The sequence below is a fragment of the Manis pentadactyla genome, chromosome X, assembly GCF_030020395.1.
Source record: "Manis pentadactyla isolate mManPen7 chromosome X, mManPen7.hap1, whole genome shotgun sequence".
NCBI lineage: Eukaryota > Metazoa > Chordata > Mammalia > Pholidota > Manidae > Manis > Manis pentadactyla.
The window spans coordinates 116,101,355-116,245,533 of NC_080038.1; the positions used below are offsets into that span (position 1 = coordinate 116,101,355).

The following is a 144,179-nucleotide window of genomic DNA, read 5'->3' on the forward strand; positions in this document are numbered from 1 at the left end:
TTTTTTAATAGTGCATTAAAATTATTTTTCTTGGATACTGAGTTGTCAGTGCCACCTTAAATTTTGAGGGGAAGCCATCTAAAAAGGAAGCCTGGGGCCGTAAATGACAGAAAAGTTTACTTGGGCGGTCTTGAGGGGAGACTACAAATTTAAAACAAGCATAAAATGTACATATTGAATGTTATCCACAACTGCGAATACTAAGACATTTGTGGTTTTCTCTCTTCAGAAGCCAACTTGCAAGATCCATAGGTGAGACTGAAGCTAGAGTGCAGGTGAGTACAACTGCATGGCAGGGCAGCCGTTCTGAAGCCTGCTTTGAGGATTGGACGCTTTTATTCTAGGCATTCTCACATTCGTGTTTTTGTTGTTTTTCCACTGGCAAAGAACTTTTAACCTTAGGGATCTTTGCAGGTGGAAAATGGGATATTTAAACTCCAGCTTATGAATATTTCCCATGACAAGTGAGAACATGATTTCTTAAAGAAAAAGGGAAAAAAAGGAACTGCTTCTATTCTGTGTACAAATCTAAATACATATATTTTACAGACATATAGATATGTAGATTTATATATACATATAGAATATATAATACCTATATGCATATATATGTGTATGTTCAATAACGTTCAACTCATTCTAACAGTGGTATCCTGTAGGGAACACTTCTGTGTAGAGTGGGACTCATCCTAAATTTGGAGGTACTCAAATTAATGCACAGAGCAGGTTATGAGAGGGTTTAATTGTGCTAAATCACTTAAAACCAGACATAAGCTGTTGTTAGAAAAATGAGTGTGTTTATAAATGGGGGAGTGAAGGAGTAACTTTTAATTAAGCTGAGACAGAGGAAGATAGCTTAAAAGTCCGGTTGCCTGATTCTCCCGCTGGTGTTTTTTAAGTGTTTGGTAAGGCGGCATAGAGCGGCAGCTCTAAATTTTAATTTTCTTTAATACTTTGATGTATCAACCTGAAGACATTGCTAGAATAGCCACATTATGGTGAGAATGGGAAGAAAGTTTTGTAAGCTTTGAAAATTTGTCTAAAGAATGAAGCAAGCAAGAAGAATGTTGAATTAATATTAATTTGACCCAACAAGGGAGAAACAGGTTAGGAAAAGAATTACATATAGTCAAAATAGGTCTTTACAGACACCATGCAAATGCAACATTATGAATCTACTAAATGTGCCAGTATTCTCTTGAGGAATTTCTAACATCTGAGGAATTTATTTTTTTCTATTTTGATGGTACTACTTTGAAGAGGTGAATTTTGTGGAATCTGTTTGGTGGGAGAGGGAAGGATGGCCCTCCTTTCAGGGTAGATTCATAGCTGTGTTAATTTCAAGTACTTTTCATTCCCCCCAGGATATGATACTTTTTTTCCCATCTGGGACAAATGGTCAGCCCAAAAAAAAAAAAGAACCCCCAGTTTTATCAAAGAGATATTTCCCCCCAAAGAAGAAGAGAAAATCAGTATGAGTTTTGAATTCATTAGCTTTGCTGCAGTGCACATTTGAGTGCAGTGATGAACAAAGAGCTGAAGGTCTGGCACTGGGAGTGCCTGAAAAGCAGCCCCACACAGCCGACCATTGAGTGCTGGCGTCCTAATGCCAGAGGCTGGGCTCACAGGCCTGGCTCGGCTTGGAAAGGGTGGGAGGAGGTTGGGAGCAGTTTCTTAGGCCGGCAAGGCATATTGCAGAGGATAAGGAAAATGTAATGCTTGGTGAGTAGCTTGCCCCCCGCTCCGGGTTTATATAGTGTTCTCTCACTGGCGTTCTGAAGGCAATGGGAGCCACGAGGAACCACAAATCAGGAAAAAAAACGTCAGGGTTCTCATCTATTTCCAAACCCTGCCGCATGCATTTCCATGAGAAAATTAATACACAGTCTTCCTCCTTTCTTTTGCAAATAGAACTGTTTGGTGAAACCAATATTGGGGATAGAGACCTAATATCAGCCCAGACCGCTACAGCCAGCTGTGGGCTTTGGTTATGTTTATGGAGATTTGACCACTGGTGCCTTTGGATCCCGCAAAAATGAGCTCTATCACACTGGCCTTTCTTAAACATGTATTCCTGCGGCAGAAAGACTGCAAATACTAAGACAGGAGAGCGGAAATGAGGCTTCAGGCAGGGAAAAAAGGCCCTGTGTGTCACATAAAATTCGCAGTTTGGAAATTTCCAAAAGGATTTAAGTACAATGTAAAGCCCATTAACTAGGACACTGAGAAGATAGTGAAGTTGGACTGACAGTTTTGCTCTGTTTGCAAAATTAGTTGGCGGATATTTAGGGAGGAGCCATGCTACAACCCCTTAGCCTCATTGTTGTCACCTATGTTCCTAAAATGCCTGTTCCAAGTTCTTGCCTTAAGAATAAGGGATGGGATTGGGACCTCCTGGTTGAGTAGCAGCGCCTAGGATAACCTGCCATGCTGGACAACAGTGGCTGTGGTCCAGGATCCTGGAACTGTAGCCAGAGCAGAGTGGGCTGACCTGGTCCTGAGCCCAGGAAGGTTTGAAGGGTGGGGCAGGTTGGAGCATGCAGAATTGACAACAGTGACCATGGTGTGCCTTGAGATGGTCTCGACTTCCCTTAATGCTGCAGGTTACAAGAATCAAGGCAGTGTCCAAGATGTCAGCAACTCTCAGGTCCCAGTTAGACAAGCCACACACTCCTCAGGACCCTATGGCCAGGCCTCCCTAAAAAGGGGCAGACTGCGTTTTAACTCTCGAGAGGTTTCAAAGGACTCATGACCCCTAGGACATCCATGAAGGAAACCTTGTCTAAAAATCCATGTTCCTTCCTATTGATTATTTACTTTCCGCTGAAGATAAATAGGCTTTTCAAATAGGGAGCTCTTCCCCTCAATACGAATTTAAATAGGGCCCACTACTTACAATGTCCAAATTCCCCCGTACACAAGCTGACCCTATCCCTGGTGAGGAAGGGGCAAGAGGCAGCTGGACAGCTGATGATCCACTGTCGGGATACAGACCTTTCTTTATCCTGTAATCAGGCCTGGGATCAGCAGCAAGGATTGGTCCAGTTAATAAGCCAGACTTCCAGCCAATACCTGGAAAAAACATTAGAATATTAAAATTGGGAGCACAGAGACAAAGTAATAAACTTATTCCAGAGCTTGGCACATAGCTGGAGCTGAGGGTGAGCTGGAGGGAGGGGTGTGGTGCTAACTTTGCGGAGTTATTTTAGCAATAATTAAATAGTTTCTCCTGATGCAGTTTGAAATTCGAATGGCAGATATAAAGTTGCATGCTGTGTTTTTTTCTGTGATGGCATGAACTGCTTCATATACTAAGCCAATCCTATTTTCCCTCTGATTATAGATGTGGTTTAAGAATTGGAGGGCCAAGTGCAAGCGAAATCAGAGCGCCTCGTGCCCAGGAACGCACCAGCTGACCCAGACCACCCTGCCATCGTAATGATGGAGGGGCCCTAGAATCCTAGTTCCAGAGCTGGAGCACAGATGGATGCTTCTGGCGCCATGGGCCCATGGGCCACCCATGCTGCCCATGCCACCCTTATCCCCTCCACACTTGTGTTATCAGTAAAGACGTACATTCTCAATATATCTGTCTCTGTGTACCACCTGGGGCAAGTAGGGTATGAATGGCAATGGGCAAGGAAATGCCGTTTACACAGAACGACAAGGAGGCGTCCTTTCATGAGGGACATCCCCGAATCACTATCAATAGGCTATTTTGTTCCTTCAGGTTTATTACTTCATTGTTACACTCCACAAATGAGGGAATTCATTTGGTACTTGTATTTCTCTGCCCGGCTTATTTCACTGAGCATAATGCAGTCTAGTTCCATTCACGTTGCTGCAAATGGTAGGATTTGTTTTCTTCCTATGGCTGAATAATATTCCTTTGTGTATGTGTACCACATCTTCTTTATCCATTCATCTACTGATGTACACTTTGGTTGCTTCCATTTCTTGGCTATTGTAACTAGTGCTGCGATAATCATAGGGGAGCATATGTCTTTTTCGAACTGGGCTCCTGCATTCTTAGGGTAAATTCCTCGGAGTGGAATTCCTGGGTCACATGGTATTTCTATTTTGAGTTTTTTGAGGAACCTCCATACTGCTTTCCTTGTACAATGGTGAACTAATTTACATTCCCACCAGCAGTGCAGGAGGGTTCCCCTTTCTGCACATCCTTGCCAACATTTGTTGTTGTTTGTCTTTTGGATGTTGGCCATCCTAACTGGTGTAAGGAGGTGATATGTCATTGTGGTTTTAATTCACATTTCTCTGATGATTAGTGGTGTGGAGCATCTTTTCATGTGTCTGTTGGCCATCTGAATTTCTTCTTTGGAGAAGTGTCTGCTCAGATCCTGTGCCCATTTTTTAATTGGATTATTTGCTGTTTGTTTGTTCAGGTGCATGAGCTCTTTATATATTTTGGATGTCAATCCTTTATCAGATCTGTCATTTATGAATATATTCTCCCATACTGTATGATGCCTTTTTGTTCTATTGATGATGTCCTTTGTTGTACAGAAGCTTTTTACTTTGATATACTTCCACTTGTTCATCTTTTCTTCTGTTTCTCTTGCCCAGGGGGATATGTTCATGAGGAAGTTGCTCATGTTTATGTCCAAGAGATTTTTGTCTATGCTTTTTTCTAAGAGTTTTATGGTTTCATGACTTACATTCAGATCTTTGATCCATTTTGAATTTACTTTTTCAAAGTATGGGGTTAGACAATGGTCCAGTTTCATTCTCTTACATGTAGGTGTCCAGTTTGGTGAACACCTATATACTTTTAAAATAAGCACTTTTACTTTACTTACTATGTGCTGCACACTATTCTACATGTTTTCTAAATCAGTATTAGCTGATCTCATAATAAGAGCATCAATCTGCAATACTCAGAAAAGTTCTTCCCCAGTTGTTTGCAAAATACCACAACATGCATAGAAAGTCATATTCGTATATTACACTTGTGTAAACTGCTGAACCTGCTTGTGGCCTGGAAACCACTGCCCTGACCCACCCCGGCCCCCTTAGGACTGAGGAAAGCAATAGTTGAGGCTTAAAAACGCACCTGTAATGTATTTCTGGCACATTGTCTGGGGGCATCTGACTTAAGGAGGCTGAGATTTATTTTGGCAGTTATATAGAGTAGGGAATTTTGAAGCATGAAAAACTTGGAGGAAGTTGGGAAGCTTTGAACAACCGGAGGGTACCAGGACGTCTTGGATTCTTTTAATCTGTCTGAATATGAAACGAGAGGGTTTTTCTTCATCAATTGCTAGGGTGGCAGTAGTCAGATTTAAAAGCCATATGGTTCTGGTACTTAGGAAGGAAAGCCTGTACCTACGATATACTACATAAAACCTAAGTTTTAAATAACATATGTCTACTACTATGCAGATTCTGGTGTATTGTCAATATCCCCTTCAGATCAGACAGCAGGTCTTGTGGTAATCCTCCTGGGCACGTCTTGATCTCACTTGTGAGAAGGCTGCAAGGCTGCTCCCACCCACCTCAGTCTAATGCCTTTTAAGCTTCCAGAGTTTCATCAGTGAATAAGTGCTTTTTCTGCACTGGGAATTTGAGTTTCTAAATGAACATTATAGTAACATTGTTTCCAAATAAACATGGTTGAAACATGATTTTGATGGACTGCAATGTGAGTAGTTCTCTATTCTTTCATGGTTAGTAATAATGCTATTGTTCATATTGTAATATTTTCTTCTATTTGAAAATTGTTTTCCAATAATTTATTAGTTTCACTCAATTTAATGTATTGGCCCTTTGATCTCCATGGTTCTTATTGTAGGCACATTCTTCTATTTCCCAGAAATAACTGCTGTTAAGTCAGAATCTTTTGTTCCTGTTTTAACTTATATAATTCTTCGATCCAAGAAGCCAGAAGTCATTTACAAATTGTTGTTTAAAAAACCTGTCGGGCGATAGCCATTACCTGCCATTTACAGATGTAGATACTGCCATTTACAAATATAGATACTAGAATCACATGAGAATTCCTCTGGTTTACGGTCATGTACAAACATATAGTAGTTCTAGCCACTATAATAACCTCTTTAAATAATGCAGAGATGGGAGGTGGGGAGAGTGGGTGGGGACTAGCTGGAAGAAAAAGGGTCCAAAGGAATTCTTCCAAGTAAAACCAATACATTGAAAATGCCTCAATCTCACTGCATGCCTATCTGAACTTGCAGAATAACTGAAGTTAAGTGCAAAGTTTATATATAGAAGCTCCTCCACTTGTGGCAGGTTAGACTGCAAAAGGCTGATACACCCTTTTGTCCACAAATCTAGAGGCTTAAAAGCAGTTAAGTTTTTAGAAGCTCAGCTGGCTTCAAAACCCAGCTATACCACTTTGTGACCTCGGGCAAGTTGCCTAACCTCTCTCTACTTCCAGTTTTCTCCATTTGTAACATTTTGAGAGTTCATAAGAAACTATACATAAAGGACAATGAGCCAACCATTGGAAGCTTAAAAACTAACCATTCTCATCTTTCCTTATTATCCTCAACATCTTTTCCCAAAATAACCAGTTTACTGTAATAAAAAATTTGTTGAGACCGGTGACTTCTACCTTGACAACACCCACCTGTGTCATAGGCTATTTCTTAGCTCTGTGGCAACCAGCCCCTACCCTGCTGCCCCCAACATAGTCTAACCTGTAGAGCATTTAGAGGAAGTTTTCTTATGGACATCTATAGGAAACTTAATGTAGGTGGAAGCACTAGCCTAGCAGTAAGCCAATTACGTCATCAAGTACTTAGGGTCAGGTGAGGATCCTGGCCATAGGAACTTCCCTTTTTTTTCCCTCAAGCTAATTATCTAAATTGTCCAAAATAAAGCTTCTTATTTGGTACAAAGCCTTAATTATAACTTTACTAAAATCTGCTATCAACCTACATCTCACTAAGACTTACCAGAAATATGTAATAATCTTTCACCCATCTTTCACCTTGGTCTAACCTTGGTCAGTCACCAAGAGGGGGGACGTTGGACCTATGGAATCCTCCACTCCTCAAGGCAAAGTGTCACCAGCGGCACTTTTATCATCACTTAGTTACAAATCAAACTCCAGGAATGCTAGTGAATTCACATTAAAATATCAGGGATCCCATAGCGGTTCCAGTATTCTGGCCACACACACACAAAGACTTTCAATCTGTCAATCACTTTCTTGTTCTTCATCTAAAGAAAAGGTCAGGGTCTCCACTTGGGCATTTACTTTAGGACCACATCCAGATGCTGCCAAACAGGCAACCCCACCTCTACCCTGGCTTTAAAATGATAAAATGATGGAGAGCCCAATCCACCCCTCCATCTCCAACCACCCATCAAAATGCCAGCTGTGTCCAGCACAGGACACTAAGAGACACCTTCTTATATTTGACAGCAAGCATTTTCTTCCATTATAGAGATGTAAAAGTATTTTAAAAAACCACTACACCCCTACTGAGAGAATACATCTTTTCTCCTTATCTCCCTTCTCCCAGCCCAACACTAGTCACCAAATGTTGCATACAGTGACCCTACCATTAAGGAAGAGAGATGTGTGCTTGGCATCCGAATGCATTCCTAGCATCCAAATGCATTCCTCCTTGTGCTTTATAGATAGCGGTTATATCTAGTTAAAAACAGCTCTATTAATGCCATTTTATAGGCACAGCATGGGTTGACCTGGTTACCTAATGACCTTACATAACAAGATGTCTATAGGAAAACTTCCTCTAAATGCTAAACCGCCACCTTACAAACAAATGTTAGGGACGAAAATTACCTCTAGACTAGGTTTAGCCTCAAAGATGTTGTGATTATCTGAACTGTTGCTTAAACTTCCAGTGAGGTGAGCAGCTTGACTTTCCTTTGAGGCAGGAAGTATCAGGGATAGGCCAAGAACACACCAGCAGTCTATCTCTCAACAAACTGTGACAGAATTGTTCATTTGCTCTGGTCTGACCTGGATCTGTGGTAGTCCGAGGCTGGCTAATCATCGCATTGCTTGGAATGAATTTTTATTAAATATTTCTTAAACATATATTAAGATAAAGGTTGAGTATTACTCAGGAGAAAGGTCTAAAGGAAGGTCAAAAGTACTGTCCCAGTTTGTATGCTCAATCACAAAATTAAAAGCCTTGCAATTAACTGAATCTACTTTCTTTAGAAGGTACTTTATGACCTATCACTTACTTACTTTAAGTAGCATAAAAGTGGCCAGTGGCAAGAGCCAAAGAATGCACTCTTGGCATTGTATGTGCATAATTGGCCCTTCCTCCTGTGTGTCTGGGTAGGTCCCCGTCTTTGGGCCTTTGGGTGATCATGGAGCCCCCTGCTGGAGGCAACAGGCCTATGTTCCATTTCCCTGAGGGTGGTAAAGAGGGGAAATCAAACAGACTATAATTAGTTACTGATTTCTTTCTGAAGATTTTACCAAGATTCAATTTTAAAAACCAGGTCTTTTAAACCTAAATTAGTCTTCAGAAAATCCCATGAAAAGCTGTAGGCACAATAAGGGCACCTCGAGCCAAGTAATTTTCAATGGCCCCATTCCAAGTGCTGTTAGGGTGTTTCAGTACAGTGGAGAGCTCCCTCCGTTAAAGTCAAAGAAATAGAAGCTAAATGCCATGATTCTCAAACTTTAGCTTGCATCAGACTCAGCTGGACTATTTATTAAAGTACAGATTGCTGGGCCCCATTCACAGAGTTTTCAATTCAGCTGGTCTGGGATAGAATCTGAGAAATGGCATTTAGAGCAAGCTCCCATGTGATACTGATTAAGACTGCATTTTTCTCTGCCTCCTATTAATATCTTAATATTTCCCTGCCTCCTTTTAATATTTGTCTTCCTCTTTAAGATCTGAGTCTCCTGAGGGAAAGAACTGAGTATGTTTTGTTCATTACAATATCCCTAGTGCAGGGAAAAATGGAAGTTCCTATGGCCAGAATCCTCACCTGACCCTAAACTACTTGATGATGTACTTGGCCTACTGCTAGGCTAGTGCTTCCACACTTGTATGTCAACCCCTTATCGGATATGTCATTTATGAATATATTCTCCCATTCTGTAGTATGCATTTTTGTTCAACTTGTGTTGTTCTTTGCTGTACAGAAGGCTTTTAGTTTGATATGGGCTGCGGTGAATTTTTCTATTGTTTTATTCTTCTCTATTTTATTTATTTCTGCTCTTAACCTTATTTTGTCCCTCCTTCTACTAACTTTAGGTTTCATTTGTTCCTCTCTTTCCAGTTTCTTTAATTGTGTGCTTAGACTCTTTATTTGGGAATGTTCTTGTTTATGGAGGTAAGCCTCTATTGCTATGTACTTCCTTCTTAGAACTGCCTCCACAGCATCCCACAGACTTCAGTCTTGTTGAACGCTTGTCTTCATTTGTCTCCATGTATTGCTTGATTTCTGTTTTAATTTGTTCATTGAGCCAATGATTATTTAGAGGTATGTTGTTTAGCCTCCATGTGTTTGTAGGACTTTTTATTTTCTATGTGTAATTTATTTCTTGTTTCGCACCACTGTTGTCTGAGAAACTGCTTGATACTACTTCAATCTTTTTTAGTTTATTGAGGCTCTTTTGTGGCCTAGTATGTGATTTATCCTGCAGAACATTGCATGCACACTTGAGAAAAATGTGTATCCTGCTGCTCTTAGGTGGAGTGTTTTTTAGGTACATGTTAAGTCCATCTGATTCAATTTATTGTTCAGTGCCTGTGTTCCCTTGTTTATTTTCTCTCTGGTTGATATGTCTACTGATGTGAGTGGTGTGTTAAAGTCTCCTAAAATGAATATGTTGTGGTCTATCTCCCCCTTTAATTCTGTTATTGTTTTACATGTTTAGGAGCTCCTATGCTGGTTGCATAGACTTTTATGATGGTTATAGCCCCCATGTTGGACTAACACCTTTATCATTATGTAATGTCCTCTTTGTCTCTTGTTACTTCCTTTTTGTTGAAATCTATTTTGTCTAAGTACTGCCACTCCTGCTTTTTCACACCTCTTATTTGCATGGAATATCTTTTTCCATCCCTTCACTTTTAGTCTGTGTAAGTCTTTGGGTCTGAAATGAGCATCTTATATGCAGCATATAGATGGGTCTTGTTTCTTTATCCATTCTGCCACTCTGTCTTTTGACTGGTACATTCAGTCCATTTACATGTAAGGTAATTATTGATAGGTATGTACTTGTTGCCACTTTGTTGTTTTTATAGCTCCTCTCTTATTCTGTCTCCGTACATTAAATATTTCATGTCACTCCCTTCTGGCATGTAGAGTTTCTGTTCACAAGTCTGATGATAGCCTCCTGGGGTTTCCTTTATGAGTAATCTTTTTTTCTCTCTCTGGCTGCTTTCAATACTCTCCCCCTTATTCTTGGTCTTGCCATTTTAATTATTATATGTCTTGGTGTTGTCTTGCTGGGGTTCCTTTTTTTAGGCACTCTTTGTACTTCCATGATGTGATTGTCTTTTTCTTTCCCTAGATTGGGCAATTTTTCAAAAATTATTTCCTCAAAGAGACTTTCTGTTCCTTTGTCTTTCTCTTCTCCTTCTGATATCCCCGTTATGTGAATATTGTTTCATTTGTATTGGTTACACATCTCTTATCATTCTTTCATTCCTAGGGATCTGTTTTCCCCTCTGTTCCTCAGTTTGGTTGTGCTCCTGTTCTCTAATTTCCATCTCACTGACTGTCTTCTCTACTTGTAGTAATCTACACTTAAGTCCCTCCATTGTATGTTTCATTTCAGTTTCTGTATTCTTCAGCTCTGAGTAGCTATTCTATCTCTTTGCAGAAGTCCTCCCTGAGATCTTGAATTTTTTTCTTAAATCAATGAGCATGTTTATGACTTTTACTTTGAAATCTTCATCAAGAAGGGTAGTGATTTCCATTTCAGTTAGCCCTCTTTCGGGTGTCTTGTCCTGTAGTTTTGTTTGGAACATATTCCTCTGCCTCCTCATTGAGTCAGTGTTTCTGTGTTTCTTCCTTTGTATTACATGAATCTGCTATGCTTCTTGCCCTATAGAGTGACAGCTTTATGAAGGAGGTACCCTGTGGTACACAGAGGCTCAAGACTCTTTACTCTCCAGTGCCTGGTTCTATTTTTCTGGAGCCCCAGCTGATGTTGGTGTACAGTGGGTGGGGCCACCTTTCTTTCTGCAGCACTGGCAGTTTGCCTCAGCTGCCTTTGTGATCCAAGCGGAAGCCTTTACTGGGATTGCTGTGGGTTGTGTGCCCTCTTCCTGCCCTGCCACTATGGCAGAGCTTCAGGGTTAATGGGGTTGGCAGGCCAATGTGAGCCTCTGGGGAAGGGCAGGACATGCAGCACCAGGCTGGGACACCCGCACAGAGGAAGGAGTGCTTGGAGCTGGCTTCTGCAGGCAACTCCCTGTTTGGGCTGAAATGGGGCAGGGAAGCTGGGACAGTCTCCCTCTGCCTGCCAGGCAGCAAATTCTGGTGCTGCTGCTGGGCTGAGTGGGTTGGATCACTGACAGTTCATTCCGGGAGGAGCCTCAGGGCTATGGTGCCAGTGAGGGGGATGGAGTGTCTTGGGCTCCCAAGAGTTCCTTACCTGTTGGGCAGAGGGAGGGCTGGGGAGGTATTGTCCACCTGTCCTTTCTCCTGATGAGAGTATTCCATCCAACAGTCACCCCTCTGGCACCCCTCCCACTGCTGACAAGTCTTCCAAACTGCTGCCTCTGCTTCGGGTCTCAGGACCGGCAGAGAGTGCCTGTCCTCCACGAGTGGCTGGAGTCTCAGTCTCCCAGAGTGTTTTGGCTGTCCCTGGTGTCCAGCCCTGCTAATCACCAGAACCCAAAGTAATGTGTACTCGTGTTCCCAGGGCAGATCTCCAGGGCCAGGTGTGCAGCGTTTCTGGGCCCCTATCCCCTTCCTGCTCTGTTCCTCTTCCTGCCGCCTGTGCGCTATGTTGGGGATAGGGCTTGGGTCCAGCTTAGTCATGGCTCTGCCACTTTACCCTTTTCTGTGTGGTCTTGTCTCCTTCCCCAGGTGTAGGTGGTCTGTTCTGCAGTCCTCAGGTCATTTTCAGGTTTAATTGTCTTTGCTGTATTTTCTTCTTTTATGTGTATTTGGGAGGAGGTTTCCACCTTACCTTTCTATTCCACCATCTTTTTCTCCCTCGCTGCAACCAATTCTTCTTTATCCCTTCATATATTGATGAAGATTTAAGATGCTTCTGTATCTTTCCTGTTCTAAATAATGTTGCAGTGAACATAGGGTTGCATACAGCTCTTTGAATTGGTGTTTTCCTTTTCTTTGGATAAATATCCAGAAATGGAATTGCTGAATTGTTTTATATATTCTGGGTCCTTTGAGATTCCATATGAATTTCATGATGGGATGTTCTATTTCTGCAAAAAATGTCTTCGTGATTTTGATGAGAATTTCATTGAATCTGTAGAATGCATTACGTAGTAGCGTTTCTTCACAATGCTAAATCTCCCAACCCATGGATATGGGATGCCTTTCAATTTGTTTATGACTTCCTTAATTTATTTCCACAAACATTTTATAGTTTCAAATGTACAATTTTTTTGCCCCCTTCGTTAAGTTTATTCCCAAGTATTTTATTGTTTTACTGTAAATGGAGCTAAATCATCCAATTCGGGTTATTAATTGATAGTGTATGTCAGCCTAACTGAATTAAATACATTGATTTTGTATTCTGCAACTTTGCTGAATTTGTTTATTAGTTCTAGCATTTCTGTGTGTGATCTTTAGGGTTTTCTGCATATAAGGTTATATCATCTGTGAATAGAGAACATTATACTTCTTCCTCTGAAATTTGGATTTCTTTTATTAATTTCTCATGCCTAATTGCTCTGTGTAGAGCTTTCAAAAAGCTGAAGTTAATTGCCGAATAGATGTGGGGAAGTGGACACCCTTGTCTTATTCCTGAACTTAGGGGAAAAGCTCTCAGTCATTCACCACAGAGTGTGATGCTGCTGTGAGTTATTCATACATGGCCTGTGTTGAAGTAGTTCCAGCCTATCCTTAGTTTGTTGAATTGTTTTTATCATGAAAGGATGTGGAGTTTTGACAAATGGTTTTTCGGTATGCACTGAGATGATCCGATCATGTGTTTTTGTCTTCATTCTGTTAATGTGGTATATTACCTTGATTTTTGTATGTTAGACCATCCTTGTCTTCCAGGACTAAATCCTAATTGGTCATGGTGTATGATCTTTTTAATATGCTGCTCAATTCAGTTTTCTACTATTTTTAGACTATTTCTGCATTAATATTCATTAATATTCATAATTTTCTTGGCAGTGCCCTTTTTCTGGTTTTGGTATCTGGGTAATGCAGGCCTTATAAGTTTGAAAATGTTACCTCCTTTTTAATTTTTTGGAAAAGTTTCAAGATAAATGTTACTTTTTCTTAAATGTTTGGTAGAATTTACCAATTCAGCTGCCAGATCCTGGATTTTTCTTGTTGGTAGATTTTTAATTTCTTTTTTAATCTCCTTTCTAAATATAGGCCTGTACATAGTTTCTATTTTTTCATGACTCGATATTTGTAGGTTGTGTATTTACAGTAATTTGTTCATTTTATCTAGTTGATACAATTTGTTGTATGTAATTATTCATAGTATATTCTTATAATCCTTTTTCTTTCTCTAAAACCAGTAATAATTTTCTGATTTTCATTTCTGATTTTAATAATTTGAATCTCTCTCTTTTCTTAATCAGTCTCGCTAAAGCTCTATTGATTCTGTTGATCTTTGTGAGAAATGAATTCCTGGTTTATTTGATGTTCTGTATTGTTTTACAATGCTCTATTTTGTACATCTCTGTTTGAACCTGTATTATTTCCTTCTTCTTGCTGACTTTGGGTTCAGTTTGTTCTTCTTTTCCTAGCATAAAGTTAGGTTGTTTATTTGAGATCTTTCCCTCTTTTTTAATGAAAGTATTGGCAGCTTTTGATTTTCCCTTAGCACTACTTTCTCTCCATCCTGTACGTTCTGATATGTGGTGCTTTCATTTTCATTTATTCCAATATGTTTTCTAATTTCATTTTTGATTTCTTCTTTAACCCATTAATAGTTAAACAGTATATCGTTTAATTTCCATGTATTTGTGAAACTTCCACTTTTCTTTATGTCATTGATTTTTAATTTCATTTCCTTGTGCTAGGTAAAGATGTTTTGTATGATGTTAAGCTTTATTAAATGTATTAATACTCGTCTTATAGTCTAACATTTGGTCTATTCTGTAGAATATTCCATGAGCACTTGAGAAAAATGTTTTCTGTTTTTGTTGATGGAATGTTCTGTACATATCTGTTAAGTCGAATTGGTCTGTAATGCTGTACAAGCCCTCTACATACTTTTTGATCTTCTGTCTGGTTGTTCTATCCATTAATGAAGCTGAGGTATTGAAGTCTCCTACTATTTTGATAGATGTGTGTATTCCTCCCTTGAATCCTGTCAATGTTTGCCTCACATTTTAGACCTCTGATGTTTTCTGCATCTATATTCACCAGGCATGTTGGCCTGTATTTTTCTTTTCTTTAGTGTTCTTTTATGGCTTTGGATTCAGGGTAATGCTGGCCTCATACGATTGATTTAGAGCTGTTCTCTCCTCCTTGCTGGAGTCCTTGAGTGCCCTGGTGCTGGGGTGGGTTAAATGCCTGGGACCGGGTCCTGCTGGGTACCTGTGTTCACAGGTGCCTTGCTGGAGCCTGGATTACCGGCATCATCTGGGGAAATGAGGCCACAGGAGCCTCCGGGACAGAAGGAGCTGGCGGGTGCTGGGGTGAGCTGGGAGTCTGCATTCATGGGAGCCTGTCAGGAACCTGGTGCCAGGGAAGTCAGCTGGTGCCATGGTGGGCTGGGATCCGGGGATGAGTATAGCAGCCTGGGACTGTGGGAGCTTTCGGGTATCAGAGTGGCCTGGGGGCCTCAGTCCACATAAGTGTTCTAAGAGCCTGGAACTGAGGAAGCTTCCCGGAGCTGTGAAATCACCTGTGGCCACTAGCCACCTGGGGTTGCTGGAGCTGGCCAGTCCCTGGTGGGTGGGAAGCCTGAGTTTTCAGGGGCCCCCTGAGAACCTGGACTTGAGGCAGTTGCCTGGAACCACAGGACCTTCCTAAGGCTGCTGGGGCTAGCAGGCACCAGTGTGGGATGGACCTTAGCTTTGAGGGAGCCTGCTGGAAGCTTAGGGCTACAGAAGCTGCCTGGGTCCATGGGAGCTGCCTGTGACCACTGGAGCCAGCAGGAGCTGTGAGGAGCTGGGGGCCTGGAGTCACCGTGACTTACTGGGAGCCTGCTGCCAGGGAAGCCTTCTGTTGCAGCAGGAGCCACCTTGGGATCACTGGAGCTGGCAGGTGCCAGGGTGAGGGGGGATGTTTGGGTTCCTGGGAGCCCGCTGGGATCCTGGTGCCACCAGGGACCTCCAGAGCTGTCAGAGGCCTGGATTCCCAGTGGCCCACTGGGATCCCTGTGGTTGAAGCCACCTAGAACTATGAGAGGTGTCCAGGGCCACTGGAGTAGGCAGGCACCAGAGGGAGCACGTGGCCTGGGTTTGTGGTAGTCTTCTGGGAGCCCTGTCCTGGAAGCCGCGTGGGACACTGGAGTAGGCAGACATCGGAATGAGCCTAGGACTGGGTTCACAGGAGGCCACCTGGAAGTTTGTGCCAGGGACACCACTTGGGGCCATTGTTGCCAGTAGACAATGGGGTGACATGTATTCCTGGGTTCCTGGGAGCCTTCAGGGAACCTGGATCCATGGGATCCACCTGAGGCTGCTGGGATTGGCAACGGAAGAAGTTAACAGGACATTGGTATGTGATCAGCCACCAGAAGTGCTTCCTTGGAAGCTGCTCGGAGCTATGTGAGCTGCCCAAGGCCACTGAGTAGGCAGGCACTAGAGTGAGCCAGGGTCTAGGCTTAAAGTAGCTCGCTGGGCACCTGGTGCCAAGGATGCCATTTGGGGCTGCTGAGCTGCTTGTGGTTTCTGGAGCCCCCAAGTGCTGGGTGAGAGGCCTGGGTTCACAGGATCCCATAGGGAGCCGTCTAGAGCCACAGGAGTCAGCCTGGTGCTGGGCTGGGTCCTCTGTAGGGCCCGTGGTATCACTGGGTGCTCACTATACTCTCCCTGCCTCAGCAGGAAGGTGTCTCCCCACACTGGGCTGCCTGGGCTTGGTGGGACGGTAAGTGTGAACCGATCTTTTCTCCCTCCCCAATGTGTCCTTCTTACTTCTGTGCTTCACCCACGTGCTGTCATCCCTCACTTGCAGTCTGCTTTTAGGAGGGTGTTTTCATGCATGGATAGTTGTTCAATTTGATGGAGGTTGGGGTGATAGAAACTCCTATGCTGCCATTTTGCTGCCGTCTCTTTCCTTAAAGATGTCCTGATTTTGCATTTTCAGGCCTATTTTTAAATGAGACTGGTTTTGCTCTGATTGCCGGTACCTCTGTGTGCACCGATTCAGGTAAGGTCTAATTAGTTATATCCATACAGGATTATTTAACCACTCAGATACCAAATTTAGCATATGGAACTGGGCTTTTTTTTTTTGTTGAGGCTTTTGATAGTATATTTAAGATCCAAGAGGTAAAAGGAAACCCCAAACCCTGACCATTCATAGCAGTCAGCTGAATAATTGAAGAGTGTGCCTTGATTCACTGAACTCTGTGGCAGGGTTTTCTTTAAGGAACAAAAATCACCTTGATTTGTGTCCGACAGTAGAGTTGTTTCCCAGATCAGGCTGTTTCAAGTAACATGTGAACAGCGTTTGGCTATCCCTGCCATCCCAAAGCAAATGTTTGTTTTGTTGCAGTGATGGAAACATTTCCATTCGTGAAGCAAATACTTCGCGCTGAATGAAGCATTTGGACAGTCAGGATGTGTCAAAATAGAAGACGCCTGCCTTTTAAACGCTCATTTAAAAAAAAAGCCACCTTGTACTTGGCTGCTGTGGTTACAGCCACAATGGGTTAAGCAAGAAATTAGAAATCGTGGATGTCGCTCTGATATCAGCTCCTGGGCATGTCTCTGTACCTTCTTCGGTCTTGTTTTTTCTCTTCCAGAAAATGGGGATAATCACTCCAAGTCATTTTGTTCAGGAGCAAGGGTTATTTTTTACCTCCAAACATTTTCTTTATCCTTAAAAATTGATTGATCATTTTTTTCAACATGGTGAACAAGTTCTTACATAGTGAATAAGTTCTTACATGGTGAACAGTGCAAGGGCAGTCATCACAGAAACTTCCGGTTTTGATCACGCATCATGAACTATAAACAATCAGGTCAATTATGATTACTCGTTTGATTTTTATACTTGATTTATATGTGGGAACTGGGCTTTTCGTATGAGGGTCTGCATGACCTTAGATGGAATGTGAACTTGGAAAATTCAGGTGGCCTTTGTAGAGGAGAGGACATCAAATTGATTCTCCACCGCTTAGAATATAGTATAAATGAATAGACCTGGATTTGGTCGATTTAATAAATTTAGCCCTCATTTTTGTGTTTATTATTAGGGCCTAAGGCATAGTAGATCCTTCATAAGTGTTTATGATACAGGTATACTACACTTTTGAAGACTATTGATGTGCATTTACCTTTTAACCTTTTAACATTTATTCATGTAGGAGAGTCTAATTTTCTAGATGTGCCTATTTTCCTCATTGTGTGTGCTGTGTGTGTGTGTGTGTAACGAGGGGATTAGGATTATAACAGGAATACAAAAAAGAAGAGGATGTCAGTATTAAATTTTCAGCATGTGGAATAAGATTTTTTCCTAGTCTATAGCAGGCAATAATCTTGAAGAGAAAATATTGTCAAGAAAAAAGAACCATAAAAAAAACTTTTCAAGTTTTCTTTGACATATGGAAAGCCAGGTTGGTGAAATAGGAATTTCATGTGGTATCTTGCACAGACTAGAGAGGAGATACCCCTTCCATCATTCAGGTTGGGGCTTAGTGTCCCCAGGAAGCGGAATATGATTTAAAGGAATTCCATTACAAAGAGCAAAGGTGACTGGAACGCCTGTGCCTCCGTCTCAGATGACTGTGATAGGAGAAGGAGCAAAGAATGATGACAGCCGAGGAAACATGTTTTATGATCTTTTCTCTTTTCCTCGGCTAAGATGGCAGGGTAGGAGCCTTGTTAGAGAGCTGAAGGGAAAATCTGAAATCAGAGAAGTATTTGTTCTGTATCCCATTTGTGTCTCCTGGAGGAGACTTTCATTCAGTGTTCCCTCCATATCAAAACAGGTCTGTCAGCAACCACAGCCGAGTCAAGTTGATGGGTGGCATAGTCAGGCAGAGAGACGACCCAAGTTTAGTGCCCCACAGTCTTCTTCAGCTCAGTGTTGTGTAGAAGGTATTTACAAGTCTCTGCATGCCCTGTGGAAATACAGGGAAAGTAGCTGATGGTGTTGTCTGGACAGTCATGATACAAACTGAGGGCTGCAGAGTGGGGGATCCTGAGCAAGGTCATAGTGATTACAGAAAAATCAAGAAGTAACATTTTCTTTCCAATCAGAGCATAGTGTCTAAATGTGCCACTTGTTGAAAGAAGAAATTAATAACTCTCTTATCCTTGTTAGTTAAAACCTGCCTGATAGCTCATCTGCAGTATGCCAAGGTAGCAAGGGGCATGCCTCTGTAACTCCGTTTCCCGACAAGGCTTGACTGAGGCAAGCGCAGGTTTGTTTTAGTGCCTTGAGTCTCTGAAGCTGTCCATGCTGACCGCTCAGATCTGCTCAGATTTTGGAAACCCAGCTAAGCCATAGTGGTTCAAGCACGATTTTAAGTAAAGTACAGCTGTGTAGCAGTAACCCTGGGCAACATCTCTGTCCTACTACTCAATACCTGATCAAAATGAAGCAAGCCCAACTGGACCATTAAGAAGATGGTATTCAATCTCTGCTTGCCTAACTGGCATAACTCTGGACACGATCTACCTGTGGGATGGATTTCCATTTATAGTATGAGGTGTGACAGACAACACATACACTTAACACACTTAGCAGCTATATGTAATTTATTCTTGAAAACTTGTTCTGGCTTCACAAATGAGAGCAATTATAACTACATACTAAAACGACACAATAATTTTCATCTTTGATTACTATATGAAGGAAAGAACATTCTTCTCTTCTTCCTATTCCATTTTTGAAAGTATCCACTTTCCCTTTGATATAGATGGTGTTATGGTACCTTCATCACCACCACACATGCACCCACTCTTCCAATGTTGACAGGAGCTTCCTAACACAGAAAATAAAAACAAGGAAAGAAATGCAGTTTGAATGAAGTCTGTCTTTAACATAATATAGCATGCTAGAGTTGAAAAAGTTCTTAGCTATTCTTTTCCAACCTTCATCTTGCATAAAATTAAGGGGAAATACAGGCCAGATCACAGTCCAGTGTGGTGGAAAGAATGTACTTATCTTTGGAATGATGCAGACCTGAATTTGAGGAGCAGGTGCTATTGAAGAAGTTTCACCTCTCCGATAATTTTCTCCTTTGAGAAATTACAACTCATAATACTCATCCTTCATTTTGTTGTTTTTCTTTAGGGCAACAGCCAAAAAGAGGAGCAGACATTTGTGGATGAGGACATTGCTCTTTGACTCACAAATCATAATAACTACATAGAAATTCAGCCAGACAGTAAGGCTCTTAAATATTGAATATATTGACTTTCCTGTGAAGAGAATGAGTCCATGAAGTCAAAGGAATGTTCTGCCCTCTTCCATGTAAGTGCTATTGGATCCTGCTAATGATCGGCTAGATCAGCTAGTAATTTTCTGTGGCACACATAAAGCATGCACTACAAAATCTAAGAGAATCTGGATAGCCCCTAGAGAAGTAGGTAATCCAATTAATTCCAATCATTCCAATCTTATTACTTTCAGTGAGTACCTCTCTCCATTCATCTTTCTGGGCATCATATGACTCAACAGTATTCAAATAAGTTTGTCCATCATATCCTCCAACCACATAGAGCCTGTCTCCAAGGGGGCATATAGCAATAGCATATCGAGGAACCCTCAGAGGCGCCACAGCTGACCACGAATCAGTTTTTGGATTGTACCTTAAGATGTTTAGGAAGACAACAGAGAAAAGTCCAATAATGTTAAAATTAAAAATATAGACATTAATAAAATGTGTACTTATCTAAGGAGTTAAAAATACCTTATAATGATCAAACGTAGTCTACTAAATGTTAAGGATCAGTACATGATGAAATTCTCTTCTGCCACCAGAGTTCACGTGAAGCATATCAAAAACGTATTTCCTTTGCAAAATACTATGCATTTCTTTGATCTCTACTCAGATTCTCTATGAGCAAATCTCACATATTAGCATCTTAACATTCTATGAAACATGCCCCTTCTCTCCCTCAGTGTACTGATTGGAGAGCTTTTGTTTTTCTATTACCTTATTCGTAATTTACCAAAGTTGTACACGATCCTATTTATACAAGAGCTCACATTTAAGTAAATCTGAATGTAATTGCCTTTTGGTATATATAATGTAGTATCCTGGTTTTCGTACTATTTGTAGTTAGAATGATTATAGTCTTATCCTGTCTTTTCCCCTCTGGGAGTTCCTATTTATCTTTACAGGAGCTTAGGATTATTTTCCATTTATTTTTATCTGAAGTTACTCCGTATCCCCAAGCCTCTTCTGTAAGCAACTAAAAGGCAGTATGGTTACGGTTAGTAATACTAATTAAAAGCTTCTCCAGGCATTTTGTCCTAAAATTTGAAGCCTATTCACAAAATATGCAATACTAAAATCTAAGAGGATTGACTAAAAGAAAACTCATATAATTATACATGGAAATGCTCTCTGATTTTATGTTGGCCTATTTGAAAAACCCAATGAAAAAGATTTATTTTACGAAAGAGATTTTCATGTATTACCTTCTACGAATTTCCTTATAATTCTAATACCTCTCTTAGTTCTGTTTTTATCGCTTTAATCATATTATAAATTATCTGATCCTAGCTTTCCATTTGAACTTGGCCGCACACATTCAGGAATATTTTTAATAATATCCGAAAATCAGCAATAATTAACATGACCTCAATATCCAGTACATACTTCTTAGTGTCACAAAGCATATCACCTTGAGTTCTGATATTATAATAAAACACAGAAACCGAAAATTTCATAGCTGTATGCTTTAGCTAAGCTGAATCTTCAACACAATTACTATTAATTGATGTTTCACTCAGCTAACAGAGTACACACATGTATGAGTGGTGAACCAGAGCCCACAGGATTTCCTTAAAGACTTGCACCCAAACCCAAGACTTTTATACATGTGCATAATAATGCTAAAAAAAATCTGGCTGTTAATATTATCTGGACACTGTTTGGTTAACAAAAGTGTTTTGGGGAATGTTGAATCTTGTGGGGAAAAAACTGGCAATATGGTTACCATCTGTAGCAACACACAGAAGCAGTTATTTAAAAATAATTAGCCACTGTATGACTTTCAAATTAAAATAGCTTTACGCCTCTCCCTTTTTGTTTCTTTTTTGCCTTTCTGTCTCTCCTTAGTTTGGATAAACGTATCTGTATTCTAGTGGAAATAAAAAGAGGCTGTAGCAAAGGGAATTAGTCCTGGACTTTTTCTTCCACTTAGAAGAATAACTGGGGATGATTTGCTTGAGTTTTTTGCCTCAATTTTCTCATCAACATTATAGAAATAGTAATCCCTGAGCCAACCAACATAAGTTTATGTGATAGATTTAGATACCTTTAATTTATATGATTATCTTAAATAACTGGATGAGACTCCCGAGGTACTCTGTAGGCCAACAATTTTTTAGTAAAAAATAGTCTTAGAAAAATTGTCTAGCAGTGATTGCAATGGGGAGTGTGGAGGACTTGATTAAACAGAATATGTACCTTTGATTGACTTTCTATTGACAAAGCTATTTTACAACTCTGTAGATGTGGAGTTTAACTTGCAGAAAATTGAGTTTTCTTGTGATTCTTGTCCATAACAATACAAATGAATTTTGCCTGACACAGAATTAATGTCCACCATGTAGACATGATGATGCTCAAAGATTACATTTTATTTCCTATAGGATATTAACTATGTTCGCCTCTATTAACAATTTGTTTCAGCATTCCTAAATTATCTATATACCTTTTCTTCAAAGACTCTGAACTGGTTGTAGCATCTTACGGGCTTGCTTCATTAATTAATCACATAAAACCCTTGACACATGTAAATTTTATATTTGTATGAAAGTCACAACTTTCTGAAAATTATACTTTAGCACTAGCCATTTTCTCAAGGTTTCTTGAAGGAAAATGCTAATAAGGGGATGATAGTAGTAACAATAATACTGTTCACAAAAATAATACAAACAAAAACAGTATCTATCATGAACTAACTTCTATTGAGTACTTAATGGGTGCCAGGAAATGTACTAAGTACACTAACATTGATTGTCTTGTACCCTAACATTGATTATCTTATCCTCAAGGAGGTTGATACTACCATTATTCCCATTTTTCACATAAAGAAACTGATGTTTAGAGGTATAAAGTAACAGCATCAAGTTCCCATAACTTGTAAGTAGTAGTCCTGGGATTGGAACTTAGACTTCCCTTGCTTGGTGCAATTCATTATTTGAAAAGAATAATCTCTTAGTGTTTTCGTAAGAACTGGGTTTTCTCCAGGCTCTATCAGTTGGTTTTCTTCATACTGCACCAACCCCTTCTTCTAAGTCACAAATTGTTTTTCTCGTGCTGTTTTCAAGACTCTCTTTGTTTTTGATGTTCCACAGTTTGCTTACACTGTCTCTGTGTGGGTCTCTCTAGGTTTGTCCTACTTGAAGTTCCAAATGACATTTCAACCTAAAATCTCTGATCTTACCTACAAAGCTTTCCCCTTTATTTCCACAGTTTTGATTGTGCTTTTTCCTCTCCCTGAAATTCCCTCCATTTGTTTGTATACATACAAATCACAAATTTTACCTCTTGCATGAATTTCCCTTGAGGACACCATCCCGCACTGAAGTCTGTCTTCTAAATTTTGATAACCTTACTGACTGTAAATTTCTCATTTAGTCTTAGTTAATATTATTTAAGTATTATATTTGCATATTTTTTCTATCTTGAAAAGGAGTATGAATGGTATAACAGCAAAGTCATAGGATTGACTTATTTTAAACATGTCACACAAATAAGTGTTTCCCATTCAAAAAAGTTACCATTGGAAAATGAAATACTTAACACAACAGAGTCATTGTTCAGAACATAATGCCTCTCTCTGGGAATTCTTTCTGTATATTTTGTGGTGGTAAGTCTTCATCTTTTGAAGGTTGATTTGATTTTTGAAGCAGTAAAGTTATTTTTAATTGACCTGGTGAATGGGCAGTGTGATACAGCTGGGCAAAAAATTTCTTTATCCCTACATCCCTTCTGTCTTATTATTTTAAAAGTTGACTATCAAACAAAACAGCATATTCTTTTAATAAATTTCTTAATGATGGATCTGAAACGCTTAAGGAGGATTTCTCCAAAATATTTTCAGTCTAAGAGAAAGCGTGCAATTTTACAAAGGATTAATCCCCTGAAAGGATTATCACTTATTTGGAAGCCTAAAAATCTTTCTGGTAGCCTGAAAATCTTTTTCATTTCTGAAAAAAGAAAAACAACAAATAAATATGTGCATAAGTAAATAAAAACATTTTACCGTTCCACACAGTTAGAAAAGCTGGTGCATTGGTTAGAAGCAGAGAAATTATGACCCCCAACAACATATAACAATCCACTGTATGTTGCAGCTCCAACATGTCCACATTCATTAGACATAGAAGCACACGGCCTCCATTTGTTAGCGTGTGGATCAAAGCATTCCACTGATTTGAGGCAGGAACGTCCATCATGTCCACCAACAGCATATATCCTAGAAAAAAGACACAAGTGTGTGTATGTGTATACACATACAGAGAGGGAGAGAGATTGTATTTCCAATTTGTGCATAGAATGAAAGTGAAAGAACTTTGCACAAAGCATTTGAAGTTTCTGAATATATATTCTTCTCTGGTAGTATTTTGTAGCTGATGGTCTGACTCTTTGAATGGATACTTATTTGAAGGCACTTGCTAAGGTCCACCTTAATCCAAACCTCTCTGCTTTATCATTTTTGTGAAAGGTACTTTGACTTGGTAGATTAAAGTATTCCATGGGAAATGAAATACAGAGAAAGAAGGGAGATATCAAAAGCATTGTCAGTGTTTGTCAATTATGGTTTAATAAAGCTGGGAATTTTTAAAAAGTTAGGTGCTGCCAAAGACCAACTCTAGCAACCTTGTAATTTTAGCTAGATTCAACTGCCTGGCACTGGAATTCCTGTCGTCATTTTTTAAATGTTTTGTTATTAAGAAGGTATTATTGATATACAGTCTTACGAATGTTTCACATGAAAAACAATGTGGTTACTACATTCACCCGTATTATCAAGTGTCCACCCATACACCATTGCAGTCACTGTCCATCAGTGTAGTAAGATGCCACAGAGTCACTATTTGCCTTCTCTGTGCTACACTGTCTTCTCCATGAAACCCTCCTACACCATATATACTAAACATAATACACCTCAGTCCCCTTTTCCCTCCCTCCCCACGGGCCCTACCACACCCCTCCCCTTGGTAACCCCTAGTCCCTTCTTGGAGTCTGTGAGTCTGCTGCTGCTTTGTTCATTCAGTTTTACTTTGTTGTTATACTCCACAAATGAGGGAAATCATTTGGTATTTGGCTTTCTCCACCTGGCTTATTTCACTGAGCATAACATCCTCCAGCTCCTTACATGTTGTTGCAAATGGTAGGATTTGTTTCTTTCTTATGGCTGGATAGTATTCCATTGTATATATGTACCACCTCTTCTTTGTCCATTCATCTACAGATGGACACTTAGGTTGCTTCCATATCTTGGCTATTGCAAATAGTGCTGCAATACACATAGGGGTGCATATGTCTTTTTGAATCTGAGAACTTGTATTCTTTGGGTATATTCCAAGGAGTGGGATTCCCGGGTCAAATGGTATTTCTATTTTTAGTTTTTTGAGGCTACATATTGCTTTCCACAATGGTTGAACTAGCTTACATTCCCACCAGCTACGTAGGAGGGTTCCCCTTTCTCCGCATCTTCGCCAGCATTTGTTGTTCTTCATTTTTTCGATACAGGCCATCCTAACTGGTGTGAGGAGATATCTCGCTGTGGTTTTAATTTGTATTTCCCTGATGATTAGTGATGTGGGGCATCTTTTCATGTGTCTGTTGGCCATCTGAATTTCTTCTTTGGAGAATTGTCTCCTCATATCCTCTGCCCATTTTGTAATGGGTTATTTGGTTTTTGGTTGTTGAGGCATGTGAGTTCTTTATATATTTTGGATGTTAACCCCTTGTTGGATATGTCATTTACAAATATATTCTCCCATACTGGAGGATACATTTTTGTTCTGTTGATGGTGTCCTTTGCCGTACAGAAGGCTTTTAGTTTGATGTAGTCCCACATGTTCATTTTTGCTTTTGTTTCCCTTGCTCGAGGAGATGCGTTCAGGAAGAAGTTGCTCATGTTTATACTCAGGAGATTTTTGCCTATGTTGCCTTCTAAGAGTTTTATGGTTTCATGACTTACATTCAGGTCTTTGATTGATTACAAGTTTACTTTTGTGTATGGGGTTAAACAATAATCCAGGTTCACTCTTGTACATGCAGCTGTCCAGTTTTACTAACACCAGTTGTTGAAGAGGCTGTCATTTCCCCATTGTATGACTATAGCTCCTTTATGATACATTAATTGACCATATATGCTAGGGTTTATATCTGGGCTCTCTAGTCTGTTCCATTGGTCTATTGTTCTGTTCTTGTGCAAGTACCAAATTGTCTTGATTACTTGGGCTTTGTAGGAGAGTTTGAAGTTGGGAAATGTAATCTCCACCAATTTATTCTTCCTTCTCAGGGTTGCTTTGGCTACTTGGAGTCTTTACTGGTTCCATATGAATTTTAGAATGATCTTCTCTAGTTCCTTGAAGAATGCTGTTGGTATTTTGATAGGAATTGCATTGAATCTGTAGGTGGCTTTAGGCAGGGTGGCCATTTTAACAATATTGATTCTTCCTATCCACGAGCATGGGAAGTGTTTTCATTCATTGGTATCTTCTTTAATTTCTCAATGAGTGTCTTGTAGTGTTCAGGGTATAGGTCCTTCACTTCCTTGGTTAGGTTTATTCCTAGGTATTTCATTCTTTTTGATGCAATTGTGAATAGAACTGTTTTCCTGATTTCTCTCTCTGCTAGTTTACTGTTAGTGTATAGGCATGCCACAGATTTCTGTGTATTAATTTTGTATCCTGCAGCTTTGCTGAATTCAAATATCAGATGTGATAGTTTTGGAGTGGATTCTTTAGGGTTTTATATGTGCAATATCATGTCATCTGCAAACAATGACAATTTAACGTCTTCCTTTCCAATCTGGATGTCCTTATTTCGTTGCGTTGTCTAATTGCTGTTGCAAAGACCTCCAGAATTATGTTGAATAAAAGTGGACAGAGTGGGCATTCTTGTCTTGTTCTCAATCTTAAAGGAAAGGCATTCAGATTCTCATTGTTAAATATGATGTTGGCTGTGGGTTTGTCATATATGGCCTTTATTATGTTGAGTTACTTGACCTCTATACACATTTTGTTGAGAGTTTTTATCATTAAGCGATATTGAATTTTGTCAAATGCTTCTTTGGCATCTATGGAGATGTTCATGTGGTTTTTGTCCTTCTTTTTGTTGATGTGGTGGATGATGTTGATGGATTTTCTAGTATTGTACCATCCTTGCGTCCCTGGAATAAATTCTAGTTGGTAATGGTAGATGATCTTTTTCATGTACATTTGAATTTGGTTTGCTAATATTTTGTTGAGTACTTTTGCATCTGTGTTCATCAGGGATATTGGTCTGTCATTTTCTTTTCATGTGGTGTCTTTGCCTAGTTTTGGTATTACAGTGATGCTGGCCTCATAGAGTGAGTTTGAAAGTATTCCATCTTGTCCTACTTTATGGAAAACATTAAAGAGGATGTATATTAGGTCTTCACTAAGTGTTTGATAAAATTCAGCGGTGAAGCCATCTTGTCTAGGGGTCTTGTTCTTAGGTAATTTTCTGATTACCAATTCAATTACATTGCCGGTCTGTTCAGATTTTCTGTTTCTTTCTGGGTCAGCCTTGGAAGTTTGTGTTTTTCTAGAAATTTGGCCATTTCTTCTAGGATATCCTGTTTATTTGCATACAATTTTTCATAGTATTTTCTAATGATTCTTTGTATTTCTGTGGTATCCATAGTGATTTTTCCTTTCTCATTTCTGTTTCTGTTTATGTGTGTAGACTCTCTTTTTTTTCTTGATAAGTCTGGTTAGGGATTTATCTATTTTATTTCCTTCAAGAACCAGCTCTTCCCTTCATTGATTATTTGTATTGTTTTATTCTTCTCAATGTTATTTATTCCTGCTCTAATCTTTATTGTGTCCCTCCTTGTACTGACTTTGGTCTCATTTGTTCTTCTTCTTCTACTTTCGTTATTTGTGTGTTTAGAGTATTCATATAGGATTGTTCTTCTTTTCAGAAGGAGACCTGAACTGTAATATACCTCCATCTTAGCACGGCCTTTGCTGAGTCCAACAGATAGCGCAGTGTTGAATTATTGTTGTCATTTGTCTCCATATATTGCTTGATCTCTGTTTTTATTTGGTCATTGATCCGTTGGTTATTTAGGAGCATGCTGTGAAGCGTCCATGTGTTTGTGGGATTTTTTTGTTTTCTTTGCATGATTTATTTCTAGTTTCATATCTTTGGGGTCTGAAAAACTGGGTGGTACAATTTCCATCTTTTTGAATTTACTGAGCCTCTTCTTGTGGCCTAATATATGACCTATTCTTGAAAATGTTCCCTGTGGACATGAGAATGTGTTTTCTGCTGCTTTTGGGTGTAGAGTTCTGTAGATGTCTGTTAGGTCCATCTGTTCTAATGTGTTGTTCAGTGCCTCTGTGTCCTTACTTATTTTCTGTCTGGTTGATCTGTCTTTTGGAGTGAGTGGAGTGTTGAAGTCTCCTAGAATGAATGCATTGCATTCTGTTTCCCCTTTCAATTCTGTTAGTATTTGTTTCACATATGTAGGTGCTCCTGTGTTAGTTTTATAGATATTTATAATGGTTATATCTTCTTGTTGGATTGCCCCCTTTATCATTATGCAATGTCAGTCTTTGTCTCTTGTCACTTTCTTTGTTTTGAAGTTTATTTTGTCTGATACAAGTACAGCAACTCATGCCTTTTCCTCCCTATTAGTTGCATAACATATCTTTTTCCATCTCTTCACTTTTAGTCTTTGTATGTCTTTGGGTTTAAAGTGAGTCTCTTGTAGGCAGCAGATAGCTGGATCTTGTATTTTTATCCATTCAGTGACTCTGTGTCTTTTGATTGGTGCATTCAGACCTTTGACATTTAGGGTGATTATTGATAGGTACGTAATTATTGCCATTGCAGACTTTAGATTCGTGGTTACTGAAGGTTCAAGGTTAACTTCCTCACTATCTAAGAGTCTAACATAAGTCAATTAGTATGCTATTACAAACAAAACCTAAAGGTTCTTTTTTTCCTTCTTTATATTCCTCCTACATTCTTCATATATTAGGTATCATATTCTGCACTCTTTGTCTATCCCTTGGTTGACTTTGGGGATAGTTGATTTAATTTTGCATTTGCTTAGTAATTAATGGTTCTTCTTTCTTTACTGTGATTTTATTACATCTGTTGACAGCTATTAAACCTTAGGAACACTTCCATCTATAGAAGTCAATCCAAAATACACTGTAGATGTGTTTTGTGGGAGGTAAATTCTCTCAGCTTTTGCTTATCTGGATATTGTTTAATCCCTCATTCAAATTTAAATGGTAATCTTGCCAGATAAAGTATTCTTGGCACGAGGTCCTTCTCCTTCATTTCATTAAATATATCATGCCACTCCCTTCTGAACTGTATGTTTTCTGCTGAGAAGTCTGATGATAGCCTGATAGGCTTTTCCTTTGTATATGATCTTATAGTATTTCTCTCTCTGGCTGCTTTTAATAGTCTGTCCTTATCCTTGATCTTTGCAATTTTTATGATTATATTTCTTGGTGTTGTCTTCTTTGGATCCCTTGTGTTGGGAGATCTGTGCACCTCCATGGCTTGAGAGTATTTCCTTCCCCAGACTGGGCAAGTTTTCAGCAATTACCTCCTCAAAGACACGTTCTATCCCTTTCTCTCTCTCTTCTTCTTCTTCTTCTGGTACCACTATAACATGAATACTGTTCCACTTGGATTGGTCACACAGTTGTCTCAATATTCTTTCATTCTTAGAGATCCTTTTTTCATTCTGTGCCTCAGCTTCTTTGTATTCGTGTTCTCTAATTTCTATTTCATTTATCGACTACTCCACTGTATCTAATCTGCTTTTAAAACCTTCCATTGTATGTTTCATTTCTGATACTGTGTTTGGTAATGATTGGATCTCTGACTGGAGTTCATTCCTGAGTTCTTGAATATTTTTCTGTACTTCCATGAGCATGTTTATGATTTTTATTTTGAAATCTCTTTCAGGAATATTGATGAGATCAGTTTCATTTGAATATTTCTCTGGTGTATGTTGGATTTTGCTTTGAACCAGGTTCCTTTGACGTTTTGCATTTGCATGTTGCACCCTCTAGTTTCCAGAAGCTCTTCGCTCTGGAGCTGCTCAGTCCCTGAAGTAATGTTGGGTGTCGCAGGGGAGCGGTGTTGATGCCTGGTGGGTGGAAAGAGTGACCTCCTGCTTCCCGGCTACTATCCCTGTCTCTGCTGCCAGATCCAGTGGGTGGAACACACAGGTATAAGCCTCTATGCTTTGCATTTGTAGCTGTTGTAGGCGGGGCTTCCCTCTGGCTCGCCTGATGCCAGGGCAAGTTTTGCTGGTTTGCGAGCGAGGTGCAAGATGCCCAGAGGAAGGTGCAGCAGGTTACGTATCACGGAGGGGGCCTTGGAGCTGCATATCCAGCCAGGGGTGCTGGAACGCCTGAAGGTTGTGGAAGTTCCCTCTGTGCTAGGTAGACTGCACCTGGACAATTCTGTCTACCTGTCCTTTCTCCTCGGCAGTAATCTCTGTGCAATCGTTGCCCCTCTAGCAGCCCTCTTACCATTAGGATGTCTCTCCTTGTTTTTGTCCCTGAGCAGCTGTATATATATATCCATTTTTCACAAGCATCTGGTATCTCAGTCTCTCCAGATATTCTGCCTGTCTTGGCTTTCCAATCCCCCTAATCACCAGAGCACCATGCAGTGTAGGTTTGTGCTCCCAGATAAAATCTCAGAGCTAGGTGTTCAGCAGTCCCATGCCTCCACTTCCTCCCTGCTCTGTTTCTCTTCCTCGTGCCGGTGAGCTGGAGTTGGGGAAGGGCTTGTGTCCCACCGGGTCATGGATTTGGTTCTTTACCCCGTTCCGTGAAGTCTGTTCTTTTCTCCAGGTGTATGCAGTCTAGCGCAGCCTTCTTTCCTGTTGCTCTTTCAGGATTAGTTGTCTTAATTATATTTTCCTATTATACGCAGTTTTAGGAGGAAGCCTCTGTCCCACCTCTCACGCCACAATATTTAATGCCCCTATCATCTTTATGAACTGCTTTATTTAATATAAAAAAATTGTCACTAACAAAACAGTAACTTAAACAAGTAAAGGAATAGGATAGAACCAAGAAACTGGAATTATTCCTAGGGCGATACATTGTCAATGGCAGTTCTCTGATAAACTTTACAATGCCAATTATTTTTATGAGCAGCATTTTAAATCTAACTTAAATTGAATCCTGCGTCAATAAAGAAGATAAACATTTACTAAACCATATGTCTGTAACTATAGTTCATGCTCAGTTATTTGCCCATTTGTTTTGTGAGTCAGCAAAACAAACTTAAATTAGTCAAATTTATTTCTTTCAGCCTATTTTGCAAGTGTTAGGAGAGGGCCACTGAGTCCCCTGATATCATTCAGGTCAGACCAGGGATAATGACAGTTAGGAGTCTTTTAAGATCTAAGACATGGTAAGCCCGGGTTTTCTCTTAACTATAGACATTTCCTACTTCATACACAGGTGCTAAAACACATCTGTGTTGAAATTTCTACTGAGATCAGTTATATGACCAAGTATTGGCTTTATACATGGTAAATATGGACACAGAAGACTATCTCCTGCCACTGATATATCCTGGTGTCTGAAATTCTTATCATTCAAGTGCTTCCTATATGCTAGTCATTGTCTCCAAAGGTCCCTTGTCTGAAAGTACATAATTACTTGGAAGAAGTAACCATTCAGGCTCTTCGCAACCTCTAATACTATAGGACTTTAATATATTAGCTTTCTCTGATAGGCAAGTGATCACCAGAGGGAAAGATTCAGAAAGACGGTACCAGATGTAATTCTAGAGTTGGGAATCCTGGACTCTCAGGAGAGAGTGAGCAGTAAAGAACAAAAAGACTTCCCTATTACAGAGACCAAAGTTTTGATACTAAAAAATAAGTCATAATGTCAAAAGTGGTAGCTTCTTGAGGGCAAAATTGAAACTGGTTTACCTACAAAAGTGCTTTTCAAGTTTATTTCGCACACAAGTCACTTGAGGATATTGGTAAAACACTGATTCTGATTCAGGAGGTTTACTTAGGGTGGGGCTAGGATTCAGCATTTCTTTTTTGTCATGAGTTTTTATTGAGGGACATACAATGAAATGCACAAATCTTAGTGTATAGCTTGGTGAATTTTGACATGACATGTGTATACACTCATGTAAGCATCACCCAGAATAAGATATCAAACCAGCATATCTAAGTATATCTCAGGTAATGCTAATGCTGCTGGTCCCAGGACCATACTTGAGCGACAAGGGACTACAGAATATTTAATTTAAATGTTCATTTTAGAAAAGTCTTTTCTGTCATAGTGAAGGGAGGGTTCCAACAAAGGCCTTTTATGACTCATAAATAGAATGTATTGGTCACTGGGAATACTTACTCACTGATGGAGCACATCAAGAAAGTGCTGTATCACATGACCTGGGAACAAAGCGCATGCAGATTTGGGTTTACTCACTTGCCATTTAATGCAACAACGCCAACTCTGCCTCTAGGAGTTGACATACTGGCCACATAAGTCCACTGACGTCCCTCCGGGTCCCATCTTTCTACAGTATTTAGAATACTCGACCCATCATGACCACCAACAGCATACATTGGTCCTTCAAGCGTGGCAACACCTTAAAGGATAAAAATAACATTGAGGGCTCACCAAGGTACACCACAGATAAGGGATACTGTTTCATTCTGCAAACAACTGACAGGCTAACAATTTTTGTTTGTTTGTTTCTTAAATGGTTTTGTGTACACATGAATAACTTACTGATCTTGATATGAAAGCAAATATAGTCTATTAATCCTAGGAAACTTTCAGGCCATAGTTACTGTACTGTGAAAGGCCATCACTGTTGTAACCCTGAAGTCAAAGGAGATAGTGAGAGACACTTTAATAGGGATATCAGTGAAAAGGGAAGCTGATTTTTTCTGGAATAATTTCAAGGCTAGGTTTTGAATGTAAGGGGTAGATGAAATATGATACTGAATCTTAGATAAATTTTAGAATTGTAGGCTACCTGTAGTAGGTCTTTTTAAACCCTGCTCTTTATTATAGGGATTTAAAAAAAAGGAGATTCCCATGGGTAACGAAATAGACAGGGCTTTTTGAGGTTTAGTCAGAAGTGTCTTCCTTTAGATACTATGAATAACCACTTTCTAACTGCTGCTTATCTGTTCTGGGAATTCAAATAATTGGTTTTCTCCCCCACCTTCTTCACCATCTCAGTGTGTCAGTGGTATATCCTCATCACCTCTCCTACCTTTTTAGTGATATCAATGAGATTTTTAAAACTTGCTCTGATTTCTCCACAAGTTATGTTTTCTAAGCTATGTCAAGGAATCACACTGACACACTGAGCTCCATAATTATATAGTCTATCATTTGCATTGACACTGTATTAGGTAATTTGGGGTTAACAATACCAGACCTTGATCTGCCACTTTTTAGCTGTGTATAGGTCAGTTCTTAATTGACTTACTAAGGTAATTTTTCTTCTTTTAAAACAAAGGAGTCTAGCATGCAGAAAGATGTACTCTGTCAAATACTCAGGAGAATCAAAGTTCCTCACTATTCCAGAGGATTTTACTACACCTTTCTTCAATTTCTTGGCAACTTCTGGCTTAAGTATAACCTAGAGCTGCTCTACAATTTCCTCAATATCCCTGCCTTGGAGCTGCATCCTAAGGCCTTTGCTGACATACAAATTTGATGTTCTGGGAAGGGTCACAATTCATGTAACTAGAAACACAATGACTCGCCGTCATCATGTGCTCTTTCCTCTAAACTGAGCTTAGAAAAAAAAATCCAGGTGTAGTTTTATATTCCTTAACAATGTATTCCTTCCAAAAGTTTTTATCTCTCTTAAAGCAGGCCCTGTTAAAATACCAGTACAAGGGAGATAAAATTGACAAGTCTGACATCTGAAACAAGAGAAGAGTTTGACAGGGTTTTACCATTTGCTTAAACTTTCCAGCATGTTGGAGACATTTTGACTAAGGGTTTGGCTAAATCCCAATAATGTGCAGCTGAATTTAATTTAAAAATATCCCTACTAACTCTACATTCTTGAGAAACTAATTATTCTTTAGAAACTATGTAACACTAAGCTCTTACCTAATCCATGCCTCGGTGTTGACATGGGAGGCATCACAGTCCAGATTTTGCTAGCTGGATCAAAACATTCCACAGTATTTAAAGCTTGAAAATCATCTATTCCTCCGAGGACATAGAGCTTATTATCAATAACTGCAACCCCAAAATGAAGCCTAAGGTCACTCATGGTGCTACAATGTTGCCAGGTATTGGTCCTGATGTCATATATTTCAATTGTAGGGGTACCTGTAAAAGGGGATATTGGACAAAGTTAAAAAACACATGGATAAAAGTGTTGAGTTGGCACCATTCACATTTTATTTATGTACCGATAATTTATAGCATAGAATCAGTAATTGCAACTCAAAGTAAAGTAAGTAGACCAGATGATTCTCCAACTTGGCAGGCAAGACCAGAGGAATATTTTACCACTCCTGGATCTAAATACATTTCAGAATGAAATAGTTTATTTACAAATATATGGCTTACATGCTCCTAATGGCTTTTTTGGCTATGCTATGCTACTGGTAGTACTAACACAGGTGGCAAACACAAAAAATCATCTTGGAATCTATCACTGACTCATTTACACATCCACTATGGTTTTAATTACTTATTCATTCAATATATTATACATATAATTGTACCATTCAATATATTAACTTGGACCCTTTTAAATTCAGCTTGGGGTGTGTGTATGCTAATCTAAAGTGCAAATGACTTAAGGTGCAGGAATGAAAATCCGTTTTAAATGGGTCTTTGGTGTTGATTCAAAGAATGTTTCATGATGGTGACTCAAAGGATTATAAGTAAGAATAAAATTAATTATTAGTATTAGTATTAAAATATGACATTGAATTATTGCCTCCTTTATGTGTTAATATTTCATTTTCTATTCAATAACCGAAATTCCAAGTTTACTACCATAGTATGTTGTCACCACTGCCATAAAATTTGTCATTACTTCATAATAAGTTGTCACTTTTGTAGGCAGTACTTTTTCCAGTCATTCACAATGCCTGCTAAATTTTACCAAAACTTGATTTTGTACAACAGGGATGTTTCTAACTAATAACCAAGGTGGAAAATGGAAGTATTATTATTCAAATATAAAGCATACCTAAGACAGCTTAGTGATTTCCTCTATGTTTAAAATGGATCTAAAAATGAATAATTTGTCTCTTGCCATACCATCTCTGAGAGTTCATTGTTTTTAATAAATGAAAAGCTACTGATGACGTTGTATGTACAAAAGCCCAAAGTTTACCATTTGACCATTTACAAATTTTTACTCCGTGATTATGCTTACAGTTTTCTGATGATTATTTTAAACGGTAGGAGTGATAGTTAGCCCCAGCCACTTGTGTGATATCTGTATTTAGCAACTAATTCCAAGTTACTTGCATGAGTCAGAGAGGAAATTGAAGACTGAGGAAGCACTGCCTTTTTCCTAAACATCAAAAGGTGTAAGTTCAAAAAATATCTTAAAAAGAAAGGTAACTGAAACAACACACTAAGAACAGGCATATCTGCAGAAATTCTTATTTAAAGTTTTATGAAGGAGTGAAAATTGGTACATTCTAAAATGTAATACTGATTTTTGTAAATAAATGCTACCTCGGTAATGGTTTTGATATACTTAGGTCTTTTTCCTTCTTCCTTTTTTGTTCCTAAGTGCTCGTGCTGGTTCTTCAGCAGATTCTAAAACCCTCAAAGAGGGGAATCAGTTTTGTTGTTGTTGCTCTCTCTTCAAAAATAGTGGCAATATAGCAAAAAGGAACATAAGATCTGAGTGAGAATTCCATTTCTAGTCTTTCTAGGTATTTGTCCTTGGGTTGGCTATCTAAACTGAAGAACCTTATAGTTTCTTCATCTGCAAAATTAGATAATAAATCTATCTTGTAGCCTTACTGTAAGGATTAGAAATTATGTTTGCAAAACACCAATCAAGGATCAGATACTCAAAAAGAGTAGCTTTACTACTATTTTAGTTGGCTGCAACTTCCCACAGGGCCTTTTATGCCTCCATGCTGTAGGTACGCAAAAAGTTTCAGAATCATGGCCTTCCTTCCTTCCATATAAAACTGCGGTAATAGAGTCAAGGGACTATAGGGTCACATTTGACACATTTTCAGAAACTGATGAGTTGTAAATACTTATTACCATGTTCTGTAACAATAAAAAAAGAAAACAAATGCAAAACCAAACAAACATAAACACTTTCCACTTCTCACGTTGCAAGTTAGGCTCTTTTTTTTTTTAATCTGAAACTAAGAATGACTGTAACTGCATTTTGCATTTAGTAACTCTTTAATTTAAATATCAAACAAGACACCTTTCAACATGCTGTTAATATTCATTCTATTCAATAAAATGCAATAAAATAACAAGTTGTCAGACCTGAAATTAATTATAAGATTTCACTATATTTGTTCTTTTCTGAAGAATACTAGTTTTGTGAGGTTACTCTACTACTTTGGAAACAATTACATTTGTAAGCTCTTGTTTTATAGATTTGTGATTAATTGGCATTACTTCCTGTATCACCTTCAATTTCCATATTAAAATTACAACTACACATATCAAAGGAAAGGATCAGTTTCTAGTAGCACAAAACTTTGAAGTTTGCATCATTTTCTACAAGGTGTCCAATGAAATTTCTACATATGACTTGGCGAGTATTAAGTAGTTTGATTTTATTTCCTGAACAGTCAACTCTTAATCACAAAATCCTCATCCCACTGTTTTGGCAAATATGGTTCTACCGACTTATGTGTAAAAAGGGCAGAACTACAGAGAAATAGGTTCTAAGAACAGTTCAAAGTAAAGATGATGGCTTCAGAAACGTTTCCTTATTCCCTTTGATAAAATTCTTACGTAAAATCATTACTTTATTCCAGGTTTTAACTACTTACTTCAAGATACTTTGTAACTAGGCTTTGAGTATCTAACGGGGAAACTGACATCAAGGAGTTAGAGGCCACTCTTCTATTTCTGACAAAAAGCAAATTTGGAGGACCTTGTCCCTTCCATTTGTGATAAACCTTAAATAAGTTTTCCTTGAAAATACATTACACTGCAGAGCAAATGCTAATATTTAAGAATTGCTGCCACAAAAGTACCTGTTCTGAGTTTAGCCAACACTAATAAAAGGGTTATATTCCATCAGATAAGAAAAAAAGTCACAAAATTACATAAAGAAGCCTAAAATTAGCTTTAGATGCCAATATTTAAATACGGCTTTAATACCACCCTCAGAATTCTGAGGGTGTTAAGAATATATCCTCTCTTTAGAATGATATTTTCCATTAATTAGTTTGTTCCTGCTACCTCTCTTAGCATCCGTGCCTCCCACAGCATAAAGCGCCCCCACGGTAGATTTTCTAGGCTTGGTCCGAGGGCTTTGCAGCATGTGTCTTCTTTCAGGTAAGAGATGATACTTCATAGCTTCTATCAGGAGTTTTTGGCACTCTAGATCAGCAGTGAACATGGGTCTGTCTTCAAGATCCGCCAGTAACTGAAAAGTAATAATTCACGGTATGTGAAACGAGGAGCCCACCATTAGAAAGAACATATTCATTTAGAGAACATTGGAGAAAACTCGAGCTAATTCAACTGTAGAAAGGTTATCATTTAATATTTTCAGTTGCTTAGTGACATACTTTTTGTTCAGTGATGATTTGAAGTGACTAAAGCTCTCCATATAGTAGTTAAAGGACTCTGCAGATTTGATATATTACTCATCTTTGGAATAAGGAGTGAAAGAGAAAAGCACTCAGGAAATGTGTTTCTTAAAGCAGTCAAAGTTAAGGACTGCGTGTATGTACACAAAGCAAGCATCTCCCAGTCTACTGCATGTAGCCGGACAAGCAGCCACCTTTATGCTGGATTTAGAGGAGGGAATACCAACACGCCCAGTGAAACTGAAACAGCATTGCCTGCAGGGTGTCACATCTTTATCATCAAATCACTTTTGTAAGGTATTCTGAAAGCAGGTGCTTTTTATCTGTACACATGTACATGTGTACATCAGTGAAGTACATGTGTTAGCAAGAAGGCAACACATCAGCAAGAGTAAATGACCAGTTCTTTCTGGCCAAACCATCACTGCCTGACAGACAGTAAGACCCTAACAGAATGGGACAAACATTAGGTAGAGTATTTTTCCTGAGATGAGCTTATAAATTACGTTTGTTTCAGAATTTATCAAGCATCATTTAGATTGGGTCCTTGGAGTTTGGGGTCCACAGTATCACAGGATATTGAGAAGAGTATAAGATTGTTGTAATGAAGGTACTAATTTCACTCCTGAAAACTTCCCTGAGGAAATAAAACTACAGTAAATAAAGTAGAACAGCTAATTACTAAGCAAATGCAAAATTAAATTAACTAGCCCCAAGGTCAATCAAAGCATAGACAAAGAATACAGGATATGATACCTAATATACAAAGAATGGAGGAGGAAGAAAAAGGAGGAGAAAAAGAAAAGAACCTTTAGATTGTGTTTGTAACAGCATATTAAGTGAGTTAAGTTAATCTCTTAAATAGTAAGGAAATTAACCTTGAACCTTTGGTAACCACGAATCTAAAGCTTGCAATGGCAATAAGTACACACCTATTGATAATCACCCTAAATGTAAATGGACTGAATGCACCAATCAAAAGACATAGAGTCACTGAGTGGATAAAAAAACAAGACCCATCTATATGCTGCCTGCAGGAGACTCACTTTAAACCCAAAGACATACACGGACTAAAAGTGAAGGGATGGAAAAAGATATTTCATGCAACTAACAGAGAGAAAAAAGCAGGAGTTACAGTACTTGTATCAAGACAAAGTGGACTTCAAAACACAGAAAGTAACAAGAGACAAAGAAGGACATTACATAATGATAAAGGGGTCAATCCAACAAGAACATACAACCATTATAAATATCTATGCTCCCAACACAGGAGCACCCACATATGTGAAACAAATACTAACAGAATTCAAAGGGGAAATAGAAAGCAATGCATTCATTCTAGGAGACTTCAACACTCCACTCACTCTGAAGGACAGTTCAACCAGACAGAAGATAAGTAAGGAGACAGAGGCACTGAACAACACAATAGAACAGATGGAGCTAACAGACATCTACAGGACTCTACACCCAAAAGCAACAGAATACACATTCTTCTCAAGTGCACATGGAACATTTTCAAGAATAGACCATATACTAGGCCAGAAAAAGAGCCTCAGTAAATTCAAAAATATTGAAATTGTACCAACCACTGTCTCAGACCACAAAGCTATGAAACAAGAAATAAATTACGCAAAGAAAATGAAATATCCCACAAACACATGGAGGCTTCACACATGCTCCTAAACAACCAATGGATCAATGACCAAATAAAGACAGATATCGAGCAATATATGGAGACAAATGACAACAATAATTCAACACTGCAAAATCTGTGGGATGCAGCCAAGGCTGTACTGAGAGGAAAGTATATTGCAATACAGGCCTACCTCAAGAAGAAAGAACAATTTCATATAAGCAGTCTAAACTCACAATTAATGAAACTAGAAAAAAGAACTACAAATGAGGCCCAAAGTCAGTAGAAGGAGGGACATAATAAAGATTAGAGCAGGGGAGGGCTGTGCAACACAGTGAAGACAAGTAGTGATTCTACAGCATCTTACTAGGCAGTGACTGTAATGGGGTGGGGGGGGACGTGGTGAAGAGGGGAGCCTAGTAAACATAATGTTCTTCATGTAATTGTAGATTAATGAAAAAAAAAATTGGCTAGTAAATTTCTGCATCTTAAAAAAAATTAGAACAGGAATAAATAACATTGAGAAGAATAAAACAATAGAAAGAATCAATGAAAGCAAGAGCTGGTTCTTCAACAAAATTAAACAAAATAGATAAACCCCTAGCCAGACTTATCAAGAAAAAAAGAGAGTCTACACACATAAACAGAATAAGAAATGAGAAAGGAAAAATCACTATGGACACCACAGAAATACAAAGAATTATTAGAGAATACTATGAAAAATTATATGCTGGCAAACTGGATAACCTAGAAGAAATGGACAACTTTCTAGAAAAATACAACCTTCCAAGGCTGACCCAGAAAGAAACAGAAAATGTGAACAGACCAATTACCAGCAACGAAATTGAACTGGTAATCAAAAACTTACCTAAGAACAAAACTCCTGTACCAGATGGCATCACCACTGAATTTTATCAAACATTTAGTGAAGACCTAATACCCATTCTCTTTAAAGTTTTCCAAAAAATAGAAGAGGAGGGAATACTTCCAAACTCATTCTATGAGGCCAGCATCACTCTAATACCAAAACCAGTCAAAGACACCACAAAAAACGAAAATGACAGGCCAGGCCAATATCCCTGATGAACATAGATGCAAAAATACTCAACAAAATATTAGCAAACCGAATTCAAAAATACATCAAAAAGATCATAGATCATGATCAAGTAGGATTTATGCCACGGATGCAAGGATGGTACAGCATTCGAAAATCCATCAACATCATCCACCACATCAACAAAAAGGACATAAACCACATAATCATCTCCATAGATGCTGAAAAAGCATTTGACAAAATTCAACATCCATTCATGATAAAAACTCTCAAAAAAATGGGTATAGAGGGCAAGAACCTCAACATAATAAAGGCCATATATGACAAACCCACAGCCAACATTATACTTAACAGCGAGAAGCTGAACACTTCTCCTTTAAGACTGGGAACAAGGCAAGGATGCCCACTCTCCCCACTTCTATTCAACATAGTACTGGAGGTCCTAGCCACGGCAATCAGACAAAACAAAGAAATACAAGGCATCCAGATTGGCAAGGAAGAAGTTAAACTGTCCCTGTTTGCAGATGACATGATATTGTACATACAAAACCCTAAAGAATCCTCTCCAAAACTACTAGATCTAATATCTGAATTCAGCAAAGTTGCAGTATACAAAATTAATACACAGAAATATGTGGCATTGCTATACACTAACGATGAACTAACAGAGAGAGAAATCAGGAAAACAATTCCATTCACAATTGCATCAAAAAGAATAAAATGCCTAGGAATAAACCTAACCAAGGAAGTGACAGACCTATACTCTGAAAACTACAAGACACTCATGAGAGAAATTAAAGAAGTTACCAATAAATGGAAACACAGCCCATGCTCATGGATAGGAAGAATTAACATTGTCAAAATGGCCATCCTGCCTAAAGCAATCTACAGATTCAATGCAATTCCTATCAAAATACCAACAGCATTCTTCAACAAACTAGAGAAAATCGTCCTAAAATTCATATGGAACCACAAAAGACCTCAAATAGCCAAAGCAATCCTGAGAAGGAAGAACAAAGCAGGGGGAATTACGCTCCCCAACTTCAAGCTCTACTACACAGCCACAGTAATCAGGACAGTTTGGTACTGGCACAAGAACAGACCCATAGACCAATGGAACAGGCTAGAGAGCTCTGATATAAACCCCACCGTATATGGTCAATTAATATGTGATAAAGGAGCCATGGACATACAATGGGGAAATGACAGCCTCTTCAACAGTTGGTGTTGGCAAAACCGGACAGCTACATGCAAGAGAATGAAACTGGATTATTGCTTCACCCCATACACAAAAGTAAACTCAAAACGGATTAAAGACTTGAATGTAAGTCATGAAAACATAAAACTCTTAGAAGACAACATAGGCAAGCATCTCCTGAATATAAACATGAGCAACTTCTTCCTGAACCCATCTCCTTGAGAAAGGGAAACAAAAGCAAAAATGAACTCAAGGGAATACATCAAACTAAATAGGTTTTGTACGGCAAAGGACATCATCAACAAAACAAAAAGGAATCCTACACTATCGGAGAATATATTTGTAAATGACATACCTGAGAAGGGGTTAACATCCAAAACATACAAAGAACTTACACACCTCAACACCCAGAAAGCAAAAAACCCCATTAACAAATGGGCAGAGGATATGAAGAGACAGTTCTCCAAAGAAGAAATTCGGATGGCCAACAGACACATGAAAAGATGCTCCACATCACTAATCAGGGAAATGCAAATTAAAACCACAATGAGGTATTACCTCACACCAGTAAGGATGGCCCGCATCGAAAAGACTTAAGAACAACAAATGTTGGCGAGGATGCGGAGAAAGGGGAACCCTCCTACACTGCTGGTGGGAATGTATGCTAGTTCAACCATTGTGGAAAACAATATGGAGGTTCCTCAAAAAACTAAAAATAGAAATACCATTTGACCTGGGAATCCCACTCCTTGGAATATACCCAAAGAATACAAGTTCTCAGATTAAAAAAGACATATGCACCCTTATGTTTATCACAGCACTTTTTACAATAGCCAAGAAACGGAAGCAACCTAAGTGTCCATCTGTAGATGAACGGATAAAGAAGAGGTGGTACATATATACAATGGAATACTATTCAGCCATAAGAAAGAAACAAATCCTACCATTTGCAGCAACATGGATGGAGCTGGAGGACATTATGCTCAGTGCAATAAGCCAGGAGGAGAAAGACAAATACCAAATGATTTCCCTCGTTTGTGGAGTATAATCATGAGGCAAAACTGAAGGAACAAAACGGCAGCAGACTCACAGACTCCAAGAATGGACTAGTGGTTACCAAAGAGGAGCGTTGTGGGAGGGTGGGTGGGGAGGGAGTGGAAAGGGAACTGAGGGGTATTATGTTTAGTACACATGGTGTGGGGGATCACGGGGAGAACAGTGTAGCACAGAGAAGGGACATAGTGGATCTCTGGCAACTTGCTGCACTGATGGACAGTGACTGTATTGGGGTATGGGTGGGGACTTGATAATATGGGTAAATGTAGTAACCACATTGTTTTTTCAGGTGAAACCTTCATAAGAGTGTATATCGATCATACCTTAATACAAAGTTTTAAAAAAATACATAAACCATCAGGAAATTAGCATTCTGTTTTTCAATATTAACATTTAATTAGTAAATTTGTTGAAAATCAATGAATTTTTTAGTGTCTATGACACCACTCATCCACTAGGTCCAGATAAGATCCCTCCTCCCAATGTGGATGATGTTTCAGGACTTTAGCCACCGGCTCTCTATGAAGTGTGCAATATAGTCACATATATGGTACATAAAGGATATCTACTATTGATCAATTTGCTACAGAGAAAAAAGTGTGGTTTTCACTAATGGTGGAATTACGTAGTGGGACTATATTCTGCCCTCCCTAAACATCACATACTAAAATTCAATATGAGATGGGTCAATCCTGAATCTTATCCAAGGGTGTTTGTTTTTAGAATCATTTTTAGGATAATCCTTCAGCATGCACGATGAAGATGCTGTTATAATGACGGTCTACTGCATCCAACTATTCTAGTATGCTTTCAATCACAGCAGCTAATCACCCATGTCAGTAGTGATTATCCAGAACCTAACTCCTTCCTAGAGTTTCCTCTGACATTATACTGTACCAATTATCATCGCCTTGCCTAGAAGGTGGGCAGAAAAAGACAAAGAGTTAACCTAGTCATTTTCCCTGGTTGTTACAAGCGCCCTTTGGTGAGACAGGAAACGGAAGCTAATGGTTATACTGACGTTCAGAGATTACCAGTAGGGTTTCAAAAGAAATCCTTGTTTTCTCTGCCTTCATCACAAATATTGCTTATTGAAGGCTGCATATGTCCTTCAAAAATCCTGTACACTCCAATTATCAGAAATCCTTTGAATAAAATAAAACTAGGCAACGAAGGAATGGATTAATGCCTAGTGGCAGTTCAGAAGGAGAGTTTGCTCTACCCGGGTAGATGTCCCTACCTGTGGTGGAAGCAAGGGCAGTCTTATGTAAGAAAGCAGCATTGCCAGGTCTTGCTGCCTCGCCTGCACATCATAATCCACCCACTGCATGACAGCATTGAAAATGGTTTCTTCATCAGGCACATTAACGTCATCACTGCACAGAAGTTTGCAGAGCTCACTAGCTGGAAGCAGGAGGAATTCTTCGTTCTTTATTACCTCGATGAAGTGTTCCTAGAAAAGAAAGGTCTTCTACTGAAACCTCGTACTTTGGAAACTTATTAACACAATGAAAATATCAAAACATTTCACTTTGTTAAATTTCAGAAAAGGCCGGAGAGACAGACATATGCATTTATACTGCCTAGGACAGGAGGCGTGGGCGGGGGGGTCCTTGTGAGGCTGAAGAGCCACATGCTTCCACTAGGGATATTTATGGAATACAAGGAAAAACCTAAACTTTTTCACGGGCCACACAGAGAGTAGCCGAGTTGATTTTCTTTCCCAGCTGTTGTGGGTGACAACAGCTTTTGGCTCCAGAACTGATGTTGAGTTGGTCTCTAGTCAAAAACCTTAAGAGAAAGGCTGAAAGTTTTCAAGGTGGGTACTATGTTGAAGGGCTGGGAGGGGTGGCTCTGGCTGTGCATTTGAGGGTTGAACATGCTGAATTCCTCTGAGATGAGAGGAAGAAATTGACGAAAACCTCTTTTCTCTTATAGCTAAAACACGATCTTCTATTAACCAAGGCGTAGGTTTCTTTCATAATGGACAACAATCTCCAGATTCAGGATAATCTAAAAGGGACTCCTGTGGAATTATTTTTGGGGACAGTGGGACTCTCAATTTTTATATATTATATCTCCATTTTTTCCTTCTGTCATGGTGTTATCTTGTATTTTGTCAAGTCCAAATTTCAGGCAGCTGTGTTTCATTTTTTACCTCTCAAAACACAACTCTGTTTTTTCTGATTTATAAGGTCATACATTTTCTGTGACAACACAATTATCATTTCCAACATTTTTCTCAGTAGGGATCTCCTTTTCAATGCAATGAACTATACTTCTGAAGTGGAGATAAACATGTCTAGCTGGCAATTTATGTAGGCCACTAAATAGATATTCTAGAAGAAGCCAGAGACAGCCTCTGAATAACTGGAGGATCTGGATAAATCAAACACTCCCTCAGCTCCACTCTGAGTTTGTCACTGGGCAACTGAGTTAGACTAGTAGAAAAATACATCAAGTTTGATATACCCATCAGGAAGCTCTGATACCATAAAATCTGAGTTAACTTGCTTGTTTAGACCAAGAGCCCTTTTATGAATGAAGCAAACAATTGAGAAAGACCTGACGGTCTTACTGTAGCACATGTCCCCAGAGGAAAACCCTCTCACCTATAGCAAAAGAATAGAACTAGAACTGTTCCTACAACTCATAGTACATCACATTTGTACAGTACGTCACACTTTTCTGGTTTCCGTCATGAACACTGTAGTCAGCAGTCAGATTTTGTGGGAGGTGGAATTCTTCTGAGGAGATAACAGGCTATGTGAACTGTTTGATCTCCTGTGCAGTAAACGGCAAGTATGGATTCAGACCTAAGCCTTCAGGTCTACTTCATTTTGTCTGATACTGAAACTGCTTTTCATAAGTGACATAATTTTTGTAAAAGGATTAAGAAAAAGATAAAGCACTCCAAAATTTGTTTGCCCATTACTGGTACTACATGTACACTCCGAATAGCATAGTGTCAATACTATAGAAGACTCCATAACTCCTTTTCCTTTCTATCCACTCTCTAATGAAAGAAAAGGAAAAAAAGAAAGTAAATGAGATGTCGGGAGGGAGGGAGTGAAGGAGGAAGGAAGGAAGGGAGGTGGCCTATTTGAGAAAGCTAAGAAATGATTAAAATGCTTTACATTAGGGTCACATTTAGTTATAGCCAGAAATTAGATTTTTTGAATCGATTGTGGCTTCAGAGGCCCTGCCTAATGAGACTGTTGAAAACTGTTTGGCAACACAGTGAATTAATCTAAATAAAAAATAACAGTGTGTTGGTCTAAAGTATCTACATATGGCACTGCCATACCCAATACTGTAGAGAAATATTTAGTGTGTCAAGATTAATTCTAAATTGCCTTATATTAGAATTATCTTGCTCCTAATTTCAAGGTAAACACTCTTCTCCGTGCACCTTCCTAAGAGTCTTCTTTTGTGCCTTTGGTTTCGTATTCATTTTTTTAAATCTACACTTACACACTGTTGTAAAACTTATTGAATGAATATAGCACACTTGCTGAAAGTTTCACTGATGCCGGCTACTGTTTATATGATTATGATGCTTAATTGTATGTCTCACCTTGAGCCGTGGAGTGTACAGACTTTTGGTGAAATCCTATTTTGAGTGTGTCTGTGAGGGTGTTTCTGGATGAAGCTCTCTCACATTAGGGAGGGCAATCTGTTTACTCAGTTTACAAATCAAGGGACTGTAATTAATTCTTGGAGTTTAACATTATCCCAAGACAGTAAACTTATTTGCATTTTATACTATCAATAGTGTATTACAGAAGCATTATTACAACAAGATCTTTACCTATTTTACTAAAAAAACTAAAGAAAGGCGATTTAAGGAGACCGCAGTATTGTGTTTTGATGCACATCCTGCACTAACACTCAGTTTCAGTCACATCACACAACAGGAAAAGGAAGACAAGTTCATTTTGAGCAAAAGAAATAATTCAAGCTGTTTATCAGAATATGTTTTGTCTGCAAGAGTAAGGTACCAGACAGGACACTGTTAATACTTAGTTCAAGAATTTAGGTAATTTAGCAGGGAAGATTTCTTGTTTAGTTTTGTGTAGGATTAGCCTTTGAATTATATAACTGGTGTTCCTATAGATTATATGGCATCTGTATTTAGGACATAGGAATATAAATAGCATAATTAAGAGACATGTCAAAAATGCCAATCCATTATAATACGGCTCTCCACATTTCAGGAATATGTTCGAAACTTCAAATTCTGAACAATAACCAGTGCTGGGAAGAAGAAAGAAGAAGGTTTAGAAGAAATATTTTGAGAATTCCAGTATTAGAAATTTAAACATTTTAAGGACTTCATAGAAACTCTAGAAAATACTCTTTATTTAAATGCATCTCAAACCTAAAACTGTAATGTTAATTTTATTTGTTTCTGTTCATGTGTGATTTCCTACTGTTTTCTTTCTACATTTGTGTTTTATTTTTGAATTTTAAATAACTACCCATTTTCTTAGCTTGAAATATTTATCTTTTGACTGGCTTTCACAGAAAGATCCGTTTCTTCTGTTGTTCGCTACTTCAGAAGTTAAAACATTCATTCTCTTCTTTGTATCAGGGAAATATTACCATTAATGGTAATTTAATATCTTCTGTCTACTTTTTCTTGCCTCCCTACAGAAATCTGTATTTCATGTCACTTCCATCTGACTGAATAAATGTAGCCTTATCCCATGCAACATTCAAAGAATTAACACAAACATGTTCATTTATTACAATTCTACTAATAGAATTGAAAAAGATCTTTAGTTAAGTTAAAGGATTGAACTGAAAATTGTTTATGACCAAAATACATGTTTTCACTAGGTCATAAGAAGTCCATTAAGAAGAATTGGCTTATTTACTAATTTTTTATATTTCTCAAGTTCTTCCAGTTAATATTGGTCCATTAATATTTGTTTTTCCTTATTGAACATTTAACTTTCATTAGAAATAATAATTTGTGTGATTTTATACACTAAAGTTCCAATAGTGTAAAAACATCAGAGAAAGTTTATTTTCCTATCTACTATGGATTCTACTTGAAGTATGTACTTGTTTGGCAGAATTTTTGGCAGAATTTCCATTTCTTTAGCTTTTGACATTTAATTAAACCTTTTGTAATTTCAAAAATGAGAAACTTGAGTACAGTTCAACCAGACAAATACTCTTATATGCTATCCATTAGGTGCAAGTAATTTGCAAATTGTATGTTTATATTGCTTTTTAATTTTATCCCAACATTATAATCTTTACATTGAAAGGGTTTTATATATATACACATATATATTCATAGATGTTTAAATACATACACCCACATATATATATATACACATATACACACATATATGTATATAAGTAAACAAATCCGTAAGTTGCGTATTGTATTATATAAGTTAATTTGAAGCAGATGATTTTACCATTGTGTACTTATGTGCCACTCTCAGGAGCTCTGTGCAGCCACGGGCATCTCCAAATGACAGAATCCCTAAGCAGTTTGAAGGATGGAGCTGCTTTATAAGAAACTTGGAGCAGACTTCAATGACTTGAGTCAGCTGCAGAAGACAAGCTGCACCCAGCAAATTTTCAGTAGTATCTTCTGTCAATCGCAGAACACCTAGATGTTTTGAAAAAATAATGATTGTATGTCCCATGAAATAAGGCACAAATGTGCTAACTGGAAAATTTTCAATTCTCTCATTAGCAGGGCTGCCTTTTCTAAGGTACAACAACCACTCAGGAAATATCTTTTTAGGGAATCTGTATAAACACATTAACAAGATGGACTAAGGGAGCCAGTCTAGATTATCAAAAACAACTGTAGCAAATAAACAGTGAATACTATCATTACAAAGAGCAAATTGTTATTTCTTTACCATCTTAAACCTGCATCTACACCTTATTTAAAAGCATGTCTATATCATGACTCAAGTAGCATTATATCATTATATAAGGATCATAGAATTGGCCAAAGCGGTAGCTGTCATTTGTGTGGAAAAACATCTTGGCAAATAAGAGCATTGAGGTTATACGTCTGTTTTTTAAAATCTCCATTTACTAGCTGATAAGGATGACTTTTCCTAGATAGTTTGCCAGTAATTGACACTTGGACTGTCTCAAAAGAAAGAAAACGCTGCTCAGAGTCTACAGATAAACAACTGCTTATATGGTTACTTTTGTAGGTATAAAAAGCAGGCTCTGTTTGGTAATATTTGTAAAGGCTATCTGTAAATGATTTTAAAAAATGAGATCAGAGCTACTTAAGCTATTTCCTGTGTAGTGATATGCTGCAATAAACACATATTTATTTATATAATAAATAGCTATTTAAGGTATTTCCTGTGTAGTGATATGCTGTATTATTTTTGGAACAACCACTATTGATGAATTATTGAAAATGTTATGTTTTTTGATAAGTTATATTCCTATTCGTTTTGGCCAAGCAATATAGGTAAGTTACAAAGTACGATATTTCAAACGGAGTATATAAATTATAAACTCTTTCTTTCTAAGTTTGCCTTTTAAAATACCTTCATATCGATTCCGTATAAAAGAGTAATACATACTGATAGATTATCTATATTTGGTTCAACCTCTAAAATATGTTGTAAACAAATCCGGTCCATCAGCACCCTTTTCTGTGTCGTTCTTGTCCTGGATTTTGAAGGGAGAGCCCTGCCCATATCTCATGAGACCCAGAGAACTATGAACTATTCTTAAATTCAGATCTAAAGACTCACCTGCTATAGACATTGAAACTTGGCCTGGTTATTAAGAATATTTATTGCTTAATGAATGAATCCATAAAACTACTATAAGAAAACAGCAAAATAAAAGCTCCTTAATCTTGGAATGATTTCTTGGCTAAGCCACCAAAATACAGACAACAAAAGCTAAAATAAACAGGTGAGACAACATTAAACTAAAGAGCTTTTTCATAACACAGGAAATAAAAATAAATTGAATAGAAGAACTATAGAATGAGAAAAATATTTGCAAACTGAATATCTGGTAACAAGTTAATATGCAAAATGTATTAAGGTCTCATACAACTCAATAGCACAAAAGAAAATTATTGATTAAAAAATGGACAAAGAACCTGAATGGACATTTTCCAAAGAAGAGAGACAAATGATCCAATAGGTACATGAAAAGGTGCCGGGCATCACCAGTCATCAGGGAGATGCAAATCAAAACCATGAGATATCTCTCACACCTGTTAGGATGGCTGTTATCAAAAAGAGAAGAGATAACCAATGTTGCTGAAGCTTTGGAGAAAAAGGGAACCCTTGTACAGTTGGTGGGAATGTAAAGTGGCACAACCATTATGGAACACAGTATGGAGGTTCCTGAATAAAATTTTAAAAATAGAACTAACACATGATCCAGCAATCCCACTCCTGGGTATATATCCAAAGGAAATGAAATCAGGATCTTCAAGAGATATGTGCACTCTGTGTTTATTGCAGCATTACTCACAATAGCCATGATATGGAACCTAAATGTCCTTTGACAGATGAATGGATGACAAAACTGTGGTTTGTATATGTGTGTATGTATGTATGTGTGTGTGTGTGTATGTATGTGTGCACACACGATGGAATGTTATTCAGTGATGAGAATGATGGAAAGCCTGGCATTTGTGACAACATGGATGAACCTGGAGAGCATTATGTTAAGTGAAATAAGCCAGAAAGAGAAAGACAAATAATGTAGGATATCACTTGTATGTGGAATCTAAAAAAAAAAGTGCTGATTTTATAGAAACAAGTAGATTGGTAGTTGTCAGAGGCGGAAAGAGGAAACGAAGAAATACAAAGGGTACAAACTCAGTTACAAGAAGAATAAGTTGTGAGGATCCAATGTACAGCGTGATGTCTACAGATAACAACATGGCATTGGTTACTGTATTCTTGAAAGTTGTGTCAGAGTATAGCTTAAGCATTCTCACCATGGAAAATAGTTCACTGTTTGCCTGCCTTAATTTTCATGACTTTGGTAAGGGTTCCACAATGTATATGAATATCAAATCATTACATTGTATACTTTTCAGTATGTACAATTTTATTCATCAAATATTGCTCAATTAAATTGGCATGAATGAGTGAATAAATAAATACTTGTTGACCCCAAACTCATCTTGGGTATCTTTATTTTATAGTTTGGGTAAATATATGATTATTCCAAGGAAGAGACTGACTAAAAATCTAATGTACAACTGGAATATCCCACTTCCCCTCTCGTTTTTACAAATGAGAATGTACCCAAACCATGAGATAGAGACACATATTCTTGTATATTGGTGTTAAAATAGCTCTATTCTCTCACAGTAAAAAAATTTTATTGCATATTATTTACCTCTTTCTCTTTTGTACTACTGAGTTTAAATCCTGATTCTTCCCCTTACTACCTTAGGATAGTTACTTAACTGGTCTATCCTTCAGTTTTCTCACTGGCAGAGTAGGAATAATAGTACTGTGGGTATATAATCAGGGTTATTGTGAGGAATGAATCAGCTAATACATACCAAGCACTTACCTGTGTAAGCATACTGAACCAAGGAGTTAAGTGCATTAGGATCAATTCCTTCCATCTTGACCTCTTCTTGTGTGGCTTCACACATGTTGGTAGTAAACATCACAGCAAAATAATCTGACATAGCACTGAGAACCAACCTGGAAATAGAAATGTTTCGCAGGAACTTAAATTAGTCCATAATCTCACAGAAAAGCATGAAATGCAGACGGTAAGTTTGTAACACTGGTAACTCTGTTTTCTGCATAAACCTTTCCCAGTTCATTAAAGTGCTATGAATTAGAAAGGTAAAATGAGTTGATTTTCTTTTAGAGGGTTCAATTTCTCCCTAGCTTAACTCTTCTAAGTATCACACAGGGCGATGGATCAAATATGCTACTGCTTTTTCAATACAGGAAGATAAACATCCGTTTTCCTTAGTGTTCCAATTTGTAATCAATGGACTGATTTTTGTTGATTCATACTTGGTTATACTCACCAAATGTTTTGTCTGCATAAGGATACTTACCGATGGGCTGGGATTCGCATGTTTCCAGCAACGAGTATCACATCACACAGTCTTTTCTCTTTCCAGTAGTCCTCTATTTTATGGAGAGTTTTCTCTGCATGGTTTACAGCACGGAACTCCTCCTCAGATCTGCTGACATCCATTTTTTCAGGGTGTTGTGTATCTAATCTAAAAGGGGGTGAGAGTGAGAATATGTGAGTGCAAATGTCCCATGGAAATTTAGACATATCAACTACAAGAAATATATTGTATTAAAGTAAAACTGAAATTTGCCCTCCGATTTTAAATATTTCACTGTGATTACTACCTAACCTTCCATCAAAGTGATGTGTCATGATTAGTATTTATATGTGGCATGGAACCATAAAGGGGTATGGTTTAGCTGCAGGGCTACTGGTAACTGCCATATGAACAATCATAAACTTCAAAATACCACCCTTTCTTTGATTTTTATTGGTATCACAGCTTTGCCATTAGGCATGAAATTGTAGGCATGATTTAAAATATTTTTCAAGTTTGAAAGGTATCAAAGTACTCATAACATATGAGAAATATTTCTTGAAGAATCTCAAGCCTGAGAGTTTGGTTACACTCTACATGTCAATCCCATTAAGAAAATATACAACTTCCATCTTTTATATCTTTTCTCAGATTTAACGGGATACAATTGACGTACAGCATTGAATAATTTTAGGTGTACAATATGATTATTTGAAACTATATATTGTATATGATTACAATAAGTTTAGTTAGAGCACCCACCACTTCACATAGTTACTATCTTTTGTGTGTGTGGCAGGAACATTTAAGATATACTCTCTCAGCAATTTTCAAGTGTGCAATACAGTATTGTTAAGTATAGTTACCATGCTGTACATTAGATCCCCAAAACTTACTCATCTTCTAACTGGAAGTTGTACCTTTTGACTATTTAGGCAAATATGGTAACTGTTGAATTTACAATAAGGGAAGCTGTTTATATGTCCTTTCAACATCACACAACAGCAGAATTTAAATACTAACACAAGTACATAGAGGCTTACAATCAGTAGAAACTTAAAAATTTGACGGTTGGATGAACACACTTAGATACTTTGATTGTTACCTTTCTTGCTTCCAGGCATCATTTTCCAACCACCCAGTTAAGATTAATTTTAAGTTCCCCCACCCCCAATTCAGCCTGTGCTTTTTTAAATACAATTGGTCCAGGGCAACATTACTCTTTGTTTAGTTCAAATAAATGATTCACCTCTGAATCTTCTTTGGGACTTTAAGTTACTCTACTATATGGATCAGCAGGATAGCATGATATGAATATCTTTAAAATTGCCTGCTACAAAATGAGCCTGTTTTCGTCTGTTTGGGAAAGGAACAATCCCTTGTCACCACAGACTGGAAAGCATTTCGGTTTCAGTCAACTCACTTATCTTAATCTTTACTCTGCTCAGGTAATGGTTTGATTGACACTGAATCAATCAAACATCAAATGTCTAATTATCTTAGATATCCTCACATATACTCCACCATGTATTAGAATGGGCATATTGTAAAGGAGGAATATGTTTGGGAAGTTCTGGCCAGGAAATAATTTTATTCTGTGAATGTTCTTCAGCCTAATTTGGTTAAGGATACAAAAGTATCTTTAATTTAATCTTGTTACATAAGGAATGAAGTTAGATTTTTATTTGACATCCTTTTACTTTTTTAATGTAAGCATTTATAACTACAAATTATCTTCTTAGCACTGCTTTTGCTGTATCCTGTATGTTTTGGTATGCTGAGGCTTCATTTCCATTGACTCAAGATATTTTCTAATTACACCTGTGATTTCATCTTTGCCCTATTGATGGTTTAAGCGTGTCTTGAAATGTCCACATATTGGGGGATTTTCTAATTTTCCTTCTATTAATTTTTGTTCATGCCATTGTTATCAGAAAAGTTACTTTGCATCATCTACATTTTTAATGTATTAAATTTTGCAGTCAAAGTACAATCTAATTTTGAGAACGTCCCAATGCACTTGAGAAAAATCTGTATTTTTCTATTATTTGATGGACTGTTCTCTGTAGGTCTGTTAGGTCAATTAATCTATAGTACTGCTGAAGTCCTCCATTTCCTTATTGAAGTCATGTCTGATTGTTCTTTGGATTTTTTATACTGGGGTATCGATATTACTATAGTTCCATCCAATATCATTGTAGCTCCATCTAATTCTCCCTTCAATTCTGTCAGTGTTTGTTTCATATATTTAGGAGATCTGGTGTTTGTTGCTTCTATCTTTATAATTATTATATCTTATTAATAAATAACCCTTTTATCAGTATCATCTCATTTGTTTTTTGTAATAGCTTTTGACTTATCCTATTTTGTTTGATATAATATAGCTACTCCTGCTTTTTTGGTTGCTATTTACATGAAATATATATTGCATCCTTGACTGTTCTTAATCTGAAGTGAATTTCTTCCAGATAGCATAAAAGAATCTATTGAAAAGTCTTTAAAAAATATCTGTTCTGCCAATCCATGTCCTTTGATAGGGAAGCTTAATCCATTGATATTTAAAGTAATTACAGATAGAGGAGGTCTTAAAATTGCCATTACGTTCTTTGTTTTCTATATGTGTTATAATAACTTTTTGTTCCTCATGTACTCCATCACTGCCTTTCTTTCTTGTTTATTTGATTTTTTTGTAGTAAAATGTTTTGATTCTTTCCCCATTTCCATTTGTGGTGTTTTATAGCTGTTTTCTTTGCGGTTACCATGGAGATTACATATGACATTGTAAAGTCATAACAATCTTGTAATCTGATACCAACTTAACTTCAGTCACATAGAGAAACTGTTATGCTCCTCCCTTTCTGTTACAGACACCACAAATTACATTTTAATATACTGCATAGCCATAGATTTATAATTGTGTTTATTTGACTTTCAAATTCTGTAGAAGAATAAATGGTAGAGTTATGAACCAATATTACAATAATACTGGTTTTTATATTTGTCATGCATCTTCCTTTATCTGAGGACATTGCATTTTTGTTTGGCTTCGAGCTACTGTGCAGCATCCTTTCATTTCAACTTGACAGACTCCCCTTAACATTTCTCGTTGGACAAATCTAGTGGTAATAAAGTGTCTCAGTATTTGTTTATCTGGAAGTATCTTAATTTATCACCCACTTTTGAGGGACAGTTTTGCCAGATACACAATTTTTAGCTGATATATTTAAACTGCTGAAAGGAAAAAATGTTATCATCCCAGTGCTTTCTACCCTGCAAAGTTTCTGCTGAGGGAACCACTGATTGATGATTCCTTGTATTGATGAGTTACTTCTTTTTTGCTGCTTTCAAGATGCTCTGTCTTTTACTTTTGATGGTTTGACTACAGTGTGTCTTATCTGAGTCTCTGGGTTTATCTTACTTGGAGTCATTTAGCTACTTGTACTTTAAATCTATATCTTTCCTCAACTTTGGGTAATTCTCTGCCATTATTTTTTCAAAGAAGCTCTCTGATCCTTGTTCTCTCTCTTCTCTGTCTGGGATTTCAGTTATGCATATATTGTTCTGTTTGATGATGCCACACAAGTCTCTAAGGATATATTCATTGTTTTTCATTATTTTTCCTTGGCATGTCTCAGATTTGATAATTTCATATACTCTGTTCAGAGATTCTTTCTTTTGCTGGTTCAAGTCTCTTGTTGAAGCCTTCTAGTGAACTTTTCAATTCAGAATTATATTTTTCAGCTCCGATTTTTCTTTGCCCTTTTTTATAATTTCTATCTCTTTGTTGATATTCTTATTTTGTTTATATACTGTTTCCATGATTTCTTTTAGTTCTTCTGCTATGTTTTTTCCTTTAGCTCTTGGAGGATATTTAAGATAGTTGTTTAAATTCTTCGTCTAAAAAGTCTGAAATCTGTGGTTCTTTAGAGTCAGTTTTTGGATGTTTATTTTGCTCCTTCTTAATGAGCCCTGTTTCCACGTTTCTTTATCTGCCTGGTGATCTCTTGTTAAAATTGGGTTTTGGGAAAACAGGCACCTTTCCTAATCTTTGCATAATGGCTTTGTGTGGGAGATATCTTTCACTAATCAGCCCAACATGAAGGTTTAAGGATTTCTCAGGCCTTTTCTGGGTATGCAATTTTTGTGGGCTTGCATGTGTGTTTTTTACCCCCATCTCTCATGAATATGGCTGCTTACACATGTCTTAATTTATCTAAGTCTCACTCCTGCTTCTTGAGGCCTTAGATATTCTATTTATTCCTTTCTTCATAATCTGTTACCCCCAGTTGTCTGTAGGTCTCCAGGCCCTCTGCAGTTCTCATGTGCTATGGTGTCTGCCACTCTCTCCTGTGTTTTCCAACCTCAGATCCAAACTATGCTGCCATTCTCATCTGAGTTATGATTTAGGCAACACTGAAATCAGTTCTTAGGTAGCCTAGAGACAGGACAGAATATTTCAAACAAGTTCAACTCTTGTCCTTGTATCCTGAAGGGGAAATAAAAAAAATAAGTTGCATTCTTCCAACTATGCCATGCCACCCTGGGAAGGGGGTGGTACAAGAGCAAGCATCAAGGCCATGAAACTTCCTACTGACTTGAAAGTGACTTTTCCTTCATTGGGCATTTGTTTGGTTGCTGCATATCTTTGCCTTGTTTCCAGAGCTCCCATAAAGCTATTTTAATCAGTCTGTAATTATTTACTTCATGTTTCCAGTGGGGAACAAGAGTCTGGACCTCCTTATTCAACCATTGTGCTGTCATAACAGAAGCTTAGATTGTCTGATTTTATTTAATTGCAAAATATTTGAGGCTCCTGTGTTTTCCTGAGTAGCAGTTTTTAAAACAGACATCAGAAAAATTAATCTTTGAGATTCCATTTGCTGTAAAACTATTTTCTAACTATTTTATTTTGAGAAAGAATGGAAGGCTTTATCTTCAAGAAATCAGTGTGAGTGTTAATTTTGGCAGCCTATTTAGAAGGCTACTTGGCAATATAAATTAAAAAAATTAAAACATATGTATTCTGTAAAGAATTCTTGGGGAGCCTCAGAGAAGCCTCCTAGTTCACAGCTTGAAATCTGAATGCAATTATATTAGAGAGTGTGCCTTTTACCACAGTTCAAATGTTGTAAAAGTGCAGAGTGACGAAGTGCTAACAGAGAGTATATAACTTAATATTTATGCATTTCTGTTCTCTAAGAGCTTCGTAACCCTTTTGGATTTTTTTTTTGTCAAAAGTTCATTCTATTTTTCAAGTGAGCCATGGAGGTTAAATGGAAACTCAGCCTTCTAATGGTGATCCATTAGAAGGATATAATATGTTTTCATATAATAAGTTTCAAAACTCATTATAGAAAGGATGATGTTCTTACTGAAGGAATACAAAGCTGCACCCAAAAAATTAATTTCTGTTTTCTTTTTGATACTCAGTGATACTTGACCATCAGAGAAACATTGCTTTCTGAAATCCAGAGGACAACCTTCTTGCTTAAATGAAATGTTTGTACTGACTCTTTCTTGGAGAGCTATTAAAGCTTTATCTATGTGCTTTACCTGGAAAATAGAAGGCACCCAGTAAATGACTGATGAATGCATTAATTTATGTACATTTTAATGCTACTGCAGCTTGAACTTTACTACATGTGGAGTCATGGAAATGGACAAAATGAACCTCAGAAACAAATCACAAACTTAAAGTTTTCTCTTGCTAACATAACTGCGGTACATAATGAGAGGTTTGGCATCATGCAGATTTTTTGATTCTGGGTGGCATAGATTAAGCCAACATTCTAAGCCTAGAGTAGATAGAGAATTTTCTCTTAAGAAATGAGGTATCTATCATTTTGTGTAAAATAAACAGTTTAATAAATCACAGGTTAACATATTTTAAGATACACTGTTTTAAATGAGTGAAATTATTATTTGAAAAGAAATATTATATATGGATAATATAAAGCAAGAGTCTACAAGGATTCCACTAAACCCAAAGCTTATGGCCATCTATGAAGGTGAGATAGGGACCATGGGTTTAGGCAGAGTAGGGTGGCGGCCTCCAGAGAAAAAGCAGAGCAAGACAGTTACAGTCAGAACAATGTAACAATATGCCAAGAAGTCCCTATAGAAACTGTGTTAAGCACTACGCAAAGTCAGAGTCACACTCATTCTCTAGGGTAAAGATACCAGACCAGGAATATAGACATCTTCAGTGAGATCAGTTAAAGCTCAAAAGGCCAGGAGCAACTTGGCCTGGAATGTTTGAGTGTTCTGCAGATAAAGAGAAATGTCTCAGCATAACCCGTGACTTCACTGTATCAATTTAGATCATGACACTGTAAAATTTACCTTAGCCTGCTAAAAGGCCTAGCTTATTTTAACTGTACATATGTGCTGTATTTCCTTCTCTAATGCTAATCAAGTAATCTGCAACCTAGTAAAAAGATGAATTTAGTAAGCAAGCCCAACTATAAAGAGCCCAAGGCGTTAAGAAGTAAGATTCTTAACACACTTTAGCAAACAGGCAAAAACCCAGCCCATCTTCGGCGCAGGACAGGCAGTCTTAATTGACATGCTCCCAGAGGAAAACTGCTATCCTGAGAAAGAATCAGAGCAGCAAATTTCTTCTGTTGCTCATCCAAAATGATGAGCATTCTGGGACCAGTCTGCACCCCTAGCCCTTTACCCCTATTCCTGAAAATCCTCCTTCCCGCATAAAACCCTTAGACAACGAGCCAACCACGGACTCTCTTGCCCCTCCTGATGTGACCCAGGAGTTAGGTCCTCTCACTTTATCTCTAAATAAAAGCCTCTACCCCTGCTCTCCTACCTTGGGTGTTTGCTAAGTTCATTCTTCGACTCTGCAAACAAGAACCCCAGCATCAAAAGCATATTTATTATTGATGTTTAGGATAATATACTTTTAGGACTCTGTACATTATACATTTATATACTATACATTATATATTAAGGACTCTAACATGTATTTGATCTTGGATTTATAGTTTCCAGAATTATTAGAAAATAAATTTATGTTTTTTAAGTCACAACGTCTGTGGTATTTTATTGTGGCAGTCCTAACAAACTAATGCAAACCATATATAAAATCATATATGTTAAATAAGGTCAGATAATTTTTTGCATGACGATGTGAAAATTTGCTGAAAGAAACTGTATGTATTGAATAATAAAATCAAAATAGTTATAGCAGATGTTAAAAATGTATCATTGCATATTACATTAATTGTATTGAAAAAATAAAATTTGAGAGGAGTCAGCATGGTGTAGTCATTAAGAACTTAGGCTTTTTGCTCAGATCAATGGTCAATTTCATTCACAACACTTAAATTTCTTAACAGTTACTTAATAAACTTCCCTACTGCTTAACTCTTTCCATCTGTGAAATAGTACCAAATCCAAATAGGTATTTTAAAATACAATAGGAAATACTCATTAAAGATTAGATGTCATAATCACCACCAGCAGAAGCAGCCCCACGACCACTGTCAACATCACTGTCATAGTCACAGTGAAAGCAACAGGGGCAAAAAACAAAAACCAAGGTAGCCTTAGAAGGATACAGAACGAATATAGGCGAGCTTATTAACCATGAAGTATAGACATGAGCTGGATGAGTAGAAAAGAGTGAGAAAGGCATTTAAGAAATGGAGAACAAGGTGAACAAAAGCTTATAAATGTTTTAGCTGCTGTTACTTGCCCCAGCTAGATTTCCCTAGGATGTTAGAAGGAACACAGGAAGAGCCAAATCAAAAGTAGACTATGAACAGGGGTTAAACACAAGGAAAAGCAAAGGCCATTTACCAAATCTGATATGTGCAATGAAAACTCAGAAAAAGGATATCTGGGGTCAGGAACTGAGTCAATAATTAGAAGCTGCTCGTAATGTGTTAGTTTCAAGGTTCGGTTCTAGATTACAGCTCACAGTGACTTGACAAAGAAACGGGGAGAGTGAAAGTAGTTAGCATCTGGCTGCAGAGAGGCCCCTTATGAAGGTCTTGCCTGAGTAAAAGAATGGCAATTCTGAGCCAGAGGCCTGGCAGCAGAAAAGTGCACAGCATATTCAGCGCCAGTATTTGACTAACTTGACTGGCATATAGAGATTACACAGGAAACAAAAGTGAGAGCAACAAGTAGCAACCGCATGTGAGATTTAGTGAGATACAGTAAAGACTAGAAAGAGAAATACAGAATTGTGTTTTGAACACAAGCAGGATCAGAATAATTTGGTGATCTTTTTTGTTTGTTGTGTTTATTTGGGGGAAGTTATTTAACTAAAGGGAACCTCATGCTTTGTTGTTTTTGTTACATCATGCTAGGCAAAAAGTATCTGAAAAGATGTTAATAAATCCTTAGTAATGAGACAGGGAGATGTGAAGACTGGTTATGCAAAGTTGGTTTGAAGCTGGTGAAAGCGTTATTAGGTAGTGATCGCTAAGGCTTTGCGGTTTTCAGTGAGTAAAGTAAGGGAGGTATGACCCTATTCTAAAAAATATCTTTTCGATTTTTCTGATAGGAATTACATTTTTGATTCTACCCAAAATTTTCCCATTACATACAAATCTATTTCTATTCAAATAATAAATTTACACTACCAATAACAAATGAACAATTATGGAGTTCTGACTAATAAGTTATGAGATCTGGTGTAATCATTTCCAAGTAATGGAGCCAGATCACTCCTTGAGTATTGGGTACATGCCGGTACGAGATTCCTTCAGGAGAGATTGTGATGATTAAGGTACACTTTCCACGTTTCCCATAATATACTGAATCCGCGATGTCAAGTGTTTCATTTAACATAAGTAGAAAAGTTGTTAAGGCTTAAAATAAAACACATTGAAGTATTTCAAATGTGAAGATCTATACTTGTTTCCAATATGTTTGTAAATCACCCAGGAATGCATGCATTTTTTCCCCCTTTTTGGTATCACAGAAGTCTATTTGTTATGTGTAAAAAGACTCATTAGCATCCTCCTTTCTCAAGCTTCCTTGGTATATCCTTAATGTTGTATTAAAAAAAACTGAAGTTAAGGTTGATGTGTATGCAAATATGCATGACACAGTTCTGCTCATCTTAGTGTAAGCATGCTACCAAGTATTTTAAGTCAATATCAGGATCAAGTCCTAGACCTAGATGTATATCTAAAGATGAGAAAGAAAAACATACATTCTCATTTATGCCTCAAAAGACACTGTAAAAGTGATATATATATTGTGAAATACAAAATTAAACTTTACGTATCATCAAATAAAGACAAAAGAATATATTTTTAAAATTCTTCTCAGGAGAGATCTGGAAACTGAAGTGTGGCTACCTAGAGTACCCTGAATTCTAAATAGTTTTTGGTTTTGCTGCCCCTTTTTAGTTTTGAAATAAAATACAATGAAGAGACTAAGCCACAGTACAAAGCAAGCACAACTATGGATAGTGAATTTTACTGACAATTGTTACACAAAAATGTTAGTTCTTAAATAATTGCTTTTGAAGTAGTACTTGTGCCTGCTCTCTCTTCATTGTAAAATACAGTTAAAGATTTTCTACCCATTTTATACATCTAAAGGAACTATGATCAATTAGGTAATAGGAACAGGTTGTGTGTCACGCTAACAAATTTTAATGTGGGTAATGTGCAAATGTCTTCAAAATAGGCATTCTTTAAGCAAAAATAAATACCTGCAAGCTAAGTGAAGAAATTTCTTGATAAAAATAGACTATGCTTTTGTGGATAAAATTGTAACATTTCCAGAATATCTCGCCTGGCTTTAGAACATTTGCATTTTAATACGCGTTCAGTGGTGGAAAGAAGTATGGCTTTAGTGCATTATCATCATTCCTCAGGTATGGACAGAAGTTCATCTCCATATCAATGGGTAACTAACTACCTGGCAAGGAGGACTTATCTGTACCTGAGAGGTGAGGCAGAGGGCCAGTTTTGCTTCTGCTAGAGCAGGAAAGAGAGAATGGCCTGGACTGCAGTTTGTGAGCAATAAACGGATTTTAAACTTTATTTCTACCTTTGACTGATTTCGGTTTTTACAGGTATTTTACCCCAGGATTTCCTCTCCCCAGACTTAGACCTGGTGTAGTCGGCAGGATTTCTCTGAACCCGAAATCTGTTATAATGGGCTCGACCTTTGGGTGGGTCGCCCCAAGAAATAATGGGGAGAAGTGGCGCTCGCGTTGAGGGACATGTGTCTACCCTCGTGTGGTCGTGAAGGCACCACCACCGCTGCTGGCCGCGCCAACCCCAGCCTGTTGCCCGAGCCTAAGGCTACTGCTTCTGCCACCGCTGCTGCTTCTGCTGCTGGCTGGAGCCTGGTCACAACTATGGGAAGGAGCAGAGGTCCGGGTCACCTTGATAGAAGAGCAACTGGCTGCTGTGTACCACACCTTGCTAGCTACAGAGCCCACTGCTGGAGAAGCTCCAACTAAGGTAATAACCTATCCCATCGCGGGGTGGGTGAGCGACTGGACCCAAAGGCCATGGAGTGGCATGGCACAGACACCTATAGTATATCATGTGACTGGCCATTTGCCTTTGGCATCCCCGGGGAATAATGAAGCGGACACACTGGCCCAGGTGCGCTGGCTAGAAGGAAAGCCTGCCTCTGATGTGGCCCAATGGCTACATCAGCGTTTGTTGCACGTGGGGCAAAAGACAATGTGGGCTGTAGCCTGTCGGTGGGGCTTGCCACTGACCTTTGAAGAAGTCAGCCAAGCCTGGAAGGAGTGCCCTGCACATTGTGCAGATGAGCAAACCACCAAGAGGATCCTAGAACGTCTCTTTATAGCCTATGGCTGGTCGCTGCTGATTGAGATCAATCAAGGCACCCACTCTATTGCACATGCGTTGCAAGGATGAGTGCAGCAATTAGGAATAAAATGGACGTGGCCTTGGACATTTCAACACATGGACCAGCGATGGCAAGCTCTTCTGGCACCTTGGAGAAAAGGTCTGGAAGGAGGAATATTCCTCCTGCATATTCCTGGAATAACAGCAAATTGGCCCCCCACAATCATGGTTATTTGCTTCTACAGTCCTTGTGTCCTGGATGCGCTCCTTGGCTGCAGATGCTGCGTGATAGCGGGAATGGATGAGCTTTGACTTAATCTGCATGGGACTTTGAACCTAGCTGAATCCTCTGGCTTGAGAATTATCATGATTGTGTTGCTGTTGTCAAGAAAAAAATGCTTAAAGAGAGGCCTGACTTTGTCTACCGTTTGGTAAAAGTTTTGTGAGCAATCTAGCATGGTTGTTAGGAATGAATAAACAAGTGTAGAAACATATTTTGTGCTTAGTGAGAGACTGTGCTATAAAGTACATTTACTCAATCTGCGTAGGATGAATCCTCTAGCTTGAGGATTATCGAGATTTTATTGCTGTTGTTATTGTACATTATTAGATAGGTAGGAAGAGGGGGAATGAGTAAACTGTAAGGTGAGATATCTGGAGGGGTGGCCTGTGGGTAAAATTGTAACATTTCCAGAATATCTCACCTGCATATCAACAGGTGTTCAGTGGTGGAAAGAAGTATGGCTTTACTGCATCTGCATCATTCCTCAGGGGTAGAGAGAAGTACATCTCCATATCAATGGGTAATTACCTGGACAAGGAGGGCTTATCTGTACCTGAGAGGTGAGGGGGAGGGCTGATTTTGCTTCCGGTAGAGCAGGAAAGAGAGAGGGGACCGGACTGCAGTTTGTGAGCAATAAACGGATTTTAAACTTTATTTCTTCCTTTGACTGGTTTCAGTTTTTAGAGGTATTTTGCCCCAGGATTTCCTTTCCCTGGACTTACAGCTTTTTTACATCCAAAAGAGCTTTTGTCAAAATAACGAAATGAAAATTCCTTCCTGAGGGTGGAGTTGGGGCTGACAGAACTGACACTTGTTTCATTGGGTACCTGTTATGAGTCTATTTCTCTTCAGGGTTGCTATGTATTAGAAGACACTATTTGAACAACATCAGTTGTTCAATCTAAATTCAGTTTATAATGAACTATATACTTCATAATTTCAACTATGGTGAAAGCTCCCATGCAAATAAAAGTGTTTCCTTTCATCTACACTTATTGGAAAAGAAAGACTTATCCTCATACATTACTAATATAGTAATGTGAGGAATAACAATAAACTATTTATTATGTGTCAGTTATGAGCCAGGAAATACACTTGATATTTTCAAATGTATTGACCAATTTAATATGCATAGTCTGTGAGTTTTTATATTCCCATTTTTCACATATGCAAACAGGCCCAGAAAGAGTTAAAAATTGCCCAAAATTACATGGCTAGTAAATGAAGAGTTGGGTTTCAAACCAAGATCTGTCTTATGCTAAGGCTGATTTATTTCTAGTATTCCACAGTACCACTTAAGAACTTATACTGCATTTGACATTTAACTTGTAGGATATTTAGAATGTTTGTATTGTCTTCTAAACAGATGTAATCTAGGCTGGTACAGATAAGGTATATATTTATTCTAAATAAATTCTTAGAAAAGATACATTTGAGAAAGCAGTTAGTTCTATAATTTATGAAGCATAATATCAGAAGTTAACTTCTGAAAGCTTCATAGATCATGTATAATGGTGGTAAAATGTAATGACTACAAATTATTGACCTGGAAATCATGTTTTTAGCTCAAGATATTTTAAGGAAAGGAAGACAGGGTATTTAGGGATTGCTTGGCTTAGAAGTCATTTGAGAAGTGCCTTACTTTCCCGGGTTGACCTACTAATTTTAGCATTTTAGATCCTCTACTTAAAGAACTTGTTTCAGGAAGAGAGGACTCTTGAGGCAATGCCATTTACTGTTGTCTAAAAATGATCTCATCTGTGGATATTTTTAAAGAAAACCAATGCTCTTCACTACCAGATCTCAGAGGAGATGCATGTGAGGAGGGAATGACATTTTTCTTTGAAGCACTACTTTCAGCTTTATGATGAAGTGTTTTGATTTTGATTTCTATCTTTTGGACTCCTGTGCCAAATCATTGATTTGCGGTGAAACAGGAAATACAAGAAGAAACAAAAGCTGAATAATGGGTTTCCTCTTAATCTAATTAAGTTGGATGGCTTTATTGCTATTTGTATATACGCTTTATTCGAATACTGAAGCCATGTGCAGTGTTCTTGGTCCTTGGTCCTTTTCTCAGAAAGTGATGCTATCACCAAACCCAAAGAAGAGCTACTGATGATGTAACGGCAGAAGTAGAAACACTGAAGTGACTGCACCCACTCAGTGACCTGAGAATGCTCTGTTCAAAGCTGCACAGGTGATAACAATCCTCTAGGCCCATGTTTGGCACTCTCTGAACGTAACATCACTGTTTTGTTTGCTACTTACATTTTTCATATTTCTAAGTCATTTATAGAGCATCAAGTGAATCTGATCACATGTGTACTTATGACGATTAAAATATTCAGGGCCCGTGACTGTAGAATAGGATCACAAGCGGTATTTTTCAGAAGGTTATTATATGAAAGAATTGAAAGATAAGTTTCATTCATACATGGCATATAACTTTTTGAAAGAATATAACAATAGATTATTTTAGCTCTCAAAGCTGGATTAATTGGAATCTAAAAGAACAAACTATATTTTTTAGACTGAATTGAATGTTTCTGCGATTTTTTCCCTTTCATAGTCCTTATCAATTTGACACCTAGATATCTAGGCAAGGCAATGTGTCAGGATCCAGTCAGTTAATGGGAACTACAGAAGAGCAAATGAAATGAGTCTCAGAAAGCAAAGAGCCAGCCAACACAGGCAGATGGATGAGGAGGAAGTGGGAAGAGCTTTATGAAACAACAAGGCAGGGAGTCAAAAGTCTGAAGATATACTGAGGAGGAACCAATGGAAAAGAAGAATGTCACAATGAAACCATTATATATTATTTCATATCATATTTAAAATTACATCAATTTCAATAATCCATAGAGCAAATGAAGCACCTAGAACAAAACAACAAAATATGTGTGTCTTACTTCCCATAGTCTAGTGAAAAGATGGTTATTATTTCCAGTTCCCAAAGAAAGTTATAAATATCTCACTGTACATGGATTTTTTGGGAATTTTACTTTTCCATTTTTACTGTGCATCAAATATTCAGGACCCACTACTGGACAACAAGGAACTATGAAGGATCTAGCATTTTACTGGTCTTCAGATGGAAAAAGCATCAAACTTAAAGTATCAGAATCTATTATGTTAGGGTCATATATTTCCTTAATATTTCCATAACAGTGGGAATTTTAATTTTGTCCTCCCTCATTTGATTGGGTTAAAAGCTAAGCTAAGAGTTTAAACAATTATCAAAATAACATGCATTTTTTTTCTAATAAGCTTAGAGATTTTATTCACTTCTATCTCTTCCCTGGATTGGTACATTATCCCCTTTCTGATTATTTTGCAAAAATCGAAGGAGCTGACATTTAAAGAAGTAGATGAGAAAACTATTATCTTCTTTCCATTAAATTATTGGCTAGCTTTTCTTACTTAACCTATTCATTGTTAATTCATGGACCGATTACTTTTTCTTTTACAAAATGGAATGCCAAAATATCAGTATATTTTAATTCACATTAACTAGTATAACTGTCCTGTCAAACTTCATTAATTTGTACTTCACTAATTTAGAATTTGTAGTACTTTAAATAGAGGGTAGAATGATGCTGTTTAAAAGAATTTAGCAAGCCAAGCAAAAGCAAAGGTAAATACCAATTAAATAGAAGATACAGTTTTAAAGTATATTAGAAAAACTCATTTATAATCCAAAAATTTTACCCTAGTATGCACAGAGAAGAACAGTTCAGTTTTCATATACTCATTATAAATTATTCTTGACTAGACACTGAATTCATACTCTTACTTGGCCATATTCATTTTAATGATTTTATTTTTTTCCTAAACACTTAATGGAGGAATCCAAATCCCATTGCTACAATAACATCCTATCATCTAAGACTAGTTTGGGAAAAGAAACCAAATTTGAATGAACAGGCTTTTCCATACAGGAAAAGCATTATAAAGTTAATGTTCTAATCTATGGAATGATTCCTGTACAACAAATACCAAATGATGCGAAGATGACACTTACTCCGTATTTGTAGAAAGTGATATACTAAATGCTGACTCATTTGAACCAGCCAATATTTATTAAGAACCTGTTATATACAAGGCACTGTGCTGGTGTATCATGCACATAATATATGAAATAAGTATCACCTTCTATAGGTCATATAGTCAGATTCTCAAGAAATGTTCACACTCTCCTCTTGTCCTTTGTTTCTACATATATTAAAACAAATCATGAACCGAAAGAGAATACTGTTGCCTTAAGTAACCACTCCTTTACCCCCTCCAGATGTATTCTGTGTGCCTCAAACTTACCATAATTTGTTTTCTTCACTGAATTTCAGTTAAATTAACTTTTTGAATATGGAAAAGAAATTAAAGAGGAATACAGTTATATAAAAGTTAGGCACAGAGGGAAAAAGTTGGCAGCGTGAGAAGTGAGGCAAAAATCTCCACCCAAAAACACATATAATATGAAAATACAGCAAATACAACTAATGCTAAAAGAATGACCAGAAAGAAGATTGCGGCAGCCAGCCTCCATCTGGGAAAAAAGAATATCTCATGGAAAAGGGTAAGGTAACAAAGCTGCAATCCTGAAGAACCCAAGCCCTCCCCCCAGCTCACTGGTGATAAGAAGAGAAACAGAACGGGGAGACAGTAGAAGCCCAGGACTGCTAAATACTCAGCCCTGGAAATCTACTCTGGGAGCACAAACCCACATTGCATGGTGCTCTGGAGATTAGAGGAGTTGGAAAACAAAGACAGAAGGAATACTCAGAGAGACCGAGATTCCAGCTGCTAGTGGAGAACAGGATCCCACAACCGGCTTCTCTGGGTAAAAGAAAGACAGGCACTCTGAGAGACTTCCCAACACTGAGAGGGCTGCTAAGGGACAAGGATTACACAAGAGCTTACTGCTCAGAAGAAGGAACAGGTGGACAAAACTGCCCCAGCAGGTTGGGAACTTTTAGGAGCTTCAGGCATACATCACCCTGGCTGGCAACACAGCCCTGAGCCTCCTCACCATGATAGGCAGCCTTCCACTCCTTCCTCCCAGCCTGGGACTTGTGCACAAACCTGCTGCCTGTGCCATTGCACCAGGCCAGCCAGATGGCAGCCACATCTATGGCAGTCACAGGGGTATATCCCAGAGGCTGTTCCCTGAACTCATGGCTCACTGGCCCTGACAGTACAGACAGGCACTATGGCTTAGAAGCAGGAAAGAGCTCTGTCCTTCTCGCAGACATGGGTACTGATGCCTGTGACCACCCCCATAACACCAGGTACTGGGAAGCTCCAAAGAGTAGAGCTTCTGGGCACTAGAGGGTGTCATTTACACAAACCTAATATTCCACATTATCCAGCAGGGTTATGAAAAGGCAGAAGTACCTTGTTCAAACCAAAATCCCTCAAACACCAGAAAGAGGGCTCGGTGAAATTGAAATCACCAATATTCGTGACAAAGATTTCAAAATAAAAATAATCAATATGCTAATGGAGCTACGGAAAAGCATTTAATATCTCAGGGATGAATTCAAGAAAAAGATAGAAACTTTGAAAAATACAATCTGAAATGAAACACACAATGGAGGCACTTAAAAGCAGACTAGAAGAGGTAGAGGAGACAGTAAATGGAATAAAAATTAGAGAACAGGAATACAAAATAGCTGAGGCAGAGAGAGAAAAAAGGATCTGTAGGAATGAAAGAATAATAAGACAACTCTGTGACCAATCCAAACGGAACAATATTCACATTATAGGGGCACCAGAAGAAGGAGAGAAAAAAGGATAGATACTGCCTTTGAAGAAACAACTGGTGAAAACTTGCCCAATCTACAGAAGGATATAGTGTCTCAGGCCATCGAAGTACAGAGACCTCCCAACACAAGGGACTCAGGGAAGACAACAACAAACCACATAAAAATTAAAATGGAAAAGATCAAGGACAAGAACAATGTATTAAAAGCAGCCAGAGAGAGAAAAAAGATAACCTACACCTCCCAAGAAGTAACTCAGATGGCCAACAGACACATGAAAAGATGCTCATCATCACTAGTCATCAGGGAAATGAAACTAAAACCACAATGAGATATCATCTCACACCAGTAAGGATGGCCAGCATCGAAAAGACTAAGAACAACAGATGCTGGCGAGGATGCGGAGAAAGGGGAACCCCACTACACTGCTGGTGGGAATGTAAGCTAGTTCAACCATTGTGGAAAGCAAAATGGAGTTTCCACAAAAAGCTAAAAATAGAAATACTATTTGACCTGGGAATCCCACTCCTCGAAATTTACCCAAACAATACAACTTCCAGATTCAAAAAGACATATGCACCCCTATGTTTATCGCAGCACTTTTAACAATAGCCAAGATATGGAAGCAAACTAAGTGTCCATCAGTAGAGGAATGGGTAAAGAAAAAGTGGTACATATACACAATGGAATACTATTCAGAGGTAAGAAAGAAACAAATTCTACCATTTACAACAACATGGATGGAGCTGGAGGACATTATGCTCAGTGAAATAATCCAGGCGGAGAAACACAAGTGCCAAAATATTTCCCTCATTTGTGGAGTATAACAGCAAAGTAAAACGGAATGAACAAACAGCAGCAGACTCACAAACTCCAAGGGATTAGGAGTTACCAAATAGGAGGTGTGTGGGAGGGTTGGTGGGGAGGGAGGGAGAAGGGGATTGAGGGGTATTATGTTTAGTACACATTGTGTGGGGGATCATAGGGAGAACAGTAGCAAAGGGAAGGCACATAGTGGATCTGTAGCATCTTACTACACTGATGGACAGTGACTGCATTGGGGTATGGGTGGGGACTGGATAATATGGGTAAATATAGTAAACACATTGTTTCTTCATGTGAAACCTTCATAGGAGTGTATATCAATCATACCTTAATAAAAATTTAATTAATTAATTAATTAAAAAAAAAGATCACCTACAAAAGAAAACCCATCAAGCTATCATCAGACTTCTCAGAAGAAACCTCATAAGCCAGAAAGGAGTGGCCTGATATATTTAATGTGATGAAACAGAAGGGGCTTGAACCAAGAATACTCTTCAGCAGCATTACTATTTAAACTTGAAGGACGGATTAAACAATTTCTAGGTAAGAGAAGTTGAGAGAATGTCCCTCCCGCAAACCATATCTACAGTGTATTTTAAAGGGACTGTGGAAGTGCTCTAGATGGAAGTGCTCCTAAGGCTAAACAGCTGTCACCAGAAAAAATAAAACCACAGTAAAGGAAGCAGACCAATTAATTACTAACAAAATGCAAAATTAAATCAGCTGCACACAAAGGCAGTCAAGGGATACACAAACAGTACAGAATATGACACCTAACATATAAAGAGTGGAGGAGGAAGAAAAGGAAGGGAGAAAAAAAGAGTCTTTAGATTGTATTTGTAATAATGTAAAAAGCAAGCTAAGTTAGACTGTTAGATAGTAAAGAACCTGCCATTCAACTTTTGGTAACCATGAATCCAAAACCTTTAATGGCAATAAGTACAGATCTATTGATAATCACCCTTAAAGTAAATGGACTGACTGTACCAATCAAAAGACAAAGAGTTACAGAATGGATAAAAAAGAAAACCCATCTATATACTGCCTGCAAGTGACTCACATCAAAACCAAAGACATACACTGACTAAAAGTGAAGGGGTGGAAAAAGATATTTCATGCAAACGGTATGGAGAAAAAAGCAGGACTTGCAGTACTTCTATCAGATAAAATAGACTTTGAAACAAAGAAAGTAACTTGAAAAATATGGACATTATATAATGATAAGGGGGTCAGTCTAACAAGAGGATATAAACATTATAAATATCTATGCACCCAGCATAGGAACACCCAAATATGTGCAAAAAATACTACCAGAATTAAAGGGGGAAATAGAATGCAATAAGTTCATTTCAGGGGAATTTAACACAACACTCAATCCAAAAGGCAGATTAACTAGTCAGAAAAGAAATAAGGAGACATAGGAACTGAAGAACACACTAGAAGCAATGGATCTAACAGACATCTACACGACTCTATGCCCCAAAGCAACAGGATACACATTGCTCTCAAGTGCACCTGGAAAAATTTCCAGAACAGATCACACAGAGGGACAAAAAAGAGCCTCAGTAAATTAAAAAAATTGAATTTGTACCAAGCAACTTCTCAGACCACAAAGGTGTGAAAATAGAAACAAATTGTGCAAAAAAAAAAAGGCCCAGAATCATGGAGGCATAACAACATGCTCCTAAATAATCAATGGATCGATGACCAGGTGTAAACAGAGATCAAGCAATATATGGAGACAGAGGAAAACAACTCAATGCCCCAACTTCTGTGCAATGCAACAAAGGCAGTTCTAAGAGGAAAGTATACAGCAATACAGGCCTAGCTCAAGAAAGAAGAACAATCCCAAATGAACAGTCTAAACTCAGAATTAATGAAACTAGAAAAAGAAGAACAAATGAGGTCCACGTCAATAGAAGGAGGGACATAAAGAAGATCAGAGAAGAAATAAATAAAAATGAGAAGAATAGGGGGAGGCTCAAGAGGGTGGCGTGAGTAGGCTGGTGGAATACATTTTTGAAACTACAACAAATACAGCTATGCCTAAAAGAGAGATCAGAAGATAAAGTACAACAGCCAGGCAACACCTACATCTGCAAGAGCTCACCATCTCACGAAGAGGGTAAGATACAAATCCACGAACCAGTGGGACCCAAGCACCACCCCCACCCCAGCTCAACAACAGGAGGAAAGGAGTCAGAGTGGGGATGGAGTAGAAGCACAGGGCTGCTAAATAACCAGCCCTAGCAATCTGCACCAGGACCACAGACACACATTGCATGGTGTACTGGATATTAGGGAAACGGAAAAGTAAAATCCGAGATGGAGAGTGTGAGCTGGTCCCCACAGCCGGCTACTCTAGGACAAAAGAAGAGTGGATGCTTTTTAAAAGTCTTAAAGTGACAAGGGATTAACAGCTGGATGGAATCATCCAGGCACTCTCAACCCAGCAGGCTGGGCATCCTAATGAACTACAGGTGCCCCAACGCCCTGGGAGGTAACCCAGCCCTGAAGCCCCTCACAGAGACAAGCAGCCTGCCATTCATTCCCCTGGCTGGCACTACAAGCAATCCGGCTGACCTGCCATAACGGCAGAGTAGCCGGAGAGCGGCCCCATCCACAGCAACCACAGAGAGTCACCTCTCAGTGCGCAGCTAACCGGGACAGACCCAGAGACTGCTGCCAGTGCATAGCTGCTGGGCACAGACAGAGGAAGCTGGGGCAATATCTGGAAGGTATGAAGGGATGCTGTTCTTGCAGGAGAACACACGCTACATGTCTGCCACTCACTGTAGGGCTCTGGGCTATCCCGAGGGCTGCCCAGCCTTTGGCAGCTGAGGAACGTAACCCAGAGACTGCTCCCTGTGTGCGGGTAACTGACACACACAGCGGAGAAGGGCAAGGTGACCAGCAAGCAGGAAGTGACTTTGTTCTCCCAGGTGACATATGTGCCACCTGCCTATTACTACCTCTATTGCCATGAAAAGGCAGAAGAATCTGGTCCAGTCAAGAATCACACAGACAACCCCAGAGAGAGGGCCTGGGAGATAGGTATAACAAATCTTCCTGAAAAAAGAATTCAAAATAAAGGTCATAACCATGCTGATGGACCTGCAGTCAGATATGCAAGAGCTAAGGGATGAACTCATGAGGGAGATAACAGAAATGAAACAATCTTTGGAAGGACTTAAGAGCAGACTGGATGAGGTGCAAGAGACTGTATATGGAATAGAAATCAGAGAGCAGGAATACAGAGAAGCTGAGGCAGAGAGAAATAAAAGGATCTCCAGGAATGAAAGAACATAAAGAGAACTGTGTGACTAATCCAAACGGAATAATACTCACATTATAGGGGTACCAGAAGAAGAAGAGAGAGAAAAGAGGATAGAAAGTGTCTTTGGAGAAATAATTGCTGAACATTTCCCCAATCTGCGGGAGGAAACAGTCTCTCAAACCATGGAAACCCACAGATCTACCAACACAAGGGACCCAAGGAGGACAAGATCAAGACATATAATAACTAAAATGGCAAAGATAAAAGACAAGGACAGAGTATTAAAGGCAGTCAGAGAGAGAAAAAAGATCACCTACAAAGGAAAAGTCATCAGGCTATCATCAGACTTCTCAACAGAAATCTTATAGGCCAGAAGAGAATGGCATGATATATTTAATGCAATGAAACAGAAGGGCCTTGAACCAAGAATACTAAATCCAGCATGATTATCATTTAAATATGAAGGAGGGATTAAACAGTTCCCAGACAAGCAAAAGTTGAGGGAATTTGCCTCCCACAAACGACCTCTATGGGATATTTTATAGGGACTGCTCTAGATGGAATCACTCCTAAGGCTAAATAGATGTCACCAGAGAAAATAAAATCCCAGCAAAGAAAGCAGAACAACCAAATACTAACTAAAGGCAAAAAATAAAATCTACTATTCACAAAATCAGTCAAAGCAAACACCAAAGAGAACAGAATAAAACACCTAACATACAAAAGAATGGAGGAGGAAGAATAAGAAGGGAGAGAAATAAAGAATCATAAGATTGTGTCAGTATAATAGCTTAATAAGAGAATTAAGTTAGATCGTAAAGAAATTACCCTTGAACCTTTGGTAACCACAAATCCAAACACTGCAATGGCAATAAGTACATACCTTTCCATAATCACACTAAATGTAAATGGAATGAATGTAGCAATCAAAAGACACAGAGTAATAGAATGGATAAAAAAGCAAGACCCATCTATATGCTGCTTACAAGAGACTCACCTCAAACACAAAGATATACACAGACTAAAAGTGAAGGGTTGGAAAAAGATATTTCATGCAACTAATAGGGAGAAAAAAGCAGGAGTTGCAGTACATGTATCCCACAAAATACACTTCAAAACAAAGAAAATAACAAGAGATAAAGACAGACATTACATAATGATAAAGGGGGCAGTCTAACAAGAGGATATAAACATCATAAATATATATGCACCCAACAGAGGAGCACTGACATATGTGAAACAAATACTAACAGAATTAAAGAAGGAAATAGAATGCAATGCATTCATTCTGGGAGACTTTAATACACCACTCACTCCAAAGGACAGGTCCACCAGACAGGAAATAAGTAAGGACACAGAGGCACTGAACAACACACTAGAACAGATGGACCTAACAGACATCTACAGAACTCTACACCCAAAAGCAGCAGAATACACATTCTTCTCAAATGCACATGGAATATTTTCCACAATAGAGCACATGCTACGCCACAAAAGGAGCTCCAGTAAATTCAAAAATATTGAAATTCTACCAGCCAACTTCTCAGATCACAAAGGTATAAAACTAGAAATAAGTTGTACAAAGAAAACAAAAAGCTCACAAACACATGGAGGTGTAATAACACGCTCCTAAATAATCAAAGGTTTGATGACCAAATGTAAACAGAGGTCAGGCAATATACAGAGACAAATCACAACAACAGCACAAAACCCCAACTTCTGGGGGATGCAGCAAAGGCAATTTTAAGAGGAAAGTATATAGCAATCCAGGCCTATTTACAGAAGGAAGAACAATTCCAAATGAACAGTCTAAAGTCACAATTATTGAAACTGGAAAAAGAAGAACAAATGAGGCCTGAAGTCAGCAGAAGGAGGGACATAATAAAGATCAGAGAAGATATAAAAAGAATTGAGAAAAACAAAACAATAGAAAAAAATCAATGAAACCAAGAGCTGGTTCTTTGAGAAAATAAACAAAATAGGTAAACCCCTGGCCACACTTAATAAGAGAAAAAGAGAATCTACAAACAGAAACAGAATCAGAAATGAGAAAGGAAAAATCACGACGGACCCCAGAGAATTCCAAAGAATTATTAGAAAATACTATGAAAATGTATATGCTAACAAGCTGGAAAACCTAGAAGAAATGGACAACTTCGTAGAAAAATACAATCTTCCAAGACAGACCCAGGAAGAAATAGAAAATCTAAACAGACCAATTACCAGCAATGAAATTGAATCAGTAATCAAAAAACTACCCAAGAGCAAAATAACCAGACCAGATGGATTCACCGCTGAATTTTATCAGACATATAGAGAAGACATAATACCCATTCTCTTTAAAGTTTTCCAAAAAATAGAAGAGGAGGGCATACCTACAAACTGGTTCTATGCAGACAGTATCACTCTAATAGCAAAACCAGGCAAAGACCCCACCAAAAAAGAAAGTTACAGACCAATATCCCTGATAAACATAGATGCAAAAATACTCAACAAAATATTAGCAAACCGAATTCAAAAATACATCAAGTGGACCATACACAATGATCAAGTGGGATTCATCTCAGGGATGCAAGGATGGCACAACATTCGAATATCCATCAACATCATCCACCACATCAACAAAAAGGACAGAAACCACGTGATCATCTCCATAGATGCTGAAAAGGCATTTCAAAAAATTCAACATCCATTCATGATAAAAACTCTCAACAAAATGGGTATAGAGGGCAAGTACCTCAACATAATAAAGGCCATATATGACAAACCCACAGCCAACATCATACTTAACAGTGGGAAGCTGAAAGCATTCCACCTAAGATCAGGAACAAGACAGGGATGCCCACTCTCCCCACTGCTATTCAACATAGTACTGGAGGTCCTAGCCATGGAAATAAGACAAAACAAAGAAATACAAGGCATCCAGATTGGTAAAGAAGAAGTCAAACTGTCACTATTTGCAGATGACATAATATTGTACATAAAAAACCCTAAAGACTCCTCTCCAAAATTACTAGATCTAATATCTGAATTCAGCAAAGTTGCAGGATACAAAATTAATGCACAGAAATCTGTTGCTTTCCTATACACTAATGATGAACTAGCAGAAAGAGAAATCAGGAAAACAATTCCATTCACAATTGCATCAAAAGGAATAAAATACCCAGGAATAAACCCAACCAAAGAAGTGAAAGACCTATACTCTGAAAACTATAAGACACTCTTAAGAGAAGTTAAAGAGGACACTAACAAATGGAAACTCCTCCCATGCTCTTGGCTAGGAAGATTTAATATTGTCAAAATGGCCATCCTGCCTAAAGCAATCTACAGATTTAATGCAATCCCTATCAAAATACCAACAGCTCATTCTTCAGTGAACTGGAACAAATAGTTCTAAAATTCATATGGAACCACAAAAGACCCCGAGTAGCCAAAGCAATCCTGAGAAGGAAGAATAAAGCAGGGGAGATCTTGCTTCCAAACTTCAAGCTCTACTACAAAGCCACAGTAATCAAGACAATTTGGTACTGGCATAAGAAAAGAGCTACAGGCCAGTGGAACAGAATAGAGAGTTCAGATATTAACCCAAACATATACTGTCAGTTAATATATGATAAAGGAGCCATGGATATACAATGGGGAAATAGCCTCTTCAACAGCTGGTGTTGGCAAAACTGGACAGCTACATGTACGAGAATGAAACTGGAAAACCGTCTAACTGCATACACAAAGAAAACTCAAAATGGATAAAAGTCCTGAATGTGAGGCATGACACCATAAACTGTTAGAAGAAAACAGAGGCAAAAATCTCTTGAATATAATCACGAGTAACTTTTTCATGAACACACCTCCTCAAGCAAAGGAATTAAAAGCAAAAATGAAAAAGTGGAACTGTATCAAACTAAGAAGCTTCTTTAGAGCAAAACACATTAGCATAACAGAAAGGCATCCTATGGTATGGGAGAACATATTCATAAACAACATATCCAATAAGGGGTTAACATCCAAAATATATAAAGAGCTCACATGCCTCAACACCCAAAAACCAAATAACTGGATAAAAAATGGTCAGAGGATTTGAGCAGACAGTTCTCCAAAGAAGAAATTGAGATGACCAACAGACACATGTAAAGATGCTTAACATTGCTAATCATCAGGGAAATGAAAATGAAAACCACAATGAGATATCCCCTCACAACAGTTAGGATGGCCAACATCCAACAGACAAGTAACAACAAATGCTGGCTAGGATGTGGGGAAAAAGGAACCCTTCTGTACTGTTGGTGGGAATTTAAATTGCTTCAACCGTTGTGGAAAGCAATATGGAGGTTCCTCAAGAAACAAAAATTGAAATACCATTTGACCCGGTAAATCCACTCATAGGAATTTACCCGAAGAAAACAAGATCACAGATTCAAAAAGACATTTGCACCCCTATGTGTATCACAGCACTATTTACAATAGCCAAGACATGGAAGCAACCTAAGTGTCCACCAGTAGATGCATGGATAAAGAAGGGGTGGTACATATACACAATCGAATATTATTCAGCCGTAGGAAGAAAACCAATCCTACCATTTGTAACAACATGAATAGAGCTACGGGGTATTATGCTCGGTGAAATAAGCCAGGTGAAGAAAAACAAGTACCAAATGATTTCACTCATTTGTGGTGTATAACAACAAAGCAAAAAACTGAAGGAACAAAACAGCAGCAGACTCACAGAACCTAAGAATGGACTAGCAGTTATGAAAGTGATAGGGAGTGGGAAGGGCAGGCAGGCAGGGAGGAAGAAGAGGATTAAGGGGTATTATGATTAGCACACATAATAATATTGGAGAGGGGTCACTGAGAAGGCAGTATAGCAGAAAGAAGACAAGTAGTGACTCTATAGTGTCTTACGCTGATGGACAGTGACTGTAATGGGGGATGTGGTGGGGACTTGATAATAGGGGTGAATGTAGTAACCACAATGTTGCTCATGTGAAACCTTCATAAGATTGTATATCAATGTTACCTTAATAAAGAAAAGATGAAAAGGACAATAAAAAAAAGTTAAGCCCAGAATTTTTATGGCAACTTTGAAGAGGTTTTATACCAAAAAGATCTGTGTTAACACCTGTGCTACTTAGAAATAAAGCACAGACTTAGAGAAATCTTGATTCTATTATTATTCCTTTTCATAGGTGAAAAGAAGGTATCGAATTTCAATTCCTTATGTTAAGGCAATCTTTATGTTCTGGAATGAATTCTAGCTACAGTGTCAGTATCAATAATAATTATAGTTAACACTGAATGATCACTTATTTTGTGACAGGTACTTTTCAAAGTAGTCTAGGTAAAGTAACTCACGTAATCCTTTCAACAATTCTATTCTTATACTAATTTAATTGGTAAGGAAACAAGCTGTGCAGAGTTGTTAAGTAAACTGCTGATCATAAAAGCTGCTAAACAACACAATGAGAATTTGAATCCCGGCAGTCTTCCTCTAGGGAGCCAGAGTCTTAACCATTAAAAAAAACCACTTCTCTTTCTAGAGTATCCAGTCTCATTTGTCGCTTTCTTGATTAATTTTGGAGATTAAATGCAGACTAATAGTGACAAGACTTACATTAAATTTTCTCAGAATCTGGATAATTATAACAGCTGTCATATGTCAGATTGTTTTAGGCATCCCAGAAGTTGGAAGACTGCCCAAGAGACACTTTGTGATTTACATTTTCTTACATATAAATTGAAAGTGATAACCTAGAGGGAAGCAAATCTTTCAAAGTCCCAGTGGGCTCTGCTCTGCCTCCCCACAGCCACATTTTAACTCATACTCTGTGAAGGAACTGGTTGTATCTGTACTATATTTGGAGGTAACTACTCCCTTAACTCTTGCATAATTTAATTCTAAACAACTTTGAGACACTTTAAAAAAAATTCTTTATGGAAGGCTACTTAGTATCTTGCTAACAATAATTTTCTACAAAGAGTATAGGAATTCATTCATCAATTTAACAAATATTTATTGAATGCCTACTCAAAAGGGAAGGAATACACTGTGGGTGATCCCCTCCCCATCCATGCTTTCGTTAAACGAATTGTCCTGTGTAACTAAAATGAGAAAATAAAGCAAAATCCATAATTTTATTACTAACCAGCAATTTTAGTTTCACCACAATAGTTTACATAGCAATATTTTAAAAAGAAAAACACTTTATATTTAATATAATTAGTTTGCATTGCTCTATTTTAATTAGATATTATTCCCCAGCAATCTGATTGGTTATTATTTTGCATCACTTTTTCTAATTTCCAATACAGCAAAAACAGAAGTGAGTATAAAATGACACTATATTAGCCAATGCCACTCAGTTTTCATTTGCAAGTTCTTACTCATATGCCCAAGACATGTAAGGGCTGAAGAATATGTCTGATCCACCCTCATGAATAATGGAATATTCCTCTCCTGCAGTAAGTATCATCTACTGAGGAGCCCAAAGAGAGGAGATGAGGAAGGAAAATGAGTGATAGAATTTTACTGGCTCTCCAGAACAGAGACAGATCTAAAATGATGACAACAGGAGGTTAGTTCTCCTCTATTCCTTCTGAAGAAAACTAGTTGGGAGCCGGGAAAACCCTAAGGAATTTTTGGAAATTTTTTAGACATGAAGCCAACAACATCAGTGTTGGTGGAACAAGAGTTGGTTATGAAATCCAAAATGAAATAAAAATCAAAATAATGGAAAAGCCTATGATTTTAGCCTTGTTATTTAGTGTGGTTAGAGATTCCTGATGCAGCATTCCTTAGGAGCCATTTCTGGATGACACCAGCCCCAGTTGATTCTAGTGAGTCTAAATGCAATAGCAATATGTTGTCTCTGGGAAGAGGAAGTGGGACTGGGGATCACACAGACCTGTTTATGAGAGCCCAAGCTGACAGACACGGAAGACCTTGTTCTTTTTTTCATCTTTATTGAATATGGTTGACAAAAATTACATATTTAGGTTGTACAATTCACTTTTTTAAAGTTTGAAATGTGATGATTTTATACATATATGTATTATGAAACAATTACCACATCCATCACCTCACATAGTTTCTATGCTGTGTGTGTGTCGTGTTGTGAAAATACTTAAGATCTACTCATTTATCAAATTGCAATTATATAATACAGTATTATTAACTGTATATCATGCTATACATTAGCTTTCCATAACTTGCTCAACTTATAACTGAAGGTGTATAACCCTTGGACTAACATCTTCCCATTTACTACATCCTTCAGCCCCTCACATTCACTGTTCTGCCATTTGCTTCTATGAATTTGACATTTTTAGATTCCACATAAGTGAAGTCATGCAGCATTTGTCTTTCTATGTCTGGCTTACTTCACTTAGCATAATGGTAACTTCCCCAGTTCCATCTTGGTTGTAAAAATGAAAGGATTTATTTCTTCTTTATGACTGAATGACATTCCATTGTACACACACATACACATATTCCATTGTGCACAGACACAAACGTGCACACACACACACACGGGAACTTTGGTTGCTTCAATGTGTTGACTATTATGAATCATGCTGCAATGAACATGGGAGCACAGACTTCCCTTTAAGGTAGAGACTTCATTTTCTGTGGGTATATATTCCAGAAGCGGGATTGCTTAATCATATAGTAGTACTTCCCTTAGTATTTTGAGGAACATCTCCACTGCTTTTCACGGTGACTACCAATTTGCCTTCTCACTCACAGTACACAGGTTCCCTTTTGCAGATGACTCTTACCAACACTTGTTATCTCGCATCATTTTGGTAATAGCCAGTCCTAACAGGTGTGAGGTGATAGCTCATTGTGCTTTTTCTTGAAATATAGTTGATATACAACAATGTGTAAGTTTACGGTGTGAAACATATTAATTTGGTACATTTGTATTGCAATATGACTGCTATTGTAGCATGAGATAACATCTCTATCCTGTCGCATAATTGTCATTTCTTCCTGTAGTGGGAACAATTAAGATCTAGTTTCTTAGAAAGTTTAATGCTTATAATACAGTTTGGTTGCCTATAATTATTGTACTATATATTAGATCTCCAGGATTTATTTATCTTCTACTTGCAAGTACGTAGTACCCTGGAACAACATCTCTTCTGTTCCCTCACCCACTAGATCCTGGTCACCACCATTGCACTCCCTGTTTTTGTGAGTTCAGTTTTTGTAGATTCCACATCTAAGAGACATCATATAGCATTTGTCTTTCTCTGTCTAACTTATCTCAGCATAATATCCTCAAGGTCCATCCATGTTATTGCAAATAGCAGGATTTCTTTTTTTCCTAATGACTGATCAGTATTTCATTGTTAAATATACTACATCTTCTTTATTCATTCATCCACGACAGACACCTGGACTGTTTCCATAGCTTCGCCACTGTGAATAATGCTTTAGTGAACAGGGGAGTGCATCTATCTCCTTGATAACCTGAATATGAATGAGAGAGCCAGACACAGATTCCCTGACCTGGGGTGCAAGAAAAAAGCGCTTCAGTTTAAAGTGCATCCAGACCATAGTGAAATCACCCAATTTCCAGAACTAAAGCATCTGCTACATGGCAAGGGAAGTGCTGGAACACACTCTGGGTTCGGAGGTGCTGGCTAGCATGACTGTTTGCATTCGTTCTGCACATCATAAAACTATGAGGAGCGAGATCTGGGCACACACACGAATTTCAGATTCAGTCTAGGCAGCTTCTCAGCCCCCACCCATACACAATTACGTCTATTGTATATCCAATAGTCTCCCTAGCTGCCCACTGCCATTCACCCACTCAACCACCACCAGTGTGACCAGGAACACCCCCAGCCCAACGGGTAGTATGCAAGGGACTACAGCTGCTCCACCAAGAGGACCTGGCCAGTGTTGATGCTGGAATCCCTGGAGCAGATCAGAGCATGCACAGGATAGTAGGTGAGTTCACACGGGACCTGCTGCTGCCCTGCCAGTGGAGACCCAGCAATGAACCCAGAGTTCCACAGAAATCCCCATAGTACACACGGAGCCACTGGGGAGGTTGCACAGGGCTTGTCACCACCTGCTCCCCCAATGTGGCAATGAACCCAGAGTTTCCGAGAGCAGTCCAGAATATGCACCAACCTATGGATGAGGGAGCACAGGGCTTGTCACTACCCTGCCAGTCGGACATGGCTGAAATGACCCTGGGATTCCCTGGAGCAGTCCAGAGGATGTACTGGCCCTTGGGTGGTACAGTGGACTCAGTGGGTGCCAATCTGGGAGTTTCCTGGAGTGCATCTCTGACACACCACTGACTCACCACATCTCCCTCTTCAGGACAGACTCTACCAGTGCCACACTAGCCAGTAGTCCATCCAATTGGGCACCACAGATCATAACCCTGGGACCATGTCTTGGGAGCCCCAGCACCACGACAAACCTATCTCATGTTCAATTGGCCTCCAGCCAGCCAAAACCACCAGGCACATGCATTCTCCCACAGGACCTTCCTACACAACACCAATCCTTCAAGACCGAGAATGCAATCTCTGCCAACTAATTCAGAGAATCAAGTACAGAGAGTCAAACAAAATAAGGAGACAGAAGAATATGTTCCAAACCATAGAACAGGAAAAAACTCCAGGAAACAAAAACTAAAGGAAACAGAGGTAACCAACCTATCTGAAAAAGACTTTAAAACAATGGTTATAAACATGCTTACCAGAATTGAGAGAACAATGGACGAACTCTAAAGAGTTCAAAAAAAAGAGATATAAAATCTAAAAAGAACAAGAATGAAGAATATAATAAATGAAATGAAAAATACACTAGAGGGGGTGAACAGCAGACTAGAAGATGCAGAAGAACAGATCAGCACTTTGGAAGATAGATTAATGGAAAGAACTCATAAACTGAGCAGAAGAAAGAAAAAAGAATGAAATGAAAGGAAGACAGGTTAAGAGAGTTCTGGGATAACATCAGAAGTCCTAACATTCTCATTGTAGGAGTCCAGAAGGAGAAGAGAGAGACAGAAAGGGGTAGAAAAATTATTTGAGGAAATAATAGCTGAAAATTTCTCTAACCTGGGGAAGGAAATAGTCTTTCATGTCCAGGAAGCACAGAGAGCTCCAAACAAGATGAACACAACGAAGTCCATACCAAGACACATAATAATTAAAGCATCCAAGATCAAGAAAAAAGAGAGAACCTTAAAAGTATCAAGAGAAAAACAACAAGTTATACCTACAAGGGAATGCCCATAAGGCTATCAGCTGATTTTTCATCAGGAGCCCTACAGGCTAGGAACTGGTGGCATGATATATTATTCAAAGTGCTAAAAGGAAAAAGAAAAACTGCACCCAAGAATTCTCTAGCCAGCAAGATCATCACTCAGAATTGAAGGAGATGTAAACAGCTTCACAGGTGAATATAAGTTAAACAAGTTTCACCACTACTGATTTGGCCTTACAAGAAATGTTAAAAGGACTTCTCTAAGAGGTAAAGAACCTAACTAGAAGCAAGAAGATTACGAAACAGAAAATTTTCACTGGTTAAAGCAAACGTATGGCCAAGGTACTCTGTAGGACAATTACTTAAAAGTCAGTATGAAGGTCAAAAAGAAAAATGTAGTAAAATCAATTACATGTAAAAATTAGTTAAGGGAATCACTAAATAAAAGGGTGTAAAAGAAGGCGTCACATGCATAAAATGTGGAGGAGGAGGACTAATAAATGTAGTGCTTTTAGAATGCATTCCAACTTAAGTAACCATCAACATAATATAAATTGTTACATTCATAGGATAACAAACAAGAACCCAATGGTAACCACAAATCAAAAAGTTATAACACATACACAAGAAATAGAAGGAAGTCCAAGCATTACAGTAAATAAAATCATGAAACACAAGGAAAGAAAATGAGAGGAAGGAAATATAGGAGAAGAGCAACAAAAACAACGAGGAAACATTTATCCAAATCACAATAAGTACATACCTATCAATAATTACTTTAAATATAAATGGATTAAATGCTCCGTCCAAAAGACACAGGGTGACTGAATGGATTAAGAAGCAAGATTGATGTACTTGCTGCCTATAAGAGAATCACTTCAGACCTAAAGACATACAGCCTGAAACTGAAGGGAAGCAAGACAGTCCATGCAAATAGAAATGGAAAAAAGTTGTAATAGCAATACTTATATTAGATAACACAGACAGTAAAACAAAAACTAAAAATAGACAAAGAAGGATATTATATAATAATTAAGGGTTTAATGCAGCAAGGAGATAAAACAACTGCAAATATTTATGCACCTAATAGAGGAGCACCTAAATATATAAAGCAAATATTAACACATAAAAGGAGCAGTAAGTAGCAATACAAAAATAGTAGCAACCTTGAATGCCTCACTTACATCAGCGGGTAGATCATCCAGACAGAAAATCAACAAGGAAACAGTGGCTTTGAATGACACATTAGACCAAATGGTTTAAGGGATACATAAAAAACATTGTATCAGCAAAAGGTGGCATACACATTCTTTTCAAGTACACATGGAACATTCTCCAGAATAAACCATGTTAGGCCACAAACCCTTCTCAATAAATTGAAGACAATTGAAATAATAAAAGCCATCTTTTCTGACCACAGTGGTATAAAACTGGAAATCAATTATAAGAAAAAACTGGGGAAAAAAGTCCAAAAGCACATGGAGACTAAACACATGCTGCTAAGCAACCAATGAGTCATCAAAGAAATCAGAGGAAATCAAATAGTGGGAAAAAATGAAAAGAGAAATGTAATGGTCCAAAATTTTGGGGACGCAGAAAGAGCAGTCCTAAGAGGAAAGTTTTCAGTGATAAATTCCTACTTTAGGAAGTAAAAAAGACCTCAAAAAGGCAATCTAACCCTATACATAAATGAACTGGAAAAAGAAAAAAAAAGCTAGTAGAAGGAAGGAAACAGTAAACATCAGAGAAGAAATGAATGAAATACCAAATACCCAATAACTGATACCAAAATAAGACAAAGACACTACACAAAAAAAGAGAATTACACGCCAATACCCCTGGTTAACACAGATGCAAAAATCCGCAACAAACTATTTGCAAACCAAATTCAAATTAAAAATGACTCAAAAATATCAATGAAACTAAGAGCTGGTTCTTTGAAAAACAACACAATATTTATAAGACTTTGGCTAGTCTCATTACAGAAAAGAAAGAGGACTCATATAAATAAAATCAGAAATGAATGAGATGTTACAACTGACACCACAGAAATACAATTATGAGAGATACTATGAAAAATTATATGGCAATAAATTGGACAACTTAGAATAAATGGATAAATTTCTAGAAACATATACTCTTCCAAGGCTGAACCAGGAAGAAATAGAAAGTCTGAACAGACTGATCACTATCGTGGAAATTGAATCAATAATCAAAAAATTCCCAAGAAACAAAGTCCAAAACCACATAGTTTCACAGGAGAAGTCTACAAAACATTTAAAGAAGAGTTAGTACCTCTCCTACTCAAATTACTCCAAGAGATTGAAGAGGAAGAAAAGCTTTCACATTCATTCAACATGGCTAGCATCACCCTGATAGGACAATAAGACAAAGACACGACAAAAAAAAAAGAGATAATTACAGGCCAATACCCATGAAGAACACAGATGCAAAAATCCTCAACAAAGTATTTGCAAAGGAAATTCAAAAATATATTAAAAAGATCATTCACCATGACCAAGTAGTAGTTATTCCAAGGATGCAAGCTTCTTCAAAAGTCATAAATCAATGTGACATACCACATGAACAAGAGGATGGATAAAAAACATATGATCCTATCAATATATGTTGAAAAGGAATTTGACAAAATTCAATATCCACTCATGATAAATATGCTCAACAAAGTGGGTATATAGGGAACATATATAAACATAATAAAGGCCATACAAGTCAAACCTGTAACTAACATACTCAGTGGTGAAAAACTGAAAGATCAGGAACAAGGCAAAGATGTCCACTCTCACCACTTCTATTCAACATAGTACTAGAAGACCCAGCCACTGAAATCAGACAAGAAAACGAAAAAAAGTCATCCAATTTGTTAAAGAAGCACAACTGTAGTATTTGCGGATGACATGATAGTATATATAGAGAACCCGAAAGACTCCACCAAAAAATTATTAGAATAAATGAATTTAGTACAGTTGCAAGACACAAAAATCAATATGCAGATATTTGTTGTTTTCTATATATAGACAATGAACAGAAAGATAAATTAAGTAATCAATCCCATTCACAATTGTATCAAAAAGAATAGAAAACCTAGGAATAAATTTAACCATCGAATTGAAAGACTTGTTTGTACACCAAAATAACAGGACACTGAATAAAGAAATTGAAGAACATGCAACATGCAAATAAAGAGGGAGCTGTTCCATGCTCATGAATAGGAAGAATTGTTCAAATGGTCATCCTTCTCAATGCAATCTACAGTTTCAATACAATCCCTATCAAAACACCAGTGACATTTTTTACAGAGCTAGAGCAAATAATCCTAAAATTTGTATAGAACCACAAAAGCCCCTGAATAGCCAAAGCTATCTTGAGAAAGAACAAAGCTGGAGGTTTCCTGGTTTAAAACTATAGTACAAATCTGTAGTAATCTAAACAATATGGTAGTGGCACAAAAATACACACATAGATCAACAGAACAGAATAGAGAGCCCAGAAATAAACCCACATTTATATGGTCAACTAATCTACCACAGAGGAGGCAAGAGTATACAGTGGGGAAAAGGCACTCTCTTCAATAAGTACTATTGGGAAAACAATGAAAGCTACATGGAAAAGAATCAATCTGGATCATCATCTTATACCGTGTATAAAAGTAAACTTAAAATGGATTAAAGACATAAATATTTGATCTGAAACCATAAAACTTCTAGAAGAAAGCATAGGTAGTAAACTCTTAAACATCAACATTAGTAAGGAGTATGTCTCCTAAGCAAAGGAAACAAACACAAAAGTAAACCAGTGGGACTACTTTTTGTCCTTTTTGTCTGGCTTATTTCACTTAGCATGTCTTCAAGATTCACACATGTTGCAGCATATGACAGAATTTTAATTCTTTCTCAGGCTGAATAATATTCCATTGTATGTATATAATAGCACATTTTGTTTATCCTTCAATAGTTGGTGGCTATTTGGTTGTTTCTACCTTTTCACTATAGTGAATAATGCTGCCATGAACACTGTTGGACAAATATCTGGACTACAAAAAGTAGTCCCCAAACATAAATACTGTTCATTCATTTGTCAAGCTAAAAAGCTACACAGCAAAGGAAATCATCAACAGAATGAAAAAGCAACCTACTGTATGGGAGAATATACTTGCAAATTATATATCTGGTAAAAGGCTAATATCCAAAATATAAGAAGAACTCATGCAACTCAAAATGGGAAAAACAAATCATTCCATTAAAAAGTGGGCAGAGGACCTAAATATTTTTGCTAAGAAGAAATACAGATGGCCAACAGGCACTTGAAAAAATGCTCTACATTGCTAGTCATCAACAAAATGTAAATCAAAATCACAATGAGACTACCTCACAACAGTTAGAATGGCTACTATCCAAAAGATGGGAAATAACAAGTTTTGGTGAGGATGTTGAGAGAAGGAAACCCTCCTACAGTGTTGGTGGGAATGTAAATTGGTGCAGCCACTAAGGAAAGCAGTGTGGAGGTTCCTCAAAAAAGTAAAAATAGAAATACCATATGACCCAGCAATTCCACTTCTGGGAATTTACCCAAAGAAAACAAAATCACTAACATGAAAAGACATATGCACACCTATGCTTATTGCAATATCATTTATAACAGCCAAGGTATGAAAGCAACCATAATGTCCACTAATAGATGAATGGATAAAGAAGATGTGATGTGATTTACATATATACATATACATATAAAACAAAGCTATAAAAAAAGAATGAATTCTTGTGATTCATGATAATATGGATAGACCTAGAGGGTATTATACTAAATGAAATAAGTTAGACAGAGAAAGACAAAAATGCCATATGATTTCACTTACATGTGGAATCTAAAAATGAAAACAAACAAACAAAAAGAAATAAAAGCATAGTACTAACAACAGACTGGTTGTTACCATAGGGGACGGGGGTGGAGCAATTGATGAAATAGGTAAAGGGGATAAAGAGGTACAAACTTCAAATTATAAAATAAATTAGTCACAGAAATGGGAGTACAACAGATAATATAACCAATTATGTTGTAATATCTTGGTATAGTGACAGAGAATAACTACACTTACCATGGTGAGCATTTAGTAATGTATATCATTCTTAAATTACTGTTTTAATTTCTGAAGCCAATATAATATTGTATGACAACTATATTCCAATTTTAAAAAAACAGGACAAGAAAACCTGAAATGAAATGAACAAACTCAGTCAGAAAATAACAGGTACTGGTGAAGATGTGGAGAAATTGGAACCCTGTACATTGCTGGTGAGTATGCAAAATGATGCCACTGTGAAAGGCATTTCCTCAAAAAGTTTTTCAATACATGAGTACTGTATGTTGCAGTAATTCCAATTATGGGTATATATCCAAAAGAGTGAAAGCAGGGACTCAAGCAGGTGTTTGTACAACAATGTTTATGGCAGCAGTATTCACCATAATCAAGAGGTGTAAACAACCCAAATATCTACCAGCTGATGTGGAAACAACCCAAATATTCACCAACTGATGAATAGATGAACAAAATGTGACATATAAATATACTGGAATATTGTTCAGCCTTACAAAGGATTGAAAATTTGATACATGCCATAACGTGTATGGATCTTGAAGATATTATGCTAAATGAAATAAGCCAGACAAAATGACAAACATTGTGATTCCACTTATGTACCTAGAATAGTGAAATTCATAGACATAGGAAATAAAACAGTAGCTATCAGAGGCTGAGTGGTGGAGATACAGCACTGTTGTTCAGTGGGTACAGAGGCTTCATTTTGAGATGATGAACAGTTCTGGTGATGGATAGAAGTTTCAGTATAAATGTACTAAATATTGTTGAATTATACAGATACAACTTGTTAAGTGGTAAATTTTATGTTACATGTATTTCATCACAATGATAAAAAGTAAGTTTTGTGGAAAGAAATTGAAACAGATATAAATAAATGGAAAGACATCTTGTTTTCATGGATTGAAAGACTTACTATTTTTAGGATGGCAACACTTCCCAAAGCAATCTACAGATTCAGTACCATCTCTATCAAAATCACTACAGCTATATTTTTTTGTAGAAATGGAAAACATGATATTAAAATGTATATATAATAGTTACAGGGCTGACTAGCCAAAACAATCTTGTAAAGAAAAATAAAGTTCACAGGCTCAAAATCCTGTTTTCAAATCTTACTACAAAGCTACAGTAATCATGACCGTGTGGTAGGTGCATGAGGAGAGACACATAGACCAATGGAATAGAAGTGAGAGTTCAAAAAAGAAATCTGTACGTCTATAGTCGATTGATTTTTAACAAAGTTGCCAAAACCAATGCGGAAAGAATAGTCTCTTCAACTGGAAAAAATGATTAACTACATGCAAAAGAATGAATTAGGACCCTTACCTTAAACTATGTACAAAAAGAAAAAGGAAACCTCAAAATGAATCAAAGATTTCAAATGTAAGAGCTAAAACTATAAAACTCTTAGAAGAAAATATAGGATAAGTCTTCATTACCTTGGATTTGATAATGGTTTCCTAGATATGATACCAAAAGTAGGAGTAACAAAAGAAAAAATAATGAATTGGACATCCTCCAATTAATAAATTGAACTAAACATTTTATCCTCCAGAGGGCACTATGAAGAAAATAAAAGACGACATATAAAATAGAGTATTTCAAGCTATGTACCTGATATGGGACTTGTATCTATAGCATATAGAGAACATTAACAATTAAACACCAAAGGACACACAACACAGTTCATATAAAGCAAAGGATCTGAACAGATAGTTCTCCAGTGAGTACATACCAATGGAAAACAAGCACACAAAAAGATGGTCAACACCATTAGCCTTTAGGTAAATGCTAACCAAAAACACAGTGAGACACCATTTTGTACCTACTAAGATGGCTATAATTTAAAGAAAAGTAAAAGGAATGTAAGTGCTGTCAATGAGGTAGAGAAATTGGAACCCTCACACACTGCTAGTATGAATGTGGAAACGGTGCAGGCACTGGAAAACTGGGAGCTCCTTATGGCACATATTTTATAACCTTTGGCCTCATTTCTCTTGGAAATATATTCTACTTGCCATATATTATGTTTCTGTGAGCTTCAAGGGCTAAGCTGTAGTTATTGAATAAATTTGTAATCCACTATTTGTGCATTTTTATAGTTTCATACTATTTGGCTTGGAGGCAGGGGGCAGGTAGGTGCACTGGCTAAAGAACAAATAGTTGCTAATAGAGCAAAAAATGACAGATAGCTAAGGAATAACTTAAATATCTGTAATTCTGTTTACAAGAATAACAGTTTTAAAGTGTTGATTTATGGTTCTTGGTAAACAAAAATGTACTTGAGTTACCTGTTTCTGCATTGCATACCAGAGAGACAGGTCCTGGAAAAGCTTTCACATAACACACAGTCATAAATAAGGCATAAAATATGAAACAAAGAGCCATTGGAAAGTGAAGAACATACAGAAATAAAATCCACAAATTGTCTACTTGTGCTTCCCCTTCTCAGGTATAAATTGCAATTTGATCATTAGATACATGTAGTCACTCATTTAAAAAAAATAACTACATAACATACACAAGGCTCTTCGCAAAATATTTGATGGCTGTCTCTTTTTCTTCCTACAATACAAGGTTGTTGCTTTTCAGTGAGTTAATACACAGGCACATGTATACATACAAATAGACATAAGAAAATATACCTTCAATGTTTCTATGTCAAAAGTTCTGAATTTATCATTTTTATACTAATTTTTTCCAGAAAGGATTGTGGTGGTGGGAAATGTTAAAACATATACTAAGAACCACTGCAATCAGACTTAAAATTATAAAAGATCTCAAAACAGGCAAAGAAACAACTGAACAGAAGAGAGCAAATTAGCCAGTACCTGGTGTAAATGAGTTACTTTTGTTGAACACTACAATATATTCTAAGCTTGCTGAAGCCAAATCACAGGAAAACATGCTCTGTCATATAATTTTCTAAGAAACGGAGGCATACAAGTTTATTGGGAGAAACAGGCTTTTTCTTGGCATAAAGGTAGAAGAACCTGTTTACTGACTCATTAAATGATGAACATTTCATTACTCAACGGACAATATTTGAGTAATTTTGTAAAAGACAGGAAGATTTCACAAATTAATTTTTGTCTTAACTCTTTTTATAAAAACTGAAGGCATTTAACTGTTAATTCAATTAAGGAATTTGAGTTACCACACCATAAAATTCAGGACTGCTGCTTTTGGATGAACTAACATATACAGAGACAAAGTTTACAGAACCCAGTGAATGAAAAATTAGCATGTACCCTGTACCAGTGATCTTCAAACACCAATCAGATCTATTCAGTGGAGCTATTACAGTATCACTTGGTAAACTTTTCAAAAAGTGTCCATCCCTGGGCAACATCCCTGGAGATTCTGATTCAGTATGCCTAGTGCAAAGCCCAGGAATCCTTTTTTTTTTTAAAAAAAAATGGTTCTTAGGTGATTCTGACACACTTACTCTATATTGTCTATCTCAAATATCACTGGTAAAACATCAAATATATTTAACATTCCTTTTCTTCAGTTTTTTTGAGGTAGAATTGACCAAACAGTAGGATATATGAAGTGCACATCATGACGATAGATGTGCACATTCATTGTGAAAGGATTCCCCCATCTAGTTAATTAACGCATCCATCACCTCACATAATTAGCATTTATTTTTGTGGTGAGATCATTTAAGATCTACTTTCATATCAACTTTCAAGCATATAACAGAATTATTAACCATAGCACTATGCTGTACATTAGATTCCCAGAAGTTAGTCACCGTATCTCTTAAAATCTGTATCCTCTGTCCAACATCTACCCATTCCTCGTCCCCCAACCTCTCCGCAGCCCCTGGTAACCACCAACTTAACAATCTACTCTTTGTTTCTCTGAGTTTGGCTTTCTTAGATTCTGCATTTGAGATCATACAGTATATGTCTTTCTCAGGCTGACTTATTCCACTTAGTTTACTGCCCTCAAGGTTCATTGACGATGTTACAAATGGCAGGCTTCCTTCTTTTTCTATGACTGAATAATATTCTATTGTGTGTGTGCATATGTGTATATATATGTATACATATACACATTTAGACAGTGTAAAAAATTATACATGTATATATATGTATCACATTATCTTTATTCGTTCATCAATGGACATTTTGGTTATGTCCATGCATTGACTAATGAGAATAATGCTGCAGTGAGCACAGGAATGTGTATCACTTTGAGATACTGATTTCATTTCCTCAACATATATATGCAGAAGAGGGATTGCTAAGTCATATAATAGCTCTATTTTTACTTTCTTGAGGAAGCTCCAAACTGATTTCCATATGAGCTGCTCCATTCTACATTCCCACAAATAGTGGGAATGCACAAGGATTCCCGTTTCTCAATATTCTGACTAACACTTCACAGCTCTTACGTTTTTTATAATAGCCATTCTAGCAGGTGTGAGGTGGGTAGCTCATTGGGGTTTTGATTAGCTTTTCCCTGATGATTAGTGATACTGAACATCTTTTCATGTACCTGTTGGCTATTAGTATGTCTTTGGAAAAGTGTCTATACAAGTACCCTGCTCATTTAAAAATCAGATTATTATTATTATTTTGCCATTAAGAATTATGAGTTCTTTATATATTTTGGATATTAACCTCTTATCAGGTAAATGATCTGCAAATAGTTTCTCTTATTCTGTAGACTGTCTTTTCATTTTGTTGATTGTTTACATTTGCTGTTTACTGTATTTTCGTCAATGTAAATAAAGATATTTTTCAATTGATGTACAGTTGACACACAGTATCATATTAGTTTCAGGTGTATAACATAGTGGTTCAACATGTATACACATTATGAAATGCTAACCACAATAAGTGAAGCTACTATATGTCACCACACAGTTATTACAATAATATTGACTATATTCCCTATGCTGTGCTTTTCTTATGTACTATGACAATTACTTTAAAACTGTAAGTTTCTATCTCTTAACCCCCTTCATCTATGTTGTCCATCCTTCCATCCCCCCATCCCTCTTCCCTATGACAGCCATCATTTTGTTCTCTGCCTTTATGAGTCTGTTTCCATTTTCTCCTTTCTTCTTTTCTTTTGTTTTTTTTTTAGAATCCACATACAAGTGCAATCATATGGCATTTCTCTTTCTATGACTTCACTTTGCATAATATTTCACTTAGCATAATGCATTTTAGGTCCCTCCAAGTTGTCACAAATGGGAAGATTTCATTCTTTCTTATGGCTGAGTAATATTCCATTGTATCTATAAACCACATCTTCTTTATCTATTCACGTATCAATGCACACTTAGGTTGCTTCTTGGCTATTACAAATAACGCTGCAATAAACAGCAGGAGTGCATACATCTTTTTGAATTGGTGCTTTTCTTTTCTTCAGCTAAATACCCAGATATGTTATTACTGGATCATACAGTCTATTTTTAATTTTTAGGGAATCTTCCATAGTGATTTCCATGATGGCTGCATTAGTTTACATTCCTACCAATAGAACATGAGGATTCCCTTTTCTCCAAATCCTCATGGACACTTGCTTGTTGTCTTTCTGATACTAGCCATTGTGTCAGAAGTGAAGTAGTATCTCATTACAGTTTTGATTTGCATTTCCATGATGATTAGATATATTGAGCATGTTTTAGTGCCTCTTGGCCATCTGGATATCTGAAAAATTTCCGTTCAGGTTTTCTGCCCATTTTTAATTCAATTATTTATTCTTTTGGCATTGAGTTGTATGAGTTGTTTATATATTTTGGATATTAACCCCTTATTTGATATAACATTCACACATATCTTCTCCCATTCAGTAGGTTGCCCTTTTGTTTTGTTGATGGTTCCTTTGCTGCGCAAAAAAAACATTTTAGTCTGATGTAGTCCCGATCATTTAATTTTGCTTCTGTAGACTTTCCTTGAGGACACAGATCCAAACAAGTACTGCCACGACTGATGTCCAACAGTTTACTGCCCATTATTTGCTTTTAGGAATTTTATGATATCATGCCTTACATATAGGTCTTTAATCCATTTTGAGTTTATTGTTTATAGTGTAAGAAAGTGGTCCCATTTCATTTTTTTACATGAAGCTCTCCAGTTTTCCTAACCCCACTTACTGTAGAGATTATCCTTCCCCCCATTGTATATTCTTGCTTACTTTTCATTAATTAGTAATATGAATGTGGGTTTATTTCTGTGCTCCCGATTCTGTTCCATTGATCTATGTGTCCGTTTTTGTGACAGTACCATACTATTTTGATTACTATTGTTTTGTAGTATAACATCTCCAGCTTTGTGCTTTTTTCTCAAGATTGCTTTAGTTTTTCAGGGTCTTTTGTTGTTCTATACCAATTTAAATAGTATTTATTCTAGTTCTATGAAAAATACTATTGGTATTTGATAGGGACTGCACTGAATATGTAGATTGCTTTGGGCAGTACAGACTTTCTAACAATATTAATTCTTCCAATCTATGAGCATGGAATATCTTTCCATTTATTTCTGTCATCTTCAATTTTATCAATGCCTTCACAGGTTTCAAGTTCAGGTCTTTTGACTCCCCTTTGGTTAAATTTATTTGTAGGTATTTCATTTGTTTTGATACCATTGTAAATGGGATTGATTTCTTAATTTCTCTTTCTGGAAGTTTGTTATTAGTGCATAGAATTTTTCAGAACCCTTTGTATTTTTGTGGTGTTGGTTGTAATTTCACTTTCATTTCAGATTTCATTTATGAACTCTTTTGTTCCTGTGAGTCTCGCTAATGATTTATCATGTCTTTATTTCACAGAACTGGCTTTCAGTTTCATTCATCTTTTTAATTTTCTTTTTTAAAATTTCTGTTTCACTTATTTCTGATTTGATCTTGAGTATTTCCTTCCCTTTACCATCTTTGAACTTGGTTTATTCTTTATCTTGTTCCTTTATGTGTAAGGTTAGATTGAATGATGTTTTTCTTATTTCTTGTTGTAGGACTGTATCATTAAAAACATCCCAGTTAAAACTGCTTCTGCGGTTTTAACTTTCATTTCTCTGATGATTAGCGATGTCCAGTTAGGACGTACAACATCCAAAAGACAAACAACAATAAATGTTGGCGAGGATTTGGAGAAAGGGGAACCATCCTACACTTCTGGTGGGAATGTAAACTAGTTCAACCATTGTGGAAAGCAGTACGGAGGTTCCCCAAAAAACTCAACATAGAAATACCATTTAACCCAGCAATTCCACTCCTAGGAATTTACCCTAAGAATGCAGGAGCCCAGTTTGAGAAAGACATATGCACCCCCATGTTTACTGCAGTATCATTTACAAGAGCTAAGATATGGAAGCAAACTAAGTGTCCATCAGTAGATGAATGGATAAAGAAGATGTGGTACATATACACAATGGAATATTATTCAGCCATAAGAAGAAAACAAATCCTACCATTTGCAACAACATGGGTGGAGCTGGAGGGTATTAAGCTCAGTGAAATAAGCAAGGCGGAGAAAGACAAGCACCAAGTGATTTCACTCATATGTGGAACATAAGAACAAAGGAAAAACTGAAGGAACAAACAGCAGCAGAATCACAGAACTCAAGAATGGACTAACAGTTACCAAAGGGAAAGGGACTGGGGAGGATGGGTAGGAAGGGAGGGAGAAGGGGGAGCAAGAAGAAAGGGGGCCTTACGATTAGCATGTATAATGTGGGGGGGCACAGGGAGGGCTGTGCAACACAGAGAAGACAAGTAGTGATTTTACAGCATCTTACTATGCTGATGGACAGTGACTAATGGGGTATGTGGGGGGACTTGGTGAAGGGGGGGGTCTACTAAACATAATGTTCCTCATGTAATTGTAGATTAATGATACCAAAAAAAATGAAATTACCTATTGTCGAGTCTGATCAAGAACAAGAAAGATAAAACCACAAATAAGCAACATTAGGAAGAAAACAGTATCCAAATTTAGAAAGGTTAAATTATTAAAGACTGTTGTATACATCTTCATGCAATATAAATTTAAATAGATATATGAATATAGTAATGGAGATATAGGCCATAGATAATGGTGTAAAAATGTCTGGAAGGCTATACAGCAAAATGTTAACAGGGATTACATAACAGAGGGGAAAGGGAGTTAGAAGGGATGAAAAGGAACCTCTGTGCCTCTGTAGCACTGGCAGAAAACCACACAAACATGTACTCATGTATTACGTATACACACTGATTTTATTAAAATCATGAAGAAAAATGATATGTTGCTTTGGAGACAATAATTGTCAGGTGTTGTTGGTACATAGGTTACTTAGGCAAAACCAAAGAAACTGCTCACACAAGAAAACAAAACAAACACAATTAGTTTTGGTTTCCAGTCCAGTGTAGAAAATGCTTAGGCTAAAGCTGTCACTTCCATTCCCACAAAAAACAAGCAGAGAAACCTGAAAATCAACACCTCTTCTTAGATCCATCATGGAATTGATGTCACAGGGAAAATCATGGCCTCCAAAACTGGAATGCCAGAGAGGTCAATACAGAGAATCACAGCTCACAGGAGCAGAACCTGAGGAGCACAAACATCCACGAGAACTAGTACCAAGGCAGGAAAATATAAGCTGTAACTGAGACAGTGTTGGGGCCTTAGTGTGGCCAAGTCTGAGTTAAAACCTGAAGAGGATCCCACGAGTTTGTTAGTTTATCTCGAGGAGTCCTACCAGGTTCTCATACTGAAGATCAGAGAAAAATCCTCTCCTGCTTCCTTAAGAGACAGGGAAAGTGTACCACTTTTGAAACACACCCAGAGCATTCTGTTCTTAACAAAGCCTGTCCTCAAGGGAAACTATTTTATAAACGCCTAATCTGCTGGGGTTTTACAGAGCCAAACCAATCCAAAGGAGGGAAATACTTGACTCCACAGCATTCCAGCCTTTAGTATGGGAGAAGGGAAATACTCAATTCCAGCCCCCCCTAGCGTTCCCATCTCACCTAAGGGGGGCATTAGTGACTAAGAAGCACCTAGAAGGTCACAGCTCAGGGGCGCCAGTTCACTGAAAAACTGATACCTACTCGTAGGATAATAAAATGCTTCCTCCATTTTCCTCCTCCTTTCCCCATATCTTACCACATCAGTAAGGCTCCTGTATGATAACATAAGAATACAGTTGAAAGAACTGCATGTTTCAGACATTATTTAAAAAGAACTCTTTTGAGAAACTCGACAATAAGAGAAACAAAAACAAGAACATTCGAGGAAGTTTTAGTCTCTGAAACCTACTGCTACAGCAAACAGTGCAAAGATTCTAACTTCTAGCCAGATAAACATAAAACCTCACACTAAGTGGTTTTTTACCCAAGTTATTTTTACCCAGTATACCATGCCCAGCTTTCAACAAAAAATTTCAAGATATACTAAAAGACAAAAAAATCACAGTTTGAAGAGATATAGCAAACATGAGATCCATATTCAAATATGGCTCACGGATTCAGACCAGGGTTTTAAAACAACTATGATTAATATGTTAAAGGCTCTAAAGTAAAAAGTGGAGACAAGTCAGGAAACAGATAGGTAATGCAAGAAGAAGGACCGAAGCTCTGAGAAATAATCAAGAGGAAATTCCAGAAATCAAAAGCACTGTAACAGATGAAGAATGCCTCTGATGACTGATCAATAGACTAGACCACAGACAAGGAAAGAACCCATGAGCCTGAATAAACTTAAATAAAAACTTCCAAAACTGAAATGCAAAGAGAAGAGAAGAACAACAAAGACAGAACAGAATCTCAAAAGACAATTGGAAAAGTTGTAAAGTGGGCATAGTGGGAATGCCTGAAATAGGTGAATGAATGAAAGGAAGGAAGGGAGGAAAGAAGTAAGGAAAAGGGAAAGAGAGAAGGGAAGAGGAAGGAAGGGCAAGCAGACAAAAACACTTGAGGCAATAATCCTACAAGTTTCCAAAATTAAAAATATATATCTAACCACAGATCCAGTAAGCTCCTAAAACGCCAGGCAGGATAAATACCAAAAATATCAGCATCCAGGCATATTATATTCAAACTGGAGAAAATAAAAGACAAAGGGAAAATCCTTAAGGAAGCCAGGGTTGGGGGAAAGCCTTACTTACAGAGAAGCAAGGATAAGAATTACAATGGAGTTATCTTCAGAAACTGTGCAATCAAGAAAAAAGTGGAAAGTGTTGGGAAAAAAAAAGAAAAAACACCATCCACCTAGAATATTGTATCCACAAAAATTTTCCTTCACAATAAAATGGAAATAGACTTTTTCAGGCAAAAACAAAAGAGAGAATTTGTCACCAGTGGACCTGCCTTCCATATAATGTTAAAATAAATTATTCAGGAAGAAGGAAAATAGTATAGGTTAGAAACTCAAATATATAAAGAAATGAAGAGCATTCAAAAATAATAAAGTAAAATAAAATACTTACCTTCCTTGTACTTAATTACTCTAACAGATAGCAGTTTGCTCAAAATAAACACAGCAAAAAACTGTTTAGTAATTAAAGTTTGTGGATACACAAAACGAATGACAGAAATGGCACAAAGGACTGGTGGGAGGAATTAAGAATACTTTCTATAAAGTACTTGCACTAACCAAGAAGTGTACTGTATTTGAAAAAGGACTTTGATTAGCTGTCAATGTATATTGCAAACTCAAGGGCAGCCTTGAGGTGTAACTAAAAAATGTAAAAAAGGAAAAAAGGAGAGATAACTGGCATGCTGACTAGAGAGAAAATGGGGTGACGTAAAATGCTCAATTAAAAGCAAAGAAGGCAGGAAAAGAGTGAAAAACCAAAAAAGAGAAGAAGAACAAGAACAATGAATAGAAAACAATAAAAAAATGGTGGATAGTAATCCAACTCTCAGGAATCACTTTAAATGTCAGTGGTCTAAAAACATCAAAAGATAAGAGACTGTCAGAATGGATCAAAAAACAAGACCCAACTCTATTTTGTTTATAAGAAACCCACTTTAAATGTAAAAACATATGGCTTAAAAGTAAAGGGAAGAGATATGCTAACACTAATCAAAAGAAAGTTGCTTATATTAATTTCAGACAGCAGACTTCAGAACAAGGAAAATTATCAGGGCTAAAGAGGGGCATTGCATAATTATAAGGGAGTCAATTCACTAATAGGCTATAACAAACCTTGATGCCAATGTGTCTAACAACAGATCATCAAAATTCATGAGGTAAAACCTCACAGAACTGCAATGAAAAAAACAGATGAATCCACTATTATAGCTTAAGACTTCTACCCTCCTATATTAATGATTGACAGCTCCAATAGGCAGAAAATCAGTAAAGACAGTTGAACAACTCCATCAATCAACTGGATCTAATTAACACATATAGACTTTCAACTAGCAATAGCAGATACATTCTGTTCACAAGCTCACATGGAATGTCACCAAAATAGATCACAATCTGAGCCATAAAATACACCCGAACAAACTGAAGAGAATAGAAATCATAGAATGTATCCTCTTAAACCACAGTGGAAATAAACTAGAAATCAATAAAAGAATGGTAGCTTGAAAAGCCCTAAAATATACTGAAGTTAAACAACACCATTCTAAATACCACATGGGTCAAAGAAGAAGTCTCAAGGGAAGTTTAAAAAAATTTTTAACTAAATCAACTAAAAACATAACTTACCAAAATTTGTTGCATGCAGTGAAAGCAGTGCTTAGACAGAATCTCGAGCATTAAATGTATATATTAGAAAGGGTGAAAGACCTAAAATCAATAACCTAAGTTTCCACTTCAGGAAACTAGAAAAGAAGCATATGTTAAATAAAAAATAAGCAGCACAAAAGGAAAAATTAGTAAAAATTGGAGAAGACAACAATGAACTTGAAGTGGGAATTCAATAAAGAAAATCAATAAAACCAAAAGCCTGTTCTTAAGAAGACCAATAAAACTGATAAACCTCTAGCCAGGTTAAATAAGAAGAAAGGAGAGAACACATAAATTACTAATGTAAGAAATGAAAGAAGGGCCATCAATAATGATTCTATGGACATTAAAAAGATAATAAAAGAATATTATTAGCACTTATTGGTCATAAAATACGAATTTGACGACTTACATGAAATGACCATTTCTTTGGAAAACGTAATGTGCTGAAACAAACTCATTCAAGGAGAAATAGATACCTGAATAAGTCTATATGTGTCAAAGAAACTGAATGAAAAATGAGTAAACTTTCAAAACAGAAAGGAACAGAACAAGGTGAGGTCACTGGTGAATTCTTCCAAATATTTTTTTAAAAGGAAATTATACCACTTTTCTGCAATCTCTTCCAGAAAATAGAAACAAAGGGAATGCTTTCTTATTTATTTTATGAGGCCAGTATTGCCCTAATATTAAAACCAGATAGATCCATTACAAGAAAGGAAAACTATAAATTAGTATCTCTCATGAACATAGACGTTAAAATCCTTCATGAAACACTACCAAACTGAGTCCAACAATGTATAAAAAGAAATGCACACTACGATCAAGTATGATTTATTCCACATAGGCAAATAAATAATGCAGTCCATCATGACCTGAAGAAGAAAACCATATGATCACAGCTTATCAATAGATGCCTAAAGAGCATTTGACAAAACCTAACACCATTCATTCTGGTAAAAAGAAACTCATCAGAATAAGAATGGGGGAGCATCTTCAACCTGATAAAGAATGTCTACAAGCATAGCCTACATTATTCTTAAGCAAAGCATAACAGCGTACATTATTCTTAATGATGAGAAACTAGGTCTTGTTCCCCTATATTGGGAATAAGGCAAGGAAGAACCACCTCACCACTTCTAGTCCATATTAAATTGAAAATCCTAGCTAGTGCAATAAGACAAGGAAACAGAGGGTATATGTATTGGGAAAAGAGAAATAGAACTGTCTTTTTTCATAGATGACATGTTTGTCTATGCAGAAAAATCCCAAAATATCGACAAAAACATCTCCTGGAACTAGTAAGTGATTACAGCAAGGCTGCAGGATCACAAGGTTAACATACAGAAGTCAATTGCTTTATCATAAGCAAACAATGAGCAATTTGAGTTTAAAATACAGTACTATCGCCATTAGCACCAAAGTACTCAGAAGTACACAGGTATAAATCTAACAAAGTATATACAAGATCTGTATGATGAAGATGACTACATTCTGATGAAGGACATCAAAGAATATCTAAATAAATAGACAGATTCCATATTCCATATAGATAGGAAGACTCAACATTGCAAAGCTATCAGCTCTTCCCAACTTCCTCTATAAATTCAGTGTAACCCCAAGCAAAATCCCAACAAATTGTTTAATGTCTATTGATAAACTAATTCTAAGGTTTATATGAAAAGTGAAAGATCCAAAATACCCAATACAATATGGAAGAAAAACAAATTCACTGGACTGCCTCTAAATTGACTTGAATTCTTACTAGATGTAAAGCTACAGTAATCAAGACTTTGTGGTACTGACGATGGGAACTTTCAATTTTTCTGTAAACCTAAAATCGCTCTGAAAATACTCTATTAATTAGAAAAACACAAACCTCTTCATCATAAATGGACCAATAGTTGCTACTTTTGACGAAAGACTAGTCCAGTGAGGCCATACATTAATTATATTATCCTGACAGAATAACATAACTTTGATGATACCATAAAATAAGCATTAATGTAGTAAGAGATTAATTTATGGACTACCTACATGACTATTAAATTCCATGAGTAATGAATAGCTGAACCACTCTTGAGTGTTGCTTTGGATCAAGTCAGAGGGAATGTGAAGGCCAGCACATACCTGAATACCAGCTTAAAGCCCGCAGGCCTTGTAACCTGACCCTCTTCACCTCAAAACACCTAGGTGTCCATGTGTCTTATTCTAACCTGCTCCCCCTTTAAGATACAGGAAGAATATTAAAAGGCAAGCTCGTTATAAATATGCTTACAGAGTGTGATCCCCTGCTCAGCAGGCTTCAAACAAGTAGTAGATCAAATGCCAGGTAAGCTCTCAGATGGTATATAAATTAGACTCTTTAAATATAAAGTCGTGAGCCTCAGAGTAATTAGTGTCATCGTTGTCCTGGTCTTAAGTTCTTGGTCTCTGCCATGTTTGAATAAAGTGAGCACTGAAGTTCACCCAAGGTATAAGGCAGTTGATTTCCCAGGCATTGTAGTGGCTACCCTTTGGTAACTGAAAGAATCCTTAGCAAACATGGCAGAGTGCCGCCTATCTGCAATATTGGTAGAAACCGCACCTGGAAAGAGTGAAGCAGTGTCATAGGGCACAGGACAAATCACCTTTAATTTTATGCCCATTAACTATACTTTTATATATCCTTCCTTATAACTATTACATTAATATCTGATCCAGTATCCAATTAAGTTACTATAAACCCTGAAAGAGTCATCCGAGGATGTTTTCTGTGGCAGTGGCACGTAGGGTGGGCATGGCTCTCCTTCGGGAGATTAACCTTAAAGGATATGGATGAAAACTAACACCAGATTCACATAATAAACCATTAATAGACATATCAAATGATCTATAAAACTTTTATAGTGTGAATCTGTATAACCTAGTTTGAAGGAAAAATTCTCATCAACTAATACACTCCGAAGCACCAATTAAGATAAAATTGTCCTAAATCATTTAGCACTCTTTTTAGCAAGAAGTAATCTGTCTTTTCTTGCACTTTAATATTTTCAATTGATATGTATTCTCTTTCAAATTTTATTTCGGTAGAGTTAAAATTATCAATTAAAAATTATTTATACAAATAGCTCCCGCATCAATTAACTATTTATATTCATACTTTCTAAACCAATTCCACTCTGCCTTTCCTGAGGCAAAGCAAGCAGATTCACATACTGTTGTAAGGGTACCAATGCACCATGATTTTACACAGAGTGAAAACACTTATGTCTTGCTCCTAATAGCTTGTTGATTCAATAATATTTTATTCTGAAATACCAGTTAAGTATGAATGAGTACATCTATTTATAGTCCAGCACGAAGGGTCTACCAGGTTAGCTTATTCCTAGTTTATTCTAAGTTACTGGACTCATTCCATCAAAAACCCTTTGGGTTTCAGTAGCTATTTCTCTAAAAATGAATTACTCTGGGTAGCTACTATTTCTTAATTATTATACATAGAATTTGTTCATGCAGATGTTGTATTGCCTGATAACATTTAACAATAAAAACACAGTTTTCTCCAATATGGTGATTTAGGACCTATCAGAGACTTTTTTAAAATTATGATTTGGGAATCCTCTAGCCCACCCAACATAAGACCACTTTAAGTATTGATTGAGCCCAGTGTGCTTTTTGTGGTCTGAATTGCCTAATTTGTATATTTTTCCTCAAGACTTTGTTGTTTGGGGTGTATATTTGCTTTTCTTTTAAATGGCCACACAAAATAAAGTGCTTATTCGTTTGGAAATTAATTAGAGACAGCATCTGAGTAGATAAGTAACATCTGCAAATGGGTAAACCATATTAATATCAAGGAAGACAACCAATGGGCAAATTAGAATAAAATCCCCAAAATTACTCAGAAATAGGATATATTTGAATTTCTTGACAGATGTATACAAAAAGTTAACAATCGACACCTGTGGAGAGAATGACTGGGAATATCCATTTAACTATTTAAAAATAAGAAACGTGGAGTATTTTGATATTTTGAAATGTAAATTCCCATCAATTTATTCTAATTGCAATGGAAAACCACTTGTAGGCAAGGTGGTAACATGGTCCGATTAAAAGATCTCTCTACTGTTTGGACAATGGATCAGCGGAGGTCAGGAGAGGAAGCACAGAAGCAGGGAGACCATATAAAAGACCACTGGGACAATCCAGGCTAGAGATGATAGTGGCTTGGACTATGTTGGTGGCAGCAGAGATGAGAAGAAGAGGCCAGAGTAAAGATAGATGTTTCAGAGGTAAAACCCACAGAATTGGTGATGAATTTGTTATGGGCAATAAAGAACCAAGGGAATCAAGGAAGCCTTCTAGATTTCTGTCTTGATCAACACAGTGGGTGGTATGCCCATGTACTGTAATGAGAAAGAAGTTCAGGGATTGGGGAAACAGCTATTATGGCAGCACGAGTGGCGGAATACTGCAGATGCCCGTCACGCTACCATAACAGATGAACTTGGGTGATTAATTTGGCCAGAAGTTATGGTCAAAATGTTCATAAACAGTCAGGGCTCAGTTTTAAAAATTAAGAAGATTCCCTTAACCAGTTTCATCAATGCAATACCAGTAATAAATAGTAACACATTTCCTTTTGTTTTTGTTTTAGATTTTTAAAATCAACATTTGGTTTTCTTCTTTGACTAGGTCAGTGGTTTTGATGTTCTGCAGTTACATAAACATATATTTTTCTTGTTTATTTGTGCTTACACTTACCTTAGAAACTAAGTTTCAGTAGGTGGGTAAATCGAATATTTTTCAAAAGTTCACACTCTCTTTAATTTACTAATCTGCAAGTCTGACTATAATCCATGAAGTCTCGCATGATTTAAACCTGGACACTTATGGAGAGTCATGATAACTAAGATATGCTCATGTCCTTCCTACAAAAGTCCCAGATTTACACAGCCAACAATGGAAGTCACATATTTCCAGGGAAAGGTCAACATCTTTGGCATTTCCTGCCTGCTATGGTTTGACAGATATTCACTTTGGTTTTTGGTTTAAACAAAGTTTAAAACAAGGACTCTTTTGAAAAACTGGTTTACCTCAGGGAAGTGGCAAGGTGAGTTTTCTTAAGCATGCTTTATTTATTCACCATTTTGACCACTGCACTTTTTCTCATTCTGTAGATGTTTTTAAACTCCTATTACTTTGTCCATCTCAATGAGCTTTAACACAAGTTATGCTCAGCATGGTGTAATGGGAAGCAAGGGCCTTGGACACAGCAGAACTGGTTCCCTATCAGGTACACATGTCATCTCCACTATAAAGATGGGAAACTGAAGGACAAAGAAGTTAAGTAAGTTTTCCAAAGTAACACTATGTGTAATGTAGAGCCAGGATTTCAAGCAGGATTTTCGGCATTTCAAAGTCTGACTTTGGAGTCCATGGTATTTACAGCTATACCCTGCTGCCTCGAATTGACTGTCAACAATTATTTGTGGTAGGCCCTGAAGTAGAGAGCCCTTGCCCAGTCACATAACATCCCAGAACACAAAATCATGACTTGATCCCACGCTCAAAGAAAGCATGACCTCTGGTCTCATTTTACCATATTAATCTGCTTCCCATGGAAGTGGAAACACATATATGCAACATACAATTCTTTAAACCTTTCAGAGTAAAGAAGAGGTTACATTAAATAGTCTAACCATTAGATTGTAATGGAGAGACTTAGATACTTACAGGTGAACAACTTGGCTGACTTAACTGCTCTTCTGAAATGGCCTGAATCAACAACACCAAAGTTAACCGTTCGAGCAATAGCAATATTCAAGGTCAGGCTGCCATGATGGGGCCAGGAACACAGATATCAAGGTGATAATGGATAGAGTCGAGAGGGATCCGAGATGGCAAACAGGAAATAAAGTCTGGATATAAACCTCTAGATGGGAATAGTGCTCTTAAAGGATTCACATACCCGAATTTAGCTGAGTTTTCCACTTCTTCCAGGAACTTAGGTTTCTTTCGTCCTGATTTCTAACAGAGAGAAAAATGACAGCTGAATAACCATCTTTACCTTTATCCTAGCACCGTTTACACACACACACACACACACACACACACACACACACACACACACACACACCACCTTTTATAAATGTTAAAGATGTATATAACTCTGAAAAAATTCACAACCACTTCAAAAAACTTTCTAAGAGTCTCAGTGGTTATTTTCATACCTGTGTTTTGAACACTTTTAAAGTCTTTGAGACTTTTTTCACTTAATCTGAGTATTTTTTTACCTTGCCTCATTCATCATGCTAAGATGTAAGCTTCTGATGAACTCAAATACAAATGCCATAATATGCCAAAATGGAAGACAGGGAAACAAGGAAAGAAAAACATAGTTTCCACAAGCCTCACATGATTTGGTGCACATAGGTCAATAAGAAATAACTGAATCTTGAAATTTTCCATGTAAATGCTGAGAAATGTGTGCATTGGGAAAACATTTTAATGTCTAAAAATGTTAATTACTACGACTTACATACCTTACCTACCAGTCTTCAGTGTGGTAATATTACTATTAACTGTTTTTGTAATTCATCTTACAGGTCTTCCTTTTTCTTGATTCTAAACTATATTATAATGCTAAATTTTTGAATTTTAAAAACACTAAATTCTAACCTAATAGTAAAATATAATTCTCCCAATTTCTCGTTTTCTCTACGTGTGTGTGTGTGTGTGTGTGCGCAGTGCATGCGAGTGTTTTCACGAGTTCCTAAATATTGATTTCCATTTTGAATGAAAATTTTTAAGTATTTACAAACATTCATGGAAATACATGGTTTCCCCTTGTTGCAGAGAGTCATTGTCTTGAAAAAGAATGCAGCTTTGGTTGTGAATGGAATTTTTGAAGTCTTGGAGTTGGTGTCCAATTGCTACCTACACTATCCAGGTATTGTCATACTGTCAGGAAGTGAAGATGAGCTTCTTTCACACTTCCATTTGTTGGAAACAGGAAAGGCAAACCATAGTAACAAGTACAAAAAATGACCTACACAAAATAGAGCATTGAAAATATATAGAAATCGCAGAGGAGAGAGACTATGTTTCTTATCTGTTTTTGTCAGGAATGTGTGTAAATTGAGCTGTCAGCTGTACCTTTCTGACAAGGTGACCGACCGCTCACTGCCCAAATCTATGGGATTATAGTTAGTAAATTCCACAGAAATTTTTATCTTGATATGGAAAACATTTCCCTCATGAAAATATATTGTTAATTCCCTTCAATGTGGTTGCACTGTCCAAAACTACAAGAGGCACAATTTGATATTTTTACATCCTCTTGGATTAAGGTTTTATTTTTTATATATATGTAATCTGCAAATGAGAATCAAGAAATCTGCACAACCCCCTGTTATGTCCACTCCCTTCAAAGTGGATTATGAGTACATTAGTTTGAGAAAAGAGAAAGTAATAAAAAATTATTTAGGCATATGATGCTACAAACCACAAACTATTTCTAGACTTCTAAGCAGGGATTGTTAGCAAGAAGTTTCACTGATAATCTTGTAAGTTATGCTTCTCAGAGTACTTTCAGGAACAGCTATTACGTGTGAGGCTTTGAGCAATTTACTTTTCAGAATTTCAGTTTTCCCTTTTATAAAGTGGAGTAAATGACAGAGTTTGTATGAGGTGCAAATGAGAAAATAGATATGAAAACATTTGGTAACTCCAGTGCCCCAAATACAATGGCCTAAGCCCTTCCATTGGTAGGAAGAATTACCACAGAATGCGTAACATATAGGTCGTGGCTAAAATGGAAAAAGAAACCAAGGGTCATTGACCCACATGCCCTGTTTCAATTTTAATTAAGAATGAACTTAAAATTAGAATCTGTTTGCTGTAATTGTTGCTCTTTTATCAGATGATTGGTATACAGGACTATGCCTATCAGGTAGTATTTTACACATCTGAAGAAGGTAAGACAGGATGCTTGAAAGATGTAGAAACAGGCTCAGAAGTCATAAACAGGTCAAAGTTATTGCCAGAGCTATGACTACAATAGTTACATATATTTTATGGCACTAAATGTCTTATAAAACACTAAGATACAATTTGTATTACAGAGGTTCTGTATACCCTTATGACAATTTAAACTTTGTTTCCTTATTCACCTACAAATATTTATTTCCGGGCCCTGAATATACAGCAGTGAATAAGATATATCAGGTCCTGCTCTCACAGAGCTGCCTCTTAAGTCCTAAAAGGCCCGAAATGCCTAAAGTCAAGTCAACAGGTTCCCTGTCATCCTATCATCCCATCCCCCAAGATAACTATTGTCAATAACTTGACACCTCTGCTTTCATACCTTTTCTTTTCCTTATACAAGCATATACGTGTAGATATTTGATTCTGTTTTATACAAATGTGTGATCATACTATATATGTTATTAACACTGGGTTTATTCCCTTCTTAACAAAACGTTGAGGACATTCTTTCAAGTACTTACATATAAATTTACCATATCCTTTTCAGTAGCTTGCTCATATTCCATTGCCACGATACCATATTATTGCCTCATTTCCCTACTGATAGATCTCAAAGGCACTTCAAGTTTTACTATTGCAAGTACATTGAAATAAATACCTTAGTCAAGTCTCCTTCATAGAGAGAATGTATTTGTTCAGGTAAACTCTCCGGAAGGAGACTCAAAGGGGATGTGAGTTTATAGTTTCAGAAACACTGCTGGATTATTTCCCCAAAATGTTAGGTAATATATGTCCTAGTAACATTGATACCAATAATTATAACAATACAAGAATCACAATAGTTAACATTTACTTAAGACTTATCATGCCAGAAACTATGGCACACAGTTTGCATAATCAATTACAAAATAGTTCTTCAATGTGGAAACATTATCATCTTCATATTTATAAATGAAGAAATAGAATCAGAAATGTTTAACCAGCCTAAGATCACACAACTAGCTATTATGTAAACTCATGTAATTTTGCTCGAGTCCGTCTTCTTTCACCAGTTATTTGACATTTTTTATCAATATGATGGAGAAAAAAGTTATTTTACTGGTGTTTTAATTTTCCTGTTTATTATTAGAGGAGTTTAGCATCCTTGGTGTTTTTTATCTTCATTCCCTCTACTATGAACTGCTTGTTTATATTTCCACCCATTTGACATACGATTGGTTGTTTTATCGATAATAATTTGTAGGTGCCTTTTGAATATTTATTATGATAAATATTTACAATGAAAACACTTTGTTTTGTGTTGCAGTCAATTTCTCAAATTCACTTTTTTTTTACTTCAATGATGCTCCTTTTTGCCATATAGATACGTTTTTTAAATAAAATTTTTTTCATTTATGACTTTTGGAATTCTTGTCTTCCCCAAGACAGTCTCCTCTATCTAAAGAGTATGTAAATATTATTCTACATGTCCCTATAATATTTGATTTGATTTTTAAAGTTGTCTTTAATTCACTGCCAATTAGTGCACAAATGGTGTGAGGTTAGGTTCTACTTTTATTTTCTTAAATAATTAGCTGGTTATTCCCAAACAATTGTTTCAATTTACAACCATTTTCTATATGCTCTTTTAATAAATATGTAACTCTCTTCTCTCCTTTTCACCTGTGCTTTGAGATTCTGATATGGCATTGCCCATCCACTCCCACCCTCCCTGGGTCTGGTTGAATATTACTCTTGTAATATAAATAAAGATAACACTATAATGCTTGTAATTTCAAGTGCCATAGACAATGGGGGAGGAAAATGATATTTTAGGTCCAGAGACCACAGTACCTCTTCTTCATCTGTAAGGGAAGAGCTTTCTCTTCGTCGTTTTCTCAAACCTTTAACCTTGCGATTGGTTGAGTTCATTTGGAAGCTCATTCTAATGATACTCCAATGCCAACAGAAGAATATTAAAAATCTGCCTCAAGAAACATAAGAACTGTAAGATATCTTTATTCCACAAATCTCTCTCCTAAAATTTCAAAAGATATCTGTTATAGAAACTAAAAATTACATGTGTGCTAAGTAGACAGACTTGATAAAAAGGACACACTGTAATAGAAGAGGAAGTATTTCACCTTTGTTGGTAAGTTTCTCGCACTGTGTAGTCAAAAACAGTGACGAAAATTTTCTTCACACTATGGCATCTGCAAGTCAACTACATTTGTTTGAAATTCTACTCTCGAGGACTTCTCTTTATCAACCACAAAATGTAGCAATTATTGGCACTTCTGTTTCTTATGGTATAGAGTATAATGCCTCAGGAAAAATATGAAAGTTATTACAAACAGCCCGTGGTCTAAAAAGAAACACCTTATCTATACAGATTTTAAAGAGAGAACCAAACAAACACCTCACAAGAAAGTTATAGAGGCCTACTTACAACTGCATTAGAGAATTTTAGCTATAAGTATTTTAACTGATTTTAAGGAAACCTTTAGACAAACTAAACAATTATGAACTTTATAATTTGACTCATCCATATGTTTCATCTTATACAAACTGAGTTGTAAAATTGATTTAATTTTCTACATTTAGGGGAACAATAAAGGCAATCATTCACCCACCAATGCCACTTACAGCCACATGTTTAAACATATTTTTAAGAATATTATCTTGGCCCAGGAGTTTTTGGTATAGCAATATCATCACATATATAAAGACATTCAGGGTAGAGCAAAGTGATTTTCTTCCCAATCTCATTTTTTCATGCTGGAATTATTACAGGCATTTTAAAAGCTAACTTTAGAGGACATTTTGTGAAATTCGTACGATCAGTATTTTTCTGAGGGAGTTTTTCTAAGATACCGTAGCAAAACAAAAGGTAATAAAAGGAAACAAAGACGCAAAAGTCCAGTCACACATTCATGACATTTATTTTTCTCTCTGAGGAGTATAGCTAAACTTTAATTATGTATTTCTAGGTTGATACAGACAGCTTTTCGGCATCTAGGAGTTTTAATTTTATCTGTAATGAATTCTCCATCTTCTAGGTTTAGTTTCAGGAAAATTCTCCTCAGACATTGGTGTCTGTCTTGACCTGGTGTACTTTATGTGAATTTTTAAAAATTTGATCCCGAAATTCCTCCGTAGGCCGCAAATGTCACAAAAAGGTTTTGCGTGTATTACTTTATCCCTCTATAAAAAGCTTTACGCCCATGAATCTCCTCAGACTGTGGACCAGCACCTTCCTTTCGTCGACTTACTAGGACTTAAACTAAGCAAGTGGTAAAAAATCTGCTCATGTCTTTACTAAGTATCAGTTCATTCACCTGGTATCATCAACTATTGCCAAGAGAGGAAGGATTTTTATCTTAGTTAAACCAATAAATTACAATATTTTTACTTTCCCACTTACCAGTGACAGAGCTGCCTTTCGACCGTTAGGAGCCTGCTAGAAACGCCCCTTAAGCTCATTTCCGGTCCTAGGCTACTCTCATTGGTCAATAAAATGTGATTGGCATACGCTAGGCGCCCATCTATAAAAAGCTAGACGCACATCTATAAAAATCACTACAAAAAGCTTTATGCCCATCAATCTCCTCAGAAACTTAAGTGTGGATTGGCACTTTCCTTTTGTCGACCTACTAGGACTTAAACTAAGCAAGCGGTAAAAAATCTGCTCAAGTCTTTACTAAGTATCAGTTCATTCACCTGGTATCATCAGCTATTTATTGCCAAGAGAGGAAGGATTTTTATCTTAGTTAAACCAATAAATTACAATATTTTTACTTTCCCTCTTACCAGTGACAGAGCTGCCTTTCGACCGTTAGGAGCCTGCTAGAAATGCCCCTTAAGCTCGTTTCCGGTCCTAGGCTATTCTCATTGGTCAATAAAATGTGATAAGCTAGGCGCCCATCTATAAAAATCTAGATGCACGTCTATAAAAATCACTACAAAAAGCTTTATGTCCATCAATCAACTCAGAAACAAGTGTGGATCGGCACTTTCCTTTCGTCGACCTACTAGGACTTAAACTAAGCAAGCGGTAAAAAATCTGCTCAAGTCTTTATTAAGTATCAGTTCATTCACCTGGTATCATCAACTATTGCCAAGAGACGAAGCATTTTTATCTTAGTTAAACCAATAAATTACGATATTTTTACTTTCCCACTTACCAGTGACAGAGCTGCCTTTCAGCCGTTAGGAGCCTGCTAGAAACGCCCCTTAAGCTCGTTTCCGGTCCTAGGCCATTCTCATTGGTCAATAAAATGTGATTGGCATAAGCTAGGCGCCCATCTATAAAAAGCTAGATGCACGTCTACAAAAATCACTACAAAAAGCTTTATGCCCATCAATCAACTCAGAAACTTAAGTGTGGATCAGCACTTTCCTTTCGTCGACCAACTAGGACTTAAACTAAGCAAGCGGTAAAAAATCTGCTCAAGTCTTTATTAAGTATCAGTTCATTCACCTGGTATCATCAACTATTGCCAAGAGAGGAAGGATTTTTATCTTAGTTAAAACAATAAATTACAATATTTTTACATTCCCTCTTACCAGTGACAGAGCTGCCTTTCAGCCGTTAGGAGCCTGCTAGAAACGCCCCTTAAGCTCGTTTCCGGTCCTAGGCTATTCTCATTGGTCAGTGAAATGTGATTGGCATAAGCTAGACGCCCATCTATACAAAGCCCTATAAAAAGCTTAACGCCCATCAATCTCCTCAGAAACTTGACTGTGGTTCGGCACTTTGCTTTAGTCGACTTACTAGGACTTAAACTAAGCAATTGGTAAAAAATCTGCTCAAGTCTTTATTAAGTATCAGTTCACCCACTATCATCAACTATGGCCAAGAGCAGAAGGATTTTAATCTTAATTAAACCAATAAATTATAATATTTTTACTTTCCCTCTTACCAGTGACAGAGCCGCTTTTCCGCCGTTATGAGCCTGCTAGAAACGCCCCTTCAACTTGTATCCAGTCCTAGGCTATTCTCACTGGTCAATAAAATGATTGGCATAAGCCAGACCCAGTTATGGCCAAGTCTGGGTTAACAACTTCCCAGTCCGGAAAATTCATTACCTCACTAATTGCAGATAGGGTGACTACAGAAATACTGGACAAGAGATTAAATTTGTACTTTAAACAGTGGATAACTCTTTAGTCATAAGCACATCTCATGAAATATTTTAGGTATGTTAGTTAAAAATATTATGCATTGTTTTTCTGAGATTCAAATTTACTTACCACGTATTGTTATTCACTCTATGAGGTAATGCTGTTTGCACAGAATATGTCTTTATGAAAATCTACACTTCATTTTACAATTTCCTAATGCTTCATTAATGAGTATATATAATCGCAGCCTATATAATGCAGGAAGAGGGACGTTACTCTCTCTTGGTGTGGGTTTACCTACTGTCATAATGATCCTTCCCGCTACCTCCTGGTCAACCTGGCAATTACTTTCATCACAAACAAGAATGAAAAAGCACAGACAGATAAAGGGTGAAGAAGCTCTAAACGTTGTATTCAAATCACCTTCACTAAGCATAGAATATAGCATATTAATATCTCTGAAGATGTTTTAAATGCATTGAGGGATTTTTCTTTTCATTTCTAATAACAAACACCTTAAGGAGGGTAAAAGAGACGCAGACAAAGCCCCATATTTTGAGGGGAAAGGATCCTAAGGCCAAATTACACGACAAAATCCACCCAGGGTCTAGCAAATAGTACACACAAATAAAACTCAAGTTTTATTTCAATTATAGTAAATATAAAAGAGAACTCTTCCATTTGTATATCTCTTTTAAAATAATTTATCAACCTGACCTATTTACTGTAATTGCTTTTATATAGAAACATTTCAGTGACAGATTTGTGGCCACATATATGTGACCTTAAAATAAAGCAGTGGAGGGTGCAAAGGCAAATGAGTCAGTTTTACAGATTCAGGAAGCTACGGATTAGGTTAATCTAACCTAGGTCATAACACTAATAGACTGAAGGCTGAGGCAGAAGGACAAACCAGGTGCTCTTTTTAGTACAGTATTTTTATCTTGAAAACTAACAGGTGTGCCTAATTTGGCTCACTGTAGCCATTACTAAGTAGCATTTCCAAAGACTGGCTTGGGGAGTTCTCCTCACCCCACCAGCCTTCCATAGTTGTTCCAAATAAATAATCTCTATAGAAATAGTTTGCCCTCCAAATGAAGTTTGAAGAAAACTTCCTTAGTCCCCTTCCTGTCAGAGTGTTTCCGACCTACTTAAGCACATCCTACATAGAAATTCCTTCACAGTCCATTATCTTACTTAGATATTCTGTTTTTTCTTCTTCCGAAATATTACCCAGATATATGTCAAAATTACAGTTAGTCACAATTCTGTAATAAATTCTGAACTTGAAGGAACTGTACACAGAGATCTTGAAAACACACTGTGATTAATATAAAATCCAGATGCCAACTTCATGCTCATTTTAACATTTTGGAATTTGGAATGTGTTGGGATGGAGAAGATGACAAGTGAACACCACATAGTCAGAATTTCAAAATGAAAGGAGGATCCACAGAGGACCAGTGCACAACCACTTCTTTAAACCATATGTAAGAGACTAAAAATTATATGTTTCAAAATTTGTTTTGTATATAGTTAGATACATATAAGTTAACTATTAAGTATATTTTATACAGTTTTTGTTCCTCTGTCATAGGCTAATGTATTATTTTATAATTATATTGGAATTTTATATAAACAACAAGCAAAAGAATCCCATCAGTCATTTTAAAATAGATTTCACCACTGAAAGGACACAACTGACAATTACCCTGATGATTCTGATGGAAATAATGGTCAGACCAGGCAAGCAAAACTCTATACAGAATGAAGTATATGTTATACTTTTAAATTCACTGTATTTTACATAGCTGCTAAAGTATATTTGCAGAAATTTGAAAACTTAACTCACAAATATAAAGTGAACATTAGTCAAAAATTGTATTTAATACATTCGTTTATGAAAGGACAAGTAATGTATTCAGACTGGTTCAAAGGAGAACTTAAAGAAAAGAGAGTTGGTAGAAATACTGACATAAATCTGTCAATATATTTAAAATGGGTTTATATCTTGTAAAACAATGGAATGTATTATGTGGGCTTGTTTTTTCCTTCCAAGTGGCAATCAAATGTACTTTTACTGGACAGAATACACTTGGCATAGCTTAAATACAAAAGTATCTGTATTTCTACCAGTTGTCAACAAGGTAAATTCTACCTCTACAAAATAGGAAATAACCTAGTGAATATAAAATCATCAAATTTTAAACTCGTTTTTTTTTCAATTTTTTAGTTGAAATATAGGTTATATGCTATATTTATTGGTTTCAGATATAAAACCTAGTGATTCAACAATTACATACATTAGTAAATGCTCACCATGATAAGTGTAGTTACCATCTGTCAACATACAAAGAAATCACAATATTATGGCTATATTCCCTGTGCTGTAAACTTCCATTCCTGTGAATAATTTATTTTATGATTTCAAGTTTGCACCTCTTTATCCCCTTCACCTATTTTGACCACCCCCCAAACCCCTCCCTATGACACCCAACAGTCTGTTCTCCATGTGTATGAATCTATTTCTGTAAAACTTTTAAATGAAATAATGCCCAGATATTTGCTAGGTAGTGCCTAGGACACCTGGGAATTTATTCTGTCCAGTTTTAAGTATAGGAAAAATTTTTAAAAACTTCATTTGCTTAAATTGTATTAGTCTTTTCTATTTATCTGATTATAATAATTCATTATAAGTGTATCTTATATCTCTGTTAATGCATTGGTAATAATCTTAATTACTATGGAGTGAATGTGTGTGTCCCCTCAAAATTCATGTTGAAGCCCTAATCCTCAAGGTAATGGCATTTAGAGGTGGGACCTTCAGGAGAGAATCAGGTTTAGATGAGGTCATAAGGATGGAACCCCCACAATGGGATTAGTGGCCTTACAAGAAGAGGAAAACACCAGAACCCACTGTCACTCCATTAGGTGAGGATATAGCAAGAATACTATCTGTAAAGCAGGAAGAGGGTTCTTAACAGATATTGAATCTATTGACACTTTGATTGTTGATTTTCCAGCCTCCATAATTGTGAGAAATAAATATTTGTTGTTTAAGCCACCTAGTCTATGGTAATTTGTTGTTGCAGCTTCAGCAGCTGAAAAAAAGTTTCAGCTCAAACAATGCCTAAAATATAAACATTATTTTTGAACTATTTGGATCTGTATTACATAAATCTTTTCATTTTTCTTAGGGGTCAAAAGATGCTTTATTGTGGACTCATCTACTTTGATGGTAATATTGCACAAAAATAGAAATAAACTGAAAAGAAATGAACACATATTCAGTTAGGTTGTTGAACAAAAGCAAACAGCAGCCTTGTCTGCATTCAATATTGCTGGTACACTCGCCAGTGTGGTTTTTCCCTTTTTTAAAAATTTTGTTATCATTAATCTACATCAACATGAAGAATATTATGTTTACTAGGCTCCGCCCTTCACCAAGTCCGCCCCACACACCCCATCACACTCACTGTCCATCAGCATAGTAAGATGCTTGTTCCCTGTCTTCAAAATCACGACTTGCCTTCTCTGTGTTTCACAGCCCACCCCATGCCCCACAGCACATTATACATGCTAATCGTAATACCCCCTTTCTTTTTCCCCACCGTTACCCCTCCCTTCCCTCCCATCCTCTCCAGTCCCTTTCCCTTTGGTAACTGTTAGTCCATTCTTGGGTTCTGGAATTCTGCTGCTGTTTTGTTTCTTCAGTTTTTCTTTATTCTTATACTCCACCTATGAGTGAAATCATTTGATACTTGTCTTTCTCCACCTGGCTTATTTCACAGAGCATAATACCCTCTAGCTCCATCCATGTTATTGCAAATGGTAGGATTTGTTTTCTTCTTATGGCTGAATTATATTCCATTGTGTATATGTACGACATCTTCTTTATCCATTCATCTACTGATGGACATTTAGGTTGCTTCCATTTCTTGGCTATTGTAAATAGTGCTGCAATAAACATAGGGGTGCATCTGTCTTTTTCAAACTGGGCTGCTGCATTCTTAGGGTAAATTCCTAGAAGTGCAATTCCTGGGTCAAATGGTATGTCTATTTTGAGCTTTTTGAGGAACGTCCATACTGCTTTCCACAATGGTTGAACTAATTTACATTCCCACCAACAGTGTAGGAGGGTTCCCCTTTCTCCACAACCTCAACAACATGTGTTGTTGTTTGTCTTTTGGATGGTGGCGATCCTTACTGGTGTGAGGTGATATCTCATTGTGGTGTTATTTTGCATTTCTCTGATGACCAGCGATGTGGAGCATCTTCTCATGTGTCTGTTGGCCATCTGAATTTCTTCTTTGGAGAACTGTCTGTTCAACTCCTCTGCCCATTTTTTAATTGGATTATTTGCTTTTTGTTTGTTGAGGTGCATGAGCTCTTTATATATTTTGGATGTCGACCTTTCTCGGATCTGTCATTTATGAATATATTTTCCCGTACTGTAGGGTACCTTTTTGTTCTATTGTTGGTGTCCTTTGCTGTACAGAAGTTTTTCAGATTGATATAGTCCCACTTGTTCATTTTTGCTTTTGTTTTCCTTGCCCGGGGAGATATGTTCATGGAGAAGTTGCTCATGTTTATGTCCAAGAGATTTTTGCCTATGTTTTTTTCTAGGAGTTTTATGGTTTCATGACTTTCATTCAGGTCTTTGATCCATTTCGAATTTACTTTTGTGTATGGGGTTAGACAGTGATCTAGATTCATTCTCTTACATGTAGCAGTCCAGTTTTGCCAGCACCATCTGTTGAAGAGACTGTCATTTCCCCACTGAATGTCCATGACTCCTTTAATGTATATTAATTGACCATATACATTTGGGTTAATGTTTGGAGTCTCTGTGCTGTTCAACTGATCTGTGGCTCTGTTTTTGTGCCAGTACCAAATTGTCTTGATTACTGTGTCTTTTTAGTAGAGCTTAAAGTTGGGGAGCGAGAACCCCCCAACTTTATTCTTCCTTCTCAGGATTGCTTTGGCTATTCGGGTTTCCCTATGAATTTTTGAACTATTTGTTCCAGTTCGTTGATGAATGTTGTTGGTAATTTGATAGGGATTGCATCAAATCTGTATATTGCTTTGGGCAGGATGGCCATTTTGACGATATTAATTCTTCCTAGCCAAGAGCATGGGATGAGTTTTCGTTTGCTAGTGTCCTCTTTAATTTCTCTTAAGATTGTCTGATAGTTTTCAGGGTATAGGTCTTTCACTTCCTTGGTTAGATTTATTCCTAGATATTTTATTCTTTTTGAAGCAACGGTGAATGTAATTGTTTTCCTGATTTCTCTTTCTATTAGTTCATTGTTAGTGTAAAGGAAGCTACAGATTTCTGTCTGTTAATTTTGTATCCTGCAACGTTGCTGAATCCCAATATCAGTTCTGTAGTTTTGGAGTGGACTCTTTAGGTTTTTTTTGTACAGTATCATGTCACCTGCAAATAGTGACAGTTTGACTTCTTCTTTACCAATTTGGATTGGTTGTATTTCTTTGTTTTGTCTAATTGCCATGGCTAGGACCTCCAGTACTGTGTTGAATAACAGTGGGGATAGTGGGCATCCCTGTCTTGTTCCCAATCTCAGAGGAAAATCTTTCAGCTTCTCGCTGTTCAGTATGATGTTGGCTGTGAGCTTATCATATATGGCCTTTATTATGTTGAGGTACTTTCCCTGTATACCCATTTTGCTGAGAGTTTTTATCATGAATGGATGTTGAATTTTGTCGAATGCTTTTCCAGCTTCTATGGAGATCATGTGGCTTTTGTCTTCCTTTTTGTTTATTTGGTGGATGATGTTAATGGATTTTCGGATGCTGTACTTCCCTGGGATGAATCCCACTTGGTCATGGTGTATGATCCTTTTGATGCATTTTTGAATTCGGTTTGCTAATATTCTGTTGAGTATTTTGCATCTATGTTCATCAGGGATATTGGTCTGTAATTTTCTTCTTTGGTGCGGTCTTTGCCTGGTTTTGGTATTAGGGTGATGTTGGCTTCATAGAATGAGTTTGGGAGTATTCCCTCCTCTTCTATTTTTTGGAAAACTTTAAGGAGAATGGTTATTATGTCTTCTCTGTATGTCTGATAAAATTCCGAGGTAAATCCAACTGGCCCGGGGGTTTTGTTCCTGGGTAGTTTTTTGATTACTGCTTCAATTTCTTTGCTGGTAATTGGTTTGTTTAGATTTTGTGTTTCTTCCTTGGTCATTCTTGAAAGGTTGTATTTTTCTAAGAAGTTGTGCATTTCTCTAGGTTTCCAGCTTGTTAGCATATAAGTTTTCATAGAAGTCTCTAATAATTCTTTGTATTTCTGTGGGGTGCGTAATGATGTTTCCTTCTCATTTCTGATTCTGTTGATGTGTGTTCATTCTCTTTTTCTATTAATAAGTCTGGCTAGAGGCTTATCTGTTTTGTTTATTTTCTCAAAGAACCAGCTCTTGGTTTCATTTAATTTTTTCCCTTGTTTTATTCTTCTCAATTTTATTTATTTCTCCTCTGATCTTTATTATGTCCCTCCTTCTGCTGACTTTAGGCCTCATTTGTTCTTTTTCCAATTTTGATAACTGTGACATTAGACTATTCATTTTGGACTTTTCTTCTTTCTTTAAATATGCCTGGATTGCTATATACTTTCCTCTTAAGACTGCTTTCGCTGTGTCCCACAGAAGTTAGTGCTTTGTGTTGTTGGTGTCATTTGTTTCCATATATTGCTGGATCTCCATTTTTTTATTTTATTTTATTTTTTATTTTGGTATCATTAATCTATAATTACAGAAAGAACATTATGTTTACTTGGTTCCCCCTTCACCAAGTCCCCCCCACATACCCCTTTACAGTCACTGTCCATCTGTATACTAAGATGCTACAAAATCACTATTGTCTTCTCTGTGGTACGCAGCCCTCCCCATGTCCCCCACGCACTATACATGCTAATCATAATGCCCTCTTTCTTTGTCCCTGCCCTTATCCTTCCCTTCCCACCCATCATCCCCAATCCCCTTCCCTTTGGTAACTATTAGTCCATTCTTGGGTTCTGTGATTCTGCTGCTGTTTTGTTCCTTCAGTTTTCCTTTGTTCTTATACTCCACATATGAGTGAAATCATTTGGTACTTGTCCTTCTCTGCTTGGTTTATTTCACTGAGCATAATACCCTCTAGCTCCATCCATGTTATTGCGAATGGTAGGATCTGTTTTTTTCTTATGGCTGAGTAACATTCCATTGTGTATATATACCACATCTTCTTTATCCATTCATCTACTGATGGACATTTAGGTTGCTTCCATATCTTGGCTATTGTAAACAGTGCAGCGATAAACATAGGGATGCATCTGTCTTTTTCAAACTGGAGTGCTGCATTCTTAGGGTAAATTCATAGAAGTGGAATTCCTGGGTCAAATGGTATTTCTATTTTGAGCATTCTGAGGAAACTCCATATTGCTTTCCACAATGGTTGAACTAGTTTACATTCCGACCAGCAGTGTAGGAGGGTTTCCCTTTCTCCACAACCTCACCAACATTTGTTGTTGTTGTTTGTCTTATCAATGATGGCGATCCCTACTGGTGTGAGGTGATATCTCATTGTGGTTTTAATTTGCATTTCACTGATGATTAGTGATGGGGAGCATCTTCCCTTGGGCCTGTTGGCCATCTGTATTTCTTCTTTAGAGAACTGTCTATTCAGCTCCTCTGCCCATTTTTTAATTGGATTATTTGCTTTTTTTGTTGAGGCGTGCAAGCTCTTTATATATTTTGGATGTCAATCCTTTATCGGATCTGTCATTTATGAATATATTCTCCCATACTGTAGGATACCTTTTGGTTCTATTGATGGTTTCCTTTGCTGTACGGAAGCTTTTTAGCGTGATATAGACCCACTTGTTCATTTTTGCATTTGTTTCCCTTGCCCGGGGAGATATGTTTATGAAGAAGTCACTCATGTTTATGTCCATGAGATTTTTCCCTATGTTTTTTTCTAAGAGTTTTATGGTTTCATGACTTACATTCAGGTCTTTGATCCATTTGGAGTTTACTTTTGTGTATGGGGTTAGACAGTGATCCAGTTTCATTCTTTTACATGTAGCTGTCCAGTTTTGCCAGCACCATCTGTTAAAGAGACTGTCATTTCCCCATTGTATGTCCATGGCTCCTTTATCGTATATTAATTGGCCATATATGTTTGGGTTAATGTTTGGAGTCTCTATGCTGTTCCACTGGTCTTTGGCTCTGTTCTTGTGCCATTACCAAATTGTCTTGATTCCTGTGACTTTGTAGTAGAGCTTGAAGTTGGGGAGGGAGATCTCCACCACTTTATTCTTCCTTCTCAGGATTGCGTTGGTTATTCAGGGTCTTTGACGGTTCCATATGAATTTTTGAACTATTTGTTCCAGTTCATTGAAAAATGCTGTTGGTAATTTGATAGGGATTGCATCGAATCTGTATATTGCTTTGGGCAGGATGGCCATTTTGACGATATTAATTCTTCCTAGCCACGGGCATGGGATGAGTTTCCATTTGTTAGTGACCTCTTTAATTTCTCTTAAGAGTGTCTTGTAGTTTTCAGGGTATAGGTCTTTCACTTCCTTGGTTAGGTTTATTCCTAGGTATTTTATTCTTTTTAATGCTATTGTGAATGGAATTGTTTTCCTGATTTCTCTATTAGTTCATTGTTAGTGTATAGGAAAGCTACAGATTTCTGTGTGTTAATTTTGTATCCTACAACTTTGCTGAATATTAGTTCTAGTAGTTTTGCAGTGCAGTCTTTAGGGTTTTTTACGTACAATATCATGTCATCTGCAAATAGTGACAGTTTAACTTCTTCCTTACCAATCTGGATTCCTTGTATTTCTTTGTTTTGTCTGATTGCCGTGGCTGGGACCTCCAGTACCACGTTGAATAACAGTGGGGAGAGTGGACATCCCTGTCTTGTTCCCGATCTCAGAGGAAAAGCTTTCAGTCTCTCACTGTTCCGTACGATGTTAGCTGTGGGTTTTGTCATATATGGCCTTTATTATGTTGAGGTACTTGACCTCTATGCCCATTTTGTTGAGAGTTGTTATCATGAATGGATGTTGAATTTTGTCGAATGCTTTTTCAGCATCTATGGAGATGATCATGTGGTCTTTTCCTTCTTTTTGTTGATGTGGTGGATGATGTTGATGGATTTTCGAATGTTGTTCCATCCTTGCATCCCTGGGATGAATCCCACATGGTCATAGTGTACAATCCTCTTGATGTACTTTTGAATTCGGTTTGCTAATATTTTGTTGAGTATTTTTGCATGTACGTTCATCAGGGATATTGGTCTGTAGTTTTCTTTTTTGGCGGGGTCTTTGCCTGGTTTTGGTATTAGGGTGATGTTGGCTTCATAGAATGAGTTTGGGAGTATTCCCTCCTCTTCTATTTTTTGGGAAACTTTAAGGAGAATGGGTGTAATGTCTTTTCTGTATGTTTGATAAAATTCCAAGGTAAATCCATCTGGCCTGGCGGTTTTGTTCTTGGATAGTTTTTTGATTACCGATTCAATTTCATTGCTGATAATTGGTCTGTTTAGATTTTCTGTTTCTTTCTGGGTCAGTCTTGGAAGGAACCGAGAGCAAATCCGTGCGCCGCAGGGCTAGCCCGCAGCAGCGTGACCGAAGAGCCGGGGCGCGGATCGCCCGCACCGGCAGCAGTGAAGCCAGAGCCCGGTAGAAGCCTGTGTGGAAAAGCCCCACGTGCACCAGCAGCGGTGCCAGAGGGAGCAGGCGTGCTCCCAGGAGCCGACCGGAATCCTAGTCCATCGCACAGCCACCTGGGACATACCCAAAGGCCACTGCTGTCACACAGCTGTCCAGCAGGGTCGCCGCTAGCACGGAGCAGCGCACCTGGTGTGCCTGCCACTCCCCGCAGGGCTCCGCGCTGTTCTGACAGACACCCCGCCCAAAGCAGCTTAGAAGATTAACCCGGTGGCTGCTCCAGGACTGCAGGTAGCCATCACAGGCAGTGGAGAAGCGCAAGGCATCCAGCAAACAGGAATGGATCTCCATTTTAATTGGGTCGTTAATCCATTGATTATTTAGGAGCATGTTGTTAAGCCTCCATGTGTTTGTCAGTCTTTTTGCTGTCTTTGTACAATGTATTTCTAGATTTATACCTTTGTGGTCTGAAAAGTTGGTTGGTAGGATTTCAATCTTTTGGAATTTACTGAGGCTTTTTTTGTGGCCTAGTATGTGGTCTAGTCTGGAGAATGTTCCATGTGCACTTGAGAAGAATGTGTATCCTGTTGCTTTTGGATATAGAGTTCTATGGATGTCTATTAGGTCTATCTGTTCTAGTGTGTTGTTCAGTGCCTCTGTGTCCTTATTTTCTCTCTGGTCGATGTATCCTTTGGAGTGAGTGGTGTGTTGAAGTCTCCTAAAATGAATGCATTGCATTCTATTTCCTCCTTTAGCTCTGTTAGCATTTGTTTCACATATGCTGGTGCTCCTGTGTTGGGTGCATATATATCTATAATGGTTATATCCTCTTGTTGGACTGAGCCCTTTATCATTATGTAATGTCCTTCTTTATCTCTTATGACTGTATTTCTTTTAAAGTCTACTTTGTCTAATACTAGTACTGCAACACCTGCTTTTTTCTCCCTATTGTTTGCATGGAATATCTTTTTCCATCCCTTGACTTTTAGTCTGTGCATGTCTTTTGGTTTGCAGTGAGTCTCTTCTAAGCATCATATAGATGGGTCTTCCTTTTTCATCCATTCTATTACTCTGTGTCTTTAGATTGGTGCATTCAGTCCATTTACATTTAGGGTGATTATTGAAAGGTATGTACTTATTTCCATTGCTGGCTTTAGATTCGTGGTTACCAAAGGTTCAAGGTTAGCTTCATTAGTATCTTACTACCTAACTTAACTCGCTTATTGAGCTATTATAGACACTGTCTGGTGATTCGTTATTTCTCTCCCTTCTTATTCCTCTTCCTCCATTCTTTATATGTTGGGTGTTTTATTCTGTGCTCTTTTGTGTTTCCTTTAACTGCTTTTGTGGGTAGTTGATTTTATTTTTTGCCTTTAGTTATTATTTGGTTGGTCTGCTTTCTTTGCTGTGATTTTAGTTTCTCTGGTGGCATCTGTTTAGCCTTAGGCGTGCTCCCATCTGGAGCAGTCCCTCTAAAATACCCTGTAGAGGTGGTTTGTGGGAGGCCAATTCCCTCAACTTTTGCTTGTCTGGGAATTGTTTAATCCTTCCTTCATATTTAAATGATAATCGTGTTGGATACAGTATTCTTGGATCAAGGCCCTTCTGTTTCATTGCATTAAATATATCGTGCCATTCTCTTCTGGCCTGTAAGGTTTCTGTTGAGAAATGTGATGACAACCTGATGGGTTTTCCTTTGTAGGTGACCTTTTTCCTCTCTCTAGCTGCCTTTAAAACTCTGTCGTTGTCCTTGATATTTGCCATTTTAATTATTATGTGTCTTGGTGTTGTCCTCCTTGCGTTCCTTCTGTTGGAAGTTCTGTGTACTTCCGTGGTCTGATCGATTATTTCCTCCCCCAGTTTGGAGGAGTTTTCAGCAATTATTTGTTCGTAGACCCTTTTTATCCCTTTTTCTCTCTCTTCTTCTTCTGGTGCCCCTATAATGCAAATATTGTTCCGTTTGGATTGGTCACACAGTTCTCTTAATATTGATTCATTCCTGAAGATCCTTTTATCTCTCTCTGCATCAGCTTCTATGCGTTCCTATTCCCTGGTTTCTATTCTATCAATGGCCTCTTGCATCTTACCCATTCTGCTTACAAATCCTTCCAGAGATTGTTTCATTTCTGTAATCTCCTTCCAGACGTCATCCCTTAGCTCTTGCATATTTTTCTGCAGCTCTGTCAGCATGGTTATGACCTTTATTTTGAATTCTTTTTTAGGGTGATTAGTTAGGTCTATCTCCCCAGATTCCTTCTCAGGGGAGGATGTCTGAGTTAGTCTCATCTGTATCAAACTCTTCTGCCCTTTCATGGTGATAGAGGTAGTTGTGGGGAGCTGGTGCATGTTTCAGCTGGGAGAACATCCCTTCTTGCTAGTAGTGGCCTTCCTCTCCTGGGAGAACGGCGACCCCTAGCTGCTTGTGCTGGGCAGCTGTGCGCAGTCAGGGTTTCTAATTCTTGCCCAGCCTCTGTGAAAGAAGCTCTGCCCTGCTGCCTCAGGCTGCTATTCCACTATGGCAGAGTGGCATTGGAGGGGAATTGGGCGGGAGGCTGTTTATCTTTGTGAGGGGCCTCCAAGCTGCACTGCCGCCCAGGGAGTTAGGGTGCACGGAGTTCCCCGGGATTCCTAGCTTTTCGGCTAAGTGTCCTGGGAAGTTTCCGTCCAGCTGTGGGGTCCCTGTCCCTTTAAGTCTTTCAAAAAGCACTCGCTTTTCTTTGTCCCAGGGGCACCAGCTGCGGGGACCCACTCGCAGGTTTTACTGTCCCATTTCCCTAGTATCCAGCACCCCACGCAGTGTGTGTCTGCGCTCTGGTGCAGATGTCTAGGGCTGGGTGTTTAGCAGTCCTGGGCTCCCTCTCCCTCCCCGCTCCCACTCCTCTCCTCCTGCCGGCAGCTGGTGTGAGGGGTGCTCGGGTCCTGCTGGGCTGCGGCTTGTATCTTACCCCCTTCGCGAGGTGCTGGGTTCTCGCAGGTGTAGACGTAGCCTGGCTGTTGTCCTGTATCTTCTGGTCTCTCTTTTAGGGATAGTTGTATTTGTTGAATTTTCAAAAATATGTATGGTTTTGGGAGGAGATTACTGCTGCTCTACTCATGCCACCATCTTGGCTCCACCCTTGGTTTTTCCCTTTTTTATACTTTGTTTAAGATCAGGTCTTAATAGATGTTTGTGCTTAGGTCTGGAATGTGACAAGACTTCACCCAGGCCATACTATTACTCTTTGGCATACATATAGCATACAGTTAGCCATCATATACACTGTAGCTGAAAATTGCTATCTGTTAATATTTTTCAAATGGTCTTGTCGGAATCGGTGTTGTCCATCAGTTGCCATGACTTCCCATAAAATGGCCACTATAAAAGTTCCCTAATTTAAGAAAACACATCAGAAAGGGAGCTACATTTATGGAAATAAATTAGTATGATAATGACTCCTTTTTAACTTTACTCCATAATGCACACTATGACCTTCACCATAGAGGACTTACAAAATAAGTAAATTAGCAACAAATAGTTGAGACTTTCAAATGCAAGGCATTACACATGATAAGCATGGTCATTGCCCTCTTCTCAAAATAAAATGAGCGCTGCCCCTTGCCCTTAGTAGAGAAGCTGCCATGTCATGATCTGGTAGAACTTCCATGCCAATGGAGCTGAGGTGGTAGAGGAGCATCTCTAGGTTAGAATGCTACGGATTTCCACTGTTGTTTCCCAAAGTTCAGCAGTTTTTCAAGTATAAGTCCATCTCAGATTGCTGCATACTTTTGGTTAATTTCCAGGATGCCAAAATGTTTTTGTCATTTCTCTAGCTTTATGGCTGGCTTTTGGGGAATGAATTTGCCTATCTCTTCATTCAGGCACTGCCTGAAGTCCTCCTCCTGAGAGATGTTAAAATTTCTGCTAGTCAAATGGGTATGTAGTAGTTTTTCATTATGGTTCTCATTTGAGTTTTCCTGATTACTAATCAAGTTGACCCCTTTTTCATGTTCATTCGTGATTTGAATTTCCTCTTATCAAGTGCTCATTCAAGTCCCTTGTTTATTTTTCTATTCGATTGTCTGTCTTTTTCTTACTGGTTTGTAAAACTTCTTTATATATTCTGGACATGAGTCTATTATTGGTTTTATGGTGTTGCAAAATCTTCTTTACCTTTGTGGCTAGTCTTTTAATTCTTTTGTGATGTCTCAATTAAATGTACTTAATTTTTTTTTGTAGTTAATTATTTTTTATTGAAGGATAGTTGACACACAGTATTACATTAGTTTCAGGTGTACAACACAGTGATTCAACATTTACATACATGATAATTCTAGGTACCAGCTATCACCATAACAAGTTGTTACAATATTTTGACTATATTCCTTATGCTACACATTACATCCTGGTTACTTATTTATTTTACAATTGGAAGTGTATACTTTTTTTTTTTTGTGAGGGCATCTCTCATATTTATTGATCAAATGGTTGTTAACAACAATAAAATTCTGTATAGGGGAGTCAATGCTCAATGCACAATCATTAATTCACCCCAAGCCTAATTTTTGTCAGTCTCCAATCTTCTGAAGCATAACGAACTAGTTCTTACATGGAGAACAAATTCTTACATAGTGAATAAGTTACATGGTGAACAGTATAAGGGCAGTCATCACAGAAACTTTTGGTTTTGCTCATGCATTATGAACTATAAACAATGAGTTCAATGAATATATGAATATTCATTTGATTTTTATACTTGATTTATATGTGGATACCACATTTCTCTCTTTATTATTATTATTTTTAATAAAATGCTGAAGTGGTAGGTAGATACAAGATAAAGGTAGAAAACATAGTTTGGTGTTGTAAGAGAGCAAATGTAGATGATCAGGTGTGTGCCTGTAGACTATGTGTTAATCCAAGCTAGACAAGGGCAATAAAACATCCACATATCCACATATCCACATATGCAGAAGATTTCTCTCAAAACAGGGGGGGTGAGGTTCTAAGCCTCACGTCTGTTGATCCCCAATGTCTCACCTGATGGCCCCCCTGCGACTGTGCCTGTCTTAGGTTGTTCCTCCCTTGAGGAATCTTACCCGTCTCTGGCTAACCAGTCATCTTCCGGGGCCATACAGGGAAATGTAAAGTTGGTAAGTGAGAGAGAAGCCTTATTGTTTGAAAAGGTTAGCTTTTTACTTCTTTACAGATTTATGCCCTGTGGCTTCTATGCCCAGCATTTGTCTTGAGGTGTCTTTACCACTTGGAGGAGTTATGATACTCGGTAAATTTGATATGAGGCACGAATTCTATTTAAGAATTCGTTGTAATTAGGAAGAAAGAAGAAAAGCTATAGAAGTAGCAGGCGGGAGAAAACATGGGAAGATTGATTATTTCTTTGACATATCTTCTTGTAGAGTAACTTCAGCATGTATAGGTTTTAAACTACTAATTAAAATGCGCACACACACTAACATAATAGGAGTACAGTTACATAACCAAAGCATACCTGTAATTACCAGCCATCTCCAGAGAAACCAAGAAAACCAGTTAGGCACCTCAGGCATTTGTGAAAATAAAAGTTCTTAATTTTAATGCATTTGAATTTTTATTAATATTTTCCTGTGCATTTACTCACTTACTACTTCTTTTATTGTTTTATAAAGCCTCCTTACCCTAAGTTTATGAAGGAGCCTCCTGTTATAACTTCTAAAAATATTTATTTCCCATTTAGGTCATTTTTCGTCATTCTTGGATTTTTAGTAAAATTCACTGGTAAAGTCATCTTAACCTGGGGTTTTACTTCACAGGAAGATTGTTAATGACAGATTAATGGTATTTAATGCTTATAAGAAAATTAAGGTTTTCTGTTCCGTCTTGAGTCAATTTTAGTAAGATTTTTTTTACCTCCACTCTAGCTCTCCCAAAACCACCTTCAGTACATCAGCTGATGAAATTGTTTTTCAAAAAGCAAAGTAGATCATATAATTCCTCTACTTAAAATCTTTCAGTGGCTTTTTATTTCATGAATACACAAAACCAAAACTATTTAACTTTGCCTACAATACCTTGCCTGAATTGGTCCCTGCTTAACTCTACAACCTCATTCTGTTCCACTCTTCCCCTTTCTCACTCTTCTCTGGCCACAGTGGCCTTCTTTCTGTTGCACAACACAGAACCCAGCTTGGTCCTACCTCAGGCCTTTGTGTTTGTTGTTTCCTCACTCTAGAATGCTCTGATCTCAAAGGGTAACAATGCTCACTCCTTTTCATTCTTTGCATCTCTCTGCTTAAATGTCATCCTCTCAGAAAGACCTCTCATGACCATCCTGTCTAAAGTAGGCTCCTCTGTCATTGTTTTCCTTCAGAGCACTTAATTATAATTATCTGTCCTAATTTTTTTATATTTAAATTATTTTTATTTTGGAAAAGTAACAATAGAGATGAATGAAGGGACATATTGAGATGTGACCTTTTCTCTTTACCTCAGGCTCCAGGGAAGACTCCCTGGTCCCTTCTCTTTTTTTTTGAGAGGGCATCTCTCATATTTATTGATCAAATGGTTCTTAACAACAATAAAATTCTGTATAGGGGACTCAATGCACAATCATTATTCAACCCCAAGCCTAATTCTCAACAGTCTCCAATCTTCTGAAGCATAACGAACAAGTTCTTACATGGTGAACAAGTTCTTACACAGTGAATAAGTTCTTACAAGGTGAACAGTGCAAGGGCAGGCATATCACAGAAACTTTTGGTTTTGATCACGCATCATGAACTGTCCTAATTTTTAAAAATTAATTTAGCCTCTGTTTCTTGCTCTAGACTGTAGAGTCTTTGAGGCCTGGAATGTTGAATGTCTTATTTACTGTCATATTCTTAGCACTTAGCTGAGTGCATAGAACATAGTAGGCAATCAATAATTTTTATGAATAATTAATGACTTAATCAGAGCTCAAATGTGGATAGAGGGCATAGCATGATTAGAGATGAATCAAGATATAAGCAAACTTGGAGAGGGCGGAGCCAAGATGGCAGCATGAATAGGATAGTGGGAATCTCCTCCCAAAAACATATATGCTTGAAAATACAACAAACACAACTAATCCTAAAAGAGAGACCAGAAGACACAGGACAACAGCCAGACTACATCCACACCTACGAGAACCCAGCAACGGGTGAAAGGGGTAAGATACAAGCCGCAGCCCGGCAGGACCCGAGCGCCCCTCACCCCAGCTCCCGGTGGGAGGAGAGGAGATGGAGCGGGGAGGGAGAGGGAGCCCAGGACTGTTAAACACCCAGCCCTAGCCATCCGCACCAGCGCACAGACACAGTGCATGCGTGGGGTGCTGGAAACTGGGGAAGCAGGACAGTAGGACCTATGAGCGGGTCCCAAAGCCGGCGCCCTTGTGACAAAGAAAAGCGAGTACTTTTTGAAAGTCTTAAAGGGACAGAGACCCCACAACTGGACAGAAGCATCCCAGGTCACAGTCCAGCAGCTGGAAATTCCAGGGAACTCCGGGTGCACTAACCCCTGGGCAACAGCTCTGAGATCCCTCATGGAGGTAAACAGCCAAACAGTCTCCCGTCCATTACCTCTCCGGGGCCCTCCCATAGCAGAGCAGCAGCCTGAGGCTGGCCACGCCCTCAGGAAGGGAGCTTCCTCCATACCGGCCGGGCAAGATAAAAAGACCCAGTCTACACACAATTGCCCAACACAAGCTACTAGGGGTCGCAGTTGTCCCAGTAAAGAAAGGCCAGGAGCCAAGAGGAAAGAGGCTTGACTCTCCCAGCTGATAGACGCGTCAATAGCACTCCACTGCACCTATAAACATAAAAGGGCAAAAAAATTTGATCCAGACAAGACTAACCCAGACAGCTTCGACATCTTCTACATCTTCCCCTGAGAAGGAACCTGGGGAGATAGATTTAACCAGTCTTACTGAAAAAGAATTCAAAACAAAAGTCATAACCATGCTGATGGACTTGCAGAGAAATATGCAAGAACTAAGGAGGGAGAATACAGAAATAAAACAAGCTCTGGAAGGACTTCAAAACAGAATGGACGAGATGCAAGAGACCATTTATGGACTAGAAAACAGAGAACAGGAATGGAGAGAAGCTGATGCAGAGAGAGATAAAAGGATCTCCAGGAATGAAAGAATTTTAAGAGAACTGTGTGACCAATCAAAATGGAACAATATCCACATTATAGGTGTACCAGAAGAAGAAGAAGAGAGAAAAAGGGACAGAAAGTGTCTTTGAAGAAATAATTGCTGAAAACATCCCCAAACTAGGGGAGGAAATGGCCTCTCAGACCACAGAGGTACACAGAACTCCCATAACAAGGGATCCAAGGAGGGCAACACCAAGACACATAATAATTAAAATGGCAAAGATCAAAGACAAGGACAAAGTATTAAAGAGGCAGCCAGAGAGAAAAAAAAAGGTCACCTACAAAGGAAAACCCATCAGGCTATCATCAGACTTCTCAACAGAAATCCTACAGGCCAGAAGAGAATGGCACTATATAATTAATGCAATGAAACAGAAGGGCCTCGAACCAAGAATACTGTTTCCAGCATGATTACCGTTTAAATATGAAGGCAGGATTAAACAATTCCCAGACAAGCAAAAATTGAGGGAATTTGCCTGCCACAAACCACCTCTACAGGGCATCTTACAGGGACTGCTCTAGATGTGAGCATGCCTAAAAAGAGCACAGAACAAAACACCCAAAATATGAAGAAGGGAGGAGGAGGAATAAGAAGGGAGAGAAATAAAGAATCATCAGACCATGTTTATAATAGCTCAATAAGCGAGTTAAGTTAGACAGTAAGATAGTAAAGAAGCTAACCTTGAACCTTTGGTAACCACAAACTTAAAGCCTGCAATGGCAATAAGTACAAACCTTTCAATAATCACCCTAAATGTAAATGGACTGAATGCACCAATCAAAAGACACAGAGTAATAGAATGGATAAAAAAGCAAGACCCATTCATATGCTTCTTACAAGAGACTCATCTCAGACCCAAAGACATGCACAGACTTAAAGTCAAGGGATGGAAAAAGATATTTCATGCAAACAACAGAGAGAAAAAAGCAGCTGTTGCAATACTAGTATCAGACAAAATAGACTTCAAAATAAAGAAAGTAACAAAAGATAAAGAAGGACATTATGTAATGATAAAGGGCTCAGTCTAACAAGAGGATATTACCATTATAAATATATATGCACCCAATACAGGAGCACCAATATATTTGAAACAAATACTAACAGAATTAAAGGAGGAAATAGAATGCAATGCATTCATTCTGGGAGACTTCAACACACCACTCACTCCAAAGGACAGATCCACCAGACAGAAAATAAGTAAGGACACAGAGGCACTGAACAACACGCTAGAACAGATGGACCTAATAGATATCTACAGAACTCTACATCCAAAAGCAACAAGATACACTTTCTTCTCAAGTGCACATGGAACATTCTTCACAATAGACCACATATTAGGCCACAAAAAGAGCCTCAGTAAAGTCAAAAATACTGAAATCCTACCAACCAACTTTTCACACCACAAAGGCATAAAACTAGAAATAAATGTACAAAGAAAGCAAAAAGGCTCACAAACACATGGAGCCTTAACAACATGCTCCGAAATAATTGATCAATGACCAAATGAAAATGGAGATCCAGCAATACATGGAAACAAACAACAACAACAACACAACGCCCCAACTACTGTGGGATACAGCTAAAGCAGTCTTAAGAGGAGAGTATATAGCAATCCAGGCATATTTAAAGAAGGAAGAACAATCCCAAATGAATGGTCTAATGTCACAATTATCGAAATTAGAAAAAGAAGAACAAATGAGGCCTAAGATCAGCAGAAGGAGGGACATAATAAAGATCAGGAAGAAATAAATAAAATTGAGAAGAATAAAACAAAAGCAAAAATCAATGAAACCAAGAGCTGGTTCTTAGAGAAAATCAACAAAATAGATAAGCCTCTAGCCAGACTTATTAAGAGGAAAAGATAGTCAACACAAATCAACGGAATCAGAAACAAGAAAGGAAAAATCACGATGGACTCCACAGAAATACAAAGAATTATTAGAGAGTACTATGAAAACCTATATGCTAACAAGCTGGGAAACCTAGGAGAGATGGAGAACTTCCTAGAAAAATACAACCTTCCAAGACTGACCCAGAAAGAAACAGAAAATCTAAACAGACCAATTACCAGCAATGAAATTGAAGCAGTAATCAAAAAACTTCAAAAGAACAAAACCCCCAGGCCAGATGGATTTACCTCACAATTTTATCAGACATACAGAGAAGACATAACACCCATTCTCCTTAAAGTTTTCCAAAAAATAGAAGAGGAGGGAATACTCCCAAACTCATTCTATGAAGCCAACATCACCCTAATACCAAAACCAGGCAAAGACCCCACCAAAAAAGAAAACTACAGACCAATATCCCTGATGAACATACATGCAAAAATACTCAACAAAATATTAGCAAACAGAATTCAAAAATACATCAAGAGGATCATACACCATGACCAAGTGGGATTCATCCCAGTGATGCAAGGATGGAACAACATTCGAAAATCCATCAACATCACCCACCATATCAACAAAAACAAGGAAAAAACCACATGATCATCTCCATATATGCTGAAAAAGCATTCGATAAAATTCAACATCCATTCACGATAAAAACTCCCAACAAAATGGGTATAGAGGGCAAGTACCTCAACATAATAAAGGCCATATATGATAAATCCACAGCCAACATCATACTGAACAGCGAGAAGCTGAAAGCTTTTCCTCTGAGATCGGGAACAAGACAGGGATGCCCACTCTCCCCACTGTTATTCAACATAGTACTGGAGGTCCAAGCCATGGCAATGAGACAAAACAAAGAAATACAAGGAATCCAGATTGGTAAAGAAGAAGTCAATCTGTCACTATTTGCAGATGACATGATATTGTACATAAAAAACCCAAAAAACTCCACTCCGAAACTACTAGAGCTAATATCGGAATTCAGCAAAATTGTAGGATACAAGATTAACACACAGAAATCTGTGGCTTTCCTAAACACTAACAATAAACTAATAGAAAGAGAAATCAGGAAGACAATTCCATTCACAATAGCAACAAAAAGAATAAAATACTGAGGAATAAACCTAACCAAGGAAGTGAAAGACCTATACCCTGAAAACTATAAGTCACTCTTAAGAGAAATTAAAAAGGTCAGTAACAAATGTAAACTCATCCCATGCTCCTGGCTAGGAAGAATTAATATTGTCAAAATGGCCATCCTACCCAAAGCAATATACAGATTCGATGCAATCCCTATCAAACTACCAACAGCATTCTTCAATGAACTGGAACAAATAGTTCAAAATTTCATATGGAACACCAAAGACCCCGAATAGCTAAAGCAATTCTGAGAAGGAAGAATAAAGTGAGGGGGATCTCACTCCCCAACTTCAAGTTCTACTACAAAGTCACAGCAATCAAGACAATTTGGTACTGGCACAAGAACAGAGCAACAGACCAATGGAACAGAATAGAGACTCCAAACATTAACCCAAACATATATGGTCAACTAATATTTGATAAAGGGGCCATGGACATACAATGGGGAAATGACAGTCTCTTCAACAGATGGTGCTGGCAAAAGTGGACAGCTACATGTAAGAGAAAAAAACTGGATCACTGTCTAACCCCATACAAAAAAGTAAATTCCAAATGGATGAAAGACTTGAATGTAAGTCATGAAACCATAAAACTCTTAGAAAAAAACATAGGCAAAAATCTCTTAGACATAAACATGAGTGACCTCTTCTTGTACATATCTCCCCGGGCACGGGAAACAAAAGCAAAAATGCACAAGTGGGACTATATCAAGCTGCAAAGCTTCTGTACAGCAAAGGACACCATCAATAGAACAAAAAGGTATTCTACAGTATGGGAGAATATATTTGTAAATGACAGATCCGATAAAGGGTTGACATCCAAAATATATAAAGAGCTCACTCACCTCAACAAACAAAAAGCAAATAACCCAATTAAATATGGGCAGAGGAGCTGAATAGACAGTTCTCTAAAGAAATTCAGATGGCCAACAGACACATGAAAAGATGCTCCACATTGCCTGTCGTCAGAAAAATGCAAATTAAAACCACAATGAGATATCGTCTCACACCAGTAAGGATGGCTACCATCCAAAAGACAAACCACAACAACTGTAAGCGAGGTTGTGGAGAAATGGGAACCCTCCTACACTGCTGGTTGGAATGTAAATTAGTTCAACCATTGTGGAAAGCAGTATGGAGGTTCCTTAGAATGCTCAAAATAGAAATACCATTTGACCCAGGCATTCCACTTCTAGGAATTTACCCCAAGAATGCAGCACTCTAGTTTGAAAAAGACAGATGCACCCCTATGTTTATCACTGCACTATTTAAAATAGCCAAGATATGGAAGCAACCTAAATGTCCATCAGTAGATGAATGGATAAAGAAGATGTGGTACACATACACAATGGAATATTACTCAGCCATAAGAAAAAAAGAAATCCTACCATTCACAACAACATGGATAGAGCTAGAGGGTATTATGCTCAGTGAAATAAGCCAGGCGGAGAAAGACAAGTAGCAAATTATTTCATTCATATGTGGAGTATAAGAACAAAAGAAAACTGAAGGAACAAAACAGCAGCAGAAGCACATAACCCAAGAATGGACTAATAGTTACCAAAGGGAAAGGGACTGGGGAAGACGGGTGGGAAGGGAGGGTTAAGGGTGGGAAAAAAAGAAAGGGGGCATTACGATTAGCATGTATAGTGTGTGGGAGGGCACGGGGAGTGCTGTGTAACACAGAGAAGACAAGTAGTGATTTCACAGCATGTTAATATATTCATGGACAGTGACTGTGAATGGGGATGTGGGGGGGACTTGGTGAAGGGGGGAGCCTAGTAAACATAATGTCCTTCAAAAAAAAAAGATATAAGCAAATTTAACCCAAAAGGGTTAGTAAAGACTTGAAGGTTCAAGTGGATCTGATACTCAAAAAGAGAAACAATAATTGAATCAGGGGCTTGAATGCCAGACTAAGGAACTTTGATTTTTATCCTAAAGGCAACTGAGATCCATTGAAATTGTTGCCAGAAGAGATTAAACAAAGTGCCCAAGCTCTAATGGCTAAGTAATAGCTGAGCCAGAGATAAATTCAAGTTACTTGACTCCAATTCCTCTGTATTGGCTTGCTTCTCTAACAGCACTTGGAAAAGAAATAGAAAAGCAAGTGGATAACAGCAATTGGGCTCTAGATTCAGATTCCCTGTGCTCACATCTCAACTACCCCATCTCTTAATGTGTGACCTTCGACCTCAGTTTCTACATCTGTAAAATGGTTATAATAAGAATACTTATATCATCAGACTGTTTTGAAGATTAAATGAGATAGTACACAGGGACATAGTAAGTACTCAATAAATGGTAGTTGCTATTAACTACATGTGTTCTCCTATTTCTTTTTATTTAGCAGTACTTCCTAATTTTGCTATAATGAGCATATTTTGTGTGAAAACACTACATGGTAGAATTTAGATAGACTACAAAGTGATTTTTAAAACAGTATTCCTTCAGCCTGGAAGGACCATCTCATCCCATTTTTTTGTATCCTCACCTGCATCATCTTCTGAAGAGACTCACATGAATTCCAAGCAACAAAACATCCTCATTACCTCTCCTGAACTGTTTCTGACACAATGTAAGAGAGAGGAACACCAGGTTGGATTTGAAGCCCCCATTTTTCAAAGATTATAATTCATAAGGATCCAAGGTGCAGAAAGGGGAAATTTTAAAGCGGGAGTCTTCATTCATTTTATTCAGAAATACAATGTCTGAATTTCAACTCATTCCCTTGTTGAAAGGAGTAGGAAGGATACAAAGGGAGAGCTCTCCAGCTGAAGAATTAACTCCCAACCTGCTTGGAATTTCAGGAACCACTCATGTGAACAAGCTCAATTTCACACTCTGTTCTTCACATCATCAATATCCAAGAAAGTAAATTCAACAGGAAACAGTTCTTTGAGACAAGTGCTACATCAATTTACTTTGTGGTTCTCAAGTGTTGATGCAGTGGGGAGAAGGAAACTTTCTTATCTTTTTGAGCCTCATTTTCCTCATCTTTAATATCAAAATAATTAAGTACAGATTTCTCAGGTGAGCATTTAAGCCCCCCACCCCATAATCTGACCACAGTGTACCTTCCTAGTTTTCTAACTCACTTTTTTCCTATAAGCAAAACCAGACTGCTCAGTGATCTGAGTTGTATGAATAATTGAAACATTAAATTGAATTCTTTCAAGGTGGCATGGTATAGCAGAGTCAAACAGACCTTGATTTGAATCCCAGCTCTGTCACTGAGAAGCAATGAAACCATGGGAAAATTATTTATCCTCTCTGAGACTCCGTTCCTCACATGTAGAAAGAAGGTAATGATGATAATAAAACCCATCTCAGCACCTCAACCTTGGTAGCAGAACCTACAAAGCCTCTTCTGATCTTACCCAGTTTAATTCTCCACCTTCATTACTCATTTTTCCATGCTCCTATCTAAATTTCAACCTACTGAGCAATTTTTCTTTCCCCAAAAGTCATGCCCTTCCTCTTCTCTGGATATGCGTACCAACTATTCCTTCTTCCTGGGATGTTCTTCCTTCTCCTCCCCCACTTTTTTCCCCTAACTCCTACTTATGCTTTAGATCTCAATCTAAATGTCACTTTTTCCTGGACACCATCTCTGCGCCACCCCAGCCCATGTTAGGTATTCCTTCTTTGTACTCCCATATAAAACCCATGCCCCCCAAATTTATCTTCTGTTTGCTTCCCTACATCTCCAACTAGCTGTGGGATGTCTGAAGGCAAGGGCCATAGATGCTCCAATGTCACTCCTTCATTGAGAGCCTCTCTGGACCCCAATCTAAAGTCACTGTATACATATTACCCAATTTCAGTTTCTTCAGACTCTTAATCATCATCTGAAATGATCACATTTTCTTATTGGTTGGTTGTTCTTTGAGTATAAGCTCCACAAGAAAAGGGGCCAGTTTAATTCTGTTCCCACAAATTTTCAGCTTCTAGAAGGGACTCTGAAACATGGTGGTGTATTTGTCTGAGATTGGGTTTTGGATATGCAGACGGTAGCAGGAATATGTCCACGTTTAAGAAAGGTTGCATACAGAGTTTGATACAATTTATTTGGAGTATAGCACTATAAGGACATAGTGAACAGGAAAATTGTGGAGAGCTTGGACACTGGGCCAACGCATATTTTTACTTAACCTGGTAAGCAGAGGGAGCCATGGAGATGTTTTGCACTGAGGAGTGACATAAAGCGCAAGGTGTGTTCAGTACAGCAGTACATGTATATTGGAAACAAAGGAACCAACAGGATGATTAGGAAGCACTAGCCATTTTACCCTTTAGAGAACAAAAGAGGGCTGCCTAACCCAGTATATTAGTCAGGTTTCTCCAAAGAAATAGAACTAAAAGGGTGTGTGTGTGTGTGTATGTGTGTGTGTGTGTGTACCGAGAGAAACAGAGATTGATTATAAGGAACTGGCTTACATGATTGTGGACGTTTGGTGAGATTGCATAGCCAGCTGCATTAGCAAGGCAATAATACACAGGACTTTATGATAGTGTGGCCTGGATGCATTGGCTTGAAACCAAGATGAAAGAACAAAGATATATCTGGAGAATGCCACACAAGCAGGGAACTTATAACAATCCTCAAAAACTATAACTATGCCTAGAGGAACAGTGATAGCCAATACATCTACCCTATGCAACCACCAACCAAAACACATTCTTCAGAAATCCTCCAAGTCACAGAACAAGCACAAGCAACAAAACAACAGGACGGTTTTACAGAATCAATAGAAGGCTTGGGCAATGATCATAACAGTGACACCATGGACATTCTGTTTGGCTCCCAAGTACAAATGCAATGTAATCTAAAGCAGACAAGTCGTATGTGTTAGATACTTGATCTTTAGATAAATGTCTCTCTCTGCCTTTAGTAATATTTACCCTTTGGGGACTGCAAAAGTATCTGACATGGGTGTCTTAGTTTAACTAGGTGAGCTAAAAACAAAGACATTTATAATCTCACAGTTTGGGAGGCTAAAAGTCCAAAATCAAGGTATCAAGAAGGCCATGTTTTCTCCAATGGTTCTAAGAATCTTTCCTTGCCTCTTCTTATCTCCTGGCAGTTGCTGGCAACCCTTGGCATTCCTTGGCTTGGAGATACATCATTCCAGTCACAAAGCCACCTTCTCCTTTGTTTTTGCACCATCTTCCCTCTGTGCATGTCTGCCTCTGTGCCCAATTTCCCCTTTTTATAAGGACACCAATCATACTGGATGAAGGTCCACCCTAATGACTTCATTTTAATGTGATTGCCTCCTCAAAGACCCGATTTCCTAGTATGGTCACTAAAGTATTGAGGGTTAGGACTTCAGCAAACCATTTTTGAGGGACACAATTTAACCCATAACAGTGGGAGAGACAGAAACAATAGAAAAAACAAAATGGGGGGCTTTAGGATAAATTGAAAAAGCAGAATTGTCTGTAACTTATGGCCTAATAAAGGAAAAGATCTAAAACGCCATGTGATATAGAGAGATCAGCACTTGATGACTACAGGGACTTGACCTCTAGCATCAGCTATGTCGTGAATCTCCTGCCTGGCATCTCTGAGCGTCAATTCCCTTTAAAACGAGTGGCTTGGACTTATGGTCTCTAAATGTCCTTCAAACTCTTATATGCCATGATTTTTTCATTTAGGGAAGAGCAAACTAAAAATCGAATTCAATAAACTATATGGTGGGTGGCATAGGGATATAGCACTTGGTGGAACACCCTCTCCAGTGTTAAATGCCACCATCAAGGTTATGCAGGATAAAGAGAAGTAAGGATCAGAAAAGGAAGAAGTGGAGGGTGGACAATGATTTCCAAAGATAACCTTTGTGTCAACCATCACCAAGCCCTTGAGCAGCCCACACAGAAGGCAATACAGAGTAAGATGTAAGGGTTTCCAGGTAATGTGGCTTGCGCCACACAGCGAGGAAGGCACAGAGCCTCCTAAGGAGTAATGAGAAATGTGGTCTATTGCACTACTTAGGTCAAAATGGAAACATTTGATAATTTACATTAATGCAAGATAGGCTGCTGACAAAGAATCTTAAATCTTTGGTTTAGGATCCAGTGATATTTCTTCTTCCTCCCCATTTTGGATCCTATTTTCAAAAAAAAAGAAACTGTGAAGGGAGCAGTAATTGTTGTACAACTACCCAGGCTCTGTTCTCAGCTTTTTATAGACAATTATCTAATTTTTTACAAGCCCTGTGTAGTAGGTATTAAAACAATGACCAGCATTTATTGAGTGCTCACTCTGTGCCCAGCACTTTCATATGTATGATTTAGTCCTCCAAACAATACTGCAGAGTACAAAATACTGTAAGCACAACAATTCCCATCTTACAAAGAACCTCAGGCTTAGAGACTTGAAATATTTTGCCCAGGTTCACACAGCTAGTAAAAGTCACAGCTGGACTATCTCACTTCTAAGCCTAGGCTTCTTATGCTCTACCATGCTATTTCCACATTTACAGATATGAGAGATGGGGGGAGGGAGAAAATGACAGAAACAGTGAGATATGGATCTGAATCTATTAATAAAAAGAGGAGACAATGAGAAGGACAAAAGGAAGGAAAACAGATGCTACATACCGATGGAGGAAAATAAAACCATCTTCTCTGGAAGTGATTCACAATTCATTTTTATCAATACCATTCTAAATGACCATGAGGATTAGAGGGATTGTTGGAGGAAAGAGAGAGTCCGAGAAGGACTAGCTATGAGACGCAGCCAATTAACAAAAGATGCAGCAAGTGAGACTCTGTGGGTGACTGTGGGGGGTGGGGGTGGGGGTGTGTGCGCACACATATGTGTGTATGTTCAATGAGAAAATCAAGGCAAAATCAGCAGCAGATGCTGAAGTCATGCTCTCCTTCTGGGGGAAGGGAAGTTGGGACAGGACATACAGCTATAAGGCAAAAAAGCAAAAACATCCCAAGGAGATTGTCACTGTGAGCACTTATTATCCCTTGGAAATGACCTTCGATCAGGATACATAACCACCATATTGCACCGTATTACAAGCTGAAGATGAAATACGATTGCTGGTGTCATGTTTGTATCTAATCAGAATCTGGGAGACAATTATGGTAATAATGCAGGGTGCATGAGGCAGCTCATATTAGGGAGGAGAGGGCAAACCTTGCTTAAGGACTCAGTTCTACTTTGAGTAGAGGTCATCTGGGGCTCTAAAGTCATGCAACTAATGGATGCTAAGGGATCTCAGACTGCAGAGTGACTTGCATCTTGGAATGGCCATGGGTCCCACTGGGTTTGGGAGAAGTGGATCCCACTGACCCATGGTTTTTAAAGTCTGATTTTTGGACCCAGGTATCCCAGTCACATGTGGTGCTTTGGATTCCTGGGTCCCATTTCAACTCTCCTAAACCTGTACCTCTGAGGACAGAGGCCCAAAAGGCTGAATTTTTACAGAATATCCAGGTGCCAATTCTGATGTGTCCATTTTTGTAAATGGTGGATTAAAAAGAAACAAGATGCTGCATACATTAACTAGTATTAAGATTAGGCCCCCAGGGCCCATTATTTGATGTATTTTGAAAAATATGTATTGTTACCAGTAGTAATAGTGATGCAATAAATTATGCGTGACAAACCAAGAAGTGCCTTGCAGTCTTTTTTTGAGTTTTGAAAATTTTATCAAGGGAAGATTATCGCACCTTTCTCATTGGAACTTAGCTTAAAATCTTAATCATGAAACCCTCAGATGGAAAGAAAATAGACATGTGGATATATATTTCTTTACTTACCTCCTGTCCTCATCTTTATGCTTTCTTTTTCAAAACACTTTAAACTAGGTCCAATTAAATGAATCAACCCTCAAAGTGCACACACACCCAGTCCATTACATATTTGCTCTAAATGGCTGTTATCATTGAACAAGTATAATTTAGTTAGTGCCTGCTGTGTGTGACTACACTGTGCTGACCACTCCAAATGTATTACTCTACTCAACACTTGTGGCTCATTCTCTTCCCCAAAACACTTCCTTTCATCTCTCTTCCTTTAGTTCCATATCTGAAAAAGAGAACAAACCTCCTTTCTAAGGAAAACCCTTTGACTAATTCCCATCTCAGCCCTCGCCCTCCATGATCTCTTTGTGTGAATTAGCCAATCTCTCCCACATTTCCAGTGTCTCCCTTTCCACAGGCCCCTTCCTCTCTTCTTTCAAAGATAATTGACTCCACAAACCTTCCCTTCATGCCTCTGTACCTTCAAGTTGCTAAGGCTTGCTCGCCTTCTTTCCACTACCACACTCATCCCTTTATATCTTTGAAATCTGGCTTCTGCCCCCACCATTCAACCAGAAGTATCTTTTAGGGACGTCCTGCATGCATCCTGATCACCAAATATAGTGTCTCTTTCTTCAGGCTCATTCTCTTGACCTCTCTCCAGCTGTTGTTAAAAACACATTGGCCACCTCATCAGAGCTTGTAGGAAATTTATCTATTCCATTATTCTGGTGCTCAAAAATCTTCAATGGCACCATAAATGCCTGCTAAGTAAAGGGCAAGCTCCTTAGCCTGGCATTGCAGGCTGTGATCCTCCCTCCCAGATTCACTCCACACTCTGACATATACCTTTTACTCTGGTCTAAACCACTTCCTGTTTCCAGTACACATTGTAACCATTCTTTTTTATTTTATTTTATTGTGGTAAGTATGTTTAACATGAGAGCTATCTTCTTAAAAAATTTTAAGTGTACAATACAGTGTTGACGGTTATAAATGTTGTACAAGAGATCTCCAGAGCTTATTCACCTTGCTCAATTAAGACTTTATGCCTATTGATTAGTAACTCCTGTTTCCTCCTCTCCCCCGTCCCTAGCAACCACCATTCCACTATCTGATTCTATGACTTTAACTATTTTAAATACTTCATATAAGGGAATCTTGCAGTATTTGTCTTTCTGTGACTGGCCTATTCTACTTAGTACAATGTCCTCAGTGGTCATCTGTGTTGTCACACATCACATAATTTCCTTCTTTTTAAAGGCTGAATAGTATTCCATTTATGTATATAACACATTTGCTTTATCCATTCATCTGCTGATGGACATTTAGGTTGCTGCTCCACTTCTTGGCTATTGTGACTAGCACTGCAATGAACATGGGGGTACAGGTATTTCTTTAAGATCCTAATTTCAATTATTTTAGATAAATATGCAAAAGTGGGATTGCTGGACCATATGGTAGTTCTATTTTAAATTTCTTGAGGAAACTCCATACTGGTTTCCATAGTGGCTGCACCATTTCGTACCCCCACCCACAGTGTGCAAGGTTTCCAATTTTTCGACATCCTTGCCAACACTAGTTGCCTTTTTAAAATAAGAGCCCTCCTGACATTGTGACTGTCCTTGCCTCCCCAAATATTGCTCACACCATTCCCTTCACTTATGATGACCTTTTTCATATTTCATCTAACTAACCCCAACTTTATAAACATTGCTTGAGCACTTTTTTGGGCCAGAGCCACATCAGATATCAGTTCCTTTGTGAACCTTTCTCTAGCCCTACAGACACTGGATCCTTACAGAATTCTTTTTCTTTTGTATTTTCCTTGTGGAACTTCAAACTCTCCACAGGCAATTTTAGTCCTCCATTAACTCATATACTTTATAAGGAAAGAGATCATATCTTTGTATTCCTGCAGTATTCAGCACAATGCTTTCTTCATAATGTGCATTCAATAATTTTGTGTCAAATAAATTCAGATGTGCAATTAATGACTTACACTCACGATTCCAATAATCTCCCCGACACATTAATCCTACAGTATCCTTGCTTTCCCCAAGTTCATCAAGAGGAATGTGCCCTTTTTCACCCCTCTGCTGGGAAGACAGTGAGGTTCTAGGAATGCCATACGCCAGCAGTACTAAACAGGGCATATGTGAGCAATAGCTAAAAGGGCATGCTATTTCAGAAAAAGAAGCAACACCAAAGCTGTAGAGATTACCAGATGCCAGAGCCAGAGCCAGAAATGCCATATGCCAAAAAACTGAAGCCAGAGGTGTGAGTGTGGCATCATGCAAAGGATGAGAAAAGCATGTAGGTCTTTGGAAAATGTGATGTCGAGAATTTCCTGTGTAACCCAAGCCCAGCACCAGCATCATTCTCACAGAGATATGGAGGTTGTGGAAAATCCTAAGACCTGAGGCCTCTGTGTTTGGGGCAGCAGAAATCTACCTGGAAATAAAAGGCTGCCAGAAAGTGGATGCTCAGTGGGAGATGAAAAGACTGAAACATTAGCAACACCTTTAGTTCATGGAAATAACACTAATTTAGTGAGAAGGGGGAGCAGAATTTGTAGAAGAAAAAACAACAGCTCCACCAAGCCATAGGTAACCAATAGCTCCTTTTCCCTGGAGTTGAAAGCACGTGCGATGAACAGCCCGGGTAGCTCAAGGGCTAAGAAGCACATTTGGGGCTTGTTACTGTTAGTATTTGAAGGTGATAGCTGACCTTGTGTTTCTCATTTCTGGAATAAGAACAATATTTCTGAGAAAGATCATGGAATGGTAGAAAGATCACAGGCTGTGGGGCAAATCAATATCTGTTCAAATTCTAGCCCTGTGAGTATTAATTGTACCTTGGACGAGCTATTTTTACCCTCTAAGTCTCGGTTATCTCAACTGTAAAAGAGGGGTAATCATGCCTACTTTCCAGAGAGGTTAGAAGGATAATAATAATAGCATTTACTAAGTGGAAGGCATTATGTCTCATATTATCTCATGTGTGTTCCCACATA

At 37.8% G+C, this 144,179-nt stretch overlaps 1 protein-coding gene across 1 annotated transcript; it reads right to left on the minus strand.

Moving 5' to 3' along the window:
- Positions 1-19,022: 19,022 nt before the first annotated feature.
- Positions 19,023-105,467, minus strand: LOC130682053 (kelch-like protein 4). The gene is made up of 11 exons (XM_057496187.1): positions 105,413-105,467; positions 51,475-51,642; positions 50,970-51,106; positions 47,852-48,048; positions 43,657-43,869; positions 37,123-37,309; positions 33,814-34,038; positions 32,161-32,323; positions 23,718-23,930; positions 19,913-20,084; positions 19,023-19,255 (listed from the first exon to the last, which is right to left on the minus strand). The coding sequence occupies exons 2-11, from the start codon at positions 51,615-51,617 to the stop codon at positions 19,196-19,198; spliced, it is 1,710 nt and encodes a 569-aa protein (XP_057352170.1). The 5' UTR covers positions 51,618-51,642; positions 105,413-105,467; the 3' UTR covers positions 19,023-19,195.
- Positions 105,468-144,179: the final 38,712 nt, after the last annotated feature.

Excerpts from the sequence above, each read along its gene's own strand:
- LOC130682053 (XM_057496187.1), bottom strand. The coding sequence starts at position 51,617 with ATGGATGTCAGCAGATCTGAGGAGGAGTTCCGTGCTGTAAACCATGCA. Across the intron at positions 51,107-51,474 it reads ATGCGAATCCCAGCCCATCG|GTTGGTTCTCAGTGCTATGT; the intron begins GTAAGTATCCTT and ends TTCTATTTCCAG. Across the intron at positions 43,870-47,851 it reads TGGCACATAAGTACACAATG|GAACACTTCATCGAGGTAAT; the intron begins GTAAAATCATCT and ends TTTCTTTTCTAG.